The 121896-nt window shown below is 36.8% G+C and overlaps 15 protein-coding genes, 1 non-coding gene and 1 pseudogene across 19 annotated transcripts; 6 read left to right on the forward strand and 11 right to left on the reverse strand.

Moving 5' to 3' along the window:
* The window catches only part of LOC108865673, a 3281-nt pseudogene extending 2477 nt beyond the window's left edge, over positions 1-804 (reverse strand).
* Positions 805-2006: 1202 nt separating this feature from the next.
* Positions 2007-7588, reverse strand: LOC103928836 (probable serine/threonine-protein kinase At1g54610). Its single transcript, XM_048583983.1, has 8 exons — positions 6458-7588; positions 5942-6226; positions 5433-5750; positions 4476-4703; positions 4077-4177; positions 3890-3998; positions 2688-3161; positions 2007-2556 (listed from the first exon to the last, which is right to left on the reverse strand). Exons 1-8 carry the CDS (start codon positions 6875-6877, stop codon positions 2359-2361), a joined length of 2133 nt encoding a protein of 710 aa, XP_048439940.1. The 5' UTR covers positions 6878-7588; the 3' UTR covers positions 2007-2358.
* A 4732-nt stretch (positions 7589-12320) lies between these two features.
* Positions 12321-17470, forward strand: LOC103928835 (soluble inorganic pyrophosphatase 6, chloroplastic). Of its 2 annotated transcripts, none has more exons than XM_048584049.1 (7): positions 12321-12479; positions 13374-13673; positions 14285-14445; positions 14662-14762; positions 14863-15044; positions 15476-15574; positions 17124-17470. In XM_048584049.1, exons 2-7 carry the CDS (start codon positions 13419-13421, stop codon positions 17214-17216), a joined length of 891 nt encoding a protein of 296 aa, XP_048440006.1. In that variant the 5' UTR covers positions 12321-12479; positions 13374-13418; the 3' UTR covers positions 17217-17470. The 2 variants fall into 2 exon arrangements, with proteins under 2 accessions (XP_048440006.1, XP_048440007.1); XM_048584050.1 differs by having other exon boundaries at positions 13380-13673.
* A 972-nt stretch (positions 17471-18442) lies between these two features.
* LOC103928834 lies at positions 18443-19261 on the forward strand. Its single transcript, XM_009337933.3, has one exon. The coding sequence runs from the start codon at positions 18590-18592 to the stop codon at positions 19091-19093; it is 504 nt and encodes a 167-aa protein (XP_009336208.1). The 5' UTR covers positions 18443-18589; the 3' UTR covers positions 19094-19261.
* A 5926-nt stretch (positions 19262-25187) lies between these two features.
* On the forward strand, positions 25188-30111 carry LOC103934008 (mannan endo-1,4-beta-mannosidase 2-like). The gene is made up of 5 exons (XM_009343709.3): positions 25188-26145; positions 26559-26756; positions 27678-27800; positions 28117-28328; positions 29326-30111. Exons 1-5 carry the CDS (start codon positions 25201-25203, stop codon positions 29729-29731), a joined length of 1884 nt encoding a protein of 627 aa, XP_009341984.2. The 5' UTR covers positions 25188-25200; the 3' UTR covers positions 29732-30111.
* A 350-nt stretch (positions 30112-30461) lies between these two features.
* Positions 30462-31559, reverse strand: LOC103928832. The gene has a single exon (XM_009337930.3). The coding sequence runs from the start codon at positions 31287-31289 to the stop codon at positions 30546-30548; it is 744 nt and encodes a 247-aa protein (XP_009336205.2). The 5' UTR covers positions 31290-31559; the 3' UTR covers positions 30462-30545.
* A 10014-nt stretch (positions 31560-41573) lies between these two features.
* Positions 41574-45575, forward strand: LOC103934006 (probable ubiquitin-conjugating enzyme E2 25). Its single transcript, XM_009343706.3, has 6 exons — positions 41574-41958; positions 42960-43508; positions 43725-43785; positions 44004-44143; positions 44223-44534; positions 45017-45575. The coding sequence occupies exons 1-6, from the start codon at positions 41893-41895 to the stop codon at positions 45248-45250; spliced, it is 1362 nt and encodes a 453-aa protein (XP_009341981.2). The 5' UTR covers positions 41574-41892; the 3' UTR covers positions 45251-45575.
* A 3923-nt stretch (positions 45576-49498) lies between these two features.
* Positions 49499-66216, reverse strand: LOC103928829 (two pore calcium channel protein 1). The gene is given in 26 exon segments (XM_009337925.3): positions 49499-49916; positions 50291-50402; positions 50503-50540; positions 51060-51137; positions 51919-52005; positions 52662-52752; positions 52943-53007; positions 53920-54088; positions 54192-54255; positions 54682-54789; positions 55178-55235; positions 56380-56523; positions 56635-56700; positions 56992-57064; positions 57929-57990; positions 58654-58731; positions 58920-59025; positions 59577-59670; positions 59673-59742; positions 60745-60805; positions 62966-63096; positions 64290-64321; positions 64324-64381; positions 65446-65559; positions 65657-65800; positions 65894-66216. Coding segments are annotated over 25 exon segments (2217 nt in total). The 5' UTR covers positions 66029-66216; the 3' UTR covers positions 49499-49916; positions 50291-50311.
* Positions 66217-70625: 4409 nt separating this feature from the next.
* LOC103934003 (callose synthase 12) lies at positions 70626-77477 on the reverse strand. The gene is made up of 2 exons (XM_048583984.1): positions 72032-77477; positions 70626-71008 (listed from the first exon to the last, which is right to left on the reverse strand). Exons 1-2 carry the CDS (start codon positions 77333-77335, stop codon positions 71003-71005), a joined length of 5310 nt encoding a protein of 1769 aa, XP_048439941.1. The 5' UTR covers positions 77336-77477; the 3' UTR covers positions 70626-71002.
* LOC125477185 lies at positions 74309-74388 on the reverse strand. Its single transcript, XR_007258351.1, has one exon. It is a non-coding gene; the product is annotated as a small nucleolar RNA J33 (small nucleolar RNA).
* Positions 77478-83571: 6094 nt separating the features above from the next.
* LOC103928827 (ATP-dependent helicase brm-like) lies at positions 83572-86693 on the reverse strand. Its single transcript, XM_009337924.3, has 3 exons — positions 86403-86693; positions 85460-85747; positions 83572-84924 (listed from the first exon to the last, which is right to left on the reverse strand). The coding sequence occupies exons 1-3, from the start codon at positions 86553-86555 to the stop codon at positions 83800-83802; spliced, it is 1566 nt and encodes a 521-aa protein (XP_009336199.2). The 5' UTR covers positions 86556-86693; the 3' UTR covers positions 83572-83799.
* Positions 86694-88177: 1484 nt separating this feature from the next.
* LOC103928826 (CASP-like protein 1C1) lies at positions 88178-89299 on the reverse strand. The gene is made up of 3 exons (XM_009337922.3): positions 89070-89299; positions 88724-88826; positions 88178-88565 (listed from the first exon to the last, which is right to left on the reverse strand). Exons 1-3 carry the CDS (start codon positions 89252-89254, stop codon positions 88332-88334), a joined length of 522 nt encoding a protein of 173 aa, XP_009336197.2. The 5' UTR covers positions 89255-89299; the 3' UTR covers positions 88178-88331.
* A 1748-nt stretch (positions 89300-91047) lies between these two features.
* On the reverse strand, positions 91048-96143 carry LOC103928825 (phosphomevalonate kinase, peroxisomal). 2 transcript variants are annotated; one of them, XM_048584125.1, is made up of 11 exons: positions 95984-96143; positions 95675-95806; positions 95404-95554; positions 95207-95304; positions 94901-95010; positions 94749-94801; positions 94109-94492; positions 93414-93518; positions 92737-92964; positions 92390-92512; positions 91048-91466 (listed from the first exon to the last, which is right to left on the reverse strand). In XM_048584125.1, the coding sequence occupies exons 2-11, from the start codon at positions 95683-95685 to the stop codon at positions 91200-91202; spliced, it is 1530 nt and encodes a 509-aa protein (XP_048440082.1). In that variant the 5' UTR covers positions 95686-95806; positions 95984-96143; the 3' UTR covers positions 91048-91199. The 2 variants fall into 2 exon arrangements, with proteins under 2 accessions (XP_048440082.1, XP_048440083.1); XM_048584126.1 differs by having other exon boundaries at positions 95675-95803; positions 95984-96132.
* Positions 96144-101975: 5832 nt separating this feature from the next.
* LOC103933999 (riboflavin synthase) lies at positions 101976-104016 on the forward strand. The gene is given in 4 exon segments (XM_009343698.3): positions 101976-102329; positions 102331-102633; positions 102635-102825; positions 103789-104016. Coding segments are annotated over 3 exon segments (825 nt in total). The 5' UTR covers positions 101976-101990; the 3' UTR covers positions 102818-102825; positions 103789-104016.
* A 4776-nt stretch (positions 104017-108792) lies between these two features.
* Positions 108793-109928, forward strand: LOC103933998. The gene is made up of 2 exons (XM_009343696.3): positions 108793-109056; positions 109440-109928. Exons 1-2 carry the CDS (start codon positions 108940-108942, stop codon positions 109548-109550), a joined length of 228 nt encoding a protein of 75 aa, XP_009341971.1. The 5' UTR covers positions 108793-108939; the 3' UTR covers positions 109551-109928.
* Positions 109929-114388: 4460 nt separating this feature from the next.
* Positions 114389-116086, reverse strand: LOC103933997 (GPI-anchored protein LLG1). Its single transcript, XM_009343695.3, has 3 exons — positions 115460-116086; positions 115301-115363; positions 114389-114873 (listed from the first exon to the last, which is right to left on the reverse strand). Exons 1-3 carry the CDS (start codon positions 115539-115541, stop codon positions 114512-114514), a joined length of 507 nt encoding a protein of 168 aa, XP_009341970.2. The 5' UTR covers positions 115542-116086; the 3' UTR covers positions 114389-114511.
* Positions 116087-116573: 487 nt separating this feature from the next.
* On the reverse strand, positions 116574-121054 carry LOC103933994. 2 transcript variants are annotated; one of them, XR_007258260.1, is made up of 10 exons: positions 120731-121054; positions 120257-120397; positions 119987-120082; positions 119774-119900; positions 119245-119354; positions 118711-118791; positions 117634-117716; positions 117181-117450; positions 116988-117063; positions 116574-116871 (listed from the first exon to the last, which is right to left on the reverse strand). XR_007258260.1 is itself a non-coding variant. In XM_009343694.3 (9 exons), the coding sequence occupies exons 1-8, from the start codon at positions 121037-121039 to the stop codon at positions 117219-117221; spliced, it is 1179 nt and encodes a 392-aa protein (XP_009341969.3). In that variant the 5' UTR covers positions 121040-121054; the 3' UTR covers positions 116574-116871; positions 117181-117218. The 2 variants fall into 2 exon arrangements, 1 of the variants encoding a protein (XP_009341969.3); XM_009343694.3 differs by lacking the exon at positions 116988-117063.
* Between the last annotated feature and the right edge of the window lie 842 nt (positions 121055-121896).

A 121896-nucleotide genomic window follows, 5' to 3' on the forward strand; every position in this document is an offset into this window, starting at 1 on the left:
ATTTTAGATTAAGATCGAACAATAAGTAACCATAACTTTCTTAGACTTTAAGAGCAAGTCTACTCATTTTAGAAGGGCAAAGGCAAGGCAAGGACAATGACATGTAAGTTGCCTTTACTATTCATTCTAAATAGTAGTTGCCTTTGTACAATTCCACTCGTTTAGAAAAGGCAATGACAAGAGCAATTACTATTCACAATATTTTTTTTTTATGCTAATTTATTTTTTGATGTTTTGTTGAAGTGTGAACTTTATAAGTAGAATCTCTTGAAAATAAAATGCTTGTCTGATTCCAATAAAGGTCAAACTAATTATAACATGTTAAATTGTTAATTACATTTTGTTGCATCCTCATCTCATTTCCCGTGTTCAGGTCATGAGTAGCACACACTTAGCCCTCAAGCAAAGCAATGTCTTCTGCAATCGACCAAATTGCCTTCTCACCCATTTTTTTGGTAAAAAAAAAAATAGAATTTAGAAAGTGGAAAACAAACAAAGAAGATGTAGTAAAAATGAATAGAGTTGTGAGGGGAAATGAAAAAGATGATTGAATATTGTTACCGTTGGATTAATCCCTGATAGTTGATTTTCAAACTGTTTTACAATTAGATACACCAGATTGTGCCATGTAGCACAATAGTAGAATTTTTACATTTGTTTACATTCGGAAATCTAATAGTCCAGATCAACGAACCGTTGAAATCCAACGATTGTTGCACAAGAATAAGAAGCCGTTAGGCTTTGTGGTTCGCACATGGGGGGCCCACTCGATTTGCATGGTGACGTCAGCACTGACGTTGCCATTGCCAGCGAGCTCAAGGCCTGGCAGTTGTTAGTTAGGCAGTCTGACGGACTTGCCGGAGCCCACTAATTACCTCCTTTATTTTGGGTTGGTAGAGCTACTTTTGTGGGATTAGGGGCAATTAAACCTAATTGTTTGGGCATTTTGAGCACCGGTGGACTTGCTCTAAGATCTAGAAGAAAGGGACTGCTCAAAAGATATGGGTCCATTACTTTTCCTTGACGTTGTTAACCTGAAAATCGATTCTTGTTTTGGTTTGATTGGCTATATTAATAACTAAACTACTTATTTATAATCACAATTGAAAAAATTAAACTAAAACAAAATTAAATTAACGAGAAGTCAAAATAGGATGGGATCAAAATCGGATTTCTAGAAAAGACGGAGCAAGTGTTTCATTTGGTGTCAAATAATTGGACAGTGCGGTCGTGGTTGATAGCGGCCGCGTTCAACTTTGGTTAAATTATATTTGAAGGTGACCTTGTTGACTTTCATGCCAAATTTGACGGCTCCCAAAGAAAAACCAGCCAAGTTGTGTGCTTAATGTCCATTTTGTATTATTTAATTTAGCTTTTACTTTTAGACCGTGTTTGGATCCAAGGATTTGGTTTCAATTACATTTTTTTTCCTTGTTCGTGCCAGCAGCACGCGGCTGGCGGGGCTTGAAGATTTTACCACTTATATTTTGTAGCTCAAAAAGGTAAACTCTAACTTCATTTTCGACACTTTGTTCTGCTCAATGTAATCCATGCACTCATTATTTGTGTCTCTCTTTACTTCATTCCGTCAATTGAGTTAAATGATGTGTTAGTTTTGTTGACGTGTTGAGCAGTGGTGGATGAGCAGTGGATAAAGTCGGACAAAACAGAATGTAGAGGATAAAATGAGATTTCGTGTACAATACATGCGACAACGCTAAAAATAAGCCTAATTTTTACGTACAAACCTCAATCGATGAATATGGCCTCTTTTTCGGTGCTCAGTCTACCGTATTCATAGTCGCTGAACACACGAAACTGTCAAAAACACTTCAGATTTCTTATTTCCTTGTTCTAAAACATGTTATAAACCTTTCGTTCATATATGTTTTCATACGAGTAGCAAAAATGCACAACATTCTTCAGAAGCTCTAGTCGAGCATTCAACCAGTGTTCACCCTATTCTCAAGAACAGCAAAAATTCGCATACATTGCAACAAACCGAATAAAATGGAGACATTAATTTACATTAGCAAGATTTTTTTTTCAACGGTATGTACGACGAATAAATTTGGTGCAGACAACAATAGATTCATCCTAACATGGCTTCGAGAGGGACTCGGACTTGAATACTGGTTAAGTATACATAGAGTATGTTCTAATGAAAAATCCACTTCAAAATTGGCCATCTGATGTTTCATTTACTAACTGGTAATATAGTATGGGACTGAAGAAAGTATTTACTGTACAGGGAAGAGCGTCTCTCTCTGTGTTGTGTATGTGTGGTATGCCGATGTCATGGGGTTCCAGGAATCCAGCTCCAAGAAGACCATGAATAGAAATGTGTAATTTCATAGCTTATCCAGCTCGATGTCTGGAAGAAAAGGTTGGATTTTCTGTCACTTGCGTCCCAGGTCTGCTCTTCTCAAATCGAGCACGCCGAGCATATTCTTGGATCTGGCGGTCATGTTCTTTAAGCATCCGATCCACATTGTTTGAAGATGCAAATAATGGACCAGACATGTAAATTTTGTTTCCCTTGCGCCCACGACCATGCTGCAGAAAGAATTTTGAAGAAGAATTTAGGTTCAGCTAACTGGAATAAGTATCAGAGCTCTGGCAGGATCTAGAGTATGCAATATTTGTGACACAAACTAAATAGTTTTATTGAGAAAGACAAAACTAACCATATTTGGTTCCTTAATAGAGGCCGTCTCATCTTCCATCTGACGAGAACTGCTAACTCTCTGTGTGTAATGCATCCACTCCTGCTTTTTTGCGGATTCCTCCTGATCAAATGACCCCGGAAATCTGCCTACTGGCTTTATTGTTTCTGGTCCTGAGGGACCAGGTTTTTCTTGTTGGTTGTCGGACATCGCAGTCCTAGCCATTACTAAACCAGATAATTTCGACAAGTTGGTTCTATTTGAACTCAAAAAAGAATCATTGTGTTCCCTTCCAGACTTAGCCCGTCCAGGTTCATGGATTAGTGGTCCTGAAACTGAAGCCCTCATATTATGCTGCTCTGCGAAATCTTTTCTAGCGTCTTTATCGCTTCGCAAATGTTTGGGTGGATCAACCAGAAAACCAGAAAGGGTTTCCCCCCTATGAGGGTTGAATATTTCACTTCGGATCTTTGGGTTGGAATGGCCTTGTCCTCTCTGTAATTGGAGAGCAAATGTAATCATAAAGAAATAAACAGAGGCAGAAGAAGCATTTATATAAGAATGACAGTGTATGTGATTGTGAACAGAGTGGAGAATTCAGTTTCAAAAGAAAGATCTTCACAAGCATTTCTTCACAAGTTCGACAAAAATGTACATCCAAAATATTTTTGTTAGAACCGTCCCCTAATATAAACACACAATGTTGAAACACAGTTCATAAATTCCTCCTCCGCCAAGCAGATATGAACTACTTGATTCAAAAGTGAATCTAGACAGTTAATACAGTATGTGCCGGTAGAACAGGCAGCTACCCTCCAATGTAATGTACGTAAAATAAAATGAAAACAACAACAATTCCTAAATAATTCTTTTTAGGTTTTAGTTTTACGGATTTTCCTTCACTTCTTCGTCACATGTCTCCAATTTCATCTCCCTCTTCCTCTTTCCGTATATTTTCCCTTACATGAAAGGAAAACTATAAACCAAACTTCTAGACATTATGACATGGGCCCTAATTACGAGTCATGGGGTAACTAAAAGATACTCAAAACTACAATCCGTAAATTTTGAAATTGAAGCATTTTCAAATATCCTTTTGTATACAAAACTACAATTACAATTTTCACCAGGACTTATAGATGACTTTGGTCTTTAGCAGCTCACTTCAATGTCAAACAAAATCCTACCTTAAACACGAAGATATAAAACTTAATTTTAATTACCTGCAATGACGCAATGGACTCGGAGTTAGTATTTGTTCCTGTAACTGCTACAGCTTGTGCTCTCCTGCCCAGGTCTACCTTCTGACCCCTTCCTCCACTGGCTCCTTGCCTAAAAAAAGTGCAAAAAAAATATTAACCTTGTATCATCTTTGTCAAAAAGTATTAATGTGTTACCAATAAGACGTACCTTCTAGCTTCTTCTTCTCGCAATTTGGCATCAATCTCTTTGCTGGGTGGGTACTTGGGCAAACTTGAAGGATCACAAGGAAAAGGCTTTGTGGTGAAGAACTGTTGAAAGAACATTCATAATTACAACAGAGAAAGGATAGGCCTCTTAGATGATTAAACAAAACAGTTTCAAGGTTCTAAAGGAAAAGGAACAATCGTAAGCACAGTTTCCGAAAGATAATTTAATTCTGTTCCACACATCCTTCTCCCAGCCTAAATCAGGTAACACAAACTTTTAGGAATAAATAGGACACACACACACACACACATATATATATATTATATAACTAAAATATCAGCATTGGCACCAATTTATTTATTTATTTTTTGCAGTTTCCAGAAAATAAAGCGTGCACACCTCATTCTTGAGAGCAATTGCAGCAGTTCCTCGATCAGCAGGGTCAAGAGAAAGTAAAATTTCCATAAGCTGCAGAGCTGAAGCAGGAAGGTCCTTAAAAGTCTCTGCCACGCATCTTCTATAAGGTTGAGGAGGCTTGATCATTGTTGAATTTCGTAAGTGCAATTTACGCCAATAATCCTGAGCTGGTGAACCACAGAGCTTGAAAATCTTATGCAACTGTTCAACCTTTAACAAGGAAATATACATAAATTAATAGGCACCATCTAATATGTACAGTTACTGACACATTCAAGGAAAGGCTAAGCAAAATATTTTCCAACATATGTGTTTATGGTTTATCTGTTAGACAAGCGAGGAAGAAGAGAAATTCACTTTAAAGTCAAACAAACAGTGGGGAAATGTAGCTGTGAAGAACAAGCAGCATTGCCAATGCCTCACACTAAGTCCACAGAATATGTGAAACACTTGCCAAGGACGTAAATTGCAACTCAAATCTATGGTTCATATAAATCCGTCGAGATACATCAAGACTGTACTCTAGCTATTCTCTCACCTGATGCGTTTAATATATAGAAACTCCAAATATTCTAAGATGATAATCATATTTACGTCATAAATTAAACTGTTACAATGAAAGAATTGGGCATGATTAGTCAGATACTCAAGATCATCTGCAAGTTTAAAATAAAAATCAAGAGCTAAGAGATCAGTTCTTTATCATTTTAGCATAATGCAATGGGAATTGTTATTGGCACTCCAAACTTTCTATATTTAGAAAGAAAAATACACTTGTGAGGAGTGCAAAATGAGATTTTTGGAGTGCCAATAACAATTCCCAATGTAATCCGTAATAACTTCACAAAGACATGTCAAGAGTCCAATAATGATTCAAGCTAAACCATAGGACATAAAAATGCATGGATTCTAAGAGGGTACATTTCCTCAATATCTTACCTCTGTTTTTCCTGGCAGGATAGGCTTTCCAGAATACAATTCTCCTAGTATGCAACCAGTGCTCCATAAATCCACAGCAACACCATATTTAGAGGCTCCAAGTAAAAGTTCTGGAGGTCGATACCAAAGAGTCACAACGCGGCTTGTCAATGGAACATTGTGACGAGGATCATAATTGCTTGCCAAGCCAAAGTCGGCAATTTTCAAGATGCCATTGTTGTCAAGAAGAAGATTTGACCCCTTTATGTCACGATGCAAAATACCATGGCTATGACAGTGATTAAGACCACTTAAGAGTTGCTGCATGTAACATTTCACCTAAAATGAAATAAAAGCAACACTAAAATTAGGTATCGTACAGGGTCCTCGTTTCATTCTGTATAAATGGGCTATTTTATTTGCATCAATCTGCGGTAGAGAGGCCCATCAAAAAGATCTACCAACATTTCTCCTTTAGAGGAAAGAACCGTAAAGATAAGAACGTAAGAGAACCGTAAGTGATAGACTACCTGAGGTTCGGAGAACTTAGTGCCTGGGCGTGATACAAGCCCTGTAAGATCATGTTCCATATACTCAAAAACAAGGTACAAGCTGCTAGATGACCGTGCTGTGATCAATCCATGCAACTTTATTATATTGGGATGATCAAGCCTGCGCAAGAAAAGGATCTCCCTTGCCATAAACTTGACACTCTCAGAATCGAGATTATCAAACCTGACTTTTTTCAAAGCAACAAATTTATCATTCGTGACATCGCGAGCCTTGTAAACACTACTATAAGTTCCTTGGCCGATCTGAAAGAAGAAAATGCCACAATATGCAAAAAGAACAAAGATCAGGAACTGATAAATTTTAAAATGAACAAGAGTAATTAACCGCACAATCATAGTAGCTAGAAAAAGAATTGCCACAGCATTTAGAAAACCGCCAATTTTCTTTTTCGAATATTGTTAGTTGACTCCCTAGACAATAGCCTTAGTTATACAATAATACAAGAGATATACGTATCAAGTATTTGAACATACTTTATTTAACTTCTCGAACGTGTCAGCGCGTCGTGGTATCCATCCATTGATAGCTTCAGGAGCTGCCGCAGCGAGCCAACCTGGCCATCCTGCCGCTGTTTGCTCGGCCACCGCAGCGTTGGGAATTCTTCCCGAACCCAGATGATCAAGAAAAGTAGCCTCAGCCCTGTCTATCTTCTTACTCTTAGTCTGATCATATGATCGCATTGAACCATTGACTTTCTTATCCACCAACATAACTTTTACATCCCCACCACCACCCAATCTATCTTTAATCCAAACTGGATCCTCTCTTTTCGAAGAACCGAATCGCGAAACCTTAAGCTCGGAGTGGCGCCGGCTCGAAATCGAAGATGTCCTTTTTGGTGGGCTTTCCCGGCTATCTTCGACTGCCGACGGCTTGGTACATATTAAACCCATGTTGAACTAGAAACAAATATACTAACACCCACAAAACACAAAACCCTCCTCCACAAGCAAAATTCACCACCCCAAAGGGCCAAAACCAATCCAAACCTTCACAAAACCTCCTTCTTTACCCAACTCCATCACAAAGAATCTAAACCAAAGAATCAACTATCCATAATTCACCTTCCAAAGAACTCATACTTCACCCTATACCCACTTCACCTCACAAACATTCAATATTCACCCTATATACAACACTCGGGAAAAACCCCCAAAAATGCTATTTTTTGACAAATTCAAATTTACCCATATCCCCAAATTCAATCCAAAATTTCGAATTTGCAGAAGAATCTCCAATTCTTTGATGAAAGATGAAAAAGTGAGAAAAACCCAGAAAGGCTAAGGCTTTGGGCTCAGTGCTATGGGTACCGATTAGACTAGGACTGTATTGAAGTATGGAAATTTTGGAAAATGAAAGATGAAAAAACGATTGAGAAATCGATTGAGAAAGAAAGAGTGTTAAATTACCAAGAAAGTGCAGAAGCAGAAGCAGCAGGCTTGTTTGTGGGTTGTGGTTGGTTTGTGGATGTATTGTTGGGTTGATTGTTCAACGCGCATTCAAAAGATTAAATATTTAATACAAAATGATTAACATAATACAGACGGCATTTACCGCCTGTTTTGCTCAGTCAACAAAACACACGCACGCATACTTGTCTCTCTTCTCTTCTAGATCAACAGGCCTACAGTCTACTTACTCAAACTGAAGAAAACACCAAAAGAAACAAACAAATTAGGTGTTAATAATGCTTCCATCAATCCTTTTTTATTCAAACCCTCCCTCCCAACGATTAACAACCCTCACTCAACTCAACTTGAGTTTCAAGTAGCAAAAGTGAGATTCAAGTGAAGTTCAAGGAGTATAGCCAAAAAAAAAAAAAAAAAAAAAGTCATTTTTTATGATCTGTTTCACCTTGGGGTGATTTGTACGAAAATGATAAATTCAAGGACTAAAATATTTAGGGGTATATTAGTAAGGATAATCGTTATTTTGATGTAACACACGCGTGAATTTGAAAAGTTTTATTTACAAAGTGCAGTGTCGAACCTGAAATACATATGGCTAGATTCAACCAGTTTAACAAAACACGCTCTGGGATCTTTGAAACTCATTGTGTAATGGACTTGGCATGGTCTGAAAGTAATTGCCCCTTCTCAAGGGGATGCGTCTTAAAAGAGGATAGTTAGAGACGATTGCGGGATCATGATTTTTAAGATCCCAAAATGTAACCAGATTGGCTAGCAAGCACCAGAGTGAGCACACTAACTGTATTAGGTTCACCGAATTGAGGTATTGAAGCAAGTCGGTTTGATACACTCCGGATTGGTAGGCAAGATCCGTTTCCCTAAGGAAGACCTATTTGTCGACCAAGAAAGGGAAACCTATTCATACCTTGATTAGGGAAGTATCTTGAGTATTTAGGAATTCCAATCATAATGAAATTGACAGTCGTCCCAATCTTCATCCTACAAGGAAGAAAGTCTTTTCTTAGAACTTACACTAGAATTCTCTCAGCTTTACAAGGATTACTATCCTTAGACCAACTCCAATGGTTAGGGTTAAAGCTTAAATTTGTAGTCTATAAAATTTAGGTTCTAGCTAAGAAACAGTTTTTCCTCTTTAATGATTTTTACTTAAAATTTTAGTTCAAGATTATTACATAATGATATTAGCTTAATTCGGTAACTTTTTAAAAAATAAAATTTGTATAGATTATCCTAATTTATTTTTACAAACATTTTAAACTAAAAATATTTAAATTCTGATAAATAATAAAAAATCAATAAACCTATGAAAGAACATGAAAAACCGCACAAACTATCCCATTATTAAACACAAATACATAGGGAGTAGGATTCTCTCCTCTCTCTCTCTTTTTCCCTCCCCTTCTCTCCCCTCCTATTTGAACAGTTACGGTTATGCCACGTCAATATCTTATTTTATATTTATTTTTTTTTATAGAAAGACAAAATAGAGAATGTGAGAGGAGGGGAGAGAATCCTAGTCCAATACATAGGTGGGTAGAAAGAAAAAGGAAGAATTGTATGACGAAAGTGAATGTTGTGTAGATGTTTGAACAAATACATAAGTATTTATAGAGTTTTTGGGTGAATTTTGATTCAAATAATTCTTTAAATTGTTTTAACTGTTTAATTTAATTTTTATCCGTTTGATCTCATTGTAGATCTTTGCCGTTCTATTTAATGTATTTATAAATTTGAATTTGAACTGTTGTATCAACCAACAGTTCAACCATGTGAATTGTCAAATCAAAAATATTCTATTCGTCTTTCTACAAGTGGCCTATAATGTTAGTAGCTAGTTTCCATCCATTATCCTTAGACATACTCCAACCCTTGGAGTAAAACCTAAATTTTAGGTTCTAAAGTTACCTCAACTTTGACACACCCCGACCGAGATCAGAGTGTGCTGGCCGTCACGTGGAAGTGACATAGCCATGTGCACAGTGCGGAAGTTAAAAGAAGTAATACAAAAGTACGAATAATTTAAAAACTAGCATACACAATGTGATAAGGTAAGTGCTAGCGTAAGTGAGACGCGGAATTCAGAGCATAAATCTACAGCAGTCCAAAATAAATAACTCGACAATAGTGCACCCGAAGGTGACCCTACATCAGTGAGTGTCTGTCAGAAATGTCGGGACGCCCTCTGGGAAAACCACCGAAACTGCTAGACCACTAGAACCTGGAGGGGTGCAAAACAAAAGCGTGAGTGGGCAAAAACAAAGCTCTTTAAAAACCACTTAATAAAATACATTCTAACCCGTAGCCGTAAAACCTGTATACTTCCCAGAAAATAAACATATGCACGTATACAATAAATATGCCAAGCATGCTCAAGGATATGCCATATCAAATCTCATGATGAAATGCAAGTGCCCAGTTATAATCGTATCGATAACATATCACTGGCAGCCGGAGTCCCCTAAGTGACATGTACGGTTGAATCTAGAGTTCAAATCTCAATCTCAATCACTAACCTGCCCACGAGTCGGAACCACCTATAGTGGTCTGTACGACAGGCATGGGTGTAATACATATAAACGCTCTAGTGCTACGATCACGTGAAGGCTGTGCGAATAATCGCGGGTCACCTACGAGTCGGAACCACCTATAGTGGTCTGTACGACAAGACTGTGCACCTAACTTGGATCCAAGCTGAGCGTGTGGTGCGGGAGGTGAACGACACGTGAAGGATTGTGCCCTACTCTGGGCGGGAGCACTAACACCGGGAGTGCAGGTTATGAGCTCTCTAAGCATCTCTAATCACTATTGAATGCAATTATGAAATAACGCTTACCTGGCACTTACCTGTGCATCCACAGCACCAATTATGCATACGTATATATATACGATTAATAAAGCCACTAATGATGCATAAGGAACAATAATATAACACATGGCATATAATTAATAACATTTAAATCAATTTCTGGGAAAATAATAGTATATAGGTATATACGGAAAACCAAAAGCCCACTCACTGGTACGCGGAAGGGTCATAGCCCCCCTGCCTCGCGTGAGCACGCTCGTCCTCGGGATACGTGTCACCTATATGCGAAAATACTATAAAAACGTTAATTTTAAAGCACATAACCCTCCGTTCAAAATAACTTCTCATACATTGCTCAAAATGGACAATTGAATATACCAACGTGCTCTACACAACCTCAGGATCATAACCATATTTTTAGAAAAATTTTCCACCGCCGCACGCGCCGCCACGCGCCGGCCACGCGCAGGCACGTGCGGTGCACACGGATGGCGTCAACTGACGCCGTTGGGAATATTCCGTCAGTTTTGACAGATTCCGTTAACGGCGTCAGGAATATTCTATCAGATTTGACGGAATATTCCGTCTCCTTCTCCGGCGAGCCTCCGGCGCCGGAAAACTGGGAAATTTTCTAACTTCGTTTTCTCTCTCGTTTTTCAACCAATTTCCATGATTCAAACACCAAAATGAAGCTTAGGACTAGTAGAACAACGTTAGACCACTTTTAAAGCCTAAAAGTCACGAAATCATACCTGTCTCCAAACTCAAAAACCGGCCATCTTTGAACCAAGCTATCCCGACGTCAAAACACTTCCAACGAAGCACTCTAAGGCTCCTTGGGACCTCACTAAGACACCTATGAGCTTCAAAAGTCCAAAAACATGCTAGAATAAGTTTGCATGAATAGTACTCAAATCGGAGCTTGTAAAATCGACGTGAAAACGTCGAAGTCCCTACCTGAAAATGGTATGATCGTGCTCCCCTCGACCTCACGATCACGACTGTGCCCTTGGTTTCCTCGATCTGCTACGATTTGATGGTTCTTGGTGTGTGTCCGTACGTTTGAAGGGGGAGGAAGAAGGAATGAGGACTCGGGGGGGGGGGAGAGAGAGACAGAGAAAATGACAGAGGGAGAGGGAGAGTGAGACAGTGTGTGTGTGTGTGGCCCAACACTTGCCAACACCACACAAACAACCAAACAACATAGCAAAACAAACTAGGGGTAAAAGGGTCATTTCACATATGTGTTTCGATAGTTTCAGGACGGGATGTCACAACTTGGTCCAACCCTTGAAACAAATATGAGTTTCTCATTTTTGGATCAAATTTAGCCCATTATTCCTCCTAAGTTAGTGGGGCTGACCCACTATATATGTATATTTTTTTTTTAGTACTTATAAATTCTTTGAATCCAACGGTTAAGATCTAATTTGATCAAATCCAACGGTAAAAAAAATATATAATGGTTCAAATTTAAACCCAAAGGCTAAAATAATTAAAAAAAATTATATTATGTGTTTCATATTCTTTCGTAGTGTTTTACGAATTTCATAGTGTCAGTTTAGTGAGTTTTCAATATTTATAGGAATCTAAATATTTTTAGATTAAAATGTTCATAAAATTAAGTTAGAATAGTCTACATAATTTGTTTTTTTTTAAGTTACTTTAAGAAAAAAAAATATTCTAAATTAATTGTTTAATAATCTCGAACTAAAAATTTAACCCAAAAGGATTAGAGGAGAAAAACAGTTTCTGAATTAAAACCTAAATTTTTTGGATTGAAAATTTTAGATCGTCTTAGCTCATTTTCCAATCTAAATTTGTCTCAAAAATGAGTTTTAACCCAAAAAGCTTTCTTAGCCTAATAATCTACGACATTGATATTTAATCTAAATTTGCTTATCAAATGTAATGTAATTGTAATTGTAATTGTATCAATCCGTTTTAATTTGATGTAATTGTGTGTATCAATCCGTTTTATTGGCAAAGATTCAACGAAGCCACTGGTCAAGAAGTGTCACTATCCACAAGTCCTTATCTCTACGTTTAAATTTGACCGGACTTCTTTATTTTCGTTCCACGTCCGCCACCGTCTCTCTCTTTACGTCTCACTCTACAATTACCACCGATCCTCCACCATTATCTCTTCCTTCGTCTGTCACTTGAAGTTTGAAGCGTCGCCATCGTCTCTGCCCTTCTCTCATCCTCATTCCTCACTCAGACGCTCTCTCTCAGCCTTACCTGAAATTTGAAAGAAAGGTATGAGTTTATTTTTGGGGAAAATTATTCAAATTGATTTGGGGTTTCAGTGGAAATTAGAGATTTGTTAATGCATGATGAGTGAGTTAAATTCGCCGGGATTTGGTTATGCATAAATTATACATGGCGTCAGCCCCTTTTTTTTAAAAAACAATGAGAATTACAGCGTATTCAGCTTCAACTATATCAATAGTTTATTTTATAAGACACGATTTAAAAGTCATTTTTGCAAAAATTCAATTCAATTTAAAATTATTTATCTATTTAATTGTCATAATATAATTTAGATGTTTTTTAAACTGAAGTGTTCATCAATTTTTTTGAACTCAATTAGATGCTTCAAATATTTTCAATTTGGTTAATATTTTGCAATAATAATCTATAAGATGCAACTTGAAAAATAGACGATTTGAATCATTAAAATGCAATGTGGTGTGAGCCATTAATTCCATTTTCTTTTATCCCTGTCATTTTAGCCAAAATGGTGGGGAGATTAGCATAACTCATCAGTTTGGCCTCTAAGATTTAAAATCAAAATAAGTGGTTTGTCAGTTTGTTCACCGTCAATTATCTTGATCATTCTGTGAAAAGTATCTGATAATAAAAATCAAAATGACAAATATACATTCAATTTAATAAACAATATGTCGAAATAATTTGTCAAAATTGAGGGTGTTGTTGACATATTGGTCCTTATTTAAAGAATTTTATTTTTACGAAATAATCAAAATAATTGACGGTTGTAAATGTAAACGCATTTATTAATTTTTAATCTCAGGAGTACCAACATGAGAAGCATTTTGGCTAATAGCCTAATGCATTTCTGTATATGGATAAATTTGCCCAACCATTTGTGCAAGCACGCACACTCATCTTTTTGCTCACCTAAATTAGCTGCAGCGTCTCCATTAAACTTTCCGCTCACTCATCTCTTGAGCCATGGCCACCGCGAGAGTGTTGACTGTCTCCGATACTTCCTGCTTACTCTCCAAAACGACGTCGTTCCCGGTGAAGCAGAGTCCCTACGGCACCAGCCTTCGCTTTACTAGGAGAAGAGTAGCATCATTGTCGTCTTCCTCCAGGAGGTCCTTCAATTGCACAGCTATCTACAAACCCGAAGTTCAGATCAGGGAGGAAGGCCAGCCTGAAACCCTAGACTACCGGCTCTTCTTCGTCGATCGCTCTGGTCAAAAGGTTATCTTCTTCCCGTTTTCCATTTTCTGTTGTGTTTTGTTTGGATTATGAGAAAAATGCAGGATAAAAGTAAATAATGTGAAAGCTTCCCATATGTGCATATATGGGGTTATGATTGAGGGATTTAAATGTTTATATATATATATATATATATTTATAGATATTCAATTTTTTCAGCTAATGGCTTGATATTAATTTCAAGTGGCATATATCATTTGCTTCATTGAGGCCTCTCTGTTTCAAAACTTTGAACTTGATTTTAAATTTGCAATTTTCCAGATTATGTTGTTTTGTTTTGGCGGGATTCGGGAAAATGGAGTCGATGAAATGAAATGAGACATTCAGTAACCACGTTAGGGCCTTAGACATGACTGATGGAATGCCCTGGTTTGTGCTTATAGGAATATGTTTATGTGTTTTCTTAGTTTGAGATTAAGTCCTTGACTATATGTGTGTAATCGTAGTTCGAACTTGTATTTAAACAGCATATGTAAATGTAATTGTAAAGGGAATTTCAAAATTTAGGTGTGTTGAGTCCTGGTTGGTCTCTACACACTAATTAGTTCACTTTTGTCTCAACTTGCTATAACAATCTGTTGGTTTATACATAGGTTTCGCCTTGGCATGACATACCTTTGCAAGTGGGTGATGGTGCATTCAACTTTGTGGTTGAAATACCCAAAGAATCAAGTGCAAAGATGGAGGTTGCTACTGATGAGCCACACACCCCGATAAAGCAGGATACAAAGAAGGGCAAACTTCGTTACTACCCGTAAGAATTAATTTTTTTCTTTTCCTAAAGTTATTTTATAGTGTTTGTTCTTGTCCTGGTGCTTGGATATGTTACCCGGATCAATATAATTTTTGGCTAAGAGTGCATCATGAATTAGACGCAAGCCACTGTTGGTGCTAGTTTTTTATTTATTGATTTACTTTTAAATTCCTTAAAGTTATCTTTTTGTGAATACCTTCAGTAAATCATTCTCAGGTACAATATAAATTGGAATTATGGGTTGCTTCCGCAAACTTGGGAAGACCCAACCCTTGCTAACGCTGAAGTTGAAGGAGCCTTTGGGGATAATGATCCAGGTATGCTTGCTTATCCTTTTTTTTTTGCCGCTTTTTTTCCTAAGGCAAGTGTCACATTTAGAAGGAGAAATAAAACCTTTGTTTTTGCTACAACTTGTAGTTGATGTTGTTGAGATAGGCGATAGTCGGAGAAGGATTGGCGAGATTCTCAAGGTAAAGCCTTTGGCTGCTTTAGCTATGATTGATGAAGGGGAGCTTGATTGGAAAATTATTGCAATTTCATTGGATGATCCAAGGGCTTCTCTCGTTAATGACATTGATGATGTTGAGAAGCATTTCCTGGTATGTACTGTTTTCTAACCAAGCACTATTAAGATTTCCATAATTACACACCACCATAGCCATTTTAATCATTGTATTTATTATTTAGGTGTTTTCAGTTTTTAAATTCGTTGTTACATGATATTTTTACTAAATGAGAATGGATAGTTAGTTACAATGTATCTATCTTCATAAACTAGATGAACTAAGTAGTAAGTTTTTTTTGAAAGGACACAGTGTGTGTGTGGTGGTTTGAGAAAATTTTGTACTGAAATGAAGTAAATGATGATAAATGCTTTTCACAGAGACTGTATTTGAGGATACAATTCTTGTGGAAGACAACAACTTAAGGCTTTGTTGTGCATATCAGATCTTATTTTAATCGTAATGAATCTTTTAACCACATTACCTTTGGATTTTACTAATTGCTAGCGATGTATGGTTTACTTCAGGGGACTCTCACTGCAATAAGGGACTGGTTTAGAGACTACAAGATACCAGATGGAAAGCCGGCTAACAAGTTTGGTCTTGGCAACAAAGCAGCAAACAAGGTAAATTTACAGTTACCTCTTCAGTTGCTATCCACGAATCCTTTTTGGGTACTATTTTGTTTTGTTTTTTTGTTTTTTTTTTTTTTTTAATTTATCTTGACTGCCAAATTACTATTTTTCCTTTATCTCCTGATTGGTTCCTTTATCGATTCAGTCACTAGCTTTCAAGGGCCCTACCCTCTGGCCTAGTAGCATAGTGCTTCATGCAAAATGCAAGTGTTGCAAGGAGGCATGACAAGATTTGTCCAATTAAAATCTGATTTTCTAATTTCAAAGTCTTCAATATTTGCATCTATAATACATAATTAATATAAGAATGTCTCTTTATGGTAATCGAACTTGAGTGTGCTAAAGAGTTGACTTAAAAACCGGCCAGTGGGATTGGGGTGCAGTTTGGAGGGTTTAAATCAAGGGTTAGGTACTTGTTTTCTATGCAGTTTATTTATTTCTGACTTTTGATATGTTTGATATGTCGGAGGAGTCAATATTTAGGAATAGGCACGCTTTAAACTCAATTCCACTTGGACTTGAGTGTATTAACGAGTTGACTTAAAAACCAGCCAGTGGGATTGGGGTGCAGTTTGGAGGGTTTAAAGCAATGGTGAGGTATTTGTTTTCTATTCGGTTCAGTTATTTCTGACTTTGATACGTTTGATATGTCGTTGGAGTCAATATTTAGGAATAGGCACGCTTTATACACAATTCCACATGATCCACAACATGAAGGCGGTCGAAACATTTGACACACGATACACAAATCTACCTTAGCTGGGGAGTAATTGCAAGTCTATTCATGCATCGATGTGGAATTAGTGGGTGGTAGTCATGGCATGAAGGAAAATATAACTGCCATGTAATTAGGTAGCGAACTTTGCTTTGGGTTCTAGTTAGTTTTGGGTTTTAGTGGTTTCTTCTTTTTTATCTGTCTTGTTTGAATACGAGGTTTTATTTAGTTTGACAGATGATAATGATACCCCTAGTCTGTTTAAGTAATCATCCAACAGTTAATGTGATTATTTAAGTATTTTGGAAGGTCAGGATTGAATAATTATTTAAGTAATGAACTGGTAGGATTCTTGGGTTGCTATAACTGGACTGTTTCAAGAGGATTTGAATTCAGATTCTTATCTAACTTATCCCCAACGAAATCATCTTTGCGATAGAACTCAGTGATCTACATTCCAATTTCATCCTATTTCTTTTTCTGAATCGTTTGTTGTTTCTTTTTATGGATAGGATTATATATCTTAGTAATTACCCTCCTAAGAGGCTTTGTGCAGCATATTCATAAATTTCAGATTATAGACTTCTCTGTTTGGGTTTCTGCCCCTAGAATTAAGTATTGATGCTCCATCTTCGACCTTATTACTTATTAGCTCATACTTTCGTCTATTTGTTGCTGGAAATATGTATCTAGTGTTCGGATATATTGTGGTTCGGTATTGTCTGCTAGACAGCAGTATAACACCTATTGTCACAAATTACCTTCGTCTGTCTGTGTTTGTTGTACTTTTTATCTAATTCTAGAAACTATTCGTATGATGAACAGGATTATGCTCTTAAGGTCATAACCGAAACTAATGAATCATGGGCCAAGCTTGTCAAGAGATCGATTCCTGCTGGAGAATTGTCACTTGTATAGATGCATTGGTTGAATTGGAATTCCAGGCGTTTATCATCTTGCACTCATGGTGATTCATTAGAGATTTTTCCTTTTGGCGAACCGGCGGTGCTGTTAAATGAAAATATTGATTCAATGTCAATTTTTGCGTCAGTCGGCTGGACTAAGCACGGTGAGTAATTTAATACTAGCTTGGTTTTATTAGAGCTTATTTCTTTATACGGTAATCATGCTTGGTGCTTAAGTAATGGTTAATTTGCCATGCACTTCTTTTATCTTTTGAGCTGTTGTGTTTACACCCATATTGCTTCTCTCGACACCCAATTTACTTGAACGCTTTTCTCTGGATACCCAAAATAACGTACTAATCTTCTAAGAAGACCCTTCTTTTACTTTCAATGAAATAATATTTCGTTAGACGCCGATTTTCATTGTATGTTGGTATGAAGGCTTTCTCTTCGATTTGGCTATTGCGCTTTTGTTTTAAAAAATAATAATAATATGATGAGAACTGTGACTTGCAACTAAAGCAACTTAAGAAAGATTAGTATTTGGTTTAGCAATTTTTCTATAAGGAATGTTTGGTTCCTTCATCTGCAGTTTACATCGTAGTCGATTCATAGATCTTTGTGTTTCTAATTGGAATCATTTATATCATATACCTCTGTAAAAATCATTTTGTCAATCAATTTCAACAAATAAATAAACAGTCCATAATACTTTTACTGAATACATTTATTACATATTTTTTTAATTATTTTTATAACGATAATTTTTACAAAATGATTTATGATATTAATAATTTTAATCAAAAGTTTGAAAATTTATATGTTAAAAAAGAACTCCTCTCAATCCATTAAGGAAGAGGGTTTTTTTCGGATCCACTTTGTGGGGATCGTAAGGATCCTCATATTCTAATCGTTCATTGTATATCGTGTGGTTATTTTTTTTCATATACTATTTGTGTTTAATTTTAAATAAAAAATATTAAATAATTTTTAATCGCATGATACACGATGAATGGTTAGATCTTTAAGATTGCTAAGTGAATCCGGATAAGATCCAATTCCATTGGAAACCAAGCTAAACCCTGTTCTTCCCTTGGGCTTGTAAACACACAAGGAGCGCGTCCGCACGCTTTTCCCGTACGGAATCAATGATCGTCTGGAAATAACCGCACGCTCTTCAAGTGCGCGTTTCAAACTATCATCCCACTTACCCACCCCATGTTTAATGTCAACCTTTTTCCATCATCAATTCTCCGATCGACTCAGACAGACAGATTGCTCAACAAAATCTCCAAAACCAACCCACCCCAAAGCCCAGGTAGGATTTTGGAATAATTCCCCGCAGATTTCCTTTTCAAAAAAAATCCAAAAATCCCAGCTGTTTCAATGGCGGACACCACCGCAGCAGAAGAAGAGCAAGAAGCGCCGCCGCCGCAGCCATCGTACTACACGTTGTTTCTGAGAATTATGAGCAAAAGGAGAACATGGGTATGTATATTCGTGTTAGTATACGCCCTCCTCCTAACTTCTTCATGGAATTTCCTCAAATCCTTGCTCTCCTGGCACAAATTGCAAGCCCAACAGTCTTCCCCGTCGTACGGATGGCCTGCCCTTTACGCCTCGGTTCTTCTGGGGGTGGTTTTCGGGCTGCTTTCGATGTTCGCGGCGCTTGCAGTGATTGTTCCGGTGACTCTGATGACGTGGATCGCCATCGTGGTTCTGCTGGCCTTCTTCGGGAAGCCGAGGAGGGCGTTGGTGGTGGACGGCGGGAAGATTACGAGAGAGATTGTTGGGATTGTGATGAGGATTTTGTTGAAGGAAGGGAATTTGGTGGCTGCTGGTTGTGCTGTTCTGGGGTATTTTGCACTTTTTAGGAGGAATGGGGAGTGAAGTGATTGACTGATTTGGTTGTTCGGGGTCTTTTTCTAATTTGTGAAGATTTCAGGGATCTGGGGTTTTGGATTTTGTAACATAACATCTTACTTGTTTTGATTTTACTGTGGTATCTGACTGTTAATTATTTGTTGTGTTTATCTATATCCTTCCCAAATTTAGCAATTTTATGGCTAATTTATAATAACACAAAGGCTTTGTGTGTTTTGGGAAATTTCGAGTAGTTGTGCTGAAAAATTGAGTGTGCAAGGGAGTAAATGTATTAACTTTCGAGCCACAAATACAAGTTCGAATCTCCCTCCCGATAGTATGATATCCGACTCAAATCTTTCTTATCCGAAATCCGATGGACCAAAATATTGAACTTGGTGTCACTTTAATGTGTTAAATGGCATTGAAATGATTTGGGCGAGGGAAGTTTGTTGAATTTGTTGTGTCTTTCTTGCCTTTAAAGTTTAAAGATATCAAACTTAGAAGCTTCCCCAAACATAGCCAACCCCAACAGTATAAAACTGCTCAAAGCAGGAGGTGGAGTTGAATTACAGACTACCCAGCAATCGGTAACCAGCACTCTGTCTGTGCTTGCTTGCTTGCTGTTTTTTGGTTCCCTTAAACTGAACCGCCTGATTACCAAGAGATTACTACCGAATCATAATGTGAGGACGACAGTGCCCGATGACCAACCGAGGACAATTCCAGTCTGGTAAACCCTAGAATATGGAACGCTAGTCAAGTTTACACTATCGAATTCAAGAAAGCCGTCCTAGAACTAGGTACATAACATAATATTGGAGAAAGTTTGTTGTCCTTGAAGTAGGCCCAAAACTCTGACCCATGTGCCGGTATTCTACTCTAATCTACACTCAAATGAGAGAGCTTGATACTAGAATGCGGTGGATTAAAGAAGAAAGCTCTAACTACCAAGACAATTCACCACTTGCAGGTGAGAATCACATTGATTCTAACTTAACTTATAAAAACTGTATATTTATAAAAATGAAAAAGAAAAAAGAAATATTAGTAATTATATAATTTCCCTAAGCTTAAAGCTTCACTGCTTGAGAGCCATTGAAAGTGCAATGCCATTAGTGCAAATGTAGGGCATGATGCCGACAGGCAATGGAAACTTCCATATGCTAGCTAGTCATAGCATGTCACCTGTCTTATGGCAAAGCATCTCATCCTTTGGCCTTTGTGTTTGGTAATATCCTTGTTGATGGATCAATCCCTGGATCTGAACGGCTCAAGAGACCTCACTCTTGCCTCAATGGCTCAAATACGTACCAGAAAGAGAGCAGTTTCGCCACCACTGGATCATATTACTTGCCAAATTGTCACCCGCATACATCAGTACAAAACAATGTAACGGTGAACAAATTACATTACTGCAACTTAATTTTGTTGGTAATTTTATTTTATGAGATGAATGGATTGGTTGAGGATGATAGGATTAGTGGCACACATTCCCTCGACTGACAGATCAACACGTGTGCGAGTGCAACTGATCCTAATATCTTCTTCACACGATTTTAGATTTACAAATGTTATGAGGGTGCATAGATATAGAGGTGCATTTGGGTAAGGTGGGTGGATAGTGTACTATTATCACAAAATAGTAACCTCATCGTCAATAATTTTTTTACTTGTAATTAGGTTTGAATACTAAGTTATTTTTTTCATTCTTTAGTATAAATATATTGTTGCCTATGTGTATATAATATCACATATAATGTGACAAGTGATGAGTAAAAATTGCCACGTCACAATGATTGTATCTCGTTGAATGTTGATTTTTATATATTTCTTTTATTTTGTTCTTATTAATCAACAATTTCATACATAGCTAGACCGACCCTCACAAATTGCAAATACTAATTTGTTAAGAATTAATCGGATTAAAGTTATAGGGTCATCATTCACTTGAATCGAAATATCTGCGAGATATAGATCACAACTTGTATTGATTAAACAAATTGTTAGAATTCTCAAAGTAACACGGTGGAAGTTATAGATAAAAAGGATACGAATGGTTACCCTTAAGTTTTTGGAACACTAGAGAATTAAGAAAAAAAAACTCTCAAATTTCGATAAATAATATGATAAGATAATTAAAATACAATCCTAAAAGTCGTTTAAATAGTCTTAGCAAACCCTAACTCCAAATGAGAAAAAAAATTAAACAAATAACAAAATATCAAAAATATTTAAATCACATTTTGGGCTAGTAGACGCTGGAATTCGGCCAATTTTTACTAGGCTTGTTGTTATCTTGTAGATCTCATCGTTTTCTTTAAATCCATATGTAATGAGCTCAAAACTGACACGTCAAACGAAAATTACGTTAGTCCAAACAACTTAAAAAATCAAAATATTCACTTCTGGAATATACTAGTAGCAAATAACCTTTTAACCCATCAATTACTATGAAGCATGAGTTTGTCAAAATAGTGACGAATTGCGCTCGGGGACCTAAAGTGGGACCGAGAGCAGCATAACTCGTTAGGATTCGGCTTGGCACGACAGGAAACGGCTTTGAATCACCATGTAAGAAAAGAGAACGCCGTCCTATTTGCCAGAAAAATTGGAAGGACTTTCGTTTTCACTAGATCTTAGTTCTTACGAGAGAGAGAGAGAGAGAGAGAGAGAGAGAGAGAGAGAGGGGGGGTTAGAAAGAGATGATGAAATTGGGGTTCCACCATAAAACCAATTGGTAATATGGGAAGCAATCCAAGATCATATAAGTACATAGCAAACCTTGTCCCTCACCAATTCTTAACACTTTTCTTGATTAAATGTCGCATTTTCTTTTGATTTTTCTGTACATAAAATAACATAAATTTTATCCTGTGTCGTAAAATGACCAACCTTATTACAATACCGAGCAACCCCATCATATATGTATTCCATCAAAATATGTTTGCAAGTGAAATAATTATCTATTCAACATAGCTGCATCCCTTTTCAAAAAACAAATGTTAATTGAATATATCTTATACCACAATGCGATATTGAAATGTTGTATAATTGTGTAAATATGTAGTAAGCTTAGCCTTACTTTTTAAACTGATGGAGATAATAATTTGTGCCAATTATTTTGTCTGAAAAATAATGGAATGATGAAGATGATGTTTTCTTTTAACATGGATGAAAAAGATGATTTTTTGGCTATCACACCTCTCATCTCTTTATTATTTATTTTCTAAAATCTAAACACACAAAGTTATATAAAAAGGTGCGAAATCGCAATCGCAAGCTCTAAAAAGTAGTAATTATTGCAGTTAATATTATTTAGGAATATAATTGTGTAAATTTAGAAATATAATCCAAATAGGATTTGGGGGATAAAATATCTTTATGACTTGTATTACTTCTGAGGCAAGTAAAGACCACTTGATTAGTATAAATAAAGGCATAAAGCCACAAGAGAATAGGTGATGAGTTTTCTCTTTCTCTCTCTCTTGATGTCCATCTCCTGCCCTCAACCACTAAAATTTCCTTCAACAATAACCTTTTTTTTTTTAACAAATGATATTATCTGCACTAAGGGGAAATGTGGGTGGGCTTAGCCTCATAGTGGGCTAATAATAATGTAGTTCAAATCCGTGTTTGGCGAGAATGAAACCTAAAACCTCTCACTTACAAGTGAAAGAATATATCACTAAACCGTAGTGCTAAGTGGCAGTAGCCACTTAATAATTGGAATAAAATGATTAGGATTTAGGACGAAACAATTATCAATTTTTAATAAGGGCTCAAATTATGTACAACAATTAGGAGGAAGTAAGGAATCATTCTTCTTCCCTTTCTTTTCTTTTGCTAAAGGGAAAGAACCCTCAACTTCAATCCTTATTTTCTTTTTCTTTTTTTAAATTAGACCAAAGATTTCTCCAATGAAGAACAAAGCATCTACCAACTCCAGCACATTGCCTTAATAATTAACAGTCTTTCACTTTAGTTCCTAAATTGGTTTTATTGTATACTATACTTCTCCAACTTTCTTTTAATGCCTCATTTGTCTCCTTATCATCACTTTGGTTTGTTCACGTGATGTGCACCTCATCAACATTTGAGGGGCAAAAATGTTAATATAAGGCCATGTATACTTCACGGATAAGAGTGTTACTGTGTTCATTCACTTGTCGTATTTTTCATTCAGTTATTAGTGTAAATGTTTATGATAACTACATACAAAGTGAGCAGGAAAAAAGAACGGGTGAACGTTGGTAGTGACACTCACTAACAATCTTAAACATTATGTAAGACTGTTGGGGAGTAACGGTCTTGAGTTTTTTCAGAGTGATGTTGAAATGGATTCCAACAATGAATTTTACCCTTTGACAAAAAATAAAAAATAAATAAATAAAAACTAAAGACAGCTTGATTAAGGAGATTAAAAGAGAGCAATATTTATAGTACCAAAATACCTCCCGCTTTGCAAACTATCGAAAAACCTCGAAACCTTGCGCCATTCCTTTTACATGTCCATGATCACAACGGTGTGCCAAACTGTTGGTGCACTGTGCAGAAATCTTGAACTCCTCAACAGCCTCAAATGCCGCTGATTTGCTTCCTGCTGCAGAGAACTTCAACTGCTTTTCTTAACCCCCGGCCTATGTAAAACGATCTTCCTCCTTAACCAACTCCCCATTGTAACACAGCAGCATGGAAGTTCCATCCCTTTCTGCTGAACAATGGCATTTGTTCACAGATGTCATGTAGGACTTTGCATCTCATGAAAACATATCAGTACTTCTAGTTAACCTCGACTTTCATGAATACTGAACACTGAATACAACAAACGTTTCAAGCCACTCCGAAACTTGTCGCCAATTTGGAAATTCAAGGTCTACCATACTACATTTCTAAATGCTATATTTACACAAATTCAAAGGTCCAAAACTGCAGAATTTTCAATGAGTTCAACTAAAAAATTATGAAAATAAATCATTCTCAAAAATAGATAGTGGGTAAAGCATAATATAGTAGAATGCAACAGCATACGATTTGGACGGTTACACTCCGTCCGTCACTCCTGCGGAAGAGACGTTTCTGTTTTGAGTGTTTTGTTTTGGTAGAAAATGAAGGAGGAGACAGTTTCTTCAATTAAATGTTGTATGGTGTTTTGAAATCTGTGTCAGGGGGTTTCGTTGGGTGCCTTTAGGGCGTCGTTACATTTTTTCTTCTTTCTGATTAGCGAAAGATAATATGGAATTTTCACAAACAAATTTAATCAAAAGAGCAATGTTTTAACTTTGAATGCGGTCCTTAATCATCACTATTTTTACTAAAATCTTATTGATTTTCAGTTTTATTAAAATTCTTTAACTTTGTACACTTTTGCATATTAAATGTAATCTATTCCATATTAATTTTTCTTATACATGTTACAAATTATGAAATTTGTAAATCCCCATTTTATGGGATATCCTTTCTTCTTCTTTCTTTTATTGGAAATATGGGATATTATTTAAGACCCACAACTTGTGGGATATAAAAACTGAAAAAATTAATCTCACATCTATATATAGTTCTCAATGTCAAAAAATATATGCACCATACACATTCTCCATGTCAAAAAAATGCACCACTCTTATTTTTGTTCAAAAAAATCTACACAATCTCAATGTGGAAGGGAAAAAATGTTAAGTACCCACAAAAATATACTCTGACCTGATTTAGGGTATATATCAGAATTTAAAATTATGGGTACAATAAATGATTAAAAAAGTTTTAAAGTATAGATAGAACAAAATATTAAGTATATGAGTAGAAATTAAAACTAAAAAAAAAAAACTGATACAAATTAAAATATAGTTGTAAATTTAGGTACAAATTTAAAAGTAAAATATTTGATACAGAATTTAGTTATAAATGCTATTAATATACCAATTGTAACGTAAATAATTTTTAATTATAAAACTTAAATATGCAATTTATATTATTCAAATCATGACGTGGATAGAAACTAAAGAATTTTAATAAAAAATTAATTAATGAAATAGAAAAATAAAGGATGATGATTAGAATCTAATTTTTCATTTTAAAATTGTGATCAAAACTTCAAACCATTGTATTGCTGCTAATTGCCCTACTTTTCTGCGTTGATGAGATTGAAGTTGAACAGGACAAATCTGTTCGGTAGAATATTAAAATTCAAGAAAAGCAGTGAACTCAGGTACTCAGACGAGTCAGATCTACACACAACGCAACTCAGCAGCAAAGTTGCAAACAGCTTGATATCAACACTGCAACCACACCACACCACCCCACGCCACCCCACACACCCACCTCCCTCTCCTCCCTCTCTCTCTCTCTCTCTCTCTCCCCATTCCATTGAAAAATTGTCCATTTTTCCATTTTTGACTATTGTTTTCTTGGTTGAACATGTTAGCTCTGATTTCTCTACCATATTCCCCACATGCCCTCAAACCTTCCTCCACGCTTGTTGCATAAACTTCCCTTTTCTCCTTTTCCACTTATATATATATCAGGACACCAATGTACATTTTTTAGCAAGAGAAGGATCTGGGTGTTCACATCTGGGTTCTGAGGATAATAATCTCATCTGGGTACCAATAAATTTCGTAATTTTATTGAAATTTAGCCAAAAGGGTGTCCTGAAATCCTTCAAATCCGCCGAAATTTTGGGGCTTTTTATGACCTTGGGGTCCTCTGCAAAGAAGAAGAAAATGGTAGTTGCAGGAAATGGCCTGTTCTACCCAATTATCGGATTCGCGTCGTGTGTGGCCTTCATCTACATGTCTTTCGGTAACTTGGGGTCGAATTTTGGCAACCAAACGAAATTGAGTTTTGTGGGGAGGAATGGGACTCAGTTCATGTTGGATGGCAAGGCATTTTACATTAATGGGTGGAATTCTTACTGGCTGATGGATAATAGTGTGGATGAGCATAGAAAGCCGAGGGTCCGGCAGATACTGCAAGCCGGTGCGAAAATGGGCCTCACCGTCTGCCGGACTTGGGCGTTTAATGACGGCGACTACAATGCCCTCCAGATTTCCCCTGGTCACTTCAATGAGCAAGTGTTCAAGGTAATATTAATAATCCATGGATATTAATCTTTTTTTCTTCGTATTTAAAATGTTGATTTGCTGTTTTGTGGGAAGTGGGAACCTTTGGATTAGGATTTCATTGAACATAAATTTAGAGACATTGTTTACTGCGATCGAGTTCTAACCTTTCTCTGCGTACTTGATTGGGTGGTGCATTTTGAGGGCTTACTTAAGTGGTGATCCTGTTTTGCCATATCTATACATGAATGTATTATCAGTAAGGTTTGCTGCTAAAGTAGTAAATTTATGGTTCAGTGTAACAAAAGTAGTAAAATTACGGTTCCATATCTAGTTATTTTTCGACATTCCTTATGTTATCTTAAGAAGTACCATTAGTTAGCGATATTTCTCCGTATTTTGTTCTTTTTCATAACAGCTTGATCTGGTGGCAGGCTTTGGATCATGTCATTGTAGAAGCTAGACAACAGGGCATCAGGTTGCTTCTTTGCTTAGTTAATAACTTGCAAGCATATGGTGGGAAGACTCAGTATGTAAAGTGGGCATGGGAAGAAGGTGTTGGTTTGAGCGCTTCCAATGACTCATTTTTCTTCGATCCATCTATTCGCAATTATTTCAAGAACTACGTCAAGGTAATTTTGTTTTGTTGCTTTACTTTCCAGGAACAAAAAGTTGCACTGCTCTTTGATTATACTTGGACAGCTCGTAATCTTAATGGAAAACTGTTTATGGTAATGCCATTGACACATTTATTTATATTTTAAAATGAAGAACGAATTTTGGTATGCGGTTAAACTTTGGGAGTCCTAATATTTCATAGGATACTTCAGTTCACCCAGAAGTATTTATGTTGCTATGAAGGTGAGGTATGGGGACAAAGTTTTGCTGCCAAAATGACGTACTAAACACTACTAGGTTTTACTTGCTGAACGTTTGGTTTCACATAATGTAACGTAAGCTTTTTAGTCACAAAATGATCACTAGGCATAACTACTAAGACTGCAAATTCTCTTAATGTCGTGATCAATTGGAAAGATTGTTCTAAATCTCCATTTGGATCTCATACAGAATCGTGTGGATAGAAGAACCTGAAATGTTTCATTCTTTGGCCTATCTAACTTTCTTATGCTTTCCTTTCCCCTGTTCCTACTAAGATACAAATGGAAGGATCTAACTGAGTGCCAGATTTTTTTTACTCATGGTCACATGAAGTTGAGGAAAATTATGAATTTTAAAGCACCGAGCAACCATTAATAGGATTGTGGCATTTAAGATTTAGGAGATACATGTCATGTCTCTGGATTTTGGTAGCCATTTGTAAATATAATATTATGAGGGCATGTTTAACCGTTGTGGATTCTAAAGTGTTTGAATGTTATGAGTTAAATGATTTTGTACCTTTGGTATCCTGAATAGGTCATTACTTTTCCTTCAGTGATTTGTGTCTCTACAATAACAGAAACCTGCAAGAATCTTTGTTTTAATCAATTTTTGTGTTATGAAGATTTATAGGTTTATAGCCAATTCTAATTCATTTCCTTTTTTTCCTCCAGACTCTCCTAACAAGGAAGAATACTCTCAATGGAATTCAGTATAGAAATGATCCTACCATTTTCGCGTGGGAATTAATAAACGAACCTCGTTGCATAACTGATGCTTCAGGTGACACTCTCCAAGTATGTTTTCAACTATCGATACTGCCTTCTTACAATTATGAATATTAATTTTAAATTAAAGAAGATTTTAGTATTATTAATTTTAAATTAAATTAATAGCCATAACTAAAACTAATAAAATGGCTATAACTAACCATTTTACAATAATTTAATTAAATATATCTATTTATTATCATTTTTTAACCAAATTTGGTATGTGTAAAACTAACCTTGTTGGGGTGGGCTGGGGTGGGATGTGGTGGGATGGTAAGGAGGAGGGGGGCTCAGTAACCTCTGCTATTAGAACATGAATTGATTGTATGTTATAATGTTGCAGGATTGGATAGAAGAAATGTCAGCTTTTGTGAAAGCAATTGACAAGAACCATCTACTGACTGTGGGCCTTGAAGGGTTTTATGGTCCTAAAAGCCCTAAAAGGTTAACTGTGAATCCAGAAATGTGGGCATCCAGACTTGGCTCAGATTTTATTCGCAACTCCAAGATCCCCAATATTGATTTTGCCTCTGTTCATATCTACCCTGACCATTGGTAAGCTTTTGCGTGTTTATTTACATTGCATGAAATTTCTCAAGTCGATATGAGGGACGTCACATCTTACCAATGTTTTAGAAATCTTACGAATGCATGCACGGTCCCTGTCTATGAAGTACTTAATCAGATATGGATACTTGAGGATATATAGATGTATCTTAACTAACTGAGTAAACGATGGAGATGCATATACCTAACTGGGGTCTTATCATAAAAGCTCACCTGAGCAAACAATCCATGCTAAACTTGGATCTAAGTCCACCTTTTTTAAATTCAAATCTTGAAAAAGAACCTTTATTGAATAAATGTAAACTAATTGTGATCCAATAGTTGACATGGATGTTTGTGCTCACCCATGAGTTTATCATGACTATATATCAAATAAGGTTTATTAAGTCCCATTCTCTAAGTCTTTAATTTAGATATGAACGGGTGAGATGTACATGATATAACTCATCAATCATATTTTGAAACGGTATAAAAGAATGAACTGATTTAGTGGCCTATGAGAGAATAAACAACAACCAAGCCTTATGTCACTAAGTAGGGTCGGCTGTATGAATCCTAGAACACCACTGCTCAGTTTTGTGCCAGCTCCAAGTACTCCATATCTTTTCTTATAGTCTTTTCCAAGTCTTCCTAGGAACTATGAGAGAACAATTATAAATATAGGAACATGTCCATTTTCTTCGTACTTCGAATTCAAATTATTGACCAGGTGGATTCGTGATTGAATGTGTGGTCAAGTTTAATCTGATATCTCAAACTATTTGGCAAGAGTATTTTATGTAGTCTCTTGTAGATTTTGTTTAGTATTTAGTCATCTCATGTGCCCTATTTCATTTGATTCATCCTAGAATGTAATTCGGTCTTTTCTATGCTTTAGTTCAGCTCGTCCCCAACCTCATATCTGTCATAATTTTGTGAAAGGATGTTTGCCCTTGTATAATGGTACATCTAACGACTACTCATTTCGTCCTCACTTTGTGGGTAGGTTCCATGATGAAGAATTTCACAATAACCTCAAATTTGTCTCCAAGTGGATGCGTTCTCACATTGAAGACGGAGACAATGAACTGAACAAACCTGTCATGTTCACCGAATATGGATTGTCAAACGAGAACAAGGACTTTGAACCATCTCAGCGTGGGAGGTTTTACAAAACTATTTTAGACGTGATATACAAATCTGCCAAGAAAAACCAGTCTGGAGCAGGTGCTTTAGCCTGGCAGTTTTTCGTTGGAGGAATGGACGAGTATAATGATGAGTTTGGGATAATTCCGTGGGAAAGTCCATCTGAGTATAAGATGATGATAGAACAATCGTGCAGGTTGGCTAGACTCAAGGGACCAACTCAACAACAGCGAAATTTGAAAGACCTGTGTTCGCGAAGACAGTGAAATGCTTATTTTTGTCAGCAGAAAAAATTGTTTCCTTGGGGAGTTGGGGTCATATATTTACGGTTTGACAGTGTTCAAATGAGTTATAGAAACTGCATTAGTTGTGATGTTCTCAAAGCTTTTCACGATCAAAGAGTACAGATTAACAGCCAAAAGAAAGGTTATTTACAGCCAACCTGCATGATTGTTCTACTTCATTAGTTGAAGTAGGTTGCTTTGCTTGTAAGAAATGTTATCTGATATTTACAGCCAACCTGCATGATTGTTGTACTTCGGTTTGATTTTTGGTCAACCGCTTTAGTTCTGGTGGGATTTCGTCTTCAGAACTTCAATTGATGCAAATTATACTTCTTGTTATGCAATCACACAAAAATTATACATTTCGCGGAAATTATTCCCGTGTACCTATCTCACTCCTGTCATGACTTGTGCATATGCTAAAGAATGAACTGATTGGTTAGATGAAAAATTGGCATCAACCTCCCCCGTTCTTGTCCTGTAACCGAGATTGAAGAGCATCTACTCACGCATACAACACGTTTGGTACAATCTGATCTTATTTCTTCCCAACAAATGCATTCGACACATTTGAATGGGCAGATTTCCAACTTAGAAAACGAGCATGAAGAAATTAACAATACTACTTCGTTGTGTACGTTTCCCGGATGCATAACCCCAATTTAATGGAAAGAGAAGAGCAATAAAATGGCTAACCGTATAATTTCTGCAATTCAACACCAATAAATAAATATGTATATAAAGCAGAGTTTTTTTTTTTCATACATCTGAAAATGCAAAGAAACTACATCAACATTCAGCTACGTTTTGCCAATCTGGGCGAAGTCCTAGTGCCATTTACATTACCGGAGGCCTTCTCTTTGTTCTCCTTCCCCTTGCTGCTTGTACCCTTCAATTTCTTGTCCTTGAAACTCAGCTTATTCACCTCCTCCGCCACCTTCAACACAGTCTCCGCAGCCTCCTCTTCCTCGGATCTCCGGCTCCGAGTCCTCCTTGCGGCCACTCCCTCCGATCCACCACTCAAACCCTTTGAAGGGCTCACGCTGTTACCCCTCTCAGCCTCCATAGCCACCTTATCAAACTCATCCGCCAGCTTCTTCACAAGCTTCTTCCCCTTCACAACCTCTGCCTCCTGTTCCTCCTCATCGCTCTCACTAATCACATCCAAGAACCTCCGGCGTTTTGTCACACGCGGAGCCGGAGGGGGCGAATCGGAGGAAGCTCTCTTGCCGCTGGGCTGATTACGACCCGACCCATTTGCAGATTTCGCAAGCTTTTGCTTCTCATTCTCGATCTTCTCCCTCTGCGCGCGGAGTTTGCCGACACTGCCTTCGATGCGGCCCTGGAGCCTGAGGCGCTTGAAGCTGAGGCCGCCCATGGACCAGTGGGCCTCGTTGGCCCACGAGAGAAAGGGGTCGAGGACGTCAGCAGGCGGGTCGACGCGGTGGTCATTGAACTTGACATCGGTGTAGAAGCGGGGGCGGGGGAGGGTGTTTCCGAAGAACTTGGCGGGGCTAATTGTTTTGAGCTTCATCACCATGGCTGCTGAATGAATAGGCTGAAATGTTGGTTCGAGAATTTCGACAAACAGGTGGGGTGAAGAAATAGGAAGAAGCAATACAATTAATGGATTTGGAGTTTTTCAGATTTGATAAGGGGGTTATAAAGAAGGTGGTGTGGCGGGGAGTGAGTGGAGTGGCGGGAATTTTTGGGCGGCATAATTTTCGCGCTAAAAATTTTCGAGGTTTTTAAGTTCTGATGTTATGGGAGGGAGCCAGATCTCCTAAATGTTTTTGGCGCCATCATTTGGGCAAAATGCAGAGTCAGTGAAACCCCCAAATGAGATATTAAAATGTTTAAATCAACACTACTAAGACCGGTTTCTGAATTTGATACCAAATTAAGTTGTTCATTATATGATTTAGCCGAACTCTCATCCTCTTATTGTAAAGATATACCAATGTACGAAATATAAAAAACTGTTTCAAATCTTTTTTAATTAATTGCTAAATGCATTTTATTATTTTTATTATTATTTTATTAAACATTTATTGTAATAGATTGATTTAGTAAATAATTAATTAGACATATCAAGGAGAGTAGAGAATAAAACTTTAAACATTATTAAAGTGCCACATAGGTCATTCTGTTAAATAAAAATTTTACGTTCAAAATTTGACATCTCCAAAGAGATGCTCTTACATTTTCATTTTCTAGTTTTCTCAGTTGTGGATTCAACAAGCTTTTTCCTACCATCTAAGAGCACTTCCAATGTTGGAAGGCCCCCCTTGGGCAACTGCCTATTGAATCTCGTCCAATGAATAGTAACTGTTTTTAATGGATAGTAATTACCTTTTGCATCTCCACCCCTAAATTGAATAGTCATGGTAATAGTTAATAAAATATTAGTATTTTTTATTTTATAAAATAATAAAAAATAATTTTATTTGTAATTTCGGATAAGATTTTTAATCTGTCTCATTGCACCATGTGTCATTAAATAAGAAATTACAACCCAAAGTATTTGATAAAATATAAACTTGTGGTGTAAGTTGGAAGATAATGATAAGATATTTATAGAAAAATTAAATCTTTTTTTTAATTTTTTTAATTTTTTTAATTTTTTTGGATTTTTTTTATTAATTTTTACATTTTTTTATTTTTTGTTATTAAATTTTTACATTGTTTTATTAATTTTATAACATGACTGTCGTTAGCCTTGCATCAGCGCGCCTCAAGCGCTCGGGCTTTGCATTCTTGCCTCCCCTCTCCCATGAGCCCGCCCCTAGCCCAATTGTCTGCCTGGGTTGGAATAAGGAAGGCCGCGATTTGGGTTTCTAAGCAGTCAATCCCCATGGCAATGCACAACACTGGACTTGCTCTAAAATCTTTTTTTTTTCCTTGGATTATGAGTGCAAGACAATTAAGTTAATGGAAATCATAGAAGCCAATATATTATCTATCTCCACTAGTATAAAATCAAGCCTCTATTTCAATGAAACATGCTTGGACAAAAAAAAAAAAAAACTAGGCAATAAAGAAAGGATAATAATTCCTATGGGCATTTGTCAAAAACAAAATAAAAAGAATCAAATTAATACGAGTGTGTAAAAATAAAACTGTAAATAATAAAAAGAAAAAAAGTTGGTGACACACAGCAAAATGGAGCGAGGCTGCGAGCTGATCCAGTGGCATGCCCACCAATTGTTCTATGAAAGGTCCCAACAAGCTTCATCAGCTAAACTTGAGCTTTTTTTGTATTTTAAATGACATGTTTAATCGTCGTCATTTGAAGCCAACTTAAAAAATAAAATAAAAAGAAGGAAAGAAAATATATAGAGACCCGAGTCGCCATTTCATCGACCCTCCATTTCTTAATTTCAAATCTCCTCCATCTTATTCTATCTCATCCTTCAAAACTCTAACCCCCAAACCCGAGTCCACCACCACATCTCGCTGGCGCACCTCTCAGCCCCAATTCCCCTTCCTAATTCTTGCTCCAAAATCAATTACTCTTATATAAAGTAGGAATTTTAACCCTAATCCCCGATTGAAGTTTAAAGACAAAATTGGTGGATTGTTTCATGCTGATTGATATAATAACTTGATTAATATGTATCGAAAAAATATTGATTAACTACCTGTTTGAACCATTGATGAAATGTAAAGACCCATTCCCAATTTTACGGTTTTTATAATTTTAATAAGTAAATTTACGAAAATGCCATTTGAGGCAAACGCGTTGACTTTATTTGACCACCTTGTCCTGTCATGTAAGATCTATTTTCTTGGCGTATCATCATAGTATTCGTCGCTACGAACGCATGGGTGCAAACAGAATGTGATTCGAAATTATAACGAAAATTTTATGAAGTTTTGAACGTCGTGGATATTTTGGTAAATTGATAATTAATTGGACATGTGATATTTTTGTCGAACTATTGGGTGAGTGCCACATGGGCACCCAAAAAAATTCTGGAACTCTCTCTCTCCTCCCTTTTCTCTCCCATTCTCTCTTTCTTTAGAAAGTTCTCTCACCCTCTCTCGGCTCTCCCTTTCTTCCAGTGAAACAAACCACCACCACCACCACCAAAAATTTTGGCTTGTTAAACACCAAAACCACCATTATCTACATGTCCTCACCACCATAAACTTCATTGTGATTTTTGTTTCATTGAAAACGAACCCGAAACACGAGTTTGAAGAACAAGGTTTTGGGTTGAGACTTCTAGGCGTGATTCAAACAATTTTCAACCATCCTTTGAATTCAAAACAATTTCTGGTGAACCCGTGACCTTCTAGACCATTTTCCGCCCAAACCACGGCGAGTTAGCCGTAGGGAAAGGTTGCTCAGAAATTCCGGCGAGAACCCAGTTTTTCCGCAGACAGCTATCTTTCAGACCATTTTCCGACCACCTCCGGCCACCGTTTGGACTCCAAGCAACCGTCGATTGTTCATGACGCCTCGATGTTTGTGCTAGGGAGTTGTAGCACGAACTCCAGGTGAGTGGGTTTTTTTTTTTTCCTTTTTACAGTATATATATATATATATATATATATATATATATAAACTTTACGATTTCTAGAAACATTTCTTTATATGGAACTATGCTTTGCTTGCCATGTCGTAAATAAGTTACATTTTAAATATTGCATTGTTACACTTGTGAATTGTATTGTGTGATGCTGTGGAGACTTAGGTAAGCTTCAGGTGAGTATTATGTGATTGAATGGGTTGAATTGCATTGGTATGCACACATTTATTTAGAGCTCATCATGGCTACACCCCGGTATTAGTGCTTATGCCCGGGGTTAGGGCCAGCCTTCACGTGATTGTTCACCTCCTGCACCGCACACTCACCTTAGATCCAAGTCTTGTGTTAGCCTGTCGTACAGACCACAATAAGTGGTTCTAACTCGTAGGTGACCCGTGATTTATCGCACAGCTTTCATATGATCATAGCAATTAAGCATACATATTTATACCCAGCCTGTAGTACAGGTCACACTAGGTGACTCCGACTTGTGTGCTAGCCTAGATTGATGAGCTACATGTCCAATCGTACAGGTCACGTTAGGTGACTTCGACTGGCATACTATTTTTTATTGGTTTCACACCTAGCTTACATTTATTATTGCTGAGATATTATGACATTGCATACTTTAGTTTTCGCTGCTTTTGGCCATTGGTTTTTATACCTATGTAGTAGTCTTATTTTCTGGAAACTATATGGGTTTTACGACCGTTTTCAAAAGGTTTTTATTAAAACTTTATTTTTAGGCCCACTCACCCTTATTTTTTGCCCCTCCAGATTTTACCTGAAAGTTCGTATGGATGAGGATTCTTGCCAAATCTCATTATAGGTGGCTACCTCTGAGGGTATGATCTTTACCCACACTACTATACTTTACTTATGCTCTGACGTCGCTTGTAAAATGGGTTCATTCCCGCTCACAGCGCATTCTTGTCTTTAGGCATTGTTAGGTTTAAATTTATTCACATTTTCCACATCACTATACTTTATGGCTTCATCACCTTCCAGGTGTTGACCAGCACAGCTCGATTCGGAGTCCTAGTAGACATTCCGGATCGGGGTGTGTCATGATATCAGAATATGAAACCACATCTTGACAATTGTATGGTGTAGTCAAATTAAAATTTGGAGTTACGTTAGTTTGTTATTTTTAAGTTTCTTGGTTTTCAATATTTGGTAAATCAAAATTTTTTCATCTAGAGTGGTACCTGAAGTCATAATTTTAGGACACTTTCATATATCCATTAAGGTTACTGTTAAATCAATCGTTAATTGGTGACATGAAGTCCATGTGAACAATGACTAAACGTTACGTGAATATTAAAAAAATTTAATAATTTTTTTTAAAAAAAGAAGAAGAAGTTTTTGGTCGTCTCCTCCCTCACCCCTCTCAACCCTTCCTAGTTCCTCCCATCTCTTGTCTGCACCCACCCTTCCCCCTCCCTCTACAACTCCACCCACCCAACCTTATTATTGCTAACTCATTGTGAAGAATTTTTTCCAAATATTAAGCTTATTTACTGACCTGGAATTCCACCAACAATTACTTGACACCTATACACATTTTTTACACCAATCCATCTTCAAAGTATAATATATATATATATATATATATATTGGAGTTTGGACCCCTAGTCTCTCCTTCCTCTCTCTCCCTTCTTTGGGAAACTGAAAGGCCTTTTTACTAATACAACAAAGGAACTTTCTCTTCCCTCCATTCACAGTCTCTATGCACACTGGCAACCAACCAATCTCCAACCAAAACAGTCACCACCACCTGTATCCAAACGTTTGCCACGACCACCGCCAAGATCATCCACTCGATGTCTGATGTTGTCTACCCACAACCACATCATTCCCACCACTATGAACACCCATCCAAAACTCTAATCTTTATCACCCAACTGAAATATGAATTTGGTACCATCTTCTTCTTCTTCTCAGGTGAAAGATATTTTGGGGATTGTTTTTGGGCCTTAATTGGTGAGCCGTGCAGGGCCCACCTTCCTTTTTGGCCACCAGCCCTTCCTTCTTCTTGGCTGCCACGTAGACTTTTCTCATATTTTCCCCTCATTTTCTCTTCTTCTCTCTTCTCTCCCCCAAGTTCATTTTCTCTCTCTCTCTCTCGTACCAACCTCCTAGCCTCTTCCTCAAGCTATATCACCCACCCACACAGTGATAATGACGCCAACACCACCACCATCACCCACCACCAATGTCGACTTTCTCCCTCCCTCATTCTCTGTGAAGCACAGAGGCTACCCATCCCCCTCCGGCGAGTCTAACAGCTTCGAGCCATTTCTCGACCACGGCTGGACCTGAAAATGGTAAAATCCTAATCTACTCTTACTGGTCTTCATTTTGGTGGGAAAATAGCATGCTAGGGTGGAGAATCGGAGTTAAACGAAAATGTGGAAGTTTTGGTTTGCTCCTTTGCCAATCTGGCCTGAAAACCAGATCGTTCCGACCCAAACCCGGAAACCCAATTATAACCCAGGCCTTTCGGCTATGCAAACCCAGGCATTCGCCTCACTAAACCCAGCCCAAGTCTAATAGCCCTAAAGCCCAAACCCCAGGGCCTTTGGCCCTATTTAAACCCAAACCCAAACTTAGGCCCAAGCCCAACCTTGCAGCCCATACCCATTGAACCCTTGGCCCAAAACAAACACACCCCAACCTAGGAAGGTCGAAGCATGCTAGCTATCATCGTAAGGTGACGTAACCATAATGGTAAGTGAGGTGAAAAAGTGGATAAATTTAAAACTAATTAGAACTAATTATACTAAATAGTGAAAGAGTGCGCAATCGTAGGAATAGCCCACTACAATTATTCAGAGCATAACAGACAGTACGTCTATCGTAGAGTAGTCAAAGTAGCTAAGTACACTTATTACACAACAGTGGATAAGTTCATACTTCTAAACCAAAGAGAATGTCAAAACTGCTGAGATTCCTCGAATGCCACAAAGAGTACAACTATCTAGGTCATGAAGGGGCGAAAAACAAAGTTGAGTGGGTCGGCAAAATAATGCTTATACGAAAACCTTTATTTTCAAATATAGTAACCCCTTAACGTAAAACAAGTGTAGTTTCCTTAAAACATACTACGTGGGTATGTAAACAGCAATAACAACAATATAACCAGAAATATGCCAAGTCATGATATTTCAATGCCACAGTAATAAAATCATGTGATAATTAAGTATAACTAAGTGCTCATCCATCTAAGCTGACACACGAGTTCGAGCAGAAAATCTCTGACACAAACAGGATTGGGTGTAATCAATACACTCTAGTACTATAATCACATGAAGGCTGGTGCAAAAGCACGGTCACATACAAGTTGGATTGCCTAATGCAATCTGCTCGACAAGATTGACACCTAACTTGGATATAAGGTGAGCAAACGATGCAATGTGAACATACACGTGAATGACTGTCCCTGGCCTTAGGGCGAGTACTAACACTGGTGCAACAAGATGAGCATGTACAAATATGTATGAATATCATGACAGTAATATCCCAAACATATAGCAGCAGTTATCACATTTAATATCACAATAACGAATACTTGGCAATATAAGCGTAAAAGTGGAGTAACTACGCATTTAGGGAAACTACAAATACGTATAGGTATAAAATAAACTGCCCACTCACAAGTACGTTGTAAGGTCGTAGCCTCCGAGCTTAGCCTGGCCCCGTAAGTCCCTGGGATATGTTTCCCCTATATGTGAAATAACTATAATAGAATTAATTAAAACACATATACGAAAACTTAAATAAAACCCCCATAGTTTGCTCAAACCTAGGGTTTAAATACATGAAATTGATCTACTCGACATCACAAACCTACACAAATTTTCAGATAAATTTTTGGACCCCGCACGCGCCCTCACGCGCTGACCAAGGCACGGCCAGACGTGCCCCTACGTGCAGGCACGTGTCGTTAGTGTGACTGATGTCGTTAGGAATATTCCGTTAAAACCTTAACAGAAATTAACGGCGTTACTTGACATCGTTAGAATATTCTGTCAACTTTGACATAATATTCCCTGTTTTCTCTGGCGAGCTCTGTCATTCACCGTCGTCCTCCGCCGCCGTCTGCAACTCGAATCTCGCTGATTTTTGGAAAAAGCGTTATACCTTTTTGGATCCAAAAAGTGGACGGAGGTGGTTGGAAATCACCTCGAAAGTTGCGGCCAAAAGTAAACTCCTCGAAACTCGGTTGTTTTGACATTGAAGCTTCTTCAAAATTGTCCTAGAGGTCTCGGAAAGTTATGGGAAAGCTTCCTCGATCTTCAAAACTCCTTAACTCGGTTGAAATTTGATGAACTCAAACTCACTGAGTTCGGACCTTCCGAGTTTGACGTCCAAAACTCAGTCAAACTAAGGTTGGTTGATATGGTTGAGTTCGTGAAGATGAGAAGAACGTAATGGTGAGGTTTTTAAGCTGGATATACGAGCTTTGGTGCTCGTTCATGGCAGTTACAAAGAAAGAGAGCTTCAGGAGGAAGAGAAAAAAGGAAGAGAGAGAGCTTTTTCTTTGCTTATCTAATTGGGTGCCATGATGAGGGAATGGATGGGATTGGTAAGAGATTTGAGTGAGTTGATTGGTGAGGGAGTGAAATAATAGGGAGTGCACGGGTTGGCTTTAAAGAAAGCCAAGGATTGGGTTTAGATTTTGTACAGAAAAGATAATCGAAAATCTATCCGAAATAGTGTTTTCACACTGATAAAAATTCTCGTACTCTCGCAACAACATGTACAATTTAAAAGCGATAGCGAGGAATAAAATAAAAGCGATATAAACACGTCTACGTCATTTGCCTACAAGTGCATAATAAAGAATTTACATAGTCGGGAATAAATTACATAGAAAATTAAGGACAGGTCGTTATGAGAGCCATTGGCCCAACCCATGCGGAACCAACCCAAATCGCAGGCTGCACATGGGTCCATGCTTAGGAGTATGCCTTGGCCGGCACATGGAGCACATGCGCCTCCACTAGAGGTATTGTGTTTGCGGTCGTCCATGGCGGTGTCGGTGACTTTTTTGGTGATCCAAAATGGATCGTGGCGGCGTGTGCGGCTACTCGTGGCCATTGGGGCCGCCACCCCGTTGCGATGCATAAGGGCGCGTGTGGTGGCCGAGGTCCCCCTTATGTTTTTGGACGTCCTGAATCCATTTATGACGTCCGTTTCCCGAAATTTAATCGTTGCGGTATAGTTTTATTAATTGAACCCTTTATGTGTTTAGGTGCATTTATTGTGGCATTTCCGTCTTCGCTAGTTTGCATGGCTCTTCGACGACGAAGTATTTATGAATGGACCTCTTCTAAAATGCATGATTTTACTTTTAGAAATGCATACATGAGAAGCATGATTTAATGGTTACATTTTATGAAACGTTTATGAATAAATTGGTTTCACGCTTTATGAATTATCATACTTTATCGACTTTACGTTCTTCGTAGTGTATATGATTGATGACTATATACTATGAACATGATTTAAGATATGATGTTTGAGCTACAAAGCTCCGTTGAGATATATATACTTATATTTTGGAAAGATTATGTTCAATGATTTTTGTGCTTATCTAGTGGACACTATATGCCTACGGACAAATGATACTTTTATATATGCCTTTGGGTGGGTGTTGTATGAGCCTATGGGCAATTGATACTTACATATGCCTTTGGGTGGGTGTTATTGAAGCCTGCGGGCGAATGAAGTGTTCTAAATGAAGAGTTCTATATGCCTTTGGGCAATACTGATACCATTATTTAGCACACTATGTATGATATATGTTTTACAAAGGTTTTATGACATTCTGGGGTTTTGGAAAACCTATTACATATTATATTATTGAGTTTTTATAAATTTTGGTGGCTAGTACGTTAATGAATAACTATTTTAGTATTACTTATGTATCAATTTGGTCCACTCATGTTTTGTTTTGCGCCCTTCAGGACTTAGAATCGAGGCGTACAATCCCGGTGTCAGGGCACTCCCGCATTGGCATCTTCGAGTCCTCTCGATGTAAGACCCATCCTTTTGTTCATTCAATTTTATATTATTTCCTTTCTAGTGTCTCGGATTAGTTGTATGCTCTGAATATGTTCCACAATTGCATAATCATTGTAGGTAAACTTATAACTTTTATTTATATTCATATTTCTTCATTCTACTCATGCATGTTAGTATGGCTTCGTCATCTTCGGGTGTCGGCCAGCACATGCCTACCCTGTTGTTTGGAGGATATCAGGGGCGGGCGTGTCATTCTCACTACACCTAACATGTGTGGACATTTTTAAAATCTTAATTGACTACTCTTGAATTTGGAAGTATTTTTAAAATTCTTTAAAATCCTATTTTGACTACACCATGATTTCAAAGTCTTATAAAATCCTCATTTAAAATCTTAATTGACTACACCTTGATTTTAAAGTTTATTAAAATCCTATGGAATCATTGTTTGACTACATCCCACCTTGATTTTAAAGTCTATTAAAATTCTATGGAATCATAATTTGACTACACTCCCTAAATTGTTGTTCTCGAAGGAGGCAGAGGGGAAGAAGAGATTAGTGGGGCCCATAACCCATTATGTTTTATTTTTAATTCTTTAAGCGGTGGATTAGTGATGTAATGTGTACAAGTGTCAAGTCATGGTTGGTGAATTCCAAGTTAAAAATTTCTCTTCATTGTGAGGTTAAGACCTTACACTTATAAATAAAAACGAATACCACTAGATTGTAGTACTAAGAATGTAGTTAATCAAATAAACCACGGGACATAGATCTTCTTCATAACTCATTGAATTCGATAATCACTCTATTAATTCATTCGGCTTGTCTACTTCACATAAACAGAGGTCTTGTTATGTCCTCTCTATTCAACGACGAGATTTCTTAATCATTACATTCCGAAAGATGAGGTACAGAGAGAATCCAAATTCGTAGAAAGCAGGTGGAAGGTATTAATAACTCTCTCTTTCCAATCCAATTATTCCTTCCATCAAATTTTGGTTAATGTGTTTTAGCAGTGAAAATTAGCCGGACGAGTATTCACAAACAATGTGTTTCACCATAACCTTCATAGAACTCACTCTCAATGGCGCCTTCAGAGAAAATAACTCGGTCCACCACTAAAAGGTCGCCACGTTTCAGTACATGGTCATCCAGAACACATTGGATTCCCCTTGCCCGTACCTTTGTTTCCGCGTTCGATAGCGGAACGTACCTAACAAGGCGCGAAACGCTCACACTTTCTCTCTCCTCTTCTTATTGGACGTCCCACTCCACTTTGCTACTCCCTCTCTCTCTCTCTCCAACTCTCGTCCTTTTCTCCAACAGTCTCCAATCCATCTCTCTCTAAATCTCTCTCTCTCTCCGCATACAATTCAAGACGGAATTTCAGAATTCACAACTTGCTTTGAAAGGTTTTGATCAAGTTTTTTCGATGACTTCGATTTCTGGCCGTGTTTTTTGATTTTCATAGGAAAGATTCGATTGTCTTTCTCTCTGTCTCCGTCGTTTAAAGTTGTTTGGTCCCATCTGTTTTTCGAGGGATCGTTGTCGTCGTCATCAGTTGTGGATTTCTGACATGGCCTCTTCCGCTTCCGGAGAAGCCCTCAAAACCTCCGTCTCCAACAAACTCAAGCAGAAAGAGGTACTTTTTTTTGTAATTTAATTTGATTTAATTTAACCAATTCGACTTTTGGGTTTTATTTTCCTGGGTTGCTGTTAAATTTTGTGATGGGGTTTTGCGATTTTGGGTCGTTTGTGATGAATTTTTTGACTCGCTGGTTTGATTGATTGCCTTGCAATTGTGGGTTTAATTCTTGAATTTACTTGGAGGCCCTGCAATTTTTTTGTAAGTTTTCTGGGTAATCTGGTGCTTTACTTCTTGGTTATTAACTATTTGATATGTTTTTTTTTTACAGTTTACTCTTCTGCACTAGTGGTTTATCTGTTTCTTTACCGAGTGTTTTGATCACTCAGTAAAAAGCTTAGTCTCAGCAAAAGCTGATTGCTTCAGTTTAAGTGTCTTCTTTTTTGTTGGCATTGAACTTTCAAGAGCTTTCGCAATGTAAATAAATCCACTTGTGTTCGTCACCACCCGTTTAGTTCCATGCGGAAATGTGCATCGAACTTGTTATGATCACTGTTATTGTTATTGTCACAATTACCATCTGCAAAGTTGTAAGCTTTCAGTATGTTGTTGCGTACTTGCTGTTAATTAAAAGTACTGGTGTTGGTTTGACCTTTTATCGTTACCCTGGCCACTCATATTATTGCAATATACTGCATTGTTTTCTATTTTAAGATCACCAAGTTAACATATGCAGCGGAAGTTGCAAAGAAAAATAAATTCTTATATGTATGTTAATATTTTAGTTGCAGTAGTTATCGAACAATTTCAGCTTACTCGAAGTAATTATTTCTCTCCTAGGGAGCTTGTTTTTCAACAAAGATCAATTAAGAATTTTTTATGATGGCATTGAAATTGACTTGGTTGGTAACTGGAAACAGTTAAGTTTTGAAGAATGAGATGGAAGAATAAGTTAAGCTGTATTATCTGTAGTAATTTTACAGTAGATGATTATTAGTTCCCTTTTCTTATGTCTTATGTACCATTGCATGATTGTAAATTTGTACTACTTTCTGTAGGGTACTTTGGACAGTGATGCTGGGAACTCACCTAGTGTAGTTGGATCAGAAGATGACGTTGATCTCCTAAAGAGTTCAACATCAGGATCAACCAATTCAAATGTTGTCAAAACTTCCAATTGTTTTTCATCTAATGATGATGATATGAGCATGGACGATGAAGACGACAACGACGACGACGATGATAATGACTATGATTTTGATGACAACGATGGTTTTCTGTATGATGTTGGTGATGATTTGCAATCTCAGTTTGATAATGTGGACTTGCCTCCTGGTGTAGAAGCAACTCTTCCCTGGTTGAATGATCCTTCACCGAGTGAGAAACCATCCACTAAGACGCTAGCTATTTCAGATCTACCACCATGTAGTTCAACTGTTCATTGTGAAGCAAGTTCAACTGTTCCTTCTGAGGCAAGTTCTAGTAAGGAACCGGCAGACAGCAATGACGACAGTATCATGCAAACGTCTCAACAGTTTAAGCAATTTGATATGGTGGAAGATTTCTCGGATCACCACTTTAGCCGCGTGGGATATTCAGATGGGCAGGTGAGTTAGTTGAACTTGTGCTTCACACCTGTCCCCTCCCGAACATTTGTGTGTGAGCATGTGCGTGTCCACATCTCTCTAGTCTTTATAGATGTTCCCTGGTCTGGCTGTGTGACACAGGCTTGAGTGCACACATAAACTCTGCATGTGCAAATTGTGGAAGTGTGTATGTCTGTTTTTGTGAATGTGGACTAATCTGTGTTTGTTTCTTGATAGCCACCCAAGGCTTGGGCTAAGCAAATTCAGGACGAGTGGAAGATTTTGGAGGACTTACCGGGTGAGTTCTACCTCTGTGTACTAGCGATTCACCATGCTTGATTATACCAGTGTTGGAATATTCTTGTGTTTTTAGGTTCTCTGTAGTGCTACCGTTGTTTTCCCCATTAGAAACTTCACCTATTTTTCAAAATAAGTTCCTTTCCTTTCTGGTCATGTCATGGCATTAGTTTAGTAGGTTGGCTCACATCTTCTCTCATTTCAATTTTTCTTGCGCAGACACTATATTTGTCAGGGTTTATGAAGCTAGAATGGAACTTCTGAGGGCAGTAATTATAGGACCTCCGGGCACTCCCTACCATGATGGTCTTTTTGTCTTTGATTGTCTCTTCCCCACTGACTATCCTAAATCACCACCGGTGCGTATTTGGTGCTATTGCATTGGTGTTTTATTTTATATTTTGTCTATTGTAGATAATTTTGATTTTCTTCTGTCAGATGGTATACTACTATTCAGGTGGTCTTCGATTGAATCCAAATTTGTACGAGTGTGGGAAAGTTTGCCTCAGTCTCTTAGGCACCTGGAGTGGCAAACAAAATGAAAATTGGGTCCCAGGGCAATCAACAATGCTACAAGTTTTAGTCTCTATACAAGCTCTTATTTTGAATGCAGAGCCCTTCTTCAATGAGCCTGGTCATGAGAGAACGTATGTTGGAGCAGAAGGGCGAAGGCATTCCCAAAAGTACAATGAGGATACCTTTATTCTATCTCTAAAGACAATGATGTATACACTAAGGAGGCCGCCTAAGGTATGATTTCAGCAACTTATCTCCTTTACAGTACACTGATCTTCTATTTGTATTAACATTTTCCGTTGTTTCTCGATGGAGGGTTGATTTACTAGAATGAAGTAGATTGTCTTGGTTGAACTTTGACTTGCTACCAGAACAGTAGGGAATTTTCTTTCTCACATTTGTGCTTTGTGGGGTTGAAACAAGTAGCCTTGCTGTATAAACACCAGTTCTGAGTCGAGTATTATTGTAGAGTTTAGTTGTGTTAGGATGGTTTTCTCTGCTTGCTGTTGCTGTTAGAAAACTATGCTGTTACCTAAACCCCCAAGTTACTATGATGTTACCTAACCCCACAAGTTCCAGAATGAATCATAGCAGCTTAGATGAAAAAAGTGAATCGGGAAGTCAGTTTGTATGCTATCTTTTGTTTTGAGAGGCACTTTCTGTTTCGTATCTTATGTTTGTAGGTCCGTCACCTAACCAAGTGAGTTTTCTTGCAGTATTTTGAGGATTTTGTCTTCGGCCATTTTCGCGATCGTGCACACAATATTCTGGCAGCATGTAAAGCATATACTGAGGGCATTTTGGTAGGGTCTGATATCACATCCCAGAATGCAGAAAAAAGTGGCTCCTTACAATTCCGGGCAACTGTAGGTAAGATGATGAATACACTCGTTACACATTTCACCAGAAATGGATCAACCGACTGTGACAAGTTTCGAGTTGAAGCCTGAATCACATTTGACTAGCAGCTGACTTGATGTGATTGGGAAGGTAATAAGATTTAAGATAAATTAGCGAGGTGAAACAAAATCATTGGACCTGCGTATGGTATTTTTCGTTTCCATCTGCTTTCCAATACTGGTATTTTGGAATTGGTTAGTTCATTTTTCTGTCTGTTGTATCGTTCGGGATTCTGGGTAGTACATGTACGTATAGTAGGATGGCGTGGTGGATGATGAAATTCATGTTGAACTGCGACTTGGCTTATTGCTATGTTGATCTAATTGTGACCTTGTTTAGATGCTTATAGCCAAAACAATTTATGTCAATTTCCCACGTCGTTGCGTGATGAGTTATACTTTTTGATTCCTGTTATACACAATCATGCGTGTATCTCTCATAACGTAAATAACAACTTCAATTCAATGAAGTGTACTGGTAAAAATATATTATAAAATTGAAACTCGTCATTCAGACAATTACCCTAACTGAAAAATCAGGACATTAGTTTACCCGAACCGAAAAAATGATGGTCTAGGATCCAAGCCCATGAAAAAAATTTCTAGCGATGAACGGCTGTGATTTAACCCCTTAAAATACCGTCTCATTTTTTTGCTTTTGTTAATTACATTACGCGCGGTACTGCAAGCGGCATTCTCTAGTACATATATCATCCAAAACCCAGTGCATTTGCACTATTAGTATCTTTCCTTGACTTCCAAGTTTTCTGAAACAAAACCTAGCAGCTACTTTCCATTTATTTTGCCCCGTCTTGTTTTCATTACAACCTGAACCTACAACCTGCACATCCGCGCTGTTCTTTCGAGCCTCGAGACGATTGAATCTTCAACATACAGGCTTCATTATCATGGAGACTGCTAGCAGCCTGGGATTACCAGTCGGATGCCACTTCGAACCATCCGACAAAGAGCTTTTGCTTCACTTTCTTAACAACAAGGTGCATGGTCTACTGCTTTCTTGCAACGCCGTGATTGAGTGCGATCTTTATGGAAATGAAGAAACATGGAGGCAGTTGTTCGATCAAACTAGTGAAAGATGTCTCTACTTTTTCACCGTGTTAAAGAAGAAGACGGAGAAGGGTTCACGGGTAGAGAGGACCTCATCTGGAGGATGCGTTATATGGAAAGCCAGAACGATAAGCCTGTCAAGGCTAAACTTGATCCTCGTGAATCGACTGAGACTCGTATCGGGTTTAAGCGAATGTTTTCCTATGTTCCGAAAGAGGGTTCGACGTCTAAGGCAAAAGGAGATTGGGTCATGTATAAGTTTCGACTTGATGATAGCTTTCTGAACAAGAATAACAAAGTAAGTAATACTAATACATGCTTAATTAATCTTCAGTACTTGAATAATCGTTTTAATTCTTCTTCTTCCAGTATAATTTTTGGAGATTGTCTTTGTTTGTTCATTGTTAATTTCCCAAACTTGTTTGTTCATGCATGTTCGTCATTGAGTGGTTTGGTTTGCTGCAGATATCTTTCATAAATTTGGTTCCATCTTTCGTCAGTTTCTGTTTAAACAGGGTTTATTTATTTTTAATACTACTTATGAATACTTTACGTAACTTTTTCTTGTTTGATTAGGATTTTCATGAATCGGAATCACCGTTTACTAACGATGTTGTTCTTTGTCTGAATTAATACATATATAGATTATGAATCTAAATATCCTTGCATTCAAAGCCAAAAAATAATTTACGATTTGAATTTTTCATATCTATCATCTTGACGAATCGAGTTATCTTTCAAAATTTAAAGTTTCTCGGTTGAATAGTGATTAACTTTTAATTGAATTTTCTCCATAACCAGTTGATTAAGAACTATTTCAAACATTCTTTGTGTGGTAAAGGGAGGGATTAATTATGGGGGATTGATTCAAATGATTTATTATATGTTGATTAAAGTTAAAAAGCAGCTCCCTTACCTTGTACGTGCGTTTCATGTTTGCAGGCAAACGATCTTCTTTGTTGTGTAATAAATAAACAAAAGTTACAACCATGGAGCCAGCCAAGACTGATTAGAGGGAATGTCAACCAGGAGATACGGTCCAGTATTGTCAGTGAACCATACCATAAGGAGCAGAATGATCATGATGATGAGGTGGATGTTGGCAGTGAAATCTTAAAGCTTTTAGATCAAGACTGGAGCACTACATGAGCAGCAGAATTATGGAAAAAGAATTTCAAGGGACTGAAGCTGAAGAATTACATATCACTTTCGTTAATTGTTTTTCAGTGGGTATTGGCCTAGTCCCCTCACCTGTTTTACTTTTTCTTTTTCTTTTACTTTGTATTATTAATAAAAACTAGTAGAGAGGAGACGGGCAGAGGGTTTCTGGGTGCAACGGTCCTTTCTTCTTTGGAAGAGGGTTGGTGCATCGCACACGACTATTGACAAAAAACTAATCTCGCCTAATCCTTTTCTAAAATTTTTTACCAAACTGAGATCATTACAATTGAACTATTATTTACTTTGTTGTCACTACTATTAGAAAATACCATTTTACTGACAAATTCTAAGGTGACAAAGCAACCAAGCCACTGTCTATGAGTTGCTGGCTCATTCTTCAACAGGCACGCGGTCAAAGCCCTAGGCTCCTCCCACTGCTTGGGAGCTTACTGTTTCATGTTCTATTTCGGTCCTATTTCCTAATGGGGGGTTCTTTTCACCCTTCCCTCATAGTACTACTTCACTATCTATCACCAAGAGTATATAGCCTTACAAGGTGGTCCTTGCTAATTCACATGGGATTCCATGTGTCCCGAGTAGTTTCATTTCTATCACCACTACAACAAACTATCATATTCATTCTTCAAAATATATTTTTCTGTGCGTGGAACCCAACTCGTTTTTTGAGCATTGTGAGCGGAGCCCACCTTGTTCTGCGTGTCATGGTTCGCCTAGTTTTGCATGCGTCAAGCTTGCCTAACACCCTAGTTTTTTTGACAAAATGCAAATTTTTTATTTTTGCCAAATATTTTTCCTAAGCATTAAGTTAAACTTTTTAAGAATTTCGATGCACTTTTATAGTTTATTAAGCAACAAATGTATATTGAGTAAAATATTTGAGCTGCAAAAAAAAAAAAAACAATAAGTGAAAAACATAGTAGTGAGTCTCAAAACATTGTTAAATGGAGTTCGATACTCAAGAATCTCAACGAAAGTCTCACCTTAATTTTCAAAACTTCACAGTGAGGCGAAGGTGAAAATAAATAGATTGAACGGTGATTTATGTATGAATTTGTAAAACTAACTAAACAACCATGAGTCTTAATCCACTTTTTTTTTTTTTAATTTTATTTTTTATAAAATGCAGAATTTTTATTTTCTTGAAATATTTTTCGTGGGCATTAAGGAAATCTTTATAATGTATTTGAAAGCAGATTTACGATTTATTGAGCAACAAGTATATATTTTGTACAAGAAGTCATTTGATACCCATTTCATTTTCAGATTTTGGTTTTTAATTCACTTTTTTGAAATTTGAAAAATAAAAAATGAGAACCAATAAATAAAAACTCATGGCCAAATTTTGAAATCTCAAGACATCATTTTTTTTTTTTTTAACTGAAACTAGCTTACCAAACAAAATTTAATTTTTTTTTTTTTAATTTCAATAAGTGAATAAAAACAAAACAATATGATTATCAAATGACCTCCTAAAATCTACAATGTTGCTCATCCAACTGATGTAATACACTCTACTTTTGATTTGATCGAAAGAGTTTTACCAATTTCAACAAAATTAACTTTTAAATTTTATCGAATTGGATACTTTTGCTCTATAGCATATAAAGTTGGTAATGCCTATATTGACCATAGGATTATCCTTTTTCTGTTATTTTATTTCCAATTTTTATTTTCTTAAAGGTCTATTAGATACCAACAATCCAACATCCTAGTGGATAGAGTGACAGATTTTCATCCATGCAAATTCTGAGTTCGAAACATCCTCTCCCTTAAATTATTGTAATAGGTTCGAACTCTCTTCCCTCACCCTACTAATAGTAAATTTATAGAAAATGGAAAATACCAATCATCCAGTGGCATGCAAGGTAAAGCCTTGGCATTGACATCCGGCAAAACAGTCACCAGACAGCAAAACGACGGCGAATAATAAACACAAACTGTGAAATCAACTGCGAGCTTGTACATTTTTTACTCAAAAAAATAAAAAAAAAATCGATTAAGAACAAAAGGTCCTACAGAAAACCTTAAACAACATGCATGCGCCGCGAGTTAAAGATAAAAATGTTAAGACGCCAAGGATCGTTGGCTGATTAACTCATTACAATTTACAAGTCTTAAAAATATATGAATGTACAGGCGATGCCATTGATAGGCTCGATTACCTTTTCGTGGTTACATTTGTACAATCAATTAACAATACAAATTTGATGAAAGGCAAGCATATCCAGAAGCAAAAATTGTAATGAAAGAACTAAATTATTTACCAGAAACAGATGCGTGGTAAAATCACTGATTGATCGAACCTCAACGGCCAAAACATAGTGCATGAGCAACAACTGTGTATTCCAATCCAGCAATGTCTCACTTCCAAAATGATTTGAATTTAGTCCAGTTGGAGGATCGTAAGACAATGGCTGCTCGCTTCGATGATATTTCCAACACCGTTTTCTAGCTCCACAAAGACAATCTGCCAAGAAGCACATAAATGTAAATAGATTATATTGCCAATTTCCGCCATTGAACTTGTTAACAACTTGAGCATCCATTCATGAAAAACTTCCTAGCACTAATGTGTGAATTTCGAGTTACAGGGAGGCTTAGGGTTTACTAGCACCCATTACACCAATGAGTGAGCTTGTCAGTATAAGGTGGGTTAGGGTTTACTTGAGTGTTATAGGGTGAAGAAAACGTATGCCTATAGGGTCTAGGTATTGGTGAGGTGTATGAAGAGAGTGAAGATGTGTTTTCCTCTTCGATAACCTTTGTCATAACTTCTCATTTGTTTTATGAAGGAACAAATTTGATGGTAACACGAAAAAGCCAACAAAAAAAAAACTTTACCTTGATGGAAAGAAGGAAGCTCTATGCTCCATTGGAGGGTTGTGTCTCAGTTAGCTCTGAACTCAGCATATGGTGAAGAAGAACATCAATTCTCTGGCTCCGAGTTTTGGAGCTGCACAAAACTCAAGATATGAGTTTCGACTATCTATAACACTATAAAAATAGGCTTATGTACCAACTTGACGCATCCACAAATTTCTTGAAATACGTACCCCAAGGGTCGACGTCGATCTTTTACTCCTTCCTCTTCCTAAATAAATAAAACAGGATACAACTTAATCATTCAGGAGCACTGAATCGTTAGTGGTTACATGCCAATTATATATGACCCATGATAATAGGACTAAAAAAGCAAAAGGATATCGATGGAGAAAGGTAAACTTTAAGTTTCTAAACCATTTTTCATCCTAAAAATTCAGGGTTGGCATGAGATAAAGTGTTTTAATGCTCAGAATACATTAGCGAAAAACTCCGTACAAAAACCAAATTATGTAAAAAACTACTTTTGCTGGTACTTTATAGAGAGCATAAAAGTTTTTTTGGATCAAAACAAAGTAACCAGCTTTCAAATCATCCATTTCATGCATGAACAATATTGGGAAACATCGACATTTTAAGCAACATAGTGGTGGTATTAATTGGTTTTTATTTGAAAATGTAAATTCGATAGAAGTTTACACAAGGAGTCCCAACGGCAGGAATTAAGGGAAACCAGGAATCATATGAATAATAACAACCCCAACCGCCACAACATTTTTAAAGTACTGACCTTCCCATTTTCTTCACTTTCTTCTGATAACTCAAGATCCATTTCAGCAAAGAAAGCCTCCAGGACAAAAGCCACGACCTGAAATTACATGGAAACAAAACACGAAAACTCAAACTTCCTACTTTAAATTCTGTAATTTCTTTAGGGAAACTGAGAGATGCATGACGATACACAAAAGACCCATGCTAAGCACAATGCAGTGTCTCAGACCACTTCATTCAATCATCCAATTAAAGTTTCGTACAAACGCCAAGATCGCATCATTGATTTGTAGAAACTCCAAAGATCACATATTTCTTGACTAACATAGAACATTTATGAATCTATTCATAATTAAATAAAAAACTTAACACTTCTAACATTATTATACATATACAAAGTTCTTATGTAATGAAAATGAATGTAGCTGGAAAAACTAGTACCCCTAAAACATAATGTTGTCGGATATGCACCTTAGTTTCAAATCCTTTAGTTATAATCCAGAAAAGAAACATACTGAAAAAGAACTTGATATTTCCCTTTGCTTACTGATTGGGTTTATATTATATAGGACTAATCCATGGTTTGAGTTTATCACAAACAATTTTTTTTATTTTTTATGAGGGCCTTATGTGGGCTTCAATTTACAGTCCTCTACTTTTCCAAGTGCATGGAAATTAGCTGGTCTAAAAACCCAGCTCAGTTAAATTTTGGGTTGAGTCAGGTGATAGCAACCTGTTCCCCTAATCATCATAGAAAATAACTGACTATGATTGTTGTGTTCTTCAAATAAGTGGGTGCGTGTAACAGAGTATTGTGCATCTACAACACATGAAACAAAAAACAGATGAAACAATGAAGTGCCACTTTGGTAGCTTACCAAATTCAATAGCAGCAAGATGGTTATAAGATAAAAGCTGACAAAATATATAATGCTCCACCAAGTTCCTGTTAATTCCTGATAACTCTGAAATGGTAAAACATATGATTAGGGTCATAATAGTAATTATCTCATCTATAATTTGGTTAAAATATGATACAAAATTGATTTAATTTTTAAGATGCTCCTAAAGCATATGGTTCAACAAAAAACTTCATCAACAATATGTACTTTGAAAATGGTTATTAATATTATTGCTTAAAAAGTGCTATTGATTCCTTACAGAGCAGAATGTATAATAACAAATGTATGCTAAAATTATATGAAAGTCAAAAACCTTGAGAAGTGTATAACCGATGAATGAGCAATAACCGAACAGGATCTGGTGTATCATAAGGGAATGAGGTATTCATCGGTTCGGGCGTATAACCGATACATGTCAAATTTATTTAACTAACAATGTAATTTTTCGTAGGCTATTACTTTATGCATTCCTAAAACTAGAAAGTCTGAAAAACACTGCCAAACATGTGAACAAGTTGATCTACCCTAACTGAGCTATATCCATTGTGATACATATTTTATCATGTAGATAATTTCTTTTCAAGATGAATATTACACGATCCAACATTATATCTCTTTGATATGTTTGATAGGTCCCATTGGTCTCTCTTTGTGATACATATTTTATCATATGCAATATTACTAAAAAGAAAAGAGAAAGCTGAGACAATTTTACGTACCTCCATCCACACTTGCCAGTTTCCCATGACTAGCAAATTGAAAAGTGTTACCATCCCATTGGGGTAGTCATTGAAGTTGAAAAGTAAGTAACTGATTTTGTCAAGAAATTCAATGAATCGACATTTAACAAGCAATTTTCCCCAGAGTTCTACAGTATCTATGCCACCTTTTATCAATATTCTACTTAAGGGCTGCTAAAGAAGATAAGAGCCATCCTGTTCGATATTCTATTAAATATCTCAGGTTTTATGTCAACAGTTCCATTAATGACAAGGGATACTCATTCTCATAAAGCTCAGATCCTTCCAAAGAGGTATTTCCATCATTCACCATTCCACCGAATATCTACAAATTAAAAAGGAAAGAAGTTCTTAGAAACAGATATAACATTAGCTAACAGATTGAAAGTTAATATAATTTCAGAAAAGTAAGTATATCATCAATGGGTTTGGAAGATGTCACGCGATATAATTTCTAATGCATTCATTAACCAGTGCTGCCTCAGAAAGGTGTCCCTCTAATAAGCATGGGCTAAAGTGAACTACTGAACAAATACAAAGCTAGGACTAAAGTATAGAAAGTGCACTATGATATTAAACAAAGGACTTTCAAAAAGACAGCTTGAAGGGTGTCTATTAAAAGTTCTCTCAAATGTATTGCATCTAGACATTTTCAAGTCCCTCCATCTAATTTTTTTAGTGCATACCTAAAAAAGTTAGCCTAACTTCCATGGAATTTAATAGTCCCTCGTCCAAACGCACCAAGGATTTGGCCGAGTCAAGAGTATTAACTAATAAGCACATAGGTTTCTCTTCTTTTTTCCAGATTTGTTCTTTGCTCTTTTGGGATTGGCAATTTGTATTCTCCCTTCGGTTTTAATTTAATTTTTGTTATATTTGTTCTGGACGCTTCATCACAATACAAGACACCATTAGCGCCTATTTGGAATTGTGATATATGAAGCATATTTGTTCATGGTACACATACTATACAATTAAAAAGAAAAATTACTTATACAGTCATACTTTTTAGTTTTTGTACAACCAAAAGAACAACGGTGTAACTGGAAATCTGGAGTGCCTTAGATTAATGTTGTGGTAGTCAGTGATTTCATTCATTGACTTTTGGTGTCTACTTTAAAATCTTAGAGTTTGGCCAGAGGACACCTTGTTTTCTGTTTTTGTTCACCTTTTTATTTTAACAAAAGTCTTTTCATCAACAAAGTTTCAAACGCAAGTTTAGAGAACACTGTATTACCTGTACACCAAGTATACAATAGATACACAAGACACAGAATATGGTTCCAAGGTATGGCATCAAACTCGGTATGAGGGCTAAGAAGGTAGCAACAAATGCCCGGTAGCGCTGGATATGCATCAGGAGCCTAATCAATCTTAACATTCTTGCAATGAGAAGGTAGCGAATCCTGATAACAAGAAAACGAGAAATTCATTGAAAAGCATTAGGACCGGTACATTGAGGAAATATAAGAAAGCTAATAGCATGGAGTATAAGAATTTCATCCCTACCATTCTCCATTTGAAAGAAAAGTTAGTCCTTCAGGAGCCACAAAAGTTATAGTTTCCCCAATAACTGCAAAAGTAATAACCACTTGTCGCTGAAATACAATACAATCTAATAATGTTAAGAAAGATACATATAAAATCCAAATTCAATTACAACTAGATATCGCATACCAAACATAGCCTCAAGTGAATCGCACTAATAGGTAAGTGATCTATTGGTCATCAACTAATCAATCCTACAATTAAGTGACTCACACTAATCATGACAACAGTGAGGCATATGCAAAATAATTTGCATGGGAAACCGAGTCGAATTGTATATTGACCAATACTTAGAACTTAGAAGAGCTTTATATGATTGGAATTATTTTTAATAACAAATATCATTATAAAACATTATAGAACAATTTCTTTGAAAACATTGTGATGATAAGGACAGAAGTTTAATATTAGATCAGAAGAAACAGGGATGTGGCTGTCCCGTACTGGTTACCTATTATCCATGTCACCACAAAATCAAAGCGATTTTGGCCATCCCTCCAATAGTTCTCAAATCCAAAAGAATAGACTTTCAGAGCCATTTCCAGTACATATACCCACCCTGTGGGGCACAAAGCAAACCATTTGAACAAGTTAAAGCTGAGGTCCTCAAAAATAGCTCTCAATAACTGACTTCACCCATTGGCCTAGTGAAGAACCAAAAGAAAATGCACATGATCGTCAAAAATTACAAGATAATTTATACATTCTGTAGATTTGCCACAGAAACTGGAAATTGAAGTACTTTATTGGTTGAAAAACATGAATTTGCTAAACTTTGGATGCAAATGACCTCGAGCCACAAGTTCTAGAACATCCTACAATTTAGCTGGCTATAAATATCTTCCAAACCAGAAGTAAATTTTGTGTGGCAACTATATGGATCATTATTCAACTCCTATTCCAATAAAGACAGTACCAGAAGAATTATTGTTGTTGCAAGCCCTTACCAAAAACAAACTCCGCCACTTGCCATACCTCTTGAGCAGTACTGTTTTCTATATCAAGCTGAACGCACAAATTCAAATTAGTATGCATCATGATAATTGACTTATATGTAATCAGAGCAATTAATAATGAGGCATCAAATGTTCAAATGATTCAAATCATGGTTAACAAGAATATGGCGTAACATTCCATTTAAACCTTTTTAGATAATGACGCATGTTGCATATCACACACAAATGTAATTAAGAGAGTTTTCTTGTATTGACAAGCATATATTATCAACGAATAAGGAACAAATGTAGGCATGTAATTTTGGTTCTCAAATATCTTTTTCAATACCAGAGAGCAACTGCACAAGCATCAATGTTTCTCTCAAGCTTCATACCAGAACCATTCATTATATTTCCCATGTATGTCGAAGCAAAGTTGATGTAAATAAAAAATAGTCAAGTCCTCCTTATATAGTGTGTAGAAGATTAATGATACTCCAATCATTATCAGAACCGATAATCTAAAGTGAAATTTGATAAGGACGTGGTATACTACAAAATTATTTAAAAGAAAAACTGAAAAGTAAAACTGAAGGAACAAATAAAAAAGTTGGAACATTTAAAAAAGGTTCTCCAACCACATTTAGATTGGGGGAGATGGGGGTTCCACCATCCCCTGAGATGGGGCACCCAAATGTCGACCAAGAGTATTGCCGTGAGCTCCTTCCATCTTATATTTCCAGGTACAAAGCGGATGTGAGACTCAACATATGAGCATAAGATATTAAACTTGGGCCATGACAATGTCCCTTGAGATGGAGGCCTTGAACCCCTTGATAGGAGGCCTTGTGCCCCCTAAAGAAGAGTGGCTCCGAAGGGGTGGCCAGTTTTTATATGACGCAATAACAACTCCAGAACAAGAAGTTAGCAGATTCGTATTAAGTATGATCGTGTCCCTTAAACCCGTAAACAGTCTGTGTATTGGGTTAACCACAACTTGAATACAACACAAATGGGCGCAAACAGTAATCATGTGGCGTTAGCACTAAAGGTAGATGACCGTGTTGCGTTGATACAATTATAACCTAGTCTATTATAACTTGACAATTTAAAATTTCAAGTTAAATTTATTATAGTACACATGCAAGTGTGTGTAAACAAACTATGATTTCTGTAAAGCACTAGTGCAAGTTATGTTGAATTTCAAGCCATACCGTTGTTTCTACAATAACGGTAGCCAGGTTGAGTATGAGTATGAAGGATATTATGTATCCAAATATGGGACTCCGTATGAAGGCCTTCAACTTTTCGGAGAACAATGAATGGTAGAATGTAGGGAACTTTTCAAGCAGAGAGGGCTGCACCCAAAATTTAAAGCATCAAAAGTGCAGTATAAGAGCAGTTCACCATCATATAAAATAATAACAAGCAATTTTCTCGTGCTTTGGATCCGAATAAATTCAACTTACAGTATCCTCCTTCGGGAATTTTAGGGCAATGGCATTGCAAAGATCAAAGAATTCTTCTAAGTTGATCTACCAGTGAAACAAATAAACATCCAACAAATAAATCAGGGACGTAGAGTCCACAAATGATAATAATCACATGAAACTTCGCAAAAAATGGAGTTGCAAAACTAGCAAGACATACATGATGCTAACATGAGCTTGTATCAAAGAAGGGCAGTATAATGTAAAATAATAATAACATATCAGAAAGAGGCCATCAAAGCTATTTTAAACCAATCATATGAAAATTTCAAATTTATACTGCATAAAAGATACTGAAAATAGTCTAAATAAATGCCTACAAGCAATTTAATCTACCTTGAAGTCTCCACTGTCATCCAGCTCATCAAATATCAGCTCAAATTCCTCTCTTGTCATTTTTGGCAAAGTCCTAAAAAAATTAAAACAAAGGCATAGGTCAACATCAGCAAGATCAATAAAAAGGGCGACCCCAAGCTAACGAGGCTCCGCGCTTTGCAAGATCAATATAACAAAATATTAAACACACACACACACAGAATACGGTTCACTCATGGAAACATTTGCAAGACAATGTATCACTGACACAGTGTAATAAGTAACTAGTTGGTATCCGAAGCAAATACAAAACAGGCACGGGACCAAACTATTGCAAACTGTTTTAACATTGTTGTGTAATGGACCTGGGTGAGCCCACAACTAAAATTGATCGGACAAGGATTTTGTAAGAGCAGCTCAAAATATGGAGAGCAGATAACTTAAAAGAAATTTGAAAAGTGCAAATGCATGTTAAAAACTCAACAAGCTATTCCCAGGCCAGAAATAAACTTCAGGCCTCGTTTGGTGTCTAGGGTTTGCTTGAATTGGATAACTCCCTAGGTTCAATGAATGTTGAATGAATAAGTGGATGTTAACTTCCATAGTTTGTCTAAGTTGAAGGTAGAAGATGGATTGTCATCAAAGAAACTCGTCCCTTCAAATCCCCAGAAAATGGTGAGACTGGGTGGGCAAATTTTTTTTCATGACTAATGGATATTCTACTTTCTGCTTGGACAAACTATGCTCCATTTCTCCATTCAACAATCATAGAATCTAGGAGTTATCCAATCCAAGCCAATCCTAGACACTGAATGACGCGTCAAAGTAATATTCTCAATCAACTACTTCTCAATGTATCTGTTCTACCTAAAGTATCCTCTTTCACATTCGACTAAAATGACCTTAAGATAAAACATGGAACATTGACAGAATATAGATGAGGTTGGACCATGGATACCTGTATTTATCTAGTTCCTCAAATAGTTGAATACACTCATCCTTATTGAGATACCCTACATTCTGTCAAGCACAAATTGATGGAACACTTAGACCACTTATAACATGGAACACATTAAAAGTAGAAGTTACGTCAAACATAAAAACCACTCAAATACAGAAAAAGCTTCCATGTAAGTGTACTGTATTTGTGATGATTATATTTTACCTTCAATTCGAAGTACAAAGTCAACTAAGTTGTCATAAATGAAATAAACACTGTTTTCTGATGGGCGAAAGAGAGAAAATCAATAACAAGGATGGCAATTGGTAGAGTTCAAGGAAAGATAACCCAAAGAATAAGGATCATCACCAATTATTAAGTTTTCATCAGCATTCTGAACAGGGATCGTCTTTCAATCCTGTTCATATTCCACCATTAATGTGAATTATTTATCATTCTGGCTCATAAATAAATTCCATAACCCACATGCAAAAGCCCTACAAGTACACAGGAGAAACACCTAAAGCTCAACAGATCTAAAACTCATAGTGGGGAAGAAGAGAATAGAAACAAGATTCATCAACTCAAAGAAAAATCAAAGGCACATTTTCTACACTGTTGAAAGATCAATAGCTGAGCGGTCATTAAGCATAGGGATGAGAAACAGAAGAATAAACGTGCAACTTACTCATATCTCCTTAGTTTCTGTAAGATCTTATCAATGAGGGGAAACAATTACTTACAGCCTTGTCTAATAAATTGAAGGCTTTCTTTAGTATAGCTTTCCTCGTCTGGTCCATCTCAGAAACTTGCTTTACAAGCTACAGAACAAATTGCATATAAACACGTATATTCATATTCTTCCTGAAAATTACAAAATATAATCACAACAAAACTGTTAAGTGTAGTAAACTCTAGGAGCAGTTAAACTAGTGGATACCAGATAAAATTAAATACAACAGTCATCCATGTGATCATTAAAAGCAGATAGTATATACAAGAACTACACCTGATTTTTGAAGCTATCGTACACAACAGCAAGAATCAAGTTAGTGACAAAGTAAACTCCCAGCAGCACGTAGAGAACAAAAAACAAGGAATACCAACGTGAAGCCCTAAATAACAAGAAAATAGAATTTCATTAAATAATAAAACCAACGGCCACATGTGAAGAATTGTTCTTATGCCAACTTTAAGAAGAATAACAATGTTCGCAAGTTAAAACAAAAGCAAAGGAAATTCCAATGCTCGTAGACATCTTAATGTGAAAATTCCATGCGAATAACCAAAAAAAATAAAAAAATTCTAAAATTCGTTCAGCATATCTTAGGTGCATTCCTTTCTCGACATGCTTTTTCTCATTTTACTCCTTTATTGTTCTGCTCATTTGTTCCCCTACACAATGATTCTTTGAATATTTCTTGCCAGTATATTTCTCTCTATCCCCAAAGATAGACATACCAGCCAAATCAACTCAAATTAAAATCCTAATGGAATCCCCAAATTATGGGGAAAACATGAAAAGTCTTTAAAATAATTAAATAATTCAGTTTACAGTAGAAAATAGGAACCTGACTTTCTGGATGAAATTATAAAACAAGAGCAAATAAAAACAAAAGCAAAAAACCAAAAGAGCTCTCTAGTCAATTTTCATGGTCAAACTTACTTGTAGGCAGGTATCCAGACATCTGGATTGTTGGATGTGGTGAATAAAACAAACATCTGATACAATGTAATACCATACGAAGTAAATACTGTTTCCCCTGCTTGGTATCTTCAAACATGACATAGGCCAACCAACTGGAAAACAGAAGAAATAAAATCCCTAGAGCCTGCAATGGAAAAAATTAATGGTGAAAACCAGACTAGGAATTTTAAATAATTTTATTCAATGAAACAGAACAAAGTGGAAGTGTGCCATCACAGAAGCCTTACAAACTGTAAAAGAAAAAAACGTAAGACTTTCCTTTTTTGATAAGGGAGAAAAATAATTGAATTAAAAAATAAAAAATAAAGATGAACAAAAGTCTAACATTAACCAACAAAAACTAGAATATACGAACAAAATCTTTCAACAAATAAAAAACCAGAAGCAACAAACTAAACATTTGAAGCACAGCTTTCATAAAACACACTAACACTCCTCCCAATCAAGAAGGATTTCACGACGGGAACGGCCCTTAAAATGTACGGACAAAGAATCCCACAAAGAAACAAAAAGTTCAATTTATCCCAATTTGACCTCCAAACCCTCCTCTTTGTCTTAAAAAGATATTCTTGTCCCATTCCATTCCTAAACCCCAAACCCCTTCAGGGTCTTCACCCATGAAAAACTAGGGAAAACCCAGATCAAACTGAACACCTCCACCAATCCTAGACAAATCTGACTAATGAACACACAGTGCAGAAATATGGTCTGCATTCTCCTTTCTTCTTCTCTAGAACATGTCAGAGACATTTAGAGTTTTCCAAAATCAACCAGCCAAGAGAATTAACACCTAAGCTGCCACACCAGCCATCCAAATTATCTTGAATGGCTCAAAGGAGGGATCCAGTTGATCTGTTACCAACTGAAGGAGAAGGATGAGCTGACCATGATCTTTGGTCAACTAGACACAAGCCCAGGGAGACATGAATTATAAGAATCTCAATACAAGGTGGGAAAAAATATTGGTTCCCAAAATGTGACTCTCCTCCCATTATCAACCACAATAAGATTTAAGAAGGGCAAAATAGAATAAATAAAGCTATCAGGTAAGACAATCACAAACTAACAAAAGGATAAAATACCCTACTGATACAAATAAGTGCTCAAAAATAGATAGTTAACAAACCAAGATGTTCAAGTACGTTCCAAGCATTCCAGCCAGGATGAGCATGCATGACCGCAATTCCCTATTAGTAAAGGTAAAATGGAACCAAACAAGCTCAAGTTATTATGGGAAAAAGAATAACATAGTACATGCATCAAAAGATAATAATACATAACGAGGTTTGCTTCCACAAATTATTATATCCATATGGCATCATCAATGGTCTAACAGAACCAAATGTCACTACGTTGGAATTTGTTCCTGTAAACCTCAATTAAAAACCAGTAAGTTTGTGTCTCCGCTTCTTTATTGTTTGGTGGAAGGGTAGGAAATGGAAAATGTAGATTCCCCACATAAACAAGATCAGAATATGCATATGATTATGTACAAGCAGCACTCCTCAGCATCTGTGTTTTGACTCTTTTTGTGAAGGACAAGAGTCCATATGAGGATCATATATATAAAGTTTAAGCAAAAGAACATAATAACATACAAAAATAAATGTCATTTGCATCTTATGTGGCCCTTAAAATCTTTAGTTATGCAACTTCATACGAATATCTTAAAGAAAAAAAAAAAAAAAAGGAAAATGTTAGCAATGCCACATGAACTTTTAACCCCTATGACACTTGACCACCTCAAACAAGCTTTTGTGACAAAATACCGCCCACCATCAAGACTGAGGATCTCCGTTTAAAAACAAAATGTCACGTGCACGTCACCACCATTTTGTGACTGCTTGCCACTTAAACTAATGTTTTGTGCAATACTGCACCCTGATTTTTTTTATTTTGTACAGTGTCACCTGAAACCTTACCAAATTATCCCCCAACTCTATTCAAGCAATCATATTCTAATTCTTTTTATTTTACTTTAGTTTTGGTCAAGTAATATCGGGCATTTGGAATAGCTTCTTATGGGCCATCAAAAAATAATTTTGAAAGGCCATTTAATTTCAAACCCTCAAGATATTTTTTATCAAAACTAAGAAAATAACTAAAATTGTTGTGAAAATATGGTGTGAATGCCACACACAGAAATGCATGAAGAAGCAAAGCAACATGCTGCCTAAGTGGACATTGGTGGCACCAATTAAGGGCTTTAGGTAGGATAAGTCTTAGGGAGATGAAAATAGTAAAATGGATGAGGAATTTCACTCACGCCATTTATTTCCTACCAGTGTAAGGCTTCCCTATATAAATGGCATGAGTGAAAGTCCTCAACCATTTTACTATTTCATCCCCTAAGACTTACTCCCACCCTTGGAGTAAAACTCAAATTTTAGGTTCCAAACTTACCCTAAGTTGCTCTAACCCTTGGGGCATAAATGAGGGCAAATTTAGCCTAGGATTCCCCATGGGTTAGTGGGGCTGGCCCACCATATATGTGTATTTTTTTTAGTTTTATATTTATAAATTCATTGAAACCAACGGCTAAGATCTAATATGATCAAATCCAATGGTAAAAAAAAAAAAAAAAATTAACGGTCCAAATTTAAATCCAACGGCTAAAGTAATTAAAAAAAAATATTAGTTTATGTGTTTCATATTCTTTCATAGTGTTCCATGAGTTTCATGTTGTTCGTTTAATGATTTTTCAATATTTAGCGGAATCTAAATATTTTTAGGTTAAAATGTTCAAAAAATTAAATTAGGATAGTCTACATAATTTTTAGTTTTAAAAAAAAAAAAGTTACTTTGAGAAAAAAATTATCCTAAATTCATTCTTAAGTAATCTCGGGCTAAAAATTTAACCCACAAGGGTTGGAGGAGAAAAATTGTTTATAGGTTAAATATTTTAGATTTTAACCCAAGGGTTGGAGATGGTCTAAGACTTACCCGAGCTAAATCTTTTAATTGCTGTCCCCAAAGTCCACTTGGGCTGCATGTTGCTTTGCTTCTTCATGCAATCTTATGTGTGGCATCCACACCATATTTCACAACAAAAATGAGTTCACAAATTTTTCCCACCAAAAGCTTGAATAAGATTGAAAAGGTAGTTTGGAAGCAAAAGAAAAGTTTCAGGTGCCACAATAAGAAGTTCATGTGGAAAACCATCAAAAAAAAGAAAGTTAAGGTGGCAATTTGTCACATGATTCACACATGACAATCTATTAATGGAAAACCTAATGGTCTTCAAGATAGGTGGCGTCTTGTAACAAAAGTTTAGTTCAGGTGGTAAACGTCGCAAAAGAAAGTCTAAGCGGTCAAGTGTCACGTGAATTGGATTTTAAACACAATACCTGAAATTCAATATGAAAAAGATAACTCTGATGTATGGTGCAATCCTGAAAGGAAGGGAATCAAAGGCCACCGAAGACACATAGAGAGCATAAACCAGCATATCAGCAACCAAAATCAGTAGGCATGTGACCTAAAAGATACAAAATAAAAAAAAATAATAATAATAATAATTACTAGAAAGAAAACAAGAACAGCATTCAGCGTTCATAGTCGGTGGACAAATCAAATATTAATTTCAACATTGATTTTAATCATCTTCTACAAAAAATGCTTTTTTTTCCTAAGCTGTTTATAATGCTCAAGATATCAATAGTTACGTAAGTCCAAATGCACAGAAATATTATAGTCTACACATCCCTTTGGCTGATATTAATTGAAGCAGAAATGTTGACTAAAGATCAGACAAGAAATCTCATGTAATTAATATAGTTGATTCTAAAGAGTAAATGCAAACTGTTGACAGTAGATTCATAGCAGTCATCATAGGGATTCGACGTGAAAAAGGGAGTGCCGGCTGTCGACTACCTGATTCATAGCAGTCATATTTGACGTATTGTATTTGGTTCCATACTTGATCTATATTGTTTGTATTGCTATATATATCCTCCAACTTCAAGAACAACATAATCAAGAGGAATTACTCTGATTTAAACTCATCTAGAAAGGATGAACTGCTATCATTTTTAGCAGTTCGCCTTCTGTTTTACTACTGCAGCACCAGAAAGGAACTAAAGCCCAACTCAACTCCTCAAGGATTTTCTGGTGGAAGGTTATTTGCTTAGTTTTCCTTAGTTAGAAGATAACTGATTTCCATCCGTACAGATTTTGAATATCAAATATGAAAGGCATGTCGAAGATTCTGTACGTGATAAAACATAAAGAAATACTCTCTTCTGATTTTCATGTAAATTCCTGTATGGATTATATTGGAACCCCTATGAAGCGTCAAGCAGTCATCAGGAGAAGCAATAAAATTTCCAGACAGCCTAAGGCCAGAAATGCTTAATGGTTGAAATTATACTGGAGAAACAATGATGCTTAAACGGCTGATTCCAATATAATAAGGACTGCATAACAGTTACATCTGCAGGGTTGAAGGTAGCACCAACTATAGCCAGATTTGATCACCCCCTCCCCCAAGAAACAAAAAATAAGTCATGTAGATTATTTGGATCTCTGCAACAACAAATCTACTGCGCTTTGATTCACAAAAAGAGTGCTAGAAGACCAAGATGAATATGATTTATTAATACTACGGATGAAGGGTAAGGAAGAGAACCTTTCATATTACAGCCAATGATAAGGCCTAAACAAAGTACTTACCTTAAATATGGTAAGAGGATTTTTCCAATAGAGGAACCCTCATATGAAATTGGAAAGAAAATGTGCACTATGAGTACAATGAGTGTTATTCCCTGCACAGAAAAGGGTAAATTTAAACTTCTAAAAAGAAAAATAGCTGTCTAATGCATTAACAACAGAAATAGGCCAAAAAAAGTGAAATCTCAAAAATGTATCGTATAAGCTCAAGTAAACACCACAAATCTTCTAACATCATCCTGTAACAACAATAACACAATACCACTATGTGTGTATGTGAGCATCTCTATTGATAATTTACTTGCACTATGCTTGGATAATCTGTTTAATTTACACATTACCCACGCATAGTGATTATTTACTTATTCTGATTAATTTATGAATACTTAACAAAGCAGAAGTGTGTGTATGCGTGCATAAGCACCGCATGAATGTGAGTGGTGAGCAAGTTTTTAAAGAGCTACTTAAAATTTTGGAGAACTCCGCTTTCCATAAATTAAGGAAAATTAGGTTCTCATCCCTAATTATTTTATTTCCTTGATTGAAACCTTATTCCTTTTTAATTTTTTATCAATGTCCTTTGGTTTTTATCACGCCATTAAATATTTACATGTCAGCATATTTAAATTTTATAATTAAAATTATTTAACCATTTCCAAATAGATCCATTTAGTGTTAGAAACATTACATTTGATAATATTTACATTTATTCTAAATTTTGCATCATATATTTCTATTTTTATTATTTGCACCCATTTTTAAATTGCAACCATTTTTAAAATATGTTGAAACTATTATTTGGTATTAATCTTTCCCTATTAGGTAGGTATTAGTCCTTGCATGATATTAGGAAGGATTTAATCATTTTTGTTATTAAATTTCTTAATTAATACTGAAACTTAACATTTTATCCTTCAATCAAAGTATTCAAATTAGTAAAGATTCAATCTAACCTTGACAAAAAAAAAAAAAAAAGGTTCAATCCAAAATCTCAGTCAATCAGCTCAGAAGTTAGCAGAGTACAACAATGGTACACTAGGAGCAACTAATTGAAATTGTTAAAAGAAAACATCGAAACTGCATCGGACGTAGACGATGAACTTGAACAGAATATTGAGTGTGAAACAGAAATGAGACTTAAAAAAAAACAAAAAAATACCTCATAAATAAGAGACTCCAGAGAATTCAAGTATGGAAATTGGCCAAGATAGAAGTAGTCTCTGTCACTACATGTATAGACAGTGTCGGTGTACCTATAGCACCACAGAGGTTTCTGCACAGATTTCACCAAGCACCATATAGGTAAAATTGGAAACCAAAAAATAGTCAAAATTATATTTTTGAAAAATAAAAAAATTGCAGAGACGAACCTCGAGGAAGTTGAGTACGATGAGGGCGAAATAGAGGAGGGCCCAAAGGAAGCTGAAACGAAAGTAAAGGAAGTAGTACTTAGCGGCGCTCTGAAAGTTTGATTGATCCAGTATCTGCTCTGGTAACCCAATGCCATCTTCCGCCTGCAGATTATATTGCAATTTATTTCTCTGTTTTCGCAACGAGTAAGACGAAAAATGAGGATTTAGGGAAATGAGAGAGAAGGAGAGAGGGACCAAATCGACGAGTGCAGCGGCTTTCTGATAAGGAGTGCCGGAGGTGATGGCATCGGAGCGGTGTTTGAAGCCGGGGAATGGACCGCGAGGGCGCCGAAGGCCGCTGCCTTCACCTCTGAGCAGAGGCTTCTCCATCTTCTCCGGCGATGTGACGAGCCGAAATGGAAAATGGGTTGTCCGGCGCGGTTCGAGGAGTTATTGCCGCAGTTATGAATTGCGACTTGTGACTGACTCTTGTCTGTCCGATGTTTTTTACCGCTGGAAAATAAAAGAAAAACCGAAGTTTATTCCTAACCGCAAGATCCCGAGAGAAGGATCCGGAGGTGTTTGGTTCCGTTGGATTTGATGCGGCGCGGGATATGCATAAAGTATTGTTGACGTGGAACATAACGTGGATGGAGTTTTATAGATGAATACTGATCGTGACCGCAACCAAATCTGGGATTTGGATGTCGAATTTTTTTATTTTGGTTTCATGTGGGTTAGAGTGATTGGTGGAGGACTCTAGCATAAACTACGCGATGTCGGCAGGGCCATGTTCTCATTTGGTGTCCCTTCAAATTGATCTCGACCTTCTTTAAGTATTCTAAACAAACAATCAACTTATTAAAAATGTTACCTTCGTTAAGAATCAATTAAAAGTATGTTAAAATTAAAATAAACCTAATGTTAGATTACATGTTAATTAAAATCCCTTAATGTATTCTTAATTCAAAATAATTAATGTGCATTTTATTTAAAGTTTATTATATTAACACCGTACAAATTATTGAATAAACCCCACATACTTAATACACCTCACATCTACTAGACCCCCCTGTTGTTTTATTTTCTCACCCACGTTATAATCTAATCCACCTTAAAAAGTTAAAAAATTAAAATGTTATTTTCCCACTCACTATTATTGTCGCATCCAAGTCTCGGCTCTGCCATAGCACGATATTGTCCGCCTTGGGCTTATCATTCCCTCACAATTTTGTTTCTATGAACTCACGAGTAACTTCTCAATAGGTCACACATCTTGGGATTGCTTTGGCCCAATCTCGCTTAACTTCGAAGTTACGATGGAACCCAAAGCCAGTAAATTCCCAAAAGGTTTCTTGCTATAAAGAGGAGAGCATGTACATGTAAGGCACATCACCCTTCTCCGTTGGTCGATGTGGGATCTTACAATTATTCTCAAAATAACCTTTAATTTATACAAACGCATGAAATTATAAAATTGTCTCTTAAAAAATATAAACAAATAATATATAAATGAAAACCACTAAGTTCTGCAAATTCAAATGGAAACGACAGATGCATCCAAATTCAAAAGAATTCGGCAACGAAAAATTCAAAAATACGATGGACAAATTCAAATGATCCATACACAAATTATTCTTCTACCTTTTCAATGGAAACATAATCTTCTACATCTTCCGTAGAAACGTCATCTTCCACCTCTTGAATGAAAAAGTCATCTTCTAAGTCAACTGATATTTTTTTACTTTCTTTGAATGAAAGGAGATGAAAATATGAGTTATGGTTTAAGATAGACAAATTGTCTCCCACACCCAACCTTTTTTAAAAAAAAAATTAAGCAAAACAAGATAATTAATGTCATTACCAGTCTTTTTGCAAATGGATAAATTTGTAATTAAAAAATTCATTAAAAGATAGGTGGGAAGATAAGACATTACGGTGGGAATAACATCACTCATTAAAAATTATCTTAATACACCACATATACTTCCCCAACCTTACATTTTTTACATGCATCCCATATTTTCTATACACCCCACATTTCTCAAATCTTATAAAGCTTTTAATTTGGACAAAAAATGTTGATTGAAAATTTGACAAAATATGCCGTTTGGGATTTAAAGCATATGTGGGTTGTTTTCAATTTCATCGTTAAAAGTCATTTGGTTTTAATATTTAGTGGTAATTTTAGTGTTTAATTTTTTATGTAATCTCTGTGATCCCTAAAAGATGAATACAAACATAGAAGCTTGAAAATACGCATCAAAAGCAAGATTAAATAATTATTGATGTCTTCAAAATCACTAAAAAAATAAAAAAAATATGAAGTCTTACCTCATGTAAAGCTTCCGAAACATTGATTTCGTGTTTTATTCGTCAAAAATAAATTTTCTCAATCAACATGTTTGTAGTTTCATTGATTAAGGTTTTGTTCAATAATGGAGGGTCGAAAGGGTTTTGATAGTTGAAGAAGATAAATAATACATTAAAAGTGATTTGGGGTGTATATATTTTTTATTTTTTTATTTTTTAACCTAATAAGGTCAAAATTGCCGTTACATAGTAAATAAGTCATTTAATATTAAATTTTAATGTGATGTGCATTCAATATTTTGCGGGGTGCTAATATAAAAAGAATTTATTTAATGTCTCCCATTAAATATTTAAATTTATTAATATACAATTTTTAATTTATTTTTTGACCAAAAAAGAGTTTTTTAATTTATTAATTTTATTTAACATTCTTCAAACTTGAAATACTCAATTAATGTACCTAAATGTTAGTACCAAAATGTATTATATTGTACTACTGTATTTAAATGTTAGTACCGAAATGTATGTACCGAAATATATGCACCGAAATGTATTATATTAAATTAATGTACATAAATGTGTGTACCAAAATGTATACACCGAAATGTATTATATTGAATTAATGTAACTCAATGTTTGTATCAAAATGCACGTACGGAAATGTGTGTACCTAAATGTATATACCGATATATATTATAATAAATTTAATATACCTAAATGAAAAGGACAAAATACATCGAAATATATTGTATAACAAAAGTTAATTCATCTAAATGTTTACAACAAAATATATTACAATAAATGAAATGAAAGTAAAAATAAAATTAATACATTAAAAATTAGGAAGAAAAACAGAAATAATTAAAAAATCAAAATATAATTAATAAATGAGATTATTAATGTATCAAGGGACTAAAATTAGATTTTGATCCTACTCATGGTTTTAATCTAAAAGTCATCTTTGCGAAGGATTAAAATGAAGTTTTCTATTTTTGAAATGTCATATGAACTTGTATACATTATTGCAGCAATGGTCCCTTAACTTTAACTCAATTGGAGCAATGGTCCATCAACTAAAAATCCATAACCATTGGTCCATCAACTTTAATTCAACTGGAGAAATGGTCCCTTAACTTTAATCCAATTGTAGCAAAGCTCATTCCAACATAACTCGTTTTGACAAAAATTTTGACATAGTTGACAAAAATGACCATAATGACACACTTTGATGAGTTGAGGGACCTTTATTATATAAATGGTTATTCCAACATAACTTATTTTGACAAAATTTTGATGCAATTGATGAAAAGGACTATAGCTACACGTTTTAATAAGTTGAGGGACCAATGATAATGAATTTTTAATTGAGGGACCATTGCTCCAATTTGATTAAAGTTGAGGGACCATTGCTACAATTTACTCTTTTTCAATTTGTCATATAAACTAAAAATTTAAGCAATATGTCATACCAACTTTCTGAAATCATCAATTTGTCATCTCACTCTAACTCCGTTAAGTTTTCCATTCAAAATATATCATGTGCGAGGCACATGACTTGTGTTATAGGTTATTTATGACGTTTAAGATCTTTTTACAAGTTCTTTACTTTTCTTTAGTAGAACTCTTAAATTTTATGTTTGAGAGTATTCAAGTGGATTGTTGACAATTCCATTTCCGACACCAAACCTCAACTCGTTTCTTATATTACAAAGCTCATATACAATTTGATTTCATGACATGCTAAACTGAACACCCTATAATTGTTTTGATCGAACGCAACTTAATAGAAGGAAGTGGAGTATTTTTTTATTTTTAAGTTCAACGATATATTTTATACTAGAGGAGAGGAGAGTTCGGCTAAGCCACACAATAGGCAACCTAATTTGCTATCGAATTCGTCATCCACAAGATTCAAACCTAAAACCTCTCTTACAAGTGAATAAGAATACCATCAGACCGTAGTACTAAATGGCGAAATAGGGTGTTAAAATGACATAAATAATTTTAAACACAAATCATATGCGAGACACATGACTTATTTTAGATGGAAAATTTAACGAAGTTAAGATGAGATGACAAATTGATATTTTTGGAAAGTTGGTATGACAAATTGCTTATAATTTTAGTTTAGATGGCAAATTAAAAAAAAATAAGTACAAATTCATGTGACATTTCAAAACAATTTATATTCTCAGAAACCGGTCTCCCTTTGTTCAAAACGCAACGGGTTCACGCTTGGAGCCGTTATCTTCATTTGCAAATCAGATACGTCTACAAAATTAATTTATCAAGAGTACAAAACAAGGTTCCGCAAAATGTGCCGAGTATACGTTGGAACAGACTCTCTTCGTGTAAGAATCCAGGCATTTGTCAAGCTAACATGTCAAGCAGAACCAGCCGACCGAAAACAAAAGGTCGGCTGCTAAGAGTGTCTCACCGTAACAGAAAATGGCAAACCAATTCACGTACCTCGCTTATGCAGCAACCAGCTTACCAAGCACATTTTCTCTTCTTTAAACCTTGAGAAAACCTCCATGTTGGAGAATTTGTGCACATATCAAGTCAATTTATTTTCAATGTTTTCATGCGCTTAAACATGTCTCGATGCTGAAAGAAAACATCGATAAGCGAGCACGCTGTACATCAAGATTCAAGACCAAACATTTAGAGAAAATGAAGAAAAGAGCTGCATTTCTCACAAAAGAATAAAAAATGTTGTGACCATCTGGAGAAGCTACCACAGAAAACAATACTCAATATAGACACAACGCAAAAAGTTGCACCGTCGGAGATGCGGGAGGGTAACTGCAAATAACACTAAAAGCAAAAGCTCCCCCTAACCGGAGATTGATGGTATCTATGACAAAATTTACTAATTACACAAGTAACAGGGAAGATGAAGCCAGCATCAAAGAACAAAGGGAATCCTCCGCTCCTCCGTGAACGTTAAATAAATCATACCTCCTTGAAACACACATAAGAGCCCCCAACAAGTCTAAACCATAATCCAACTCCTCAACTTGTCGAGATTTTCTACATCTCGTGCTCACATCAAAACTGCAAAAAAATAAAATGCAACCCCGTTAGTAACGTGGAACTGAAACATACAAACTCAGCAATCGCAAATAAAGGGAATATATTGGCTCACCACCCTCAAGTGACAGCGATGCTCACCATCCTATTTATCACCGTTAGATGAGTTAAAATTTCAAGATCTGTGTGGTGGGTAGACACAAATCTCTAAATTTAACTCATCAAACGCCTAACGGTGATAAATAGGGTGGTGAGCATTACTACCACTTGAGGATGGTGAGCAAAAATGCACCCCCAAATAAATAGAGTAGATCTAACTTCTATGACATTACAAATGCATCAGAACTCCATGCAACTAGGTGAAATTCCACTGGAGATCGATGTCAAAAGAGATAATGGAGACCATAAAACAGAAATATGGAGGCTTAAATCTTGTTTCGTAACTCTAAATGAGTATATGTAAACAATGGATAACAGCTCCAAATCACATACAACATATTAGACAACTTAATTAGCACATTAATTATTTATTCATTTGAACAAAATCTAATTTCACATTAGTTCAATGACAAGTACCACAAATTCTGCCAATTATTCAAAAGCAAACCAATTCACCATGACAAAACAGAAATAAATGTGTGGGTAAAATGAGATAGCAGATGCATAGACTAAAAAGAAAATATGCAAATTCCAAAAGTTGGAAACAGTTGCTGACTGTACATGCTACTCAGAAAGCATGCGATAAAAAAAAAAATCGGCGGTTGAACGTGACCTACACATAAAGACATGTTAAGAAAAATAGGATTTTGATTTATCGGGTAAACTGAACACATTTCACGTAACTAGATTGTTATGCCTGTGCCATAATAAATAAAACAACAGTAGATATTGTTTATTGCTCCACAGCATTATGTATAGCGCATGACACAATAACAGTTTTGGACAGTCATTTAGAGTAATTTAGTGAACTGGCTGGCATAAATAAAATAAAGGACATGGTAACATACTCCACAAGTTTCCCTAGAAGATCAATGATTAAAAATTTACCTTATCTGACTTGGACCTTTTTCCCGTAACAATCTGGAATATACGAAGGCCCCGGCTGAATGCTTCATTAAACAATATCCTAGTCTGCATAGACTGAAAACCAGGAAACCATGATAATACTGCCACAGGTGTCATTACAATCACCCCAAACAATATATCATACAGTCGAGCCACAGAAACAACCGCTGCCCAGAGTATAGTGCGCTGTAGACAGGGCCGAAATACTTGTGCTATCAACACCAATCCCCATCCAGTCGGAACGAATGCCAGAAGACTAGTGAAAATATCTATGAACTTGAACTCAGTGAATTCCAGCAGGGCAATCATAACAAGTAATCCAAGTTTTATGACAAGAAATTGCACCAGCCGATAGTAAATGTGATCTTTTGAGGCATATCTGTCCCGAGCATATGCTATCACCACAAAAATGCCAAAAGCCACAAACACATAGATCCAAGACAACAAGTAAACAGCAATACTGGTACTTCCAGCAGCAATACCAAGCTGGTATACAATCCCATATTGGAAAAAGAAGAAGCGCAGGTCTAAAATTATCTCTAGAAACTTTCCCCAGAGGCCAGTGGTCCTTAGATGATCTTGCTCCTCATACCACCATCTTTCCCAGCTCTGTTCAGCTTTTGCAAAGACACTGCCACGATACCAAATCCAGGTCATGAAGTCATCAAAGTCATCTACAGTCTTCAACCAATCAAAGCCAGAAGGATTGAAAACGAAGGGGGCCAATAACCATGACACGACCAGGAACCAACTCGTGATGGTCATGCCTATGTAAATAAAAGTGTCCTTAGCTACAGGACTATGCGATGCATAAACAATAAGTATCAACCCTAGTTCAATTGCTTTCACAAAATGACTACGAGCATAGAGCCTATAATTCTCTGCAAAACTCTTGTGCTGCACAACAAAGCCACGTCCAGTTGCACGATACTTTGCACCACCATGAAGAATAGTTCGCCCAAAAAAGTGGGTACGAGTTCCCATTGAGAATGTGTAGAAAACTGATGAAAGCTGGAGCTGCATCGTCAAGAAATCCCAAATAGCATGAAGGAATCCATGTTCAAGGGAATTCTCCACTATCATTGGAAGGGCAGTGAACACACCAAGTTGGATAATGAACTGCTGATTCAAGACTGTAGCAAGTGCTCTGTTAGTAGAATCATTTCCCAATATAGAACCTTCAAGACCACTAAGAGCCAGATAAAGCCGGCCCCATAGAAATGTATACACAGTAAGAACAACCACCATTGTATTAAAAAAGAATCCCACTGTAGTGTAAAAGAATGATAGCATCCGCAAGAAATCCAGCCTGTGACCCAATCTATAGACATCTCTGCTGAGAATTTGCTCCCCGTTCCCACTAGCAACCTTGGCCTCAAACATGGAAATTTGATTGAATCCAACATCCCTTCCCTTGCCGACTTGAATATATTCATGGTGTGTGACATTTCCACCCCGCAACGTGCAATTAAAGCCAGCAAAAATGTCTTCACTGATGTTAATGACCCTGGAAGCTTTACTGATGCCACCTCGAGTCAAGAACCAAAATCTGTCAAACACATCTGGATGACCATAATGCATTCTAATTTTCAAGGGGTTCGCCAACACCCGTTGCCCCAAGGTGACAAAACTTGTTTCTTGAGCTGACATAAACCAGGCAAGTGATGAGACGGAACCAGTAAAAATATGCTCTCTGACTCCCAAGATGGTAGGCTTCCGGATGCCATAATAGCGCCTGTACTCTTCCAATAGATTCCGCATTTTGAGTGCCTCCTCAAAATAATTGTCTTGGTTCATATCAATCGTCTGAACTGCGTCACCACGAGTGAAGATAATGGCATGATTTTGATTCTCTGGTTTTCCCTCTCCGAGCTTCATTGGACCAGGCAACTTTATGCGGTAGATTTCCACCTCCTTCTCTAATTTCTGATCATACTTCACAAGAACAGAATAGTACTCCTTCTCATTCCTGCGAGTTGAAACCTCATCAAGATAGGCAACTCGAAGTGCTTCGTTGGTTTTCATCAAATACAAAATTTCATCAGCATGGGGATCTTTTTTCACTTTTTGTGTTCCATATATCTGGCATGCAACCACATATGTAAATTTCATCAAAGCAGTTCCATATTCATGCCCTTTGTACAATGAGTCCACACAACTGCTTGTTCTAGTTAAACTTCGGGAAGAAGGTGACCTCTCAGAAGTCAATCTGTCCAAGCCAATGTCTTGCATAGCGGAACTAGGTTCTTGTGATCCTTCCCGAATGTCCATCTCAGATGCAGAATCCAGAAAAGCCAACATCTTCAGAGCCCGATAGTAGTACATCATTCCCCTTACGGTCCTAGTAAGTGTTTGGCCTCTGTAAGATGCCCAAAGCCTCAGTTCTCTCAACTTAGTTGACCATATTTCATCATCACTCCCCATTCCTTCTCTGCGCATCCTCTCCATAAAATTTTTCCACTCGTCAACATAAATTGTCTGTAAATAATACAGGGTAGAAACCCCATCTTCATTCTCCGTACGGAGTTGTTCTTTGTTGTACAATACTTCTTCACTGTAGTACGGGGTCAGCACACTGAACGCCATCATTTTCTCAACTTGAGGTGCATGGGGCATGTTCATAAACAAGGAGTTACTGAAGAAGGCAATTCTGCGTCTTGCCTCAAGGTTAACTGGGATATTCTGCATTGAGTCCCGAGAGGTAAGTATTGTGTGCAAGCGCCTAACCTGCCTATAGAAGAATACATTGTTAGGATCAGGCGACTCAACAGCATTTTCAAAAAGCAGCCCTGCAGCAGAACCTGGATTACGAGGAGCCAAACCATCCTCCATCAGCTGCTCAGTACTTCTTTTTTCCTTGAAAAAATCTCGAATGGCAATCTCATAAAGGGCCTGCAGAGTATTTACCACCTGGTTTGTGTCTTGCTTGGGCTTTTTAAAAAGCTCAACAAGTTTGATCAACTTGGCATGCAGCTCTGGAAGCGCCGTCGTTTTAAATGTTTTCGTGAACTTCTCAATCTCAAGAGAGTGATCAATTTCCTGAAACAAGACTGTCATAATGGAATGTTCTTCTGTGTTGCGTTTGATGATGTCAAGTAGCAAGTGCTTGATGCAAGCATAAGCTTCTATAACAGCGCAGCGCCTGTACTCATTCTTGCATACCTTATACCAGAGCCACTTATCAGGAGCATCTACTAACTCTTTGGCCTGACTAAGTGCCAGCAGCAGTTCATTGCAAAGAAGAAAACAAGGCCACCGAATAACCCTGATATTCCAAGAATTTTGTGGCAGCTCTAACAGCTCAAGCTCGCTGTCAGAAATTATATCTTCTTCCCTGAAGATCAAAATGATCTCATTCCATATCAAAGCAAACCTGGTTGCCTCAACCTGGTTGGATTCAAGCTTCTTATAAGGCCGTCCAAGCCCATACCTCAGTTTCAACCGGTGGATGGCGTCATTAAACTTACTCCTCAGAGTTCCCCTTGCATTTAACAGTTGCTCTTCTGGCATGAGATTAAACTGAATTGCACTTGCAAAGAACTGGAATCTCAGCCTCAATTGCCCGATATTTCGTATCTCGCCCAAATGTGCAAACAAGCCCACTCCTGCCCCCACAAGAGAGGAGTAAATCGAATAGAACAGCTGCAAATCCATGAGGTATATCAAAACGACTGGAAGCCACAGCAATCCCACTGCAAATTTGTTGCTGTTGCCAAAAAACTGATGCCACTCATAGTTCACATTCTTAAGTTTTATGAGTTCTTTTGACGGGCGAATCAGGGGTTTAATCTGCATGAAGTAGCTGAAAGAAAATTTCGTAGCAAGCACGAAAATCCAGAACAAAGTGTACTTTATATTGTCCACAAGTCCTTCTCTCAAGCCACGGCCAACAAAAGTCCTGCTCTGAAACCACCACGATAACATGTAAAATATCTTCCAGTTTGTGTTCTCAAGAAAATTCCGAACCCAAGGAATAATAAAGAGGACCAAAGCCAAAAGCTCTGGTAGGATGAAAACCAATGCAACCGTAAGAAAATTCACCACCCGATTATTTGCCTCGGTGGACCACCTCCCGTCCTGATTTCTCTGCGTCCATATCCTCCCATAGAACACACCAAAAATGACAATCCACAGGGCAGCAACTATGCTCTTCAACACCATCCTCACTCCGAGCCCCAAAGTCTCCCTCGAAACCAGACTATACTGCATTCCCACATCAAGCAACGACTGTAAAAACCTCAAACCAGCCCAAGTGAAAAACACAGTCAAAACCTTGACCTGCACTTCCCTCTCCTCCAACGCCTGCCACGGAAACTCCCTCTCCTCCCAAGCAACAATAATAGCCGCCTGGAGGAACATAAACAACATGATCCAGAGCTTGTCGAAGCTCCGAAACAAGTTCCAAAAGGACCTCTGCTCCACAAACCCAGTCTTCCCCACATGCCTACTCCTACTAGAAGTAACAAAAAAGTTGCTCCCAACATCAACAGGCCAACTGAGCTTGTCAAAACACCTCTTACTCCAGAAATACTCATTGATATCATCATAGTTCCTCCACACACTATGAGGGGCAGTCCCATTCCTGCTGCTCTCCACCTCGGCTCGAATCGTCTCGTAAATGGGTTTCACAACACTATTCAAGAACGCATTCTCCCCCGAAGTCGACGGCATCACGGGCTGACCCGTCTGCTCATCAATATAATCCTCCAAGATCTTGTTCAATTCCATGGCCATGTTATGAAAAATAAAGCACAAGCACTCAGGGACAAACCTCAGATTCGCCGCCTCGCCCCAGATCAGCAGGTACAGTGACACGTACAGCAGCTCCCGGCGCTGGTCGGCGGCAGCATCACGCCTCCGGTCGGAGATCCAGATATTGGACTTCTTCCCCAAATAGGAGCACCAGCTGGTGTAGTTCTTGAGCAGCTTCTTCCGGAACTTCCTCAAAACGGCACCGTCCAGTGTGTCGATGTTGTCCGGGGGAGGGTTGAGGCGCATCTGAGCGTTGGCGAGGTGGAGGACGATGTGCTCGCGCTGGTTGCGGACGTTGTCGTACTGGAAGCCGAAGAAGAGGGCGAGCCAGTCGAGGAGGTCCATGTGGGGCTGCCATTGAGCGTAAGGGGGACGGCGGAGGTTGCCAACGGCGCGTAGAGAGGCGGCGGCGGCGCGTACCTCTGGGAAACGGAGGGACGGGTGGTCGGCGAGGAGGTCGTGGACGGGGATGATGTTGTAGGGCTCCGAGTCGGGGTCGTCGGAGGAGGATTGAGTACCCCGCCGGATACTCATGGCATGGAGGATTGGAAGAAGGGGGTAGCACGGTGGATGGGTGTGTTCGGCAGTGGTATTAGGTATTAGGTTTGCTTCTTTTTTCTGGGTTCTGATGTGGGGAGAGAGGGGGGGGAGACAGCTGGGGGAGATGGATGTAACGTGCAAAACGAATTGCACAGAGTAAGAGAGGGTGTGCGGGATAAGGGCCGAAAGGGAAGTTGGGGGCGCGTTAACGTCGTTTCCTTGCCTTTTCCTTTTCTAGTCGTTGCTTTGAGCAGTTAACGTCTATTTCAAAATTTCTCGGATCTTTCCGTTTGAAATTTAATTTGAATTCGGTAAATCGTTTTTGGGCTAAGTTTGGTGTGACCGGGTGAGGGATTTTTAGGTCTAAATTCAAACGGATTTCAGGTAACATTAATAAAGAATTCTCTCAATATGCAAGAAAAGAATGATCAAAGACGAATTCGAATCATATTATTATTAACTTATTGTGAGATTAAAATTAATCTCTCTCTTTTGATGTAAATAATATTTTTTGTTCAACAAAAAAAAAAAAAAAAAAAAAAACTACTATATGAGCGTCACGAAAACATGAAATTTGCAAATTTCAATTTATACAAATTACTTTAGGCTTCTTTTATCTAAAATGGTTTCTTAGATTGATATAACTTCTCATTTTTGGTCCCTGAGATTTGAATCGATAAAAGTGGTCACTAAGTTTGTTCACCATCAATCATTTTAGTTCTTTCGTGAAAAATCTTCATTATCAAGGGTATTTTTGTCATTTCGATTCTTATTTAATTGAATTTTTCATAGAATGACTAAGATAATTGATGGTGGAGAAATTTAGGGGGCCACTTCTATCTCAAATCTCATGGACTAAAGTGAAGAGTTATGTCAATCTCATAAACCATTATGACTAAAAAAACCTTATTTTTACGTTGTACTACTTGTGGTGTACTTTTAATCTCTCATATTTAATACCAATTAGTATTGCAATTTAGGTAAGAGGTTTTGTGTTCATTTACATGGATGGTTGTGACATATAATATTTGCATTTAGTTAGATACCTAGTTATGGTCACTCCATATGTATAGCTCAATTTTTATCCTTTTGTGTAAAATATCGTTGTATAAAAAATCTCTCACTTCTATCATTTTAGAGTATGACTTCAATATTGCATATCAATCAATGCTATGTGTGTTTTAGCCAGTTAGATTTTATTTCCACAACTTTTTAAATCTTCTCATTTTCAATTTCAATCATTCGTTCTAATATCATTCAATACTACGCAGTACTAAAAAATTTCCAACATATTTTGTGATCAATCTATTACTAATTTAGATTACTCACCCAATCAAATTGATGACCCCGCAACCCACTTTGGAACTTTCCATACAAAAGAAAATCCAAAGTATGTATAACTACATAGAGAACCGAGAACAAAAAAAAGGACTTTTCCCAACCAATTTAGACGTAAACTCTTAAATAATTTTGTAATCGGTCTCACAATTAAAATTAATTAACTTTTTAATATAAATAGTTTGTGAAATTAACATAATTTATTACTTTAATTCCTAAAATTTGAAATGCATTAATAAATTGGATCGCCTTTTCTTTTCAGAGAAACACACGAGGAAATTCGACGTTATGGACTTTCGATTTCCGATGGTTGAATCTAGTACAAGAAGAGAACGCTTAGACAAGAAGGTTTTATTTATATTTTTGGGTCAAGGGAAAGAATGGAAACCTTCTCTGTGCCCAGATAAGAAAATGTTATTTTCCTTCTTTTCAGGCAGCCTCCCACTCGCAGGAAACGCGGCCGTTTTGGAATATTTTATGCGCGTCGTCGCTGTGGTAGGCGAGCGGCCCAACGCCAAGCGCCAGCGCCAACGTCTACATCAGATCTACATCTACATAATCCAATATTAATTTCGTTTTTATATTATCTTTTTCTCAAGGTCAAACGCGTGTCTTACTTTATAAGAAAAAGAAATTTCAATTGAAGGGTTTGTCGGGATATTTTTCACCTTTGGGTTTTTGTTGCTTTTAAGAAAACTTTTTTGTTGTGTGTTTAGTTGGAATTAGATTCTAAAGTGTTCTGTGTGCATGATTAACGGTGCAATGCTACTTAACGCTATGTTACAAAAGCAATTGAGATCGGTACAAGTTCTCTTTGCTCCTCATGATGGGCGAGGTTTTTTTTGTTTCGAGGTAAGGTGATTTTTATAGATAGGATTGTTTTAACTTTGAGCCAGAATGATTGTTTAATACTTTGGCTATTGATGTAAACGTTTGTATCTAAATTTAATAAAATTTAACGTCATTTGAAAAAAAGGTCACTACTGAAGGAACAACATGACTCCATTTTTAGCAATATCATAATCAAGGAAGAGGCGTTATATATTTTCAATGTAATTGTTACATATAGAACACATAGTGTCAGTTTGGGGGAAAATAATTACTCAATCTTTATTTGGTCTGAAGCCTTTCTCTAAAACAAAGCCAACCAAAGAAACATTATGATTCCAAAATTTGTTTAAATCCCTTTGCTTTTTGAGGAATATTAAGATTCTAAAGTTCGTTTGATGCTTTTGCTTTTAGGGTGAGCTTGATCATTATTGGTCTCAATTTCACGTTGCAGATTTTACAAAAAGAAGGAACCGTTAGGACTAGGTCCCCACATAAACTCATAAATCCAGTTTTTAATTTTGATACATAGGCATTTTAGTTAAAATGGTCTTTGAGATTGGTTCCTCACTTTAGTGATTTAGTTCTTAAATTTGAAATTCATAGAAGTTGTCACTGAATTTGTCCACCGTTAATTATTTTGGTTATTTTGGAAAAAAAATCTCTCTTCAATAAGGATCAAAATAAAAAATAAAAAAAAACAACCTTCAATTTAATAAACAATGGGAAAAAATGATTTAACAAAAGGTATTTTTATCATTTTTCTTTATTTAACAGAGATTTTTTTATAGAGTGACCAAAATGATTGATGGTGGACAAAATTATGGACCACTTTTATTGATCATAAATTTCATAAATCAAAGTAAGGAGTTATGTGAATTTCATTAGACTATTTTGGATAAAAAAACGATATATATTGTTGTGGCCTATATTTAATTGACAGGGGGCCGGCGGCACAGAGAGAATAGAGAGCGAAATGTGTTTGTAGAGTTGTGTAAATAATGTGTTATTCCTCCTACGCAGTGTCTTTCTTTATAGCAATAAGAGATAAGAAATTCTTCTCCTCCAAGGAATACAAATCCTGATAGGGAAGAATAATTAGAATCAAATCTAATATAGGATTTACACGATCACACTTAAATAAGGAGTTTATAATATATATATACACACACACGCTGAAAACAAAACTTGAAAGCTATATTTATGAGTTTTCCTTTAAAATATAAATTGATTTTGGTTTTCATTAAAACAGTTGTCAAACAAGTTTGTATTTAAAATACAAAATATTAAGAACTGAAAATTAAAATGCTATAAAACTGCCCCAAATTAACTTCTGGATCGAGACTCATTCAATGTTTTAGAGTTGGTATAGGTCCACATTGCAAGCTCAACCGCTTCTCGAAGGCTAATTCGATTAATTGCCATTTGGATGGACGCATGCAATACCAACCCACTCAAGACTTTGTCAAATTAATGTGACATAAGAAATCTAACCTTGGTCCATTATCTTAATTTTCAATAATTTAATACAAAGAGGAAAGTAGCAACGGTCTTTTAATTTTGACACAATTGGAACAATGGTTTATTAACTAAAAATGTTTGACCACTGATCTCTTAACTCATCAAAATGTGAGTTATAGTCATTTTTATCAACTTCGTTAGAACTTTCGTCAAAATGAGTTATGTTTATAACATGTGAGCAGAATTTAAGGACAAATATCAAAAAGCAAATGAGAAAAATTGTAGCACTGTCCCTCAACTTTAACTCAATTGGAGAATTACTCCCTTAACTTTAACTCAATTGGAGCAATGGTTCCTCAATTTTAACCCAATTGTTGCAATGGTCCTTCCAACATGTCTCATTTTGACGGAATTCTAAAGGACTTGAGAAAAAGGATCATAGCTGCACGTTTTGATGAGTTAACAGACCAATGATCATGAATTTTTAGCTAAGAGACCATTGCTACAAACTTCTCTAATACAAACTGTAAAACTTAGTTCACTGGATCACAGATCTATATCAACACCTTACTTTCACTTATTAATATTTATGATAAATATCTATTTGGCCACTAATCCCAATTTATTAAGAAAAGAGGTGGACGATATCTAAAGTAGTAAAATGAATATTTCCTATAGAATCTTCTGGAGTGACCTCATACATTGAGGGAAATTCAAAATTTGGCGTTTTCAGAATTCTGCTTGCGCTTCTTACCCGTAGCCTTCCAAGGACAAAAAGAAACAACAAAAGAGAAGAAAAGAGTTTTCCATAAAAAAACAAAAAGAATAAAAAAAGAAAAAAGAAAAAAAAAGAGCAACGATATCTTCCATGTTAATTGTCGTTTTGCTACAACTTAGCTCTTGCAGATACGCATGCTTAAGGCAACAATTTCTAACCACATCAATATTATCTCAATATAATCATCTAGTGTTAGGTTTTGAATTTTATTACAACAAACCTCGGTGCTATTAGAAGTAGCATCATATACTTATATATTGTATTTTATTTTCTCAATTTCTCGATGTGAGACTCATATTCAATAAAAGATGATTAGAGACGCACTATATACTCGCTACGAAGGCATGCACACGAGGTTTAGCTTTTTCAAGTATTGAATGTTTCTGGCACCCAAAGATCGTCGTTGTACAAACACACTGCCAAAAAGTATATGTGGGCCTATAACAAGCCCAAACATTTTCGGAGGTCTGCTTTATGCTATCGGTTATGAAGGAGTACTTAGAGATCATTAGGGCTCTTGGATTGGAGGATTTTCAACTAATATGGGAGTAGGTTTGAAAATGACGTTGGATAAGGATGCTAGGGGGATACTTGTGGAATCTAACTTTGCTGTTTCAGTGTCACTCTTCATATGTATTGTGCATGATTTATCCTTGACTTCCTTGTTATATGGTTGTCATCACTTGATTTCTCAATTTGATCAATGTGTTTTGAGTCATACATGCATAGGAAAAGGAATATGGTGGTTGATGATTTGGCAAGCGGAGTTTTTCTTTGGACCTGGACTGCATTATGTTGGATGACCCACCTTCAATTGTTGGTTTACTTCTAGATGATATTTCCGGGGTCAGACTCCGCTTTAGAAATTTCCAGGTTGGACTCCGGCTGTTTGTGTAAGCCACTCAAGCTGACGTTCTTCTTGGGCTTTAGACCCTCTATGTAACCGAAAAACATAACAAACACAAATTCATTAAATTGACAACCAAAAAGAAACCAAGCCCAAAACAACACGGTCATCCATTCCAATGAACCAAACAAAAGTAACGCATTTCATGTTATCACCAATGCCCTTTATTAGGAAAACTAATGAAAAGAGCTTGAAAACTTTGAGTTTTAATGATGAAGACAAAATAAAAGGTAAAATGAATAGTACCTAAGATTGACTTTTTAGTGTAAAAATATGATTTTTTTTGTTAAAATGAATAGTACCTAAAAGTTTTTCGTTAAGTTCCCTTTATTCATTTGGATACAAGTATGCTTGGGCTCGCTCTTTGATTAGAACTTCTCTCTCTTCCTCACGATCTTATCCGGGTAATAAGGCGGACAACCGCACCAGTCCAGCTCGGGGGCCCGTCAGGCCAGCGACATCCATTGGTTGCACCAAGAGAGGGAGAAATGGCGGCTGGAAGGTAGGAGATTCGTCGGAGTCAGAGAAGACTGCATGGAGCGATTGTCGGAGCAAAGCTCGCAATCAACAAAGTAAAGAACAAGCATGCCAATAAAGACATAACATACTCGATCACAAGCAATCAAAAGTCAAAAAGCCATTAGATACTCTCTCATATTTCAGCGCAGAAACAGAAAGCTGCCGGCCACAAAGCAGTGCATTAGATTTGAACCGAGTGTCACAAATCATAACAACGTAATCTAAAAGTTGAGCCTCATGAAAACATCAACAAAATGCACCGCACCGGGGCCTTCATTGCTACAATTGCAATCCAATCAAACACACACTTCCAACACCAACATAACTTGCTAGACAAATACGAGAATTTGAAAGAAGAGAAACATTTAAGTATCGACGGGAAACGGAGAGGGAGAGATCTACGACAAGTGTTTTCTATTGCTTGACATCCAAGTACGGCATAAAAGCGCCATTCGTCTAGGAATGAGGTTTACAAATATACAAAAATCATAGCATCTCTCAATCCATATATATGAGGGATGAGGACACCATACGCATCATATAAGCCTTTATTCAATGCGTAATAATAAAACACACGCATGACTGTCACCCAATTGGAAATGCAAGATAGATAGGTACGTAATTCTTTTACCCTGACCATCCTCTCTGAGGGACCCCAGATGGATGTGCATTCAACCTGTCAATCACTGCATTAAAATCAATGGGTTGGCCACTTTCCTCCATCCTCTGAATCACGCTCGCAACGTGATCGCTCCTGAACCCCATGGGTACCAATTTCTCAATCAACTCATTGTAAGGGTGGTTAGGTGGGAATTGTTGATTCCGAGCCATAAGATTTGGAGCTGTTGTTGGCTGTGGTGTATGATGAGAGATGCTTGTAGGAGGATATCCATAATGAGCAGAATATTGAGTTCTACCCCCTTCACTGTCGTAAACCATATAAGTACTCCCTGGAGGAAGTGCAGTGTGAGGACCAGCAGCCCCATATCCCTCACCTGGTTGAGCACCAAAAGCCCCCTTGATTTGCTGAGGCGGAGGCTGCTGCTGCATTGTTCGACCAGCTCCACCATATCCAAAAGGCATGGGATCAGAACGGCCTGGCCCTGGTTGAGGAATGTTGGAATATGGCACTGGCATTGGCATGCTGTTTGGTACAGACTCTGGAGGAGATGGGTTTGTTTGTTGACTAGGTGGATAAGGGTAGACATTTGTTGATGGTGGCCTCATCTGGGGTTGCATAGAGGACTGTTGTGGAAATTGCACCTGACTCTGCGGTAATTGTTGCGAATACGGAGGGAACGACTGGACTTGTGTCTGATTCACTTGTGATTGTGTTGGCCGTGGTGTCACCCTTGGCATTTCTTGCACTTGGGGGTTTCGATACTGAGAATCAGGAGGCAAATATTGATTCTGCGGATGTTGTGCCTGAGGTGGTGGGTTTTGTAACTGGGTTGGTAAATAATAGGATTGTTGTGGAGTCACATTCTGCGGAGGGGGCTGTGTGGGAGGTGCCACAGGCTGCTGCTGTGGCGCCACTTGATGTGGCAGGGCTAAAGCCAATTGCTGGTTATGTGTTTCAGATGGGTGGTCAGCTTTCTGAGCATCAGAGGTAGGTGGTGAAGCTCTGTCCTCATTGGATTGGGAATGGGTTGAAGATGCAGATCCTTTCTGTGCAAGCTGAAGCTTAGCTAGTTCTTTCTGAGCCTCCGCAAGTTCTTGCTTGTCCCTTATGATCTGGACAGACCTATGGACCTGAAGTGGGCATCGGACAAAGTTCAATGACTGCTAAAATCATCTCTACAAAGTCAAACTAACAAACATTCGGTGGAAAGATAAACTACATTTTACGAAGATGAGAACGGCCCGGGCGCAATTACTCAACAATTTAACAGTGTGCAAGTAAAAGATCCAAAAATCGTTAGGTACAGAAATGACTAGCCCTCCTAAATTGACTTTGAAGATCTCACATTCAAAATTTCACACTGCCAAACTCTTAATCCTAAGAAAGCTAAGAAAAGGATGGTTCCACCCAAATAACAGGGGCACAGGATCACCCTCGTGTACCTAACAAAATACTTTACTATAACTCCTTTTGATGCCCATGAAACGTATGGTAGAACCACTGTAGCAGAACACCAAAGCATCGTATCCATAAAAAAAGTGGGTTAATGAAAAGTTGAAAACCTTTAAATATTGGCAAACAGAAAGATCAATAAAATCACATTCCAATCCAAACAAATTGAACATATGCACAATCTGAAATGCTTAATTTAGTGTTGCAACTCACTTCTTGAAGATGTTTCTCAAGAGACTTGAGCTTTGACTCTGCTTCTTCATGATCACGACCTAAATCAGATCGCATCTCACCAATTGACTTGTCAACATTGTAGCAATACAATTCCAGCTGCGAAAGCCGTGAACTAATTCCTTCAAGAAATCTCATGAGATTGTCAGCATATTTTTTCATGCTCTTTTCAACAGTAGCAGTTACATCTTGGTGAAGAGATTCTTCCGGCTGGCTAAAGGCAGGAGAAGAGAACATCGGTTGTCTTGCCAGTCTACTTCTGTGAATATCCTGCTATAGATAGAATGCAACAGCCACTAGTTAGCAAATTCAATAGGTTCCAACCCATTTTAAGACTCGATAACCAACACGTATTAGGGTTCAAAGTAATGGCTAAAGATGTAAGGTGTGCAAAAGATCAAGATGGAACAAAAGAAAATAACTTGAAAGGTTTCTGAACTTCGAATTTATCGTGTTGTCGAACAGTAAGTTTGTTAATGACAAATGGTTTCCCAACGTGCAAAATTTATTTTCTAAGCTGAAGAGCATAATCGTCTTCTCTGTGCAAAACCAGAACCAGAATTCTCCATAAGGTGCAAATTCAAACTTGTATCATTTAACAAATTCCCAAATCATTTTCGTTCTAGGGAAATCAAATAATTAAAAATATAAATTAAACTCCTTTCCTTCTAATTCACAGCCTTACCAATCTAACCCACATCCATTTCGTAAAGTTAAAAAAAAAACTAAAAGTTAAAATAAAAACATGCAAAATAGATAAACCAAAATCCAAAATTGTCCCCAATTACGCCTATGATCCGAACCCTAAATTAACAAAAATTCAAAATCCCATGAAATTACAGCTCCATCAGCTAATCCCTAGATCCAGCAACCTTCATCAGCAAAGCGTCGCGAAAGAATCCAAAGGTGGGAGCAGTAAAAGTACCTTCCCGGAATTATTCCCCATGACAGGTTCACTGTGGTTGCCATTGGAGGAGTCCTGGTTGCCGTAGTCCTCGTAGGAGCAGAGAATGTCGTCCGACGCGAAATCGAATCCCTGTGAGCCCGGGTTGCCCCGAGTCGATGATCCAGACGCCATATGGGAAATGATCAGGAAGCGTAGAGAGAGAAACTTAGGGTTTTTGTAGAGAGAGAAAATTCGAGATGGAGAAGAAGATAGGGAGATTGAGAGAATAATAAAAGAAACAGAGACTTGGGTGTATGTTTGGTTTTGGTTTAGTTCCACTAATTTAATTTAATATAATATAATTTTATTGATATTTAGTTTTATTTAATTAAAAATAAGAAACACGAGGAAGATAGTGTTGGAGTTTGCGGTAAGATAAGGATGAGCTGCACCGACCATGCTTTTTGATTTTGCAGATATGGGCTTATGTAAAGTCTACTTTTCAATATGGTCCCCTAAATTTTGAAAATCCAAATCTCAAACTGTTGCGTAAGATATGGGCTTATATAAAGTCCACTTTTCAGTATGGGCTTAAGACAGAGTGGTTGAAAATGAAGTTTCTACCGTACTCTTACTCTGCATTCGGAAGCTGATAGTGATCCATCGATCTTTGCTCACTTCATTATGGTCGGACCACACAACGCATCATTTGTGGGTAACAAGATAACTTTAGTGCAATTTTGTTTAGGATTCGATATTATAGGGATTTGATGTGAAAACGCAGTGCTAAGTATCGACTACGTAACATCCTTCCTTTCTTCTTTTATCCGAGCTTGTGACCGACAGTACTAAGATAAACTTACATAGGCAGAATTGGAAAAGAAAATGATCTTTTGATCAACACACAAAACTTCAGATTTTTGCTATCCTTTACATTTCTTAGTATAGGTTTTTATTACCAGCCGACTGCCTTTAATTGCTCGCACTATCAACACACAAAATGATCTTTCGTTCTTTAGGTCGCACTTTAATTGCTCGCACTTTTACATTTCTTTGCATCTATGAACCTAAAATCACAACCTATACAAGTCCAGTCTAACCATCCTTGACCTTAAAGAAGTGAAAGGACTTAGGCTAGAATAGGTTCCTTGCTTGGTCATTCAATCGCTTGATTAGAAGTTAGATTTACGGAGCACAACATCACTTACAAATTCCATCAAGACCATATGTGATTTGGTGGTAGCACGCCTATGTAATCCATAAAGAAGGATAAAAAGTCCTTCTCTCAGCACGACCTAGCCGAAAAGTAGGAAACATAATTTTGAGTTAGCTTCTCCAATTGCTTTTACATTTGCTCTTGATACAACTACTTCTTAAGTTGTACACACTTGAGGAGTGCAAATAAAGTTACTTTATGAGTGTAATTGTATAGAATCTAATAAGATTTAGGAGATTTTATTTTATTATGACTTGTATTATTTGGAGGTCAAGTAAAACCCTACCTATGATTAGTATAAATAAAGGTACAAGGCCAAGAAGAAAACACCATCTCACAAATAACTGAGCCTCTTCTCTCTCTCTCTAACCGCCCCTCTCTCTTTCTCACTCTCAAAATATTTTATTTCATAACCAATTTTGTTATTAGAGTGTCTATTTATAAGCATGTGATTTACAAAGAAAGGGTACTAACTAATTACATATTGGTGGACAACCACACAAATTTAAAGTTACGTCAGCAAATATGTGGAAGGTCCGCAATTATTACGTTATTGCTCAACAGCCAATTTAACATATTATTTGACGGAAATATGACATTGCAAATAAAACATGATTTGTGTATGATATTGAATATTTTAAATAAGGTATGGTGTTCCTATTGCACCCAAACTTAAAGATGCATACTGTAATTAAATAACCCAAAGAACAAAGTAATCTCATCCAGCAAGACCATTTTTACTCATTGAGAAGTTAAGTTTTTTGCAAGAGGAGAGGATCGAGGACAGTGTGGATGGCATACAGAAGCAGCAGGACATATATGATGAGGCCAACAAAGCTTGAGATTAGGGCCCCCTTTACTTGGTCACAGTATTTTGGGACTTGCCCACATATGGGTAGCCAACCCGCATATGAATCTCCATTCTTCCCCAGAGTACCAATAGCCAAAGCTGCTGAAATGCTTGAGCTCAGTACTATAGTGATTACCTGTTCATAATCCAAACAATTAATTGCAGCTTTTATTGTTAAATTAAATTGGTTGGAATTACGAAAAAAAAAAAAAAAACTCAGAAACATGGGCAACCTTCAAATAAGAAAAAAAAAATGTAGCTAGAGAGATTTAAGTTATAAATTCATATGAGTACCACATCCAAAGCCACGACTAATCTCCATAGCTGACTCTTAGAAGGAAGAAAAATAACCAGAAACCCGTATACAGTTGCAATTGCATTTGCAATCACAAAGTACCTACAAAGATAAAAGAGTACGTTTATAGCAACAAGTACAGGTACATATATACATACATACGTGAAGAAAATGTATAGAAAGTATGCTACTACCTATGGTTGTACATCTTGCCAGACTATCAATCCAAACTATTGATCATGATGTTTTTTGTCTAGCAAGAAAAACTATCGATCTCTACAGAATATGGCATATATAGCATGTGTACGTAGAAAAGGCGTAAAAAAACGAAGACGAAAAACTTACTGGAAGGCTGGAGTATGGTTATACTTGACTTCAAAAGATATTCCAAAGATGCTGGTTCTCTGATGGCTTGTAACCATGACAATTGCAGCCAAAAGGGTAGCACCGACGGCCATCAGCCGTAGAACCAGGGTGCAGAGTCTCTTAGTGATCTTTGCCATGGATTCTGCACTGAAGTTTGGGTGCATAAGCTTGCCCTATAATACGCAAAGAGACCGATGCATGCAGGTTTCTTTGTGTGGTAATAACGCTACGTAGGGTTAAGAGTGTCAGGAAGTAAAAGGAGGGTAGTTTGGGTGCACTTGTAAAACGTATTCATACTTGTTTGTCTTTTGTTAGTTGAAGAGCTCAACGGTCACCACCAGCATAGTCGAGTAGAAGCTCATCTACCTTGTGCTTCAATAGACTTGACCCATTTGTGTTTGTTGTATTGGACTAATATTTTTTTAGTTTGTGTGGGTAATGTGGAAAAATTCAAACTGAAAACTAAAAACAATTTTAAACGTGGTTTCCTTTTCTAATGTTTGTTTTCATTTTGCATTTCTCCTTAGTTCATTCTTCATTTCATCTACCTTCTCTCTATTTTTAGTAACAAAATTTGAAAATTTAAATAAAAAAACGAAATGCTTATTTTGAGAGCAAATTTCCACCTCGGATTGGATTGACGAAAACCTACACACACAAAAAAGAGACAAATAGAGTTAGACTAACACTGGTGTGGTGTTAGCCTAAGGGGTCTCCGATATGCCTAAGTCAAAAAGATTGTAGGAAGTAATACGAGTGTTGTGAGAGTTCTTGATTATCAGAATAAAGTGACTGACCTTGACTATTTATAGAGAACTGAGGAGTTAACCCAAACATCCAAATTCGTTGAACTTGTTAGCAGAATGTTACCTAGTCTGCAAATCGAGGGAGGAATATTCCTCTGAGATTTTTGAAATATGCTTCGGAGGATCTTGGCATACTAAGAGACTGATAGGCAAGCCCATTACATATTACGGTAATCTGCGTAAGTCGCATAGCGATTGATTCTGACCGTTTGCGATGAATTGGGCATAGGGGCTTGTTGTTTGCGGGCTTCTAGAGCCTTAGTAGAGAATGTATCCCGTTAGCTTATGAGTTTGACTAACATTCTGTGTATTCTATCAAGAACAGAGTAATCATATTTAATAAATTGTACACGTATCGTGTTCCCATTGATCAAAATATTTCATGTTCCCACACTTATTACGACGCTAAAAGTAAAATATCAACTTTACAGGTGTATCCATTTAAACATTAATCCAACAAGGCAACAACTCCATGCTTACTTTCTCATTTACGACAAACGATTCACTCAACTGTCTCAACTATTAATCTCTTGCTTTGCTTCGTTTAGGCTTTTTCGGTTATCAACCGTGAATGACTTTTTACATTTTTGTGAGGGAAGCAGCAGGCGTGAGTTGAATTCTTGGAAACCAATACAACAACTTATGACAAGTTTGGGAGTTTTAATACTTAATTAAAAGATCAAATGCTACCACTTAATATTATAGTCTAGTAGTATTCCTCTTAGTATTGAGTACTCCTTATCCTCACTTTCTAATTTTGCCTAATAAAAAATGTTACGTGTTTCTTGTTTTTTAAAAGTTCAAGATAAATTGTCACTTAGGATTACGGTCTAAGTGGTATTCATTTTCACTTATAAGTAAGAGGTTTTCGGTTCGATTCTAACCAAAGACGAATTTAAACCGCATTATTACTAATCTATTGTGAGGCTAAACTCAACCCCTCCCTCTTAGTGTAGATTTTGGTTGTTAAAAAAAAATATAAAAAAGCCCAAGATAAATTAAATCAAAATCAAAATGATTTAAATTCCTATTTCTTGTAAGTAAACATGCCGTAATGCATAACAATTCATCAAACTAAACATTCCTTGAAACTAATTCATCAAACATGGAAGCAAGCAAATTAAAGAATAAGAAAGATGACATAGGATCTCTTGAACAGTTTAAACAAACGACTCTTATTGATTTTGTTGCAAGTAACATTTTCACTCTGCAAGTTTATCCCATATGTATTTTTCTTCTCTAAAACCTTGACCAATTGGTTTAATATCCACGCTCTTATACAATTCATCTTACAAATCGCAGGTTATCCAATATTAACTGAGGAAATGGATGAAGTCATTTCCTTGGTTCGTGGATCGGCACTCTCCAAAGAAACACCTTGAGGATCTTCTCTAACTAACAAGGCCAAAACATTGAATGAACTCCAAGAATTCGACACATGGCTCCCAGCATCCCCTAGGGTAACAGCAAATACCGCATCAAACCCACCTGCTCCAGGAACTCCAGCCAACAACACTCCTTCCATATCCATAGTAGCATCCAAAAGCTTTGTCTGTGATTCTGGTTCTATCTGAAGAGTTTTGAAGACAAGGAATCAATCACAATCGATCACACAAGGAAGAAAGGCGAAGAGAGAGTATGACAAAAATAGTTTGAATCTTAATTATTCTATTCAGAATGACGAAAAATAATTTGAATAATAAATTTATGATCAACATCATGTTGGCCTGTGTTTATTGTTTAAACGACTGACATCAGGTTGCTCCTGTTCTGATTCTAGTTTCTGGTTTATAGTCTTTAGCATATTTGAAACATCAATACCAACGTATTTTAAAGGAGTTTTTGCGGTATACCTCAAGGCCACCGGAAGAGTAATGCCTTAATACGTATTCTGCTAGGAGAAAAATACGAATCATTTGCATTCTCTCTCATTGATAAGATTAATGATTCCCAACATTCCAAAACACTAGAAAGGGTATTGTTGAACTGTACTGATTCCTATAAAATATTTTCCACGGAATGGACTTTGATTCCCAGGAGCCGGTTACGCAAAACAAGCAGCTTCTAAATGGCAGGGATTTCTGCTTCAAGTCTAAGAATGCTGAGTCTAAGGACTTCATCAACGGGTTCATTCAGCATGATACATAACAGAAGCCATATTTATCATTCAAATATACTTAGGGAGATTAAGTAAATCAACTAGGACTTCCATAGGGACCAAAATAGGGATGCCCTAGTGAGTAGTGAGAGACTAAATGTGTGTGCATGTGAGCACGCGTGTACATGTATTTTCTTTTATTTGAATTCCGGGAAGATACTTTAACCCGGTCAAAATACATTCAAATCACAAGTTATTTAAATATGGAATGTTCAGAACATGTAGTTTTGAGAAAGGAAACAATTAACATAATATATCAATTATTATCCTCCATTTTACAAACCATATATTTTTTATAGGAAAGAAACAAGAATCCAGTTAAGAAATGCACATACCGGAACACCTGCAGCCTCTCCCATCTGATGCATATGATACCTGATCCCGAGCATAGCATCTCTTGCTCCTAATAATGCTTTAACAATGATTTCTTGGCTTGGTTTAGAGACTTGTTGTGTCCACTGTACAATTTTGTAAAATTGTAACAAACATCAATGTTGGGCAATACAAGCAGCAGGAAGTTATAGGGTAGGGAAAGTATTAACAGCAATTCGAAGAAGCCAAAAACACAAACTTCACGACACGGTACAACATGACATGTCCAACAAATCCAAAATGGGGCACTTGTCTCAATTTTGATTTTATCATACTAAAATTCGTTTCTCAGAGAGGACGAGAAAAATACCTTCTCTGATTTGAGGATGCTGCAGCTGTTTATCAAGCTTTTATATTCTTCCCAGTGTTCTTCTGCCAATTTGCTTAATGCATTGAGCTGCATTTCAAGTGCTGAATTTGCCTCCGACAACTTTTTCCATGTCTCCAGCGATTTCTGAGGGTCAGACTTCTGCCACTTTTTCACAGAACCCACCATTGATGGAGTGGATGATCCTCCAGTTCCTGGTTCTCCAAGTAACTGCAGAAAGCACTTGCATCACTAAAAGAGACCCTTTACGCCACTGTTTTATGAATCATGCACAATGGAATGATAAGAGAGAGCACGAAATCTACACTTGATTTCAAGCTTAATTTTTTTTTAATTCTTTAATAAGTAATCAACCTTCAATTTTTTCTATTGTGTTTCCATTAAGGCTTTTTAGACAAAACGGTCCCTAAGATTGGCATAACTCCTCACCTTGGAAGTACAAGGCTCTATGAACCACTCTGTAATGCTCACATGCTACACATAATAATTAAGAACATACAAATGGAAATTAAAGTCCATGCATCAGAACACACTGCAGATTTTATTCTACAATGTTCGGAGAAGGTTTGTGGATTTATTGTCTTCATGCATATGATACTCTTTTGCATGAATGATTTACAAATGTAAGCAAGCTACAAAATGGAGCTTGACATGCTTACAAGAGTCATCAATGGTGGCAAGGAGAACTTAGTCCTATCATGGTCCCATTTTCCGTTTAGGATTTGAGGAACGACTTCTTCTAGTGGTGTTCCCGTCACTGCAACCTGAAAGCATAAAAAAATGAACTTACAAATTGAAGGTGTTCTCTAACAGTATCTGTTATGTGGCCATACAAAGAGCAAAAAGAATATTAGATTAAAATTAAATAAGATAATCAGCCACACGACAACACAATCAGGGATCCCATCTCCATGGATGACACCAAATGAAAACGGTGTTTTCGATTTTACAGCATATCCTGAATGGAAAACAGTGGATGTTGGTATATCCGGTTGTGACAACAAAATCAATGTGTGAAAGGTAATTTAATGAGACCACATGGCAATCTTAATGAGACCACATGGCAATCTTAATGCCAAAGTAATAAAAGGACAAAAAATCAGAATCGGGCTATTGGTAACCAATGTTAATTTTATTTAGAGTGACCAATATTGGGAGAGTAAAAATTAACTACAGATAACCTGTAATAATTTCATAAGCTCTGATTTGCATGTGACTAAAATATACCAAACTCCATTTTGACATTTAGACAAATAGGAGCTAGGTGCACTTGTTTGATCCACATTGCATGCTCTAACGCATAGAGAGAGAGAGAGAGAGAGAGAGAGAGAGAGAGAGAGAGAGAGAGAGAGACCTGAGCAGAAGAAATAACTTCTGGTGAAAAGCGGACATAACGTTGACTTCCATAAACTGCAGAACTAACATCAAACCCACTGCCCACTTTTCCCTGTGCAATACAGTGAGCAGTCTGAGCTATCACATGCACCAAATCAAGATCTGCAGTGTGCTTTTCATGTTGATGATCTTTAAGCACAGATGGAAGATTAACAACTCCGAGGTAATGAAGCAACGCAGCAACCACAGCGGTTGTCATTGCCGCAGACGAACCCAATCCAGTTTTTGCAACTTCAGGTTTACAGTTTTCTACATTTGATCCCTCATCATTGAAGGTAATCGATGCAAAAGGAGGTAGTGCAGCCAATGCGTCTGGAGTCAAAGGTAGACCACGGGCTTCAATCTACAAGGGCACAACTCAGAAACATCTTGAATTAGGAATTTGGATTGCAATTAATAAAATAAGAAACCTAGAAGTTTCAGCTGCAACTGGTTATTGGAACGTGAATGCTGTAATTTTTATACTTTTTTATTCGAATATATGTGGGCTTTTGGTTAGAATTACATGATACCATCAATAATTAAAAGAAGATTAGAAACAACGGATGACTCAACTAAATTAAAAAACAAAACTACAGAAACTAATAAGGGTAACAAACCTGATTTCGATAAGAATAAAAGTCATTGCTACCTAAGATCGTGATATCAAGACCTGCATAACAGACCCAGATGAAACATTAGAATTTTCAATGCTGTCGAGTTTGTTTAGCATTTTAAATGCCGGGGAAACATATGGAGAATGAAACATTACCATGCAATAGTAGTTTTTCTAATGAATCCTTGTTCTTCTTGTCAACTGTTGCACGGGCAGCAGCTACACAGTATTGGACTGCTTGTTCCACAAAAGGGTTCCTCGAGTCACTGAAATTGTGTTTATGTGAACTAAAATTAAGCATGTTTGAAGCAGGAAACTTTTGTTTGAAGCAGGGAAACTTTCCCGACATAGCCTTATAAGTGGTTACATGACAACGAAGATGATGATATAAACTGATGATTTGTAGCATTGTTAAAAAATATATCATTATTCAAGAAGCTTATATCGAAAATGACAACTCACCCTGAAGAAACATATTCAAGTGATAAATTTTTTAGGGAGAGTTTGTAGACGCTTTCTCTGGCGAGTTGAGGAGACGTCAATTTCACATCTGTACAACCCTGAAAGACACAAAACAGATACACATTTTAATCAATCAGACTCAAAAAGAGAGAGAGTGAGAGAGAGAGAGAGAGAGAGATAGAATGATGAAGACACACCGAGGCCCAGCTATCAGGCTTGAGAGGCTGGTAAAGTGGTTTGACTATGGCGAAGAAGCGGGCGTTGGTGCTGAGTACAAGGCCTGCATTGGGTCTCTCCAGAATTAGGTAACCTCCAGTCAACAACACCTTCCCTGGAGCTGAAGCAACTCTGTAATTATTTGTATGTTTTTCAACAACAATCAATTTCCAATCAATTTCCTTTCTTTCTTTCTAATTCACAAAAGTTCATATACAAGAACAAATATTTGATTCAAAATCCAAAACTTACACAGCCTCCATTGCAATTGCAGCCTCAGAGACTCTCTCTCTCTCTCTCTCTCTCTCTCTAGCTGTTAAGTGTGAAGTGGGTTTCTAATTCTCTCTCAGCTATGAGTTTCTGGGTGTTGAATTTGCAGAGCTGCTGAATCAAATTCAAGAAAATAAACTTATAAAGGTTTGGTAGAAATTCAAACAAAACCCCAAACAGTTGCAGTCATACTAAAATGCCTTCATCTTCTTGTAAAAGATTGAAAATTTAAACAAACCATCAAGCAGCAAATTACGAGAAAAAAATCAAAATTTCAAACCAAATCGTTACCTGAGAGCTGATGAGAGAGAGCTAGAAGATGGCAGGTTTATTTTCGTTTTGGTTTTTTGGTCGAAATGGCAGGGTCTTTTGATCAACTGAATGTTAAGCTGGCAGGGGGAAGGTGGGAGGGTGGGGTTTTCATATATTTTTGTGTTAAAATTTAGTATTTTAAAAAAAACATGATCGGCCACAAAGGCTTAATTATTGTTTTTTTTTTTAATTCTATTTGTTTATCTTTAGTGTAAATATATCGTTATATATAAATAATATTTGTTCTGTATCTATACTAAGGGATAAGTGAGTGAGCTAAGCTGCACAATAAACTAGCAATAATGTAATTCAAATTCGTTTTGACGAGGATCGACCTCTCACGTACAAATAAAAATAAATAATAATGGACTGTAATACTAAATAACAATATATTATTATATTAAAATATTATTTATTTAAGTAAATTGACAAGAATGTGCATTAGAGATAGAGTGCAAAATCTTTTTTTTTTTTTTAATTACAAGGAGCTCTATCCATGTGCATTTGACAACTAATTTTGAAGCGAAACGATTTGTACTCACCATATTTTCTTTATACAACTTTCATTTTTTATTTTTGTTAAAAAAAAACTTTATATATTTGATTTTCTATTTATTTATTCAATTTAGAAATGTATAAAAAAGAAAATAAATGTGTCAAAAATCAATTATCATTTCAAGCCTAGAGGGCTTACCTAATAATTTAAATTAAAAAAAAATAGTCAAGTGAGCTTAGTTTGACTAGCATAAGCAAGTTGACATGTGAAAATTTGTTGTACCATTTTTTGTTTTGGTTTACGAAACGACGAAGCCTCCAAAGCTGACTAAGTTGTTATGGCAGGTATAGTCTAATTTTTTAAACAAAAATTTTCAAATAAGATTCTAATACAATTACGATCTTGAATTATTATTAGGAAAATTACTAAATTATATAAATGAATGATACATCACTAGTAACTGGGTCCATCTTTTAAGAAAGTTGATTTTTCATGTAGTTCATTTCTTTCTTTCTTCACATCCTCAATCATAATATCCGTTACTCATATGATCTTCAATCGTAACATCCCGTCACTCATATAACAAACAAAGACAAGGTGTATTTCTTGCTCTTACAATATTATTCCAAAAGATGTCTGTAAAACGGTGTTATGCACGCAATATTATCCCAATAGTATCTCTTTATTCTCTTTTTCTTGTTGAAATTAAATTTAACAATTTTGTGACCAAGGTCTAAAATTATAGCCATGGTCTAAAACCAAAAGTCTAAAATTGTTTTCGTCATTGATTAAGGAAAAGGATTGGAGTTGGTCTAATTGGTAGCCTCTTCCTTCTTGGTATCCTTTTTCGAAGATTGTAGATTTCAACAAAAAAAATAATGAAAATGTAATACTTAAAAAACAATCTTTTGAAAATGGTACTTTACTACAATGACAGAAAGCAATTATGCATATCTATTCTACTTCGGATTTAATTTTTCACTGATTTTCCTCTTCTAACAACTTACCATTTAACTTAGCGTTTTGTAAAAACAAAACAATATTCTTTTAACAAAAAGAAGACTAATTAAAAACTAATTAATTTTTATACACTGGATTATACAGTCATAACTAGGGGTGTAATTTAGGTTGGGTCAACTCAAACTCTTTCATGTCCAACCCGAATTTAAACCTAAACAAGGGGGTTTTTTTTTATTTTTTATAACCCACTAACCCAGCACAACTTCGACCGAGGCATTTATTGGGTTGGTTTAGGTTGCTTGTCACATCCCCACCTGAGCCCTCACCACATCCGGGGTTCGACTCCACTGTAGCATGATATTGTCCGCTTTGGGCCTCGATCACGCCCTCATGGTTTTGTTTCTGGGAACTCACACGAGAACTTCCCAGTGGGTCACCCATTCTGGGATTACTCTTGTGCAAACTCGCTTAACTTTGGAGTTCCTACTGGAACTCGAAGCCAGTGAGCTCCCAAAAGGCCTTATGTTAGGTAGAAACGGAGAATATACATATAAGGCTTACAAGATCTACTCCTCTGGGCGATGTGGGATCTTACAATCCACCCCCCTCAGTGGACCTGACGTCCTCGTCGGCACACTTCTGGCCAGGAATTGGCTTTGATGCCAAATTGTCACATCCCGGCCCGGGCCCCTACCACATCTCGAGCTCAACTCCACCGTAGCACGATATTGTCTGCTTTGGGCCCCGATCACGCCCTCACGGTTTTGTTTCTAGGAACTCAAACGAGAACTTCTCAGTGGGTCACCCATCCTGGGATTGCTCTCGTGCGAACGCGCTTAACTTTGGAGTTCCTACGGAACCCGAAGCCAGTGAGCTCCCAAAAGGCCTCGTGCTAGATAGAAATGAGAATATACATATAAGGCTTACAGGAACCACTCCCTTGGGCGATGTGGGATCTCACTACATCCCAGGCTCGATACCACTGTAGCACGATATTGTCCGCTTTAGTCCCTAACAACGCCCTCAAGGTTTTGTTTTTAGGAACTCACACAAGAACGATGTGGGATCTCACCACATCCCGGGCTCGACACCACTGTGGCATGATATTGTCCGCTTTGGTCCTTTGACCATGCCCTCACGGTTTTATTTTTGGGAACTCACACGAGAACTTCCCAGTGATTCACCCATCCTGGAAATGCTCTCGCACGAACTCGCTTAACTTCGGAGTTCCTACGAAACCCGAAGCCAGTGAGCTCTTAAAAAGCCTCGTGCTAGGTAGAGATGGGAATATACATATAAGACATAGAGGTTCCTCTCCGCTGGGCGATGTGAGATCTTACACTGCTCATTTGCCCGCCCATACCCAACCCGATTTATCAACCCACTTGAACCCAATTATAACTCAAATGAACTAATGCACGTATTACACTCAAGTCTAACAACCAACAACCTTTATAATATTTGGTACAATTTCATTTATAGGTATAGTTGATAGTGATGAAGTTTTTGGCAATGGGGTTTCATGTAGCACTAAACTTGATTCGATTTGGCAATTTGTAGGTCCTCAGTGTACTTTCTTTTAAAGGATTATAATAATAGTTGTGAATCTATGATATACAACTAACTATTTTCTCTTATTTAATAGAAATGCAAATTGAGTTTGAACAACAAGACTTGAGTTCGGCGTTTGTTTGTATTTGGATATGAAGTGTTGCTCTTTTTTTTTTTCTTTTTTCTTCGTACATGCTCTGGTATTTTCTTGTTTTTTTTTTTTAATTCACACTTTGCATGATTAAACTTGCGTATTTAGTTTAAATTTTAAGTGGATATCAATTTGTGGAATTGAATTGAAGTTCTAATTGATTTATGATATTGAAGTTAACTAGTTTTGAGCCACTTATGCAATCTCTAATTGAAGGGTCCAAAGGGCCAGAAGGCCGAAAATAGCCCTGAAAGCCGTCTCCAACCGAGAGCCAGGCCAAAGAGCTTGTGGGCCCACTGGACAAAAAATGGCCAAAGGGCCAACTAACCGGCCTTGGGCCGAGCCAGAAATTGAAAACCAATGGTAACTAGCTGACGTTAGCTAGGCGTGATTTTTTTAATTTTTTTTTATAGTTTTTTTTTAGGGGCCAAAATTAAAAAAACATATATTTAATTATAGGCCCAGAAAGATGATTAGTTCAATGTTAAGGTGTTCCTTTTATAAGCATGTTTGCTTGCCAAAATCTCTCACACAGTCGATGCGGGACAAATGATAAGAGTAAAGATTGATTGGTACCACCTGTGCCCTTTTTTTACATCACCACATCAACTGCGCATGCATGTGTACTTTGACCATCCATTGAGTTGGTCTCCAATATTCTCCATTACAGTAATAAGTAATTGGTTATGAACACTGTGAAGTGATTAATTGTTACATCCCACATTGTCCAGGGGAGTAGGATCCTGTAAGCCTTATATGTATATTCTCATCTCTACCTAACACAAGGCCTTTTGGGAGCTCACTGGCTTTAGGTTCCGTAGGAACTCTAAAGTTAAGCGAGTTCACACGAGAGCAATCCTACAATGGATGACCCACTAGGAAGTTCTCGTATGAATTCCCAAAAACAAAACCGTGAGAGCGTGGTCGAGGTCCAAAGCGGACAATATCGTGCTACGGTGGAGTCAAGCCCGGGATGTGGTGGGGGCCCACGCTTAGGATGTGACAATTTGGGTATCAAAGCCAATCCCTGGCCAGAAGTGTGCCGACGAGGACATCGGGCACTTAAGGGGGACGTATTGTTACATCCACATCGTCTAGAGGAGTGGATCATGTAAGCTTTATATGTATATTCCTATCTCTACCTAGCACGAGACATTTTGGGAGCTCACTGACTTCGGGTTCCGTAGGAACTCCGAAGTTAAGGAGTTCACGTAAGAGCAATCCTAGGATGGGTGACACATTGGGAAGTTCTCGTGTGAGTTCCCAAAAACAAAACCGTGAGGGCGTGGTCGGGGCCCGAAATGGACAATATTGTGCTACGGTGAAGTCGAGCCCGGGATGTGGTGAAGGCCCAGGTTAGGATGTGACAATTTGGTATCAGAGCCAATCCCTGACCAGAAGTGTGTCGACAAAGACGTCGAGCCCCTAAAGGGGTGGATTGTTACATCCCATATCGCCTAGGGGAATGGATCCTGTAAGCCTTATATGTATATTCCCATCTCTACCTAGCACGAGGTCTTTTGGGAGCTCACTGGCTTCGGGTTCCGTAGGAACTTTGAAGTTAAGCGAGTTCGCGCGAGAGCAATCCCAGGATGGGTGACCCACTGGAAGGTTCTCATGTGAGTTCCCAGAAACAAAACCGTGAGGGCATGGTCAGGGCTCAAAGCGGACAATATCGTGCTATGATGGAGTCAAGCTAGGGATATGGTGGAGGCATGGGCTGAGATGTGACATTAATATTAATTTATAAGGACTGAGTGGGCTATGCATTAACAATTGATTAAATAAGAAAAATATTAGTTTTGGATAATATAGGCAATGATATAACAATATCTGATTAAGTTGTTATAGTTTTTAAATTTTGATAATAAATTATGTTTGGGCCTATGACCCTTGGTTGGAGAGAGTTTTTTGTGACATGGCTAAAACGAGCCCTATGGCCCTTTGGCCCTCGGTTGGAGATGGTAAGAAATATGACCTTGCACTGTTCATTAAAATATTAATTTGTTGGAGGTCCAGAGGGCTAAAAAAAGCATTCTGGCCCTCACTTGGTTAGGCCATCTCCAAACGATTCAGCTAGAGGGCTATAGGGCTAAAAATAACCCGAAATGACATGAAAACCGTTTCCAACCAAGGGCTAGGCCAAATGACTCAAGGGCCCCATTGGGCCAAAACATCAAATCAGGCCAATCTGGCCCAAAGGAGAAGTATAAAATTTGACAATCATTTAAAACTCTATTTAAATAATAAAATAATATTTGATAATTCGGTTGAAGAAGTACAAAATTGATATTAGGCTTCAGATTGCCATATCAACTATAAATTGTAATTTGACATTTCCTTTAGAGATGGTCTAAGAGCATCTCCAAAGGAGATGTCAAATTATCCAAATCAGCAATAACGGTAATAAAAGACAGTATTAATGTTTTCCAACCAAAAAGTCAAATCTGATGTGGCATGACATGGATTGACATCTCTCCCTGTGCTGCCAAATTTGACAGCACCTTCAGATTTTTTAATTAATTATTAAATGTTTTTTATTAATTTTTATTAGTTTAAAGCATTATCCTTTTGTTTCTTTTTATTCCCAATGCAAAGAAAGTACATAAATTATTATTTTATGTTTAAAATTTGAAATATCGATTGGAAATAAAAGTTTAAAAAATGTCAAAGTGCTATATAAATCTTAAATTTAAATTTTAAGTTTAAATTTAGTACCTCATTTTGGAGATGATGTAAGTAGTCTATCCGAAAACAATTAGATAGGTAGATGTAGCGAACGAGGGTACAAAAGATCCCAACTTGCGTTGCAATCCGAAACAAACAGAATGGCAGTGACACTCTCAACAACTCCTCAACCCTGTGTTCGACAAATCTCAATCATGAATAAGTTCCACTCTATATCCTCCAAAACCCTCCGAAGTTTCAACCCCCTTTTCACACCCACTACTCAAACCCTCTTCCTCAGCTCCCAAAAACCCAAAATCCATCTCCAATCTCCTCCTCGCAACACAATCCGATGCCTTTTCACCGGCATCGTCGAGGAAATGGGCCAAATCAAGCAACTTGGCACCTCCCAAAACGGCGGTTTCGACATGAAAATCGGCGCCAAAACCGTTCTGGAGGGCGTTCACCTCGGGGATAGTATTGCAGTCAATGGAACGTGTCCTGACGGTGACTGAATTCGATACCCAATTGTCCGATTTCACAGTCGGGCTGTCGCCGGAGACGCTTAGGAAGACGTCTCTGATCGAGCTCGAAGCGGGGTCACTTGTGAATTTGGAGCGGGCGGTGCAGCCCACGAGCAGAATGGGCGGGCACTTTGTGCAGGGTCATGTGGATGGCACAGGGGAGATAGTGTCAATGGAGCCCGAGGGGGATTCGCTGTGGATAAAGGTAAAGGCATCAAAGGAGGTGTTGAAGTATGTGGTGCCGAAAGGGTTTATAGCCGTCGATGGTACTAGTTTGACATGTGGTGGATGTGTTTGATAAAGAAGAGTGCTTTAATTTCATGTTGGTTGCTTATACACAGCAGAAAGTGGTGATTCCGTTGAAGAAAATCGGGTCAAAGGTGAATTTGGAGGTTGATATACTCGGGAAGTATGTCGAAAGACTTCTCAGTAGTGGGTTTGTCGAGTCAATCAAATCTTCATGACTCATAAGGTATTACTCAGATATAGTTCCATTACTGCAATCCTGATTTGGCTTCATGTATAATTACATTTGTAAATTTGTAATGCATACTTGCCCTTGTTTTTTTTTTTTTTTTTTTCTGTTTGAATGAAAAAGCTATTGCGTAAGAGATTCAGATTTTAAGTCGTTCGAATTGATTTATAATATTGAATTTAGGCCTATGCAAATGCAAATACTTTCGAGCAAATACTTTACTGTTTGGTTAAAATATTGGAGTTGTAAGTTATGAAATGTGTAATATGTAGGATGGTCAATCCTTAGTGTAAACATTCATACATTTATCACTACTGGCAAACAAGATTAACTTGAGGTACATGGAGAAAATTGAAGTGTTGGACGGGTGTTTGAAAATATGCATCTATATGTAGTGTTTTGGCATGGAACTGATCATGGTGAGAAAGGATTAATAGCTGACCCTATGCAGTGATCATCCATCATAGTTTGCTGAGTGGAGTTGCCGAGTTAAGTTGTTCTTTTGTTACGTAGATGTCTAAGACTTGATGTAAAAAGACAAGGACCTTTTTTTTCACGTAATGGATAGTGCATCTTTAACAGATTAGAAATTTTCTTGCAACTAATACAGTTTTCAAACGTGGAGTTCACTTCGTTGAAACTTTTGTTGTTGAACCTCTGATGGAAATTTGTTCTTTCTTTCTTGTGCTTTCCTTATAAACTACCAAGTTTTTCTTTTTTGGCAATTTGGTCGATGGTTTCACGAGTGACATGTACGATGAGATTTTTGCAATTATATGAACTTGGGATACAAAAGGGATGCAGCAATTAATTATCTTACAAAAAAAAAAAAAAAAAATCAAATAAAAGCAAGTAGATATAACATGAAGATTTTTTACTTGGACAATAGAAATTTCTCCTGTTGAAGGTCTACTTTCTGATCTCAAGTGTTTTACTGTTTCTGCTCATTTTCCTTGCAAGGTCATTGCCTGTGCGGCTTGTACACACTTGTGACTGGGATAGCAACTGAACCAATTGGTGGCTGTAGGAATGCTGTTCGGAATGTTGGCCGCTTTTAGCTCCGCCTTTTGTTTTTTGGAAGCATTTATAGGTAGTGTTGCATTTTGGATAGCTGTTATATCTTGATTTAAAAACTTTTGTTGTATCATTGTTAGAGATGTATTTTATTGGCTGCTCTGTATACTAATTATGATAGTTTCTTTAGTACTAAAAGTTTTTTTTGGAGAATTGTTAGGGCTCTATTGTACAACGACACGCACATGCCTTCACACACAGACTCTGTAAGCCACTGATGCTCCTCAAGTGTGTTTTGGGCCTCGAATTGCACATTAGAAAAATCATTCTGCGGCGAGTCTGATGAAGATTTCTCTCATATTCCGTCCAGAAGGGCATATGAACTAAATTATGTATAGTATTGTAGGGTTTAAATTTTTCTGTGTCAAACTTTTCTTGATTCTCATCTTTCTTATGTGGAAACTTAAGTATGTTATTCTCCAGTTTTCTCTTTTAAGAGACTAGTGAGAGAAACTATTACGCGGTGTTCTGGATTACAAAAAGTAGGTGGTTCCACCCAATTAAAATATAAGAAAATTAATGAAAAAAGCTTGAAAACTTTGAGTTTTAATGATAAGGACAAAATAAAGGGTAAAGTGAATAGTACCAAGATTGACTTTTTAGTGTAAAAATATAGTTTTTCGTTAAAGTAAACAGTACCGCGGATTTTTCGTTAAAACTCTCTTACAATATTGCATGTGTTTGTTCGAAGCTCAATGGGAGAAGGGTCGCCTCTCTGTTGAAGGTCAAGGGTCGAGGTAAGTTTTGTTCGTCCTTGTGGGTTGATTTCTTCCATGTGCTGATCTAAGCTTTGAGCACCTAACTCTCGTTCGTGGTGCTTCATGACCAGTTTTAGGCTTTACTTTTCAAACGAAAAACTTTCTGCTTGTAGCTTCCTCCAATTTCATAAATTTAGGATTACCAGCGGCATTTGTTCATACTTCGTAGGGGAGTGATGAGGAACGTGTTCATCAAAGATGGCTTGAACCTCACATGAAGGAAGAGTCTCGTGTCTTTGGATGCGTAATTAGTTGGTCTTGTATTTCATGATACAATTGGATTATGCCATTAAATGTATGAGTTTATATAAAAGCCTATTGGGAAGTTGTAGAAGGAGAAAGATGATGTTCCAAAAAGAAAAATGTTAATCGTACTCACACAAAGTCTCGCTTAGACTTGCTTTTGAGAGAGTTTGAATGACAGTTCTCGTGAAATTGCTCCAACGAAGAATCATTAACAAAACGAAGAATCACCGTTGTTCGTGACGAGGAACGTAGTCATCACTTACTTTTCTCCAAGTAGAGTAGGTGCTGCTTGCTCAACATCAAGTTGCCCGGCAGGGGGCGACTCAGTTTAGCCAAACCAACCACTTCATTTGGATAATACAGTGTTTCCATCAGAATTGACATGAACCCTTCAGTCCTCTGCCTCCTCCCAAAAGTACACTTATCACCACCTCAGCCGAAAGTGAGAAACAGTGACAAGTTTTTTTTGGAGAACGAAACAATGACAAGTTAATCATTGCTTCACCACTGAAATTTGCTGTCGGTATCACCAAGAACAAACGCAAAAAAGGGTTTGACTGTTCGAGAAAAGATGCATACTGTGCTGTTTTAACTGGCGGCATTGTTGGGGCCCCAAACACCCCTGTGCTGGTTCCAACCAAATACAGCTGGTTCTCCTCTTTGTGAGCGTGGGCGGATGAGGATGAGTAATGTGCTCCGTACCCAAGAATTTCTTCTTTAGAGACTGACATGCAGGGGCGACCTTGGGGAAGTTGGGTCAACTGAAACAATCCCCAAAAAGCTCAGAAATTATCTATGGAAAAACTAGGTATTGTCTTTGAAAGTTGTCAATCCAACTGCTTGACGAATTGTTTCTGTAGGCACTAAGCAGAATAGCTGCTAGTCTCATGCCTCAATATAAGTTGTGGGTATCTGTTGATAGGCCCACTTGACATGTGTTAGCTTTTATCAACAAGCTCGTTTAAAAACTATTGACATTAGTCGACATACTCTCTCGAAACCTGTTGACATCTGTTGACAGTTGTGTATTATGACTTTTTACATGACCGCATGCCTACCAAGACTTGATGAAATACCAATTACATGTTATTCCGTTCAAAAACTTTTGTGCTCCATTCTTACTGACCCCCAAATAGTATTATCTAGATCCCCCACTAATGACATGTGTCGGGTCCAGACTAAAAAGTACACCAACAATGCTAAGATACATCATTTCAATATAACATTTAAAGAAAGAATGCGCGTGCTATATATGAACATTCGAATTGGGTCTGTTTTTGGCGTGGCATTCTTAACCTTGTGCGGTATTTAGTTAATTAGGGCAAAATTATAATGAATGAATTTTGACTCCAAGTTTAGTGGATATGGTGATCTTTCTAGTCTCCATGCCGCCAAGACTCTAATTTTTCTAGTTATCTATAACCACTTAAGTACTACGGTATAATGATATTCTTCTTCAGTTGTAGTGAGAGGTCTTAGATTCGATTCGCGCACAAAGGTGAATTTGAATCACATTATTGTTAACTCATTGTAGGCTAAACCCACTTATTCTCCTTCGTGTAGATAATATCGTTTGTTAAAAAAAAAAATATTATTATAAGTTTGAGCATCTCCAACAGGCTAGTTAAAAGAGCCCCAGTTGACAACTTTAGCAAAAAATATTGAAAATTCACAAAAACTCAAGTCCAACTTGCTGGCTATTATAACTGAAAATCAGCAATCTACTTTAGGTGCAATCATAACACTTCGTTTGTTACAATCTACTCATGTTACACATATAGTCATCTTTTAACATTATACCTTAAAAACATTAAACTCGACTATATACTTATTATGCAGGCTAGTGGCCAAAAATATAAAAAGTTTTATTCTTTTGATAAAGATTCCTAACTAGATAACTCTCAGGTTAAATGAAGATTGATATAGTAGTATCATGTTTTTACGAGAAGTATCTTACAGATGTCGACTGTTGCATGACAATGACAATGAAGTATGGTAATAAAGTGACTCATGGGGCTACAATGGTAATTGCACTAGGAACTTCCAAACTCTCGAGTCTCAACCCACTACGCCATTCCGCACCTCCCATTCCAAAGACATAGGCCTCAAATTAACTTGTGAAACAAGTGGCGCTTGCGTGGTACAATCTGGACCATACAAAATTAATATGCCACATTACAAAATTACCCCTCCATAATTCTTGCCTTTCTAGATCGACTTTCCTTCTCTTACAAAACTAACCCCATCCTATCTCTTCTTTTTGGTTTCTTCGATTCTTTTTCCCCTTGGTTTGGTGGATAATTGGAAGGTAAGGTTAATGATAAAGAAAGGGAAAAATTACATATTCAAATTAGATAGAGCAATCGATTCAAATTGCAGTACATTCAAAAGAAAATTTAATCATATTTAAATTGCAATCCGTTGCAGTTATGTGCCTCTAGCGACTCGACAATAGCCTTGTGGTGCGTCTTGCTTTGCTTTTGGAGGACTGGAGGCTAAGGTACATGCACTCGAGCTAGGCCCGGCCCAGGTCTAGTGCGGGCAGGCGATTGTCTGGGGCCCAAAAAAATTAGGAGCACCAAAATTATTAGGATGGTATATTATATATGTTTTTATAAGCGTATAAATTTATAAAATTTAGTTTAATGACAAAGAAATTTAACTAGAACTAGTGGTTTTATTGTTTAAAATTAATGAGGAGGTCTTAGGTTCAAAACACCATGTGTGTTTATTTACATTCCAATTTTTACAATTTTTTTTATAACAGTATAAATTTATAAAATTTGGCAAAATGATCAAGAAGTTTAATTATAAGCGATGATTTTTGTTGTTTAAAATTGACGAGAGGTCCTAAGTTCGAAATGCTATATGCATGCTTATTTTTTTCAATTTTTTACAAATTTTTGTTTAGTTGTTAATTTATTTACTAGCTAGTAGTTATGTGAGTTGCTATTTTTAAATATCCGTTCCAATTCAAGTCTAATATTCAACAAAGAGTAAGGCGTAGACTAATTTTTTAGACCAAATTTGCAAATAATATTATGTGTCATCAAAAGGTTTAATTAAGTGTTCATTCATTACTTATACATATCCTTAAAGACATCGAAAATATTATTATATTTTTAGTCTTATATTAACGAGGTTAGTAAATAAGAAAAAATACCTCACGATTTATACAAAAGCATTTTAAAAGTTCAGATGGAAAACAAAACTCATAATCTATCTACTTGTAAGCCCAAAGTTTTTTGGTTTCCTTCTATTGATACAAAACAAATTAGTTATTCCGTGTTTTTAAATTATTGAGTTTAAAGCGTTTTTCTAAATATAATTTTATTGATGTCTTACGTGTGAAAACAAATAATTTTTTTTTTATATGAAGTGAAGACACATTTTTTAGCATCGTCCTGGACCTCAAAAATCTCTAGACCGGCGTGCTCGTCTAGACCACAATTGATGTTGGTGAAAGATTTGTCGAAGAAGGGGTATCAAAGACATGTGGTTGGTTAGTCTAAGATTGTTGTTGGCTTGTTGAAGAGAAGGAGAATGTGGCTCTAAAAAAAAAAAAAATTATAATTTGTTTTTTACAACTTGACACAAATTTTGTGGAGTACGCGAAGTCCACATGGGCAAATATAACCATATCCCAACGATAAGGACCTCCTTGTCGAAAACCAAAGAAAGCATTAGTACGTGCAAAGTTGGGGTATTGTTGAAGTTGGAGATAGATGTACACCAGTGGTGCAGAAGGGTATTTTAGACAATTGAGAACATCTGAAAAAGAAGTGTGCAAAGGGTACATTTGGTATTCTACAACCAAGTTGTGGGGGTACGGTTGCCGCGTAAACGTTCGAAATGACCATCGACCAGCAATATATATTTGCCTGCCGTCAAAGCCCCTCCATCTGCCCACACAAGTTTCCCTCACTTTCTCGCATTCATTTTCCTACCAGACAAACAGTCAGTCTCCCGACTCTCGGCTCTCCAGATCCAACCATCCAAGTATCCAGTCAGCTAATACCCATCTTCTCCACTGATGAAGAAGCCGGGCTTTCTAGCGGCCTCAGTCGCTGCCGCTTCTGCCACTGCTCTCTCCGCCACTTCTTCCTCTTCAAGCTTTGTGTCTGATTCAACCATGCGGTTTTCTCACCAGGTAATTAAATAATCTTAATTTGTATTCATGTATCCTCTTAATCTGTTCATTGTTTCTTCTCAGTATCCAGCTTAATTGCCCTGCTTCTACTTTTCTAGGATTCTGCTCTGTTTGGTTGCTGAGAAAAAAAAAAAAAAAGAGAAAAGGCTGAAATCTGGGATTTTGACCCTTGAAATTTACCCCAACTAATTTATTCATGAATTTCTACTATTTGAACACACTTATTGATGACCTTTCTAATAAAAATGGACCCTATAATTGTGTGCCGGACCCACCTATCTTAGGAAATTTCAGCAAGCGACTTTGTGTGTCCAAATAGCATCGTCTTCTTATTTATACAAATGGTAATTAAGAGATAAATATGTTTATGTTTGATTTTGTAGGAGGCTGGCGTTAAGAGAAATCAAGAAAAATCATCGGCTTCGACGGAGAAATTTGCACCCAAGTTCGATGGGCTGAGATTTATTGAAACGCTGGTTACTGCTCACAGATAAGATTTGGCGGCCTCTATCTTCTATCTATTATAATCTAAATATTTTTGCCTCATTTGATCCATCTTCCATCCCGAGGAAACGACTTCACGATTGGATTTCGATTCTTTGGTCAAGAGACCAACTTATATAGTATAAGTACATCACAATTGTAGTATTTTATGTCAATAATTTAACGTCATGTAAAAAGAAGTATTATTGGCATGAGACGCTAAGATGACATTGTACCTATGCCAAGTAAGTCATCCTCCTAGAAATAGAGGAATTGTAAGGGTAACATTTCAGGGCTGCCTTTCTGTATTCATGTATCTGCCTAAAGGCCAAAAAAATGTATCATTTTTGTAATCGTGTGAAAATTAATATAATATTTTTTGCTTTGTATTTTTCTGATTTTGGTGGGTAATTCCAAAAATTTGTTTTCCATCTGTTTTAAAACTAAAATGTTACATATTGATTAAAAAATTTGTCATTCACAAGATTCGAATTAAAAAAAAATTATCATTAGATTGTAGTACTAAGTGGCTGATTGACTAATGATATGATATTAGAATGATGCGATATGGCGATTTTGATTTTTCATGAAATCATGTAGCATAAGATTATGTATATGAACTTATAGGGTGTTTTCCATCCTAATTTGATCCATTTGAGGTTTTGGCAATGTGTCACACTTGTAATGCTTTTAACCATAAAGTTTTCAATACGACAACATATCGACCAAAGCCACTACCACACCGAAAGCGAGGAAGTTCTTTGCCAATGACATAATATGGACCACATATATTTGAGATTGTGATGTGTATGCAACGTATGGATGTGAATGTGATGCGGCTATATCAACAAATAGTATTATCAATTCCCGTGTTTTGAGGACCATTAAAATTTAGCGTCACTTTTACATAAAATGATACAAAAATCTAAGATTTTTCAACTAGTTGGTTGCTTGTTATTAAGCTTTGTATGAGTGTGCAATTTAACGTGAGGTGTTGAAATATTCCACATCGGCTGTCTCGTTTAAATACCTTAACTGCATTTCAACAAATACTGAAACCTTTTATAATAAAATCTTACATTTATCGGAGTGTGAGATAGTAATTAATAAATTTGAGATAATATCAATGTAGTTGAAAGTAAACTTTTGACCTGTTCCTCTCTCTGAAAATTTGACATGAGGTCATTGCCGCAATTGACAACTTTTTTGTGTGAATCCAACAAGGGAGAGGAAAACCAATCCTTCCCTTTGCAGCTCTGCTTTGCTATTACATCTGATTGGGAGTTTGACTAGGCGTGCACTTGCGCTATCCAATCGGCTTTGCATTATGTTTTTAATATAAAAAATAATATTTACACAGTGTATATGACAAATTTTAGGAGAGATTTTTCAGTGTGATCGGTACACAGGATGGTACATCATGTGTCATTATACAAATAGTAGGATATGTGTGCTAAAATGTTAATAACTTAAAAAATAAAAATTTCCACCACTTCTATTAAAACAAGTGGTATATCATTTATGTTCCCGTCACAATTAAAAGCTTTTCTTCAAGGAATACCACATCCTTCAACAAAGACGTGCAGCCACCCAAAAAAGGATGTTTAAAAATTGCACTCGACATTTTCCACTTCCACGAATGTTGTACCAATGGTTTTTCTTTTATGCTTCTTTTGGTAAGATAATTATTAACCATTCTTTTACAATTTTGGTGCCATGTGTATCTTAATTTACCCATTTTGATGTACCTAAATTACATGACCTACCATAGCTTTTAACAAATCAGATTTCGGTATCCCAAAAAGAGGAGGTTCCTAAATTCTTGCTAAATGATGTCTCAGAGTTTTAAGTTAAGAACAATACTGATTGTTCAAGATAATAAGAATCTGAATTTAAAGATATTAATCTTGTAAATTTAAAGATTTGAATTGCAATTGTACACTAGTTCCTCATTTAATTTGTCGATTTGGAAAACAACTTTTTAACATTAGAATTCACTATTGTTCACCTAGGCTATTAAAATGGTTGACAACGATAAACTTCTGAACTCAACACCCCTATGATCAACTACAAATCATGAATGAATTGTTTTTTTGAACTCAACGTACTGTAAGTTTTAAATGCCTTCTTTTCATAACAATTTTGTAATGTACTAGGAGTTTGGTACATTAGTGAATCTTATGTTGACACATATTGATCGTTGAGTTCATGAAATAATATGAATTTAGAACGTACCAGGAGTTTGGTATATTAGTGAATCTTATGTTAACACATATTGATTGTTGAGTTTGTTATATAATATGAATGTACCAAGAGTTTGGTACATTAGTGAATCTTATGTTGACACATATTGATCGTTGAGTTCATGAAATAATATGAATTTAGAATGTACTAGACATTTGGTATGTAAAGTTTTTATTTTTGAAATGTATCCTTATGATGAAACGTTACACAATGTGCGTTTGAGACGTACCTATTGTTTGGCTTGTCTTTATGTTATTTCGACAAGTAATGATTATTTGGTATTAAACTCCCAACTAATTGGTACATTAATTAATGTTATGTTGAAACATATTGATCATTTGGTTCGTGAAATAATATTGACTTAGAAGGTACTAGACGTTTGGTATTTAAAATTTTTATTTTAGAAAGGTACCCATCTGATGAAACGTGTGTGTTTGAAAAGTACCAATTATTTGGTATGTCTTTTTACGTTATTTCGACGAGTAATGATCATTTGGTATTAAACTACCAATTAACCGGTACATTAATTCATGTTAATTTGACACATAATGATCGTATGATTCATGAATAAGATTAATTTAGAATGTACCAGACTTTTGGTACATAATATTTTATTATTGGTACATACACGACTGATAAATGTTATATGATGTGAGTTTTAACCATGCCTTATTTGGTAGGTCTTTTAACGTTATGCTAATTTAAAAGATACAAATCAATTGGTACGTAAGGTGCACTTTCGACGACAATTGGTGCGCAAGGTGCACATCTCTCCAAGTGAAAACGTAATGATTTATTACCAAAAATTGCTTTAATCTACAACTGTATGTGAGCAAGAGAAATCTTTAATCTACCAGTGATATGAACAATACCAATTTTTCAAGTCCACCATCACCAAATCATCACTATGTACTTCAAATACAAACTCGCTTAACTCCTATGCTTTCTACCAACTGGAATTGAATGACTCGGCGACGTTTGACCACATCTCACCGTACTTGCCAAAAAATCATCAATCAAAACACTGCATAATCCTAACATTATGTTGTTCAATATTATACTTTTCATACTTAAAACGGAAAGCCCCTAAAAACTATACTGTTCACTAAAAGCATAAAAAGAGAAGGGAAAAAAAAAATGAAGAAAATGAATAATGGTGGGACGGCAGGTCTTTAAATCAAACCATGTACACAAGCACCTCTTCATTAAAATTCAAGATAACGACCGTATCTGGCCCCTAAGAAGAATGCATCTGCATTGTTCTGTTTGGGCAAGTCCTCCAAGATTTGTCAATTCGTCCACCGCCATTTTTTTCTCAAAATCTGCATGTTTACCTCAACTACTTCTGGAGTGGACTTGAACAATTTCACCATATTCTTACGAATTTTTTCCCAAAACAAACCGGATATGTGCTCTTAAGTATCTCACCCAATAACAGGATAAAATTGTGCAAACAACACTAATTGAAATGGATAAGTCCATTCAAATTTCAAAAATGGGAGATCAAAAAAAAAATTCAACACAGGAGAAAAAATCTACGCTCTCAAATTCAACAAATCAAAAACCACTTCCTACAAAAAAGGTCACGTACAAAGAAATATCAGCCTAAAATGACATATTTGGAATTCAATAATTAGCATTTTAATTTTAGAAAGTAAAATAATGACATGTGATTTAAATAAATATAAAAATGTTGATGTAGCTATTGTTTAAGGCGCCTTAGTTAAATCTTAAAATAGAACTAAAAAGTATCAAAAAAATGCAGAGAATTCTAATTTTCCCTAATATTACCAACATGATAAGTTGAGATTATCCCTTCTTCATATGGGCCAATTTATCAACGTGCTGTTAAAATATAATTGTTTAGAGAACCTCAATTATCATAATAACTACTTAGTTTAGAGGCATTTAGTTTCCACTTTGATCATCGAGTGACGTTCTCAGTTCAAGGATGGCATTCCCAAATCACCCAATTTTGTATACCTCCTCCTCTCTGGCGGAGATCCGACTCTAGTCATTTTTAGGTCTAAAAAAGACCGAAAGATCTAAACCGGACCCGAAAAAACCCTAACCCAAACCGATAAAAACGAAGCGAATATTCCAAAAACCAAAATACCGAACCGACCGAAATTTTTGGTCAATTTTGGTCTATTGTCAAACCAACCGAAATTTTAGTCAATTTTGGTTTATTTTTTCTTCTAGAACGGTTCTGTTTGGTTTTTGGTTTGGGGTTTTTAGTTTGGAAACCGAACCGAAACCAGCCCTGGTCCTTTTTAGTTGAGTTCGACAATTTTGGATTGACCCTTCGAAGTTACGCTCAGTACTCTTCACTTAAAACATAAATTTGATGCAAGGATGCACTATCTCGACGTGAATTGTATGCTTTAATACTATGAAAAAATTAAAGCATCCAACTTAAATGTCATTTGGTAACTTGAAGAATCTGCATGAAAGTATTACATACTGTAGTCAACGCTTTACATTCATAATGTGAGATAACTCTCAAGAGATCACAATTAGGGTTTTTCATGTACTATTGACTATTAGAGCAGAAGAACTTGTTTCATATCAGAAATGTGTGTGGGTTTAGTGATAAACTGCCGAGTATATAATAAAATTATACTATTTGGGATACATGTTCAAAGCATACAAATTGGTGGGAGTTATCCGCGGAAACATAATTGAGTGGTTACAAGGTGGGGTGATGTTTTTTCACACTTACACCAGCTCAGAACATATGGAAGGATAATATAAGGAAGGCAGCAGATAGTGCTAGCATGATGGAGTGAGTAGCTGATATGTGACCTCTGCTGCTCTTTTGATCAGATTTCGGTGCCTCAGCGGGACATGCGAGACCTTCTTTCCCTTCGCGGCATTGAGACGCAAACAGGCCGGGAGGATACTTCCCGTAGATGTTTATGTAGCTGAACATGGTTGAAGCACAATCATTTTTCAAGTCATTGATTTCTTCTGTAAAAGGACAGGCAAAATCCTTCAAAGCATTACAGCAGCTCTTTGCTGGGTAGTTTGGTCCTTTGCACTTGCTTGTTATGATTGTGTAGTTCTGGTTCTCAAAATTCACAGGACAATCTGCAGATAACCCAGCCAGAAAAGAAACTTATACAATGCAGATGAAACATATATACCACAAGCTAGCTAGAGATGCCGAATCAAAATGTACATTTTAGTTTTTTTTGCTCTAATTGTATTTCCTTTCCGTTTTGGGATCAATTCTTGTGTATATTTTGGTTATGAACTCGTTATCTTGATTCAGAGACAAATAATACTATGAATACATAGAAAATTGAATGTTTTTTTTTTTATTTTTCGTTATGAAGATGTTCGTTGAACGAAATGACCAAATTAGAACATCCAACTCAAAACCAATACGCAATCAGTCGAGAAGGCTTCTACATTATATATTGTAAACCGTAACACATTTCCAGCACATTGAATTGATGGCCAAGAACAAATTAATTAAAAGGAGAAGGTAAGGAAATGAAGGGTAATTGCTTACTTTTTTTGGCCTGAAGAAGGGCACGTCCCCCCGTGGATGATCCACCAGCCCGTAAGATATCATCTGTAACATTCACACGACGAAAATTAAATTAAATTAAATTGAAACAAAATAAAAAGGACAAAAATAAAAGAAGAGAAGAGATGAAAGGGGAATTACAAGAGATGAAGGTGGCGGAGGAGGCAAAACCCAATACAAGGAAGAAGAAGAGGAAGAAAACGGGATGAGATAACGAAGCCATTGTAAAAATAATAATTTCAGAGACCGAAGAACCTATGACCTATGTCAAGTCGTTGTCGTCGATCTCTGCCTTTGGCCTCTCAGTCTCAGGCTCAGCTCCTTCTCCCCTTTCTTTTTTGGTTGATGGTTTTGGTTCCCTCTCTTTCTTTCTCTCTTTAGGTCTGTCTGTCTGTTTGAGGGAAGAGAGAGAGAGAGAGAGAGAGAGAATTGGTGGGAGGAGAGCGAAATGCTGCATGAAATTTGGAGAGGGTAAAAGTGGCAACATAAACAACTTCTGTGGGTGGTGATGTTTCAGACGTTACTAGTTTAAATGGCTGTTTTTTTTTTTTCCTAGACAAAAGCTGTTTTAATACATTGGGGAAACAAATTGTCCTGATGTTTTAATTTTATTTTTAGCTAGTTCAAGTTCAGTTCGTAAAAAATGTGAGTCGAGGTCAAACAAAATATTATGTTCATTTGAAAAAAAAAAATGTTAATAATAAACTTTGAAATACTCAGTTTGTCAAAACTATTATTTTAAGCTCAGCTCGTTCGTTAAAGATTGGTTCACTAAGGTCAAACAATGTCATTGCTTTCCCTTAAGATTGAAGACCAATCTTCCAAGAGTTTACGTGAATGTTAAGAAATGTCCTACTACTAGTAGTGTATGCTTTTTTATTTTTCACTTTTCATTAGGTCAAGCCGAATTAAATCTCAATCCACAAACAATCCTGGGCGAATTTGAGCTCGAGTTTCAAAGAATCATTTGAGCCAAGCTTGAACACGGCCTGTCCGAGCTTTCTTTGAGCTTTTTCAGTCATCGGAGGTTCAAATTATAACATCTAAGCCAAACTTGATCACCAAATTGTTCGACCTGAGCTGATCGTTTCTCTTTCGGTAGGGTTTATGCTTTGGCACAACGATATGGCTTGCTCCGTTCGAGCAATATATTGTCATGCCAGCTTCCAAGCTTGACTTGAATCAACCAATCAAACCTTTTAACCCCTAGGGTATCCAAAATAATGGAGGACAAGAAAAAAGTGGAACTTAGTGCTAGTGGGTTTACTGCTTCATTTAGGTTTCATCAACGTACTCCGAAAATAATCGACAAAATCATTTTGAATTTGATCAGTTCAACATCAAATACATTCAGTGTGAAAGTGACTGTCAGGTGCCAAAAATAGATAGTCCTCCTTCACCGTTAGTAAGAAACTAGAGGGGATGATCATTTCAGAAGTAAGAAACTGATGCAGCTTAGCAGTCGAAATCGGAGCCCTTGTGCATATATTACTCATTCTATTGCTGATTTCCAAAATTCGTTTCTGATAAGATGTGAACAGATAAATGGAAACCTTCAAAAACAAAAACAAAACAAGTGTAAACATTTTGTACATGATTGTTACCATGAAAACAATCAATTGAGAACAATATGCAATCAACAGAAGGGAGAAAAGCAACAAGCACTGACAGTCCATCGTAACAGTAAGCAACTGAAATTCTATGGAGCGTTTGCATCCATGTGATATGTGCGACATGCAGATCCACTATTGTGTAAATCAGACAATCAAGGAAAGTAAGGATATTCAACAGACCATGTAAACTAGCAGAATACGATCCACTGCAGTTCAGAAATAAGTAATCAAAGAATTCAGTGAAATTACCTCAGAATTCTAAAATCTTCTTGGCGACAGGTCAACCATTAACTTTCTTGGTTGGTTGTTAGCAAATTGTGTCGTACTCTGCGAGTGATGGACCTGCCCATCCGAAGCCGCCTATTTGTCAGTGCTTCTAATAATAAAACTAAAGTATCCTCTACAGCTTCAGCCTGTTTATCTAATCCAAAGGAGCTGAACTCTGGAAGAAGTTGCAGCTCAGAGAGGAGGCCAATAGCAGCTCCTGCTGTACAGGTACGATCCCATGATGGTTGGGGCCTGCCCTTAACACAAAACAATCAGTTACAAAACCAGTTTAAAAAAAAATGACAAGTGATTTGGAAATTGGAAATGCAGAAGAGCAAAAGAAAGTGCTCAACAATAAAGAGAATAAAAATAAAACCTAAGATAAAACAAACGCTCCTGCATAGAAAACGGCAAAACTTATTTCTTAGTTCTTACCGAAGTTTGTGCATCGCAGAAGTACCAGTGGCCAGGGAAATACAAGGAAAGTCTCCATCTCCCCAAACTGACACTCCTTGATCCTGCACTAGAAATACTCATGTTAAAAACTACCAAAAGAGTATAGAGTTCCTTTTGTTAAAATTGTTAAAGGTCATCCCTAAATCAATCTGATAGCTTTATACAAGCAATGAAGTAAAGCAAAAATATACGGATATAGTTATGGGCACCAAAGGTCCAAACTGCTGACCCTATTGTTAATGGAAAGCAGAGAGGCTTTTAGAGAATAACTTATTGGGAAAGTCTATTACCAACTTTAATGTGGGAAAAACTGTTTTGGTGTCGAAAGTGAGGTTCTACTATTACAAGTATTTGACCATCATTTTTTACCAAACTGCCCTTCAGGTTCGACCGATGTCCAACTCAGTTCAACACTAAAACCGACCTTCTTGAACCTTAAAAGATCCATCTCCCCCACAAGCTCTGTACAGCAGTTAGTGGAGGAATAGTGGTGAGCAAACAGGTTGCCAATCCAATCAATCCAGAAAAAAAACAAAGAAACTCATCAAACGAACTAACCGTGACTCTCTCGTTGCCCACACCACGTCTCTTTCCACCACCACTCTCTCGTCGCCCAAGTCACATATTTTTAACATAAACTTTTAGATCTGAATATGGACTCAAACCCGCAAAGGTCAGCTGTGGAGTCGAACTTATATACTCCAAAACGCCCATCAAGTTGGACTCCAAAACTGACCTTTATGCCTCATACTCATCTCCTAAAAAATGCCCCTAAAGCTCGGCAGAAAAACCATGTGGTATGTACAGCAGGGGCATTTAGATCTTTTTACAGTAAAAAGGGCTAAAATATTAATATCTCATAAAAAGGGGGTCAAAAAGGTTTTTCACTCATTTGAAAAATAACCCCATGATTTATTGGAAGAGGTCCAAGTTTGATGGTCAAATATATGCCATATGAAATAATACAAGAAATCCACATCAAGCATTTTGTAGACAACAATCAAAACATGTAAGTAAGAAAATACATAGAAACAAAGATATGCCTGACAACTTTACCTTCAGCCGACTGAATATTGCAACTGAATTGTTCCATGTTCCATCAATCAAAATGAAATTCAGAGTTCTATCTTCATCTGTCTGCGCATAGTCAAACTAAAATTGACCACCATGGTAAACTTGAAGAAATTATAACGTATTTCTTACAAAGAAACATGAAGCCTAAACATTATTCTTGCTAGTGTGGCAATCTATCAACACAGTATCTAGGAGACAACCAACATTTATAACTGAACCAAGGGTGTGTTTGGGAGTGTATTGGAAATGAAAAGTGCACTTTCAGATAACCAAAATGAACTATTTAGTGTTTATCTGAAGTTGATAAAAGCATGTTTGGGCCTTTAGTGCTTCCTAGAGCTCTTGATAGGTGCTTTCAGCAGGAAATGCTGTCAGATGAATAATGTAGGAAAAACATGAATTTAATAAAATAGAAAATGCCTTAAAAAAGATCACTAAGTAGATAACTATTTAGCCAAAAAAAAAAAAAAAAACTTTCTGCAGAAGCCCTCCCAACATTGCTCTAAAACATAATACCTTAGTATCTGTTCCTTCCAGATATGGTGATGGTTCTTGGCCAAAGACATCCTCAACTGATTTTAACACTCCATTTTTGTTGGGATACAGGCACCAAGTATTGCTTTTTCCTGTATTTAATGTAAATCCCAAAATGATGTTAATGATTCAAAAGGTTTAATATCCATAAAATCAACTAGGGAACGTATACAAAACTGCCAAATCGAACTGCTCAAAATAATGCTGGCAACTTAAATTTATCAAAATAGCTGGGTACTAATACCAGTAATTTGTTTCAACACGCAGTTACAGAATCTACTGCAAAAGCCAAAGGTTACAAACAACAAGAACATAAAGCACCCCTTTTATTGCAGTCAACACACACTCGGGAACCGAAGTAGGTTTTCGTAACAACAGGGAAAGAGTATCATAAAGAATACTTTAATAATTTAAAGTAACAATGCATTAATCACATTAGGATGGTCAACTTGACATTTATAGGCAGCATCAGTTTTGAACTTCTTTGAAGAGGGAAGAAAATCAAATAAACCTGCAAGCTTCAATGCATTCCACATTATTTCTTCATGTTCAGAAATGCCAAAGAGGCACAAAGTTGCAGCCTCAGTGCCAAATACATGCCATAACAACTTCCCAGTGTTGTTCTGCCGCAAGAAGTCCTGCAACATTGATGACTGCAAATTTAAATGATGTTTTGAAAACTGTAATAAAGTATCAAACTGATTCATAATGAGCAGTAGAAAACCTTGGGATGCATATATAACCAAAACCGCATTCTATTCCATAGAGTGCATTGAGTGACTCTAGAACACATACAATCTTCTTCAGAGGGAAGCCAGCACTGCATAGTGATAATAAGTCTTCTAAGCGACAATGAACATGATATAAAGATATTAAGCAGTAAAAGGGCATATTGGTCTCTTCTAGGATGCACATGCTTCAATATTACCTCACCAAGAGGAAGAAGGTAAACCTGATGAAAGTGCAAAATTGTTTTAACAAAATAACCAAATACCTTTTGACAAAGGTAGCCCCTACTTCCGAGCAAACGACATGCTATTTGTCGAGCTGAAAAGAATTGGAGCTTTTGTTCAGAATCACCTAAAGCCTCATATGTTTTTCGGTGTTTTTTATCCTCTTGCACTTTGAAATCTCCCTGAAAAGTAAGGTATCAAGTTATCAGCAACCTACTTTAAAGCCAATTTGTCAACCAATCCAATAGCACAATCCGAAAAGAACACAGAAAATCTTCATCTGAGCTACACGTCATAGAATATAAGTCTACCCAAGTAAATATTTGTTACATCAAACACCCTAATCACCCAATAACCTAAGCTCATAATATTACAGTGTTTCTAATTGATGCTGATAAACCTCCATGGTAAATAGATCACACAAAATGTAAATACATATTGAAACAAAATTTACTCCAAATATTCATACAGAAGGCATAAGGCATAATAATTTGATCAAATGTCATATGATATACCTGAAGTTTGCCACGACTACCACCAAAGCTCATCTGGGTATCAATATCTTTCTCCAAAGCCTTCAAATCCTCAACAATTTTGGTAACCATGGCGGGAACTGGAGACGCGGTGCCCCAACCCTGCCATTCCTGCAATGTGATAGCACCTTCATGAACGCCGCTTGTACGAGCTTCTCGTGGGGGTGACCCAGAAATTGAACATGAAAAGGGTCTGTGAAGAGTTGTGGGTTTGGAGTCCATAAGGGTTTTGGTGGAGAAGGCGATACAAGGAGAGCATTTCAATGTTAAAGCCCTTGAGGGCGACGCCATGGTGTAATTTGCTGCTTCAGGGCCCTGTCACTCTAGCATTAACCCTTTTTTTTTTTTTTTTTTTTAATTATTATTTACTTATTGGTAAAATGAAAATAAATTTAAATTTTAAAATTTAGCAACAATATTTAAAGGGGTATGATATCTACACACCATTTTTTACCTTTCATACTCTTCTAATTTTCGACCGTCGGATCGAATGAATTGAAGAAGATCAACAGACATAAATTAACAAAAGGTGTGTAAGAAGTAAAAAGGGGTGTGTGGATAGCACACCCCTATTTAAATATATGAGAAATGTTTTTATAGGACTCTTTTAAGGATGAGGATCCCATCCTGATCCAAATGATGTGGATCCTAGGGATCTTCATATCCTAGCCGTTCATTGTATATTGTGTGGTTATAAATCATTTGAATTTTATTATTTAAAATTAAATATAAATAGTACCTGATGAAAACTAATCGCACGATATACGATGAATAACTAGGAAGTGATGATCCTTAAGATCTTCACCATTTGAATTTGGATGGAATCCTCATCCCTCTTTTAAAAGTGTGACTCTTCATGAGTACTCTGCCGTCTCATGTTTTTTACTCAATAATTTATAATATTAACACTGAAATTGATGTTAAATTGGGAGGTGTCAAAGAGTTGGCAAAAAATCACTATGGATGGTATGCATTTGTCCTCTTTCTATTTTATTTTCTCTTAGTAAATATTATTGAACCTTTTAGTCGTTATTTGGTTTCTAGTATTTTGTTTTTCTCAAGTTATTCGGTATGGTGTTGAGAAAGTAATTATCACAATAGAAACAGAAAAGTGAGAGTTCAAATGAGAGGGCTTCTTGGGGATTGAT

The sequence above is a fragment of a genome, unplaced genomic scaffold (assembly GCF_019419815.1).
Source record: "Pyrus x bretschneideri cultivar Hongxiangsu unplaced genomic scaffold, Pyrus_bretschneideri_v1 Contig20, whole genome shotgun sequence".
NCBI lineage: Eukaryota > Viridiplantae > Streptophyta > Magnoliopsida > Rosales > Rosaceae > Pyrus > Pyrus x bretschneideri.

Excerpts from the sequence above, each read along its gene's own strand:
- LOC103928832 (XM_009337930.3), bottom strand. The coding sequence starts at position 31,289 with ATGGTGATGAAGCTCAAAACAATTAGCCCCGCCAAGTTCTTCGGAAAC.
- LOC103933997 (XM_009343695.3), bottom strand. The coding sequence starts at position 115,541 with ATGGCTTCGTTATCTCATCCCGTTTTCTTCCTCTTCTTCTTCCTTGTA. Across the intron at positions 115,364-115,459 it reads CTCCGCCACCTTCATCTCTT|ATGATATCTTACGGGCTGGT; the intron begins GTAATTCCCCTT and ends TGAATGTTACAG. Across the intron at positions 114,874-115,300 it reads CCTTCTTCAGGCCAAAAAAA|ATTGTCCTGTGAATTTTGAG; the intron begins GTAAGCAATTAC and ends GGTTATCTGCAG.
- LOC103934008 (XM_009343709.3), top strand. The coding sequence starts at position 25,201 with ATGAGATTGAAGTTGAACAGGACAAATCTGTTCGGTAGAATATTAAAA. Across the intron at positions 26,757-27,677 it reads ATTTCAAGAACTACGTCAAG|ACTCTCCTAACAAGGAAGAA; the intron begins GTAATTTTGTTT and ends TTTTTCCTCCAG. Across the intron at positions 27,801-28,116 it reads CTTCAGGTGACACTCTCCAA|GATTGGATAGAAGAAATGTC; the intron begins GTATGTTTTCAA and ends ATAATGTTGCAG.
- LOC103928836 (XM_048583983.1), bottom strand. The coding sequence starts at position 6,877 with ATGGGTTTAATATGTACCAAGCCGTCGGCAGTCGAAGATAGCCGGGAA. Across the intron at positions 6,227-6,457 it reads CGTTCGAGAAGTTAAATAAA|ATCGGCCAAGGAACTTATAG; the intron begins GTATGTTCAAAT and ends TTCTTCTTTCAG. Across the intron at positions 2,557-2,687 it reads CTATTAAGGAACCAAATATG|CATGGTCGTGGGCGCAAGGG; the intron begins GTTAGTTTTGTC and ends TTCTTTCTGCAG.
- LOC103934003 (XM_048583984.1), bottom strand. The coding sequence starts at position 77,335 with ATGAGTATCCGGCGGGGTACTCAATCCTCCTCCGACGACCCCGACTCG.
- LOC103928826 (XM_009337922.3), bottom strand. The coding sequence starts at position 89,254 with ATGCACCCAAACTTCAGTGCAGAATCCATGGCAAAGATCACTAAGAGA. Across the intron at positions 88,827-89,069 it reads AACCATACTCCAGCCTTCCA|GTACTTTGTGATTGCAAATG; the intron begins GTAAGTTTTTCG and ends TTATCTTTGTAG. Across the intron at positions 88,566-88,723 it reads TAGTCGTGGCTTTGGATGTG|GTAATCACTATAGTACTGAG; the intron begins GTACTCATATGA and ends GATTATGAACAG.
- LOC103928825 (XM_048584125.1), bottom strand. Across the intron at positions 94,802-94,900 it reads AGAAAAACTACTATTGCATG|GTCTTGATATCACGATCTTA; the intron begins GTAATGTTTCAT and ends TCTGTTATGCAG. Across the intron at positions 93,519-94,108 it reads AAGTTATTTCTTCTGCTCAG|GTTGCAGTGACGGGAACACC; the intron begins GTCTCTCTCTCT and ends TTATGCTTTCAG.
- LOC103928827 (XM_009337924.3), bottom strand. The coding sequence starts at position 86,555 with ATGGCGTCTGGATCATCGACTCGGGGCAACCCGGGCTCACAGGGATTC. Across the intron at positions 85,748-86,402 it reads TGGGGAATAATTCCGGGAAG|GATATTCACAGAAGTAGACT; the intron begins GTACTTTTACTG and ends TATCTATAGCAG. Across the intron at positions 84,925-85,459 it reads TTGAGAAACATCTTCAAGAA|GTCCATAGGTCTGTCCAGAT; the intron begins GTGAGTTGCAAC and ends TGCCCACTTCAG.
- LOC103928834 (XM_009337933.3), top strand. The coding sequence starts at position 18,590 with ATGGCGGACACCACCGCAGCAGAAGAAGAGCAAGAAGCGCCGCCGCCG.
- LOC103928835 (XM_048584049.1), top strand. The coding sequence starts at position 13,419 with ATGGCCACCGCGAGAGTGTTGACTGTCTCCGATACTTCCTGCTTACTC. Across the intron at positions 14,763-14,862 it reads CTTTGGGGATAATGATCCAG|TTGATGTTGTTGAGATAGGC; the intron begins GTATGCTTGCTT and ends TACAACTTGTAG. Across the intron at positions 15,045-15,475 it reads ATGTTGAGAAGCATTTCCTG|GGGACTCTCACTGCAATAAG; the intron begins GTATGTACTGTT and ends GGTTTACTTCAG.
- LOC103934006 (XM_009343706.3), top strand. The coding sequence starts at position 41,893 with ATGGCCTCTTCCGCTTCCGGAGAAGCCCTCAAAACCTCCGTCTCCAAC. Across the intron at positions 41,959-42,959 it reads ACAAACTCAAGCAGAAAGAG|GGTACTTTGGACAGTGATGC; the intron begins GTACTTTTTTTT and ends TACTTTCTGTAG. Across the intron at positions 43,509-43,724 it reads TGGGATATTCAGATGGGCAG|CCACCCAAGGCTTGGGCTAA; the intron begins GTGAGTTAGTTG and ends GTTTCTTGATAG.
- LOC103933998 (XM_009343696.3), top strand. The coding sequence starts at position 108,940 with ATGAAGAAGCCGGGCTTTCTAGCGGCCTCAGTCGCTGCCGCTTCTGCC. Across the intron at positions 109,057-109,439 it reads CCATGCGGTTTTCTCACCAG|GAGGCTGGCGTTAAGAGAAA; the intron begins GTAATTAAATAA and ends TTGATTTTGTAG.
- LOC103933994 (XM_009343694.3), bottom strand. The coding sequence starts at position 121,039 with ATGGCGTCGCCCTCAAGGGCTTTAACATTGAAATGCTCTCCTTGTATC. Across the intron at positions 120,083-120,256 it reads GGGGCTACCTTTGTCAAAAG|TGCTGGCTTCCCTCTGAAGA; the intron begins GTATTTGGTTAT and ends ATCACTATGCAG. Across the intron at positions 117,717-118,710 it reads CAATATTCAGTCGGCTGAAG|GATCAAGGAGTGTCAGTTTG; the intron begins GTAAAGTTGTCA and ends TTTCTAGTGCAG.